General features: G+C 44.2%; 5 protein-coding genes and 1 pseudogene across 8 annotated transcripts in view; 2 read left to right on the top strand and 4 right to left on the bottom strand.

Moving 5' to 3' along the window:
* Positions 1-3344, bottom strand: part of LOC137096248 (zinc finger protein 850-like) — a 4064-nt gene extending 720 nt beyond the window's left edge. Inside the window, exons 1-2 of the mRNA XM_067465070.1 lie at positions 1582-3344; positions 1-1404 (exon numbers count right to left, since the gene is read on the bottom strand). The exon at positions 1-1404 is cut by the window's left edge and continues 720 nt beyond it. Of these exons, the coding sequence (XP_067321171.1) occupies positions 978-1404; positions 1582-3263 (2109 nt within the window). The 5' untranslated portion in view covers positions 3264-3344 and the 3' untranslated portion in view covers positions 1-977. The remainder of the gene's footprint in view (positions 1405-1581) is intronic.
* Positions 3345-16088: 12744 nt separating this feature from the next.
* Positions 16089-26787, bottom strand: LOC132765845 (zinc finger protein 91-like). Its single transcript, XM_060760109.2, has 3 exons — positions 26752-26787; positions 19486-19610; positions 16089-18519 (listed from the first exon to the last, which is right to left on the bottom strand). The coding sequence occupies exons 2-3, from the start codon at positions 19512-19514 to the stop codon at positions 16263-16265; spliced, it is 2286 nt and encodes a 761-aa protein (XP_060616092.2). The 5' UTR covers positions 19515-19610; positions 26752-26787; the 3' UTR covers positions 16089-16262.
* A 17544-nt stretch (positions 26788-44331) lies between these two features.
* LOC132765844 (zinc finger protein 420-like) lies at positions 44332-49472 on the top strand (annotated as a pseudogene).
* Positions 44340-66414, top strand: LOC132766228 (zinc finger protein 709-like). The gene is made up of 3 exons (XM_067465040.1): positions 44340-44415; positions 59544-59657; positions 64710-66414. Exons 1-3 carry the CDS (start codon positions 44405-44407, stop codon positions 66319-66321), a joined length of 1737 nt encoding a protein of 578 aa, XP_067321141.1. The 5' UTR covers positions 44340-44404; the 3' UTR covers positions 66322-66414.
* A 16551-nt stretch (positions 66415-82965) lies between these two features.
* LOC132766356 (chromosomal protein D1-like) lies at positions 82966-105760 on the bottom strand. Of its 4 annotated transcripts, XM_067465067.1 has the most exons (9): positions 105500-105759; positions 98064-98120; positions 94639-94845; positions 93224-93310; positions 89673-89759; positions 89275-89361; positions 86495-86638; positions 86193-86279; positions 82966-85339 (listed from the first exon to the last, which is right to left on the bottom strand). In XM_067465067.1, the coding sequence occupies exons 1-9, from the start codon at positions 105647-105649 to the stop codon at positions 85337-85339; spliced, it is 909 nt and encodes a 302-aa protein (XP_067321168.1). In that variant the 5' UTR covers positions 105650-105759; the 3' UTR covers positions 82966-85336. The 4 variants fall into 4 exon arrangements, with proteins under 4 accessions (XP_067321168.1, XP_067321166.1, XP_067321169.1 ...); XM_067465065.1 differs by having other exon boundaries at positions 82966-86279; XM_067465068.1 differs by lacking the exon at positions 94639-94845 and having other exon boundaries at positions 82966-86279; positions 105500-105760.
* A 3490-nt stretch (positions 105761-109250) lies between these two features.
* On the bottom strand, positions 109251-139874 carry LOC132765843 (zinc finger protein 585A-like). Its single transcript, XM_067463249.1, has 6 exons — positions 139811-139874; positions 135653-135854; positions 128595-129688; positions 122187-122381; positions 120126-120252; positions 109251-116729 (listed from the first exon to the last, which is right to left on the bottom strand). Exons 2-6 carry the CDS (start codon positions 135822-135824, stop codon positions 115225-115227), a joined length of 3093 nt encoding a protein of 1030 aa, XP_067319350.1. The 5' UTR covers positions 135825-135854; positions 139811-139874; the 3' UTR covers positions 109251-115224.
* Between the last annotated feature and the right edge of the window lie 3965 nt (positions 139875-143839).

The following is a 143839-nucleotide window of genomic DNA, read 5'->3' as shown; positions in this document are numbered from 1 at the left end:
TTATGATACTGTAAACCACCGCCTCCTCCTGAGAAAAATGTATAATATCACAAAGGACGACCATCTCACCCGCCTCATAGGAAACCTGCTACAAAACAGGAGCTTTTTTGTTGAGTTCCAAAGCCAGAGAAGCAGATGGCGGAAACAGAAGAACGGCCTGCCTCAGGGAAGCGTGCTTGCTCCATTCATGTTCAACATCTACACAAATGACCAGCCACTGCCAGAAGGGACAGAGAGCTTCATCTATGCTGATGATCGTGCCATTACTGCTCCCTTCTGCTGTGTTTTTCAGTGTTTTTATGAGTGAAGGACATACATTGGGTTGTTAGGTGTCTTGTGTCCAAATTTGGTGTCAATTCTGTCAGGATTAATTTAGTTATGTATGTGTTTTATATGTGCTTCTATGTATTTCCAAGATGGATTCCACTGTGTATTAGAAATGCTGTGCAGAATGTTTATTCTATGAGGCTGTGATTAAGTAACCTTGAGAGAAGTAAGATAATGTTTGTTCTTGCTGGGAACGGAAGGGAGTAACTAGTCTCAGCAAGAAGAGATAAGCAGATGTGAAGAGACTTTCGTTTTGACTAGTTCCTGGATTGTAGCTCGCTGTAGTAAGACGTGTCTTTTGAATGTGCTTAGTAAAACTTAGTTTCTTTTGTAACTAAAAGCCTGCAGAGTCCTTATTTTACAACACAGTGTCTGCTGATCTAGCAATCCTTCTGCTGCGCACCCCCAAACTCTGTCAATTCCCCCAGTGGTTTTTGAGTTCTGTTAATCCCACAAACGAACATTACATTTTTATTTATATAGATAGATAGAGGAAACTGGTATGCCATTGGTAAGGATATTTGTAGGATTTGAAGACTCCTCCACAGACCTCAAATTCTGGGTGCTGGAAAAAATGTCAAATCGTAATGAACTAAGTTAACAAATATTTCCACTGAATTTCATTTCACATTCTATGCATTCACTTGGCCTCACCCCATTTGAGTCCTTAGATGATTTTTATATGAGCCACTTTTGCTGAAGGCTTTCCCACATTCCATGCATTTATAGGGTTTTCCCCCTGTGTGGGTCCTAAGATGGGAATGCAAATGTCCTCTGTCCCTGAAGCGCTTTCCACATTCCAGGCATTGATATGGTTTCTCTTCTGTGTGGATTCTTTGATGGGAATGTAGACTTCCACTGCAACTGAAGCTCTTTCCACACTCCATGCATTCATAAGGTTTCTCCCCAGTGTGGGTCCTATGATGAGACTTCAAATGTCCACTTTGGCTGAAGGCCTTTCCACATTCCATGCATTTGTATGGTTTTTCCCCTGTGTGGGTCCTATGATGTATAAGCAGACTTGAACTGCAACTGAAAGTCTTTCCACATTCCATGCATTTGTATGGTTTCTCCCCTATGTGGGTCCTATGATGAGACTGCAAATATCTACTTTTGTTGAAGGCCTTTCCACATTCCATGCATTTATACGCTTGGCCCCATGTAAGCTGCTCCGAGTCTCCATTGGGGAGATGGTGGCGGGGTATAAATAAAGATTATTATTATTATTATTATTATTATTATTATTATTCCCCTGTGTGGGTCCTATGATGGGAATGCAATTGTCCACTTTTCCTGAAACTCTTCCCACATTCCAGGCATTGATATGGTTTCTCTCCTGTGTGGATTCTTTGATGGGAATGTAGACTTCCACTGCAACTGAAGCTCTTTCCACACTCCATGCATTCATAAGGTTTCTCCCCAGTGTGGATTCTTTGATGTGTTCGCAACCCAGGACCATGAGAGAAGCTCTTTCCACACTCCATGCATTCATAAGGTTTCTCCCCAGTGTGGGTTCTTTGATGTCTACGTAGACTTGAAGGGCAATTGAAGCTCTTTCCACATTCCACGCATTCATATGGTTTCTCTCCTGTGTGGGTCTTTAGATGCCTGTAACATGATCCACTATCACGGAAGCTCTTTCCACATACTTTGCATTTGTATGGTCTCTCCCCTGTGTGTGTCCTTTCATGTACATGTAAACCTTCCTTCCGACTGAAGCTCTTTCCACATTCCATGCATTCGTATGCCTTCTCTCCTGTGTGGGTTCTTTGATGGGAACGTAGATTTGAATTCTGACTGAAGTCCTTTCCACATTCCATGCACTTGTATGGTTTCTCCCCTGTATGTGTTCTTTGATGTGTACAAAGATGTGTACGGTTACCAAAGGTCTTTCCACATTCCATGCATTTATAGGGTTTGTCTCCTGAATGTGTTCTTTCATGTACACGCAGCTGAGAATTGCCACTGAAGCCCTTTCCACACACCATGCATTTGTATGGTTTCTCTCCTCTGTGAGTTTTTTGATGTGTCCGTAGATTTGAACTGGACCTGAAGGCTTTATCGCATTCCATGCATTTGTAGGGCTTCTCGCCTGAGTGAGTCCTTTGATGTTTATTACAATCTCCCCTATTACGGAAGCTCTTTCCACATTCCATGCATTCATAGGGTTTCTCTCCTGTGTGGGTTCTTTGGTGTCTACGTAGACTGTCACTGCAACTGAATCTCCTTCCACATTCCATGCATTCGTATGGCTTCTCTCCTGTGTGTGTCCTTTGATGTATAACTAGACTTGCGTTCTGACTGAATCTCCTTCCACATTCCATGCATTCGTATGGTTTCTCCCCTGTGTGTGTTCTTTGATGTATAAATAGTCTTGCTTTCTGACTGAAGCCCTTTCCACATTCCGTGCATTTGTATGGTTTCTCCCCTGTGTGTGTTCTTTGATGTCTACAAAGTTGTGCCCCATTAGCAAAGCTCTTTCCACATTCCATACATTTATATGGTTTCTCTCCTGTGTGAACCTTGAGATGTCTCTTATATGATCCACTATCGCTAAAGCTCTTTCCGCATTCCATGCACTTGTATGGCTTCTCTCCTGTGTGTATTCTTTGATGTACATGTAGACCTGCTTTCTGACTGAAGCCCTTTCCACATTCCATGCATTTGTATGGTTTCTCCCCTGTGTGTGTTTTTTCATGTGACTTTAGATGATGAGACCGACTAAAATTCATTCCGCATTCCATGCATTTGTACGGTTTACCTCCTTTGTGAGCACCGGCATCTATGTTTAACTGTGCGTGACATTTGCACACTTCCCCACAGTCGGCGCACTCCATGTTATTTGATTCTGAAGTTAGAGGTTCAGCATGATCAGTGTGCTGGAAGGAAGAGGAGCTCTTCTCTTCTTCCACTTGGGTTATGCTTTTGGTTTTCATTCTCTTTTGCTTCCCAAACACCTATTTTTCCGTTTCAGGCTTTGTTACAGCTGCTTCCTTGGGTTTTGCATTCTTCTGCTGAATTCTTTTTTGAGGAAAAAGGAAAAAAAATCCTTTAGACAAAATGACAGAAATCAAAGACCAAATTTGAGAGACTGATCCCACTTACTTCTTGATCCCCTAGACCAGGCATGGGGAACCTTCGGCCCTCCAGGTGTGGTGGACTTCAACTCCCACAATTCCTTGAGGCCAAGGTAAGCCTTTGGGGCGAATGCCGAGCCTCAAGGAATTGTGGGAGTTGAAGTCCACCACACCTGGAGGGCCGAAGGTTCCTGACCCCCGCCCTAGACCAGCGTTTCTCAACCTGAGCATCGGGACCCTGGCGAGGGTCACGAGGCGATTTCCGAGGGGTCAGCAAAGACCATCAGAAAACACACATTTCTGGTGGTCTTAGGAAGCCCTTTAGCAGAGAAGGCTGAAGAGCTCTCTGCATGTCCTTCTCTTCCTTTTTGGAAACACTGAAAGCCCTCTGCCACAGCGATTGGCCAGCCTCTCAGCCAAGGGGAGGGCTGTTTCTGAGACTCCAAGCGTAGCGGGGAGAACAAGCGTGCTCGGCGCATGGTTCACGCAAGGTTTGCATCAGCAAGTCCCTTCAAGGCATGGCGGTTCTGTGTGAGAAGTTTGGCCCCATTCTATCATTTGTGGGGTTCAGAATGCTGTTTGATTGTAGGTTGGATTACTGCAATGCGCTCTACGTGGGGCTGCCCTTGAAGACGGCTCGGAAACTTCAATTGGTCCAGCGGGCAGCAGCTAGGATGCTAACTGGAGCTCATTATCAGGAGAGGTCAACCCTCCTGTTCAAGGAGCTCCACTGGCTGCCATTTATTTTCCGAGCCCAATTCAAGGTGCAGGTGCTCACCTACAAAGCCCTGAACGGTTTGGGACCACCCTACCTGCGTGACCGCATCTCCATCTACGAACCCACACGCTCACTCCGATCATCTGGGGAGGCCCTGCTCGTGATCCCACCCACGTCGCAAGCGCGCTTGGTGGGGACATGGGACAGGGCCTTCTCTGTGGCGGCCCCCCGACTTTGGAATGCCCTTCCAAAAGAGCTTCGTCAGGCCCCTACTCTAGCAGTTTTCAGAAGGAACCTAAAAACTTGGCTGTTCCGATGTGCCTTCGCAGATTAGGAATCCCCATCCCCAAGTCCTAGAAGCACTTTAGCACAACTATTGTTGCTGCACACCGCACTTTTAATCTTACGTTCCTCCTGCCATCTCAGCACTTTTAACCCTGTACCCCATTGCGCTGGCCGAACCAGTTTTAATAGTGTCTTGATGTATTGTCATTGTGGTTATTTTGCTTAATTGTTTTGATTTGCTTTGTTTATTGTTGTGTTATGTTTTCTATTGTATTGTATTTGAGGCTTCGGCCCGTGTAAGCCGCATCGAGTCCTTCGGGAGATGCTAGCGGGGTACAAATAAAGTTAATAATAATAATAATAATAATAGGTGAACTATAAATCTCAGCAACTACAACTCCCAAATGTCAAAGACTATTTCCCCCAAACTCCACCAGTGTTCACATTTGGCATATTGAGTATCTGTGCCAAGTTTGGTCCAGATCCATCACTGTATTGTCGAAGGCTTTCATGGCCAGAATCACTGGGTTGTTGTAGGTTTCTTTGGGCTAGATGGCCATGTTCTAGAGGCATTCTCTCCTGGCATTTCGCCTGCATCTATGGCAAGCAACTCTCAGAGACCTCACTACCTCTGAGGATACTTGCCATAGATGCAGGCGAAACGCCAGGAGAGAATACCTCTAGAACATGGCCATCTAGCCCAAAGAAACCTACAACAACCCAGATCCATCACAGTTTGAGTCCACAGTGCTCTCTGGAAGTAGGTGAACTACAACTCCAAAACTCAAGGTCAATGGCCACCAAACTCTTCCAGTATTTTCTGTTGGTCAGGGGAGTTCTGTGTGCCAATTTGGTTCAATTCCATCGTTGGTGGGAGTTCAGAAAGCTCTTTGATCGAAGCTTATCTATAAATCCCAGCAGCAACAACTCCCAAAAGACAAAATCAATTCCCCTCATACAAAATATCATACAATATCATACAAAAGCTGACTGGCACAACCTGGGGATCACAACCAGACACAGTGAACACATCTGCCCTTGCGCCATGCTACTCTGCTGCTGAGTATGCATACCCAGTGTGGAACACATCTCACCACACTAAAACAGTGGATGTGGCTCTTAATGAGACATGCCGCATTATCACGGGGTGTCTGCGCCCTACACCACTGGAGAAATTACACTGTCTAGCCGGTATTGCACCACCTGACATCTGCTGGGAAGTAGCAGGCGAAACGTCAGGATGTAATGTTTGTTTGTGGGATTAACAGAACTCAAAAACCACTGGACGAATTGACACCAAATTTGGACACAAGATACCTAACAACCCAATTTATGTCCTTCAGTAAAAAAAAAAATGGTTTTGTCATTTGGGAGTTGTAGTTGCTGGGATTTATAGTTCATCTACAATCAAAGAGCATTCTGAACTCCATCAATGATGGAATTGAACCAAACTTGGCACACAGAACTCCATGACCAACACAAAATACTGGAAGGGTTTGTTGGGCATTGACCTTGAGTTTGGGAGTTGTAGTTCACCTATATCCAGAGAGCACTGTGGACTCAAACAATGATGGATCTGGACTAAACTTGGCACGAATATTCCATATGCCCAAATATAAACACAGATGGAGTTTAAGGGAAATAGACCTTGACATTTGGGAGTTGTAGTCACTGGGATTTATAGTTCACCTACAAGCATTCTGAACCCCGCGAATTACAGAATAGGGGCAAACTTCCCACCCAGAACCCCCATGACCAACAGAAAATACTTAAGGCCATCCAATCCAACTCCTTTCAGCAGGGCAAGAAAACATAATCAAAGCCCTCCTGACAAAGAGCCATCCAGCCATAGATATAGATAGATAGATAGATAGATAGATAGATAGATATGATTCACACACAGAGAGAGATATAGTATCCTAGATTTGAAAGGGACCCCTAAAGAAGGACAATGATATCTTGCATGTTCCAGGGTGGGCAAACCAGACACTCTCCACATCAACACTGACAAAGAGGCAACAAGAAATACTGTTTACCCACAAGCAGAAAGACATGACCTAGATTAGAAACCAACCCTTTCTCATTCCTCTATTTTCCAGATCCCCAGGCTGGGCCACAGCAACACGTGGCAGGGGACTCACCTGCCTTCCTTCCTTTCCAACCAAGCCTTCCTCCTAGGCTCATCTCCCAGGAAATGACGCCAGAGGGAGGGGGGAGCGGCGCCTTTCTCCTCTTTCCTCATTGGCTAAGAGGACCTGGGGGCGGGGCGCAAAGGAGGATTTGTGGACTCCACTTCCCAGGATGCCTCTCTCTCCGCCAAAACAGCAGAGGCTCCTGGGAGTTGGACTCCTTTGGCGTTTCCTCAGCAGGGAAGGAGGGAAGAGGCCTGGAGGGAGGGAGGGAGGGAGGGAGGGAGGGAGGAAGGAAGGAAGGAAGGAAGGAAGAAGGGAAGGAAGGAGGGTAGGAGGGAAGGAAGAAGGTAGGGAAGGAGGGAGGGAAAGAAGGAAGGAAGGAGGGAGGGAAGGAAGGAAGGAGGAAAGGAAGGAGGGAGGGAAAGAAGGAAGGAAGGAAGGAGGAAGGAAGGAAGGAAGGAAGAAGGGAAGGAAGAAGGAAGGAGGGTAGGAGGGAAGGAAGAAGGTAGGGAAGGAGGGAGGGAAAGAAGGAAGGAAGGAGGGAGGGAAGGAAGGAAGGAGGAAAGGAAGGAGGGAGAGAAAGAAGAAAGGAGGGAGGGGAGGAAGGAAGGAGGGAAGGAAGAAGGAAAGGGAGGAAGGAAGGAGGGAAGGAAGGAGGAAGAAGGGAGGTGAGGAAGAAGGAAGGAAGGAAGAAGGGAGGGAAGAAAGGAGGGAAGGAAGAAGGGAGGGAAGGAAGCAGGGAGGGAAAGAAGGAAGGAAGAAGGGAGGGAAGGAGGGAGGGAAAGAAGGAGGGAGGGAAGGAAGAAGGGAGGGAAAGAAGGAAGGAAGAAGGGAGGGGAGGAAGGAGGGAAGGAATAAGGGAGGGAAGGAAGGAAGGAGGGAGGGAAGGAGGAACGAAGGAAGAAGGGAGGGAAGGAAGGAGGGAAGGAAGAAGGGAGGGAAGGAAGGAAGGAGGGAGGGAGGGAAGGAAGGAGGGAAGGAAGGAAGGAAGAAGGTAGGGAAGGAGGGAGGGAAAGAAGGAAGGAAGAAGGGAGGGGAGGAAGGAAGGAAGAAGGGAGGGAAGGAGGGAGGGAAAGAAGGAAGGAGGGAGGGAAAGAAGGAAGGAGGGAGGGAAGGAAGAAGGGAGGGAAAGAAGGAAGGAGGGAAGGAGGAAAGAAGGAAGAAAGGAAGGAAGGAAGAAGGGAAGGGAGGGAAGGAAGGAGGGAGGGAAGGAAGGGTGGGGAGGAAAGAAGGGAGGGAAGGAAAGAAGGGAGGAAGGGAAGGGAGGGAAGGAAGGAAAGAAAGAAGGGAAGGAAGGAGGGAAGGAAGGAAGGAGGGAGGGAAAGAAGGAAGGAGGGAGGGAAGGAAGAAGGGAGGGAAAGAAGGAAGGAGGGAGGGGAGGGAGGAAGGAGGGAAGGAAGGAAGGAAGAAGGAGGGAGGGAAGGAAGGAAGAAGGGAGGGAAGGAAGGAGGGAGGGAAGGAGGAAAGAAGGAAGGAAGAAGGGAAGGGAGGGAAGGAAGGAGGGTGGGGAGGAAAGAAGGGAGGGAAGGAAAGAAGGGAGGGAAGGGAGGGAGAAGGGAAGGGAGGGAAGGAAGGAAAGAAAGAAGGGAAGGAAGGAAGGAGGGAGGGAAGGGTGGGGAGGAAAGAAGGGAGGGAAGGAAAGAAGGGAGGAAAGGAAGGGAGGGGAGGAAGGAGGGAAGGAAGGAAGAAGGGAGGGAAGGAAAGATGGAAGGAAGAAGGGAGGGAAGGAAGGAAGAAGGGAGGGGAGGAAGGAAGAAGGGAGGGAAGGAAAGAAGGGAGGAAAGGAAGGGAGAAGGGAGGAAAGGAAAGAAGGAAGGAAGGAGCGAGGGAAGGAAGGAAAGAAGGGAAGGGAGGAAGGAGGGAGGGAAGGAAGGAAGGAAGGAAGGTATTGCACCATCTGACATCCTCCGGGAAGTAGCAACCAATAGTGAAAGGACCAAGGCAGTGACATCTCCAGCCCATCCCTTGTTTTGGTATCAGCCAGCACATCAACGACTTAAATCTAGAAATAGTTTTCTAAGATCTACAGAGACACTCGCTGGAACACCTCAGCAAGCGAGAGTCCAAAAGTGGCAGGCTCAAACCCAGAACCTCAATCAATGGCTGATACCAAGTGAGAGACTCCCCCCTGGGCACACAGAAGACTGGGCGACTTGGAAGGCGCTGAACAGACTGCGCTCTGGCACCACGAGATGCAGAGCCAACCTCAAGAAATGGGGCCACAAAGTGGAATCCACGACATGCGAGTGTGGAGAAGAGCAAACTACAGACTACCTGCTGCAATGCACCCTGAGCCCTGCCACATGCACAAGGGAGGACCTTCTTGCGGCAACACCAGAGGCACTCCAAGTGGCCAGATACTGGTCAAAGGACATTTAATCAACTACCAAATTCACAAATTTTGTATGTTGTCTGTCTGTCTGTTTGTTTTGTTCTGTTAGAAATGTAATACAATTGATTGGTTGCCCTGACACGACAAATAAAAAAAATAAATCATCCAATCTTCTTTTGGTATCACTTACTTTTTCCATAATCTTGCATAGCTTAGCCTTGCCACAGTAGCTAGCAGAAATAATAGTTTATCTTTGCTTTTGTTTATTTTTTGTTTGTGTATCCCCAGTAGAAAGGTTTCCGGTTTTAATGGTAATTTTATCTCTAAAATTCCTTGAATAGGTTCTTGTGGGTTTTTTAGAGGCATTTCTCCTGACGTTTCGCCTGCATCTATGGCAAGCATCCTCAGAAGTAGTGAGGTGAGGATGCTTGCCATAGATGCAGGCGAAACGTCAGGAGAAATGCCTCTAGAACATGGCTCTATAGCCCGAAAAAACCCACAAGAACCTAGTGATTCCAGCCATGAAAGCCTTTGACATTCCTTGAATACTTTTCTGTATTTTTTCCCAATAACTTTTTGCTTTGCTGCACGTCCACCACATGTGGAAATATGAGCCTTCTATTTCCCTATATTTCCAGCATTTTGTGTTTGTATTTTTGTAATACTTCCCCATTTTTGTGGTGTCAAATGCCATCTATATGCCATCTTTATCCAGTTTTCTTTTAGATCTATCGCACCAGTAAATTCAATTCTTCTGCGGGTTCGCAGCTTGGGAGTTCTGGATTCATCACTGAGCCTGGAATCCCAGGTTGCAGCGGTGACCAGGGGAACATTTGCACAATTAAAACTTGTGCGCCAGCTGCGCCCATACCTTGGGAAGTCATACTTGGCCACAGTAGTCCACGCTCCCGTTACATCGAGGATAGACTACTGCGACACACTCTACGTGGGGCTACCTTTGAAGACTGCTCAGAAGCTTCAAATAGTCCGACGAGAGGCAGCCAGGTTAATGACTGGGGCGGCATACAGGGAGCATACAATTCCCATGTTACGCCAGCTCCACTGGCTGCCAGTTTGGTACTGGGCACAATTCAAAGTGCTGGATTTCATAGAATCAAAGAGTTGGAAGAGACCTCATGGGCCATCCAGTCCAACCCCCTGCCAAGAAGCAGGAATATTGCATTCAAATCACCCCTGACAAATGGCCATCCAGCTTCTGCTTAAAAGCTTCCAAAGAAGGAGCCTCCACCACACTCCGGGGCAGAGAGTTCCACTGCTGAACGGCTCTCACAGTCAGGAAGTTCTTCCTAATATTCAGATGGAATCTCCTCTCTTGTAGTTTGAAGCCATTGTTCCATTGCGTCCTAGTCTCCAAGGAAGCAGAAAACAAGCTTGCTCCCTCCTCCCTGTGGCTTCCTCTCACATATTTATACATGGCTATCATATCTCCTCTCAGCCTTCTCTTCTTCAGGCTAAACATGCCCAGTTCCCTAAGCCGCTCCTCATAGGGCTTGTTCTCCAGACCTTTTATCATTTTAGTCGCCCTCCTCTGGACACATTCCAGCTTGTCAATATCTCTCTTGAATTGTGGTGTCCAGAATTGGACACAGTATTCCAGATGTGGTCTATAAAGCCCTATTTGGCCTATAAAGCCCTAAACGGCTCCAGCCCAAATTACCTGTCCGAATGCATCTCCCCCTATTAACCATCGCGGAGATTAAGATCCTCCTGGGAAACCCTGCTCTCCGTCCCGCCATTGCCACAGCCACGATTGGTGGGAACGAGAGACAGGGCTGTGCTGTCGCACGCTGGGCCTGTGCATATAACTGTAGACAGGACATAAATTCAGTGTGCCCAACGGGACGCCGGGGCTGCCTCAGATTAGAGGCCCTTGGACCTCCCCAAAACAAAGTTCTGTAGAGGCTTAAAGTAAGTCCAACAAAGTTATTTATTGACGAAAACAAACAGGTACTTTAAAGCTTTTTTAACAGTCTATTGGCTCTTGCAATCTTGTCCACTGGGAACAGGCACTATCTTCAATGATCAAGGGTCTGGAGAACAAGCCCTATGAGGAGCGTCTTAGGGAACTGGGCATGTTTAGCCTGAAGAAGAGAAGGCTGAGAGGAGACATGATGAGGGCCATGTATAAATATGTGAGAGGAAGCCACAGGGAGGAGGGAGCAAGCTTGTTTTCTGCTTCCTTGGAGACTAGGACGCAATGGAACAATGGCTTCAAACTACAAGAGAGGAGATTCCATCTGAACATTAGGAAGAACTTCCTGACTGTGAGAGCCGTTCAGCAGTGGAACTCTCTGCCCCGGAGTGTGGTGGAGGCTCCTTCTTTGGAAGCTTTTAAGCAGAGGCTGGATGGCCATCTGTCAGGGGTGATTTGAATGCAATATTCCTGCTTCTTGGCAGAATGGGGTTGGACTGGATGGCCCATGAGGTCTCTTCCAACTCTTTGATTCTATGATTCTATGATTAATAACTGTATACTAACTAATAGGGAAATCCTTAACTTCTAATCTGGGCAGTCTGTACTTGCCTCTGTTGAGGTGGAGCTCCTGCACCCGGTACCAACTGCGTCTGGCTTCTGCGAGCAACCCTTACCAAGCAGAGCTTTGTAGACTTCCAGGAGAAAAGAAGGAGTTCAGGTTTAGGTGATGGCTGGCTGAAGTCCCTCAGCAAAGGAGCTATAAGGCTGCAAAATCCTCAGCCAAGCTGTGGGGCCGTATCTCCCCGGCCAAGCTGTAGAATACAAAGCTTTGTACAGGAGCTCTTGGTTTTATGTCCTGTGCGAAAGGCTTCTCTGTGAGAACTGACTCAAAAAGGCTCCTATTCCCTCCAAAACTCAAAAGGGGTGGGACCAGGGAACCTGGACCATGCTCTTACCTACAAGAAGCACTGCCTGAACATCAAGCAAAAAGTGGGTGCTAGAAACAATATCATACGAAAGCTGACTGGCACAACCTGGGGATCACAACCAGATACAGTGAAGACATTTGCCCTTGCGCTGTGCTACTCTGCTGCTGAGTATGCATGCCCAGTGTGGAACACATCTCACCACACTAAAACAGTGGATGTGGCTCTTAATGAGACATGCCGCATTATCACGGGGTGCCTGCGCCCTACACCACTGGAGAAATTACATTGCTTAGCCGGTATTGCACCACCTGACATCTGCCGGGAAGTAGCAGCCAACAGTGAAAGGACCAAGGCAGAGACATCTCCAGCTCATCCGCTTTTTGGGTATCAGCCAGCACGCCAACAACTTAAATCTAGACATAGTTTTCTAAGATCTACAGAGACACTCGCTGGAACACCTCAGCAAGCGAGAGCCCAAAAGTGGCAGGCTCAAACCCAGCACCTCAACCAATGGCTGATACCAAATGAGAGACTCCCTCCTGGGCACACAGAAGACTGGGCAACTTGGAAGGCGCTGAACAGACTGCGCTCTGGCACCACGAGATGCAGAGCCAACCTTCAGAAATGGGGCTATAAAGTGGAATCCTCGACATGCGAGTGTGGAGAAGAGCCAACCACTGACCACTTGCTGCAATGCACCCTGAGCCCTGCCACATGCACAATAGAGGACCTTCTTGCAGCAACACCGGAAGCACTCCAAGTGGCCAGATACTGGTCAAAGGACATTTAACCAACTACCAAACTCACAAGTTGTGTATTTTTCTGTTTGTTTGCTTTGTTCTGTTAGAAATGTAATATAATGGACTGGTTGCTCTGACACGACAAATAAATAAACAAACCAGGGAACCTAACGATAATTGACAGGTGGCTTGCCCTATGATTGCAGCCAAAAGAAGCCACCTATCCTAAGAGTCCCCGAATCTTAGGACTGCAACAAACATTCAATACAAAGCAAACAAAATAGGAGCTCCTGGTACAGCTGTACCAGCACAAGGGCCTTCTCAGTGATTGCTCCCCGGCTATGGAACTCCCTTCCTGGTGAGATCAGGTCGGCCCCCTCCCTCCTGTCCTTTAGAAGGATGGTCAAAACTTGGCTGTGGGACCAAGCTTTCTGGACAGGGCAATAAAGCGGCAATAGGAAAGATGACCAGGCCAATTAGATTTGAAGCCGATGACTAGAACGGATTTAAATGGTGTATTTTAATAGGTTCTTGTGGGTTTTTTCGGGCTATAGAGCCATGTTCTAGAGGCATTTCTCCTGACGTTTCGCCTGCATCTATGGCAAGCATCCTCAGAGGTTGCGAGGTCTGTTGGAAGTAGGAAAAATAGGTTTATATATCTGTGGAATGGCTGGGGTGGGGCAAGGAGCTCTTCCCTGCTGCAGTTAGGTGTGAATGTTTAGCTGATCACCTTCATTAGCATTTGAAGGCCTGCCTGAGCCTGGGAAAATCTGTTACTGGGAGGTGTTAATCTGTGCCTGGAATCTACAAACCCACCAAGAAAATCCAACAAATGCTACGTTCAGCAAAGGACAAGAGGGATCCTCTCACCTCTGCAGGAGTCTACCGTATACCATGCAGCTGTGGACAAGTCTACAGAGGGACCACCAAACGCAGCATTGCCCAAATACGAATCAAGGAACATGAAAGGCACGGCAGACTACTTCAGCCAGAGACGTCAGCCATAGCAGAGCACCTGATGAACCAGCCTGGGCACAGCATATTATTTGAGAACAATGATGGATCTGGACTAAACTTGGTACGAATATTCCATATGCCCAAATATGAACACAGAGGGAGTTTAAGGGAAATAGACCTTGACATTTGGGAGTTGTAGTTGCTGGGATTTATAGTTCACCTACAATCAAAGAGCATTCTGACCACCACCAATGATGGAATTCAACCAAACATGGCATACAGGACTTCCATGACCAACAGACCACACTGGAAGGGTTTGGTGGGCATTGACCTTGAGTTTGGGAGTTGTAGTTCACCAACATCCAGAGAGCACTGTGGACTCAAACAATGATGGATCTGGACTAAACTTGGCACGAATATTCCATATGCCCAAATATAAACACAGATGGAGTTTAAGGGAAATAGACCTTGACATTTGGGAGTTGTAGTTGCTGGGATTTATAGTTCACTACAATTAAAGAGGATTCTGAAACCCACAATTATTATTTATTTCCGTCACTTTTACCCCGCCCTTCTCACCCCCGGGGGGGGGGGGGGGGGACTCAGGGCGGCTTACAGAGGAAGGCACAATTCGATGCCTTTGTCACATATACATACATATATAAGCAAATTAAACAATTACACATTAAAGATTAAAAACATCACTACACAACAATACGGTAACACAGAAGTAGATTAATCCTGAGCTCAGTGTTCGGAGTTTCGTAAATCCGTTCCGTCTCGTCAAATTCCAGCTTGTCATCAGGTCTTTCTTTAGCTGCCATGATGTCCAAATGCCTGGTCCCATATCCAGGTTTTCAACTTTTTCCTAAATGAAAGAAGGGATGTTGCCGATCTAATCTCCCCGGGGAGTGAGTTCCACAGGTGGGGGGCCACCACTGAGAAGGCCCTGCTCCTCGTCCCCGCCAACCTCACTTGTGATAAAGGCGGGGTCGAGAGCAGGGCCTCCCCGGAAGATCTTAGGTTCCGAGGTGGGATGTAGAGGGAGATCCGTTCGGACAGATACACTGGGCCGGAACCGTATAGGGTTTTGTAGGTCAAAACCAGCACTTTGAATTGTGCTCGGAATTGGATCGGCAGCCAGTGGAGCTGACACAACAGGGGGGTGGTGTGCGACAGAAATGGGGCAAACTTCCCACACAGAACCCCCATGACCAACAGAAAATACTCAAGGCCATCCAGTCCAACTCTCTTCACCAGGGCAAGAAAACGTAATCAGAGCCCTCCTGACAAAGAGCCATCCAGTCATAAATCTAGATAGATAGATATGATTCTCACACACACACAGATATAGTATCATAGATTTGAAAGAGACCCTTAAAGAAGGACTACGATATGTTGCATATTCCAGAGTAGGCAAACCAGACACTCTCCACATCAACACTGACAAAGAAACAGCAAGAAATACGGTTTACCCACAAGCAGAAAAACATTACATATATTAGAAACCAACACTTTCTCATTACTTTATTTTGCAGATCACCAGACTGGGCCACAGCAACGCCTGGCAGGGGACAGCTAGTAATAAATAATTCTTTACAGCCACGTCACACAGAGCTTCATGCTCTGCTTGGTATGAGCTGAATGCTCAACTACCGTATATTCTGGTGTATAAGACTACCTTTTAACCCAAGAAAATCTTCTCAAAAGTCAGGGGTCGTCTTATACTCGGGAGTAGTCTTATACACAGGAGTAATCTTATACGTGGGAGTAGTTTTATACACGGGAATCGTCTTATAGAGCAGGTGCTGAAACCTCCAATCGGATTGGAGACTCTGTGGTTGCCGCATATGATGGGGGGGGGAGCTCAAAAATGGCAATGGCCACGCCCCTGCTGTATGTAGCGACTGTATGAAAGCATTAAGGGCGACGCTGTACAAGTACGGTAGAAGAAAATCCAATCATCAGGATTTGTGGTCTTAATGCAGTCCCGATGGTGAGATGAAGGGGCGCCTCACCGGGAAGGTATAATTGAGGGGCGGAGCAAGCTGCAGGCTTCCAGGGCGCCTGGGGTATGGGAAAAAGAGATAGAGTGGCTCTGGGCCCAGAAAAACATAACTCTTTTACCTGTCTGGCCCGCCCTTGTATCCTATTATCGTTCCTCCTCCTCTGCCTCTCAGAGGTGCAGGTGCGCATGTGCGAGATCTGAGAGGCAGAGAAGGAGATACTGTAATAGTAAAATTACCATATTGAAATCAAATCTGATGCTTTTAAAATTTTTATTTGGTGTGTGTTGGAAGAGGGGTAGTTTTATATGGTGAGTATATCCCAAACTCTATATTTTAACTGGAGAAGTTGGGAGTCGTCTTATACACCCTGTCGTCTTATGTGCCGGAATGTAGGGTACTAGTATCCTGTTTGTGGTTTTGGATGCTCCGCTATTTTTGGGTAGCTTTCCCTAACACAAGAACCGCGCTGGGCATTGGACTCTCAGCCTGCTCCTTCAGCAGGTAGCCGAATCTTGGCCTCAGGAGGCAAACGGGCTCTAAATGACTGATTTTATAAACCATCATGGCAAGCAGATACTCTGACTCATTCAGAACTTGTAGAAATCAACTTTATTGTAGGAACTTTATTGTAGGAACTAAATGTCATTATAAAAATACAGACATGGGGAAAATATCAAGATTTATTAGGGGGAGCAGTTGTCCAATTCACAAAATATGAGAAATGGGTTTGCCATTTTGTGGAATATCAAAGGTGGTAAATTCTAATGAACTAGGAACTAAATGAACATTTCCCCTGAATTCCATTCCACTTTCCATACATTCACGTGGTTTCATCTAAGTGAGTCAATAGATGTTTACAACATGAGGTAATCCTGCTGAAGGCCTTCCCACATTCGATGCACATATATGGTTTCTCCCCTGTATGAGCCATTAGATGATTACTGTATGACCCAGGATCAGTGAAACTCTTTCCACATTCCATGCATTTATATGGCTTTTCTCCCGTGTGGGATATTTGATGGCAATGCAGCTGCTTACTCCACCTGAAACTCTTTCCACATTCCATGCACATATATGGCTTCTCTCCTGTGTGTGTCATTTGATGGGACTGCACATGTGCCTTTCGACTGAATTTCTTTCCACATTCCATGCATTGGTATGGCTTCTCCCCTGTGTGGATCCTTACATGCTGCTTATATGATCCACTATCACTGAAACGTTTTCCACATTCCATGCATTGATATGGCTTCACCCCTGTGTGGGATATTTGATGGCAACGCAGTTGCCCACTCCACCTGAAACTCTTTCCACATTCAATGCATGTATATGGCTTTTCCCCTGTGTGGGTCCTTTGATGAGAACGCAGATGTTCACTCCGACGGAAACACTTCCCACATTCCATACATTGATGTGGTTTCTCCTCTACATGGGTCCTTACATGATTATTATATGATGCATTATCACTAAAGCTCTTTCCACATTCTATGCATTGACGTGGTTCCTCCCCTGTGAGGGTCTTTCGATTATTATATGATCCACTATCACTGAAGCTTTCTCCATATTCCATGTATTTAAATTGCTTCTCCTTTGTGTGGGTCTTTAGATGGTAATTATATGATCCACTAACACGGAAGCTCCTTCCACATTCAATGCATTTATATGGCTTCTCCCCTGTGTGAATCCTTAGATGTTGGTTATATGTTACACTAACACGGAAGCTCTTTCCACATTCCATGCATTTGTATGGCTTCTCTCCTGTGTGTATTCTTTGATGGAGGCGCAGAGTTCGAATCCGATTGAAACTCTTTCCACATTCTATGCATTTATATGGCTTTTCCCCAGTGTGTGTTGTTTGATGCATACAAAGTTGTGCGCCATCACCAAACCTCTTTCCACATTCTATACATTTATATGGTTTTTCTCCTGTGTGTATCCTTAGATGTTTATAATGTGTTGAAGAATCACGGAAGCTCTTTCCACATTCCATGCATTTATATGGCTTCTCTCCTGTGTGTATTCTTTGATGGCAATGGAGATGTGCACTCCGACGGAAATTCTTTCCACAGTCCATGCATTGATATGGCTTCTTCCCAGCATCAATACTTTTCTCCTCTGAGTGAATCTCTAGAAGGTTAATACATGTTTGATTATCACTCAAGCTCTTTTCACACTCCATGTATTTATGTGGTTTCTCTCCTGTGTGAGTCCTCTGATGGCAAGACAGATGTGCCCTCCGAATGAAGCTCTTTCCACATTCCATGCATGTATATGGTTTTTCTCCTGTGTGTGTCCTTAGATGTGTATGATATGTTCCACTATCACTGAAACTCTTTCCACATTCCATGCATTTATATGGCTTCTCCCCTGTGTGGATCCTTTGATGGGAACGAAGACTTCCACTCTCCCTGAAGCACTTTCCACACTCCATGCATTTATATGGTTTCTCTCCTGTGTGAATCCTCTGGTGGCAATGCAGTTGTGCCCTCTGAATGAAGCTCTTTCCACATTCCACACACTTGTATGGTTTCTCCCCTGTGTGAGTCTTTAGATGGTAATTATATGGCTGACGATCACTGAAACTCTTTCCACACTCCATGCATTTATACGGCTTTTCTCCTGTGTGGGTCCTTTGATGGCTACGCAGATGTGCACTCTCCCTGAAGCACTTCCCACATTCCGTGCATTCATGTGGCTTCTTTCCCGTGTGGATCATTTGATGGCGACGTAGATTACTGCTAAAACCGAAGGTCTTTCCACAATCCATACATTGATAAGGTTTCTCTTCTGTGTGTGTTCTTTGATGTGAATGTAGATGATCACATGGACTAAAATTGCTTCCACATTCCATGCATTTGTCTCCTTTATGGAGTTTGGCATCTATGTCTAACTGTGAATGGCATTTGCAAATTCTCCCACAGTCAGAACATTCAGTTTTATTTGATTCTGAGGCTAGAGGTTCAGAATGATATGACTTCTGAAAAGAAGATATGGTCTTCTGAGTTTTCACTTGAGTTGTGTTTTCCATGACAGGCTTTGTTACAGCTGGTTCTCCGCAGTTCTCGTTCTCCTGCTGATTTCTATTTTGAAGGAAAATAAAATTCAATTAGAAGAAAGCACAGAAACCAAGAATCAAATAAGGAGCTGATCTTAATTGCTATATTTATTTATCGTGTCAAGAGCGAACCAAAGCAATTGTATTGCATTAAAAAAACAGACAAACAAACAAACAAAACACAAAGTTTGCAGACTTGGTATTCTATTAAATGTCCTTTGATCAGTAGCTGGCCACTTGGAGTGCCTCTGGTGTTGCCGCAAGAAGGTCCTCCATTGTGCGTGTGGCAGGGCTCAGGTTGCATCACAGCAGGTGGTCAGTGGTTTGCTCTTCTCCACATTCGCATGTTGCTTTTTTAGCTCCAATAATCTCCTTGATCTACTTAACATGGCATCCCTTCTTAAGGCACTGCTTTCTCTCCCCCCGCCGTCTCAAGCACGGTTGGTGGGGACGAGAGAGAGAGCCTTCTCGGTGGTGGCCCCACGGCTCTGAAACTCCCTTCCTAGGGAGATCAGACAAGCTTCTAATTTGTACTCTTTCCTTAGCTGCTGTTCCACCAATAATTTTCCTGTTTCCTACTTTGAGCTCAGCACTTTACAACGGTCTACCTCAACACGTTTGTTGACAGTATTTCCAGCCCATAAACCTATTGGGTTAGCCCCTGTTCCTTGTTCATGGGCCCCTGGCTTCTGGAAGAGCTGTGCCCATCTTTCTTCTGCAATCCTCTTGAGCCCCAAGGTTCTGGTCTTAGGAAACCACTTTTCCAGAGTTAGAATTTTGCCCCATATTGAATTCTCTGTTTGTTTGGAGAATTGTTCAAAGGGTAAAATGGATGAGCTCCCTCTCACTCTAAAATATCAGGCACTTCAGGTTGTTTTCTCTGCTCGCTCCAAAAGACAATGGAAGGGAAAGAGAGAGGGGACAAGGAAGCTCCAACTCTGGGTGGGCCAATGCTATATGCTGCGGAGCAGTGGAAAGGACACATGCTTACCCAGAGGACATGTTCTCACAGGTCTCCATTGTATCCTCTGCACATGAAGCCCACTAGACCTGGTCCAGGACACACAACTCCTTCTCAGAGGAATGCACAAGCACTTCTTCAAAGGATCCCAGAGGCTGAAAGGAGAACAAAGAGATGGAGAACATCACCAAAATGCAACACCCAAAATTAGTAAGAACATTAGCCCTGGCCTTGACTTACTCAACTGCTGAGTATGCCTGCCCTGTTTGGCGTAAGTCTGCCCATGCAAAGCAGGTGAACATAGCATTGAATTAAACATGCAGAATAATCACAGGATGTCTTAAACCTACACCTGTTGATAAACTCTACAACAGCGTTACTCAACTGAGGGGTCGGGACCCCAGGGAGGGTTGCGAGGGGGTTTCAGAAGGGTCGTGAAAGACCATCAGAAAATGCAGTATTTTCTGTTGCTCATGTGGGTCCTGTGTGGGAAGTCTGGCCCAATTCTATCTTTGGTGGAGTTCAGAATGCTCTTTGATTGTAGGTGAACTATAAATCCCAGCAACTAAAACTCTACCTCTGTTGGGGGGTCAAATGGGCTTTTCCTCAAATGGGCTTTTCCTCAAACTCCACCAATGTTCACATTTGGGCATATTGAGTATTTATGTCAAGTTTGGTCTGGATGTAGGTGAACTACAAGTCTGGATGTAGGTGAACTGCAAGTCTGGATGTAGGTGAACTGCAACTCCAAAATTTAAGGTCAATACCCACCAAACCCTTCCAGTATTTTCTGTTGGTCATGGAAAGTTCTGTGTGTCAAGATTGGTTCAATTCCATCGTTGGTGGAGTTCAGAATGGTCTTTGATGTTAGGTGAACTATAAATCCCAGCAACTACAACTCCCAAATGACAAAATCAACCCTTCCCCACCCCCACCCCCACCCCCAGTATTCAAATTTGGGCATAACGGGTGCTTGTGGCAAATTTGGTGCAATGAATGAAAATACATCCTGCATATCAGATATTTATATTATGCTTCATAATAGTAGCAAAACTACCGTTGTGAAGTAGCAACAAAAATAAGGTTATGGTTGGGGGGGTCACCACTACGTGAGGAACTGTATTAAGGGGTCGTGGCATTAGGAAAGTTGAGGAATACTGCTCTACAAGCTAGATGGCATTGCCCCCCCCCCCCCCAATGTGCAATGAGAAGTTGCTGCTAAATGTGAGAGAAATAAGGTTGAATCCTGTGAAAGCCACGCACTGCATGGCTACCAGTCTCCTCCCAATAGACTCCAATCAAGGGAAAGCTCTATGAGAACCATCACTCCTCTTGGCGTCCCCCCAACAACAGCAAGGGTATCTCTCTGGGCAGCTGAAACAGGCAATCCCAACTGGATTCCCCCCCCCCCCCCCACGAGGGAGGGTCTTCTTCCAGGGACAAACCAAGAATGGGCAACTTGGAAGTCCCCGAACAGACTCAAAAGAGGAGTGGGCAGATCAAAAGACAACTTGGCCAAATAGCACTACCTAAAAGAATCCCAGACCTTGTGTGACTGTGGAGCAGAACAGACAACTCCGCATCTGTATGCTTGTCCACTATGCCCTGCCTCATGTACAGAGGAAGAGTTGTTGGAGGCTACAGACAATGCCGTTGCTGTTGCCCGTTTTTGGTCAAAAGATATTTAGCCGCCTGCGCTCCTTCTATTTTTATCAGTTTTTATATTAATTTATGCAATGCTTTTGATACAAAATAAAATAATAGCCCCCTTCCTCCCTAGAGCGCAAGGCTTTCCTATCATTGCCTTTCCTCCCAGCCTCTGGGCCCCATGGAAGAGAGAGAGAGGAAGGGGAGGGAATGCAGGCCCACCGACCCCTCTACCTCTGTTTGGGGGTCAAATGGGGTTCATGCCTTCCTACCTCCATGACCCCCCTAAAGAGAGAGGAAGGGGAGGGAATGCAGGCCCACTAACCTTCTACCTGTTGGGGGGGGGGTCAAATGGGGTTCATGCCTTCCTACCCCCATGACCCCCCTAAAGAGAGAGGAAGGGGAGGGAATGCAGGCCCACTAACCTTCTACCTGTTGGGGGGGGGTCAAATGGGGTTCATGCCTTCCTACCCCCATGACCCCCCTAAAGAGAGAGGAAAGGGAGGGAATGCAGGCCCACTAACCTTCTACCTGTTGGGGGGGGTCAAATGGGGTTCATGCCTTCCTACCCCCATGACCCCCCTAAAAGAGAGGAAGGGGAGGGAATGCAGGCCCACTAACCTTCTACCTGTTGGGGGGGGGGTCAAATGGGGTTCATGCCTTCCTACCCCCATGACCCCCCTAAAGAGAGAGGAAAGGGAGGGAATGCAGGCCCACTAACCTTCTACCTGTTTGGGGGGGGGGTCAAATGGGGTTCATGCCTTCCTACCCCCATGACCCCCCTAAAGAGAGAGGAAGGGGAGGGAATGCAGGCCCACTAAGCTTCTACCTGTTGGGGGGGGGGGTCAAATGGGGTTCATGCCTTCCTACCCCCATGACCCCCCTAAAGAGAGAGGAAGGGGAGGGAATGCAGGCCCACTAACCTTCTACCTGTTGGGGGGGGGGTCAAATGGGGTTCATGCCTTCCTACCCCCATGACCCCCCTAAAGAGAGAGGAAGGGGAGGGAATGCAGGCCCACTAACCTTCTACCTGTTGGGGGGGGGGGTCAAATGGGGTTCATGCCTTCCTACCCCCATGACCCCCCTAAAGAGAGAGGAAGGGGAGGGAATGCAGGCCCACTAAGCTTCTACCTGTTGGGGGGGGGGTCAAATGGGGTTCATGCCTTCCTACCCCCATGACCCCCCTAAAGAGAGAGGAAGGGGAGGGAATGCAGGCCCACTAAGCTTCTACCTGTTGGGGGGGGGGTCAAATGGGGTTCATGCCTTCCTACCCCCATGACCCCCCTAAAGAGAGAGGAAGGGGAGGGAATGCAGGCCCACTAACCTTCTACCTGTTGGGGGGGGGGTCAAATGGGGTTCATGCCTTCCTACCCCCATGACCCCCCTAAAGAGAGAGGAAGGGGAGGGAATGCAGGCCCACTAACCTTCTACCTGTTGGGGGGGGGGGTCAAATGGGGTTCATGCCTTCCTACCCCCATGACCCCCCTAAAGAGAGAGGAAGGGGAGGGAATGCAGGCCCACTAAGCTTCTACCTGTTGGGGGGGGGGTCAAATGGGGTTCATGCCTTCCTACCCCCATGACCCCCCTAAAGAGAGAGGAAGGGGAGGGAATGCAGGCCCACTAACCTTCTACCTGTTGGGGGGGGGGGTCAAATGGGGTTCATGCCTTCCTACCCCCATGACCCCCCTAAAGAGAGAGGAAGGGGAGGGAATGCAGGCCCACTAACCTTCTACCTGTTGGGGGGGGGGTCAAATGGGGTTCATGCCTTCCTACCCCCATGACCCCCCTAAAGAGAGAGGAAGGGGAGGGAATGCAGGCCCACTAACCTTCTACCTGTTGGGGGGGGGGGTCAAATGGGGTTCATGCCTTCCTACCCCCATGACCCCCCTAAAGAGAGAGGAAAGGGAGGGAATGCAGGCCCACTAACCTTCTACCTGTTGGGGGGGGTCAAATGGGGTTCATGCCTTCCTACCCCCATGACCCCCCTAAAGAGAGAGGAAAGGGAGGGAATGCAGGCCCACTAACCTTCTACCTGTTGGGGGGGGGGGGTCAAATGGGGTTCATGCCTTCCTACCCCCATGACCCCCCTAAAGAGAGAGGAAGGGGAGGGAATGCAGGCCCACTAACCTTCTACCTGTTGGGGGGGGGTCAAATGGGGTTCATGCCTTCCTACCCCCATGACCCCCCTAAAGAGAGAGGAAGGGGAGGGAATGCAGGCCCACTAACCTTCTACCTGTTGGGGGGGGTCAAATGGGGTTCATGCCTTCCTACCCCCATGACCCCCCTAAAGAGAGAGGAAAGGGAGGGAATGCAGGCCCACTAACCTTCTACCTGTTGGGGGGGGGGTCAAATGGGGTTCATGCCTTCCTACCCCCATGACCCCCCTAAAGAGAGAGGAAGGGGAGGGAATGCAGGCCCACTAACCTTCTACCTGTTGGGGGGGGGGGGTCAAATGGGGTTCATGCCTTCCTACCCCCATGACCCCCCTAAAGAGAGAGGAAGGGGAGGGAATGCAGGCCCACTAACCTTCTACCTGTTGGGGGGGGGGTCAAATGGGGTTCATGCCTTCCTACCCCCATGACCCCCCTAAAGAGAGAGGAAGGGGAGGGAATGCAGGCCCACTAACCTTCTACCTGTTGGGGGGGGGGTCAAATGGGGTTCATGCCTTCCTACCCCCATGACCCCCCTAAAGAGAGAGGAAGGGGAGGGAATGCAGGCCCACTAACCTTCTACCTGTTGGGGGGGGGGGTCAAATGGGGTTCATGCCTTCCTACCCCCATGACCCCCCTAAAGAGAGAGGAAGGGGAGGGAATGCAGGCCCACTAACCTTCTACCTGTTGGGGGGGGGGTCAAATGGGGTTCATGCCTTCCTACCCCCATGACCCCCCTAAAGAGAGAGGAAAGGGAGGGAATGCAGGCCCACTAACCTTCTACCTGTTGGGGGGGGTCAAATGGGGTTCATGCCTTCCTACCCCCATGACCCCCCTAAAGAGAGAGGAAAGGGAGGGAATGCAGGCCCACTAACCTTCTACCTGTTGGGGGGGGGGTCAAATGGGGTTCATGCCTTCCTACCCCCATGACCCCCCTAAAGAGAGAGGAAGGGGAGGGAATGCAGGCCCACTAACCTTCTACCTGTTGGGGGGGGGGTCAAATGGGGTTCATGCCTTCCTACCCCCATGACCCCCCTAAAGAGAGAGGAAAGGGAGGGAATGCAGGCCCACTAACCTTCTACCTGTTGGGGGGGGGGGTCAAATGGGGTTCATGCCTTCCTACCCCCATGACCCCCCTAAAGAGAGAGGAAAGGGAGGGAATGCAGGCCCACTAACCTTCTACCTGTTTGGGGGGGGGGTCAAATGGGGTTCATGCCTTCCTACCCCCATGACCCCCCTAAAGAGAGAGGAAAGGGAGGGAATGCAGGCCCACTAACCTTCTACCTGTTGGGGGGGGGGGTCAAATGGGGTTCATGCCTTCCTACCCCCATGACCCCCCTAAAGAGAGAGGAAGGGGAGGGAATGCAGGCCCACTAACCTTCTACCTGTTGGGGGGGGGTCAAATGGGGTTCATGCCTTCCTACCCCCATGACCCCCCTAAAGAGAGAGGAAGGGGAGGGAATGCAGGCCCACTAACCTTCTACCTGTTGGGGGGGGGGGTCAAATGGGGTTCATGCCTTCCTACCCCCATGACCCCCCTAAAGAGAGAGGAAGGGGAGGGAATGCAGGCCCACTAACCTTCTACCTGTTGGGGGGGGTCAAATGGGGTTCATGCCTTCCTACCCCCATGACCCCCCTAAAGAGAGAGGAAAGGGAGGGAATGCAGGCCCACTAACCTTCTACCTGTTGGGGGGGGTCAAATGGGGTTCATGCCTTCCTACCCCCATGACCCCCCTAAAGAGAGAGGAAAGGGAGGGAATGCAGGCCCACTAACCTTCTACCTGTTTGGGGGGGGGGGGTCAAATGGGGTTCATGCCTTCCTACCCCCATGACCCCCCTAAAGAGAGAGGAAGGGGAGGGAATGCAGGCCCACTAAGCTTCTACCTGTTGGGGGGGGGGGTCAAATGGGGTTCATGCCTTCCTACCCCCATGACCCCCCTAAAGAGAGAGGAAGGGGAGGGAATGCAGGCCCACTAACCTTCTACCTGTTGGGGGGGGGGGTCAAATGGGGTTCATGCCTTCCTACCCCCATGACCCCCCTAAAGAGAGAGGAAGGGGAGGGAATGCAGGCCCACTAACCTTCTACCTGTTGGGGGGGGGGTCAAATGGGGTTCATGCCTTCCTACCCCCATAGGGCCCCCTCCCCTGGCAAAAAGACCCTTCCTTAATTACTCCCTCCCTCCTCCTCCTCCTCGAAACCCCTTCCCCGTGGAATCCCACGGGAGCATTGCAGCACACCCAAATACCTGGGAGTCACCCTGGACCGTGCTCTGACCTACAAGAAGCACTGCCTGAACATCAAGCAAAAAGTGGGCGCTAGAAACAATATCACAGAAAAGCTGACTGGCACAACCTGGGGATCACAACCAGACACAGAGAAGACATCTGCCCTTGCGCTATGCTACTCTGCTGCTGAGTACGCATGCCCAGTATGGAACACATCTCACCACGCTAAAACAGTGGATGTGGCTCTTAATGAGACATGCCGCATTATCACGGGGTGTCTGCACCCTACACCACTGGAGAAATGACACTGTCTAGCTGGTATTGTGCCACCTGACATCCGCCGGGAAGTAGCAGCCAATAGTGAAAGGACCAAGGCAGAGACATCTCCTGCTCATCCCCTGTTTGGGTATCAGCCAGCACGTCAACGACTTGAATCAAGAAATAGTTTTCTAAGATCTACAGAGACACTTGCTGGAACACCTCAGCAAGCGAGAGTCCAAAAGTGGCAGGCTCAAACCCAGAACCTCAACCAATGGCTGATACCAAACGAGAGACTCCCTCCTGGGCACACAGAGGACTGGGCGACTTGGAAGGCACTGAACAGACTGCGCTCTGGCACCACAAGATGCAGAGCCAACCTCAAGAAATGGGGCCACAAAGTGGAATCCACGACATGCGAGTGCGGAGAAGAGCAAACCACTGACCACCTGCTGCAATGCACCCTGAGCCCTGCCACATGCACCATGGAGGACCTTCTTGCGGCAACATCAGAGGCACTCCAAGTGGCCAGATACTGGTCAAAGGACATTTAATCAACTACCAAGCTTGCAAATTTTGTGTTTTGTTTGTTTGTTTGTTTTGTTCTGTTAGAAATGTAATACAATTGTCTGGTTGCCCTGACACGACAAATAAATAAATCAGGGCAACCTCCCCTGGAAAAAAGAGGTCCATTTGGGGACCCCCTCTTTCCTCTGCACCCCTTGAAGGCTCCTGAATGAATGGGAGGGAAAGCATCTTGGGGGAGATGGGGCTTTCAAGGGGAAGGAGTGGTCTTTCTGAAGGGGAGAGTTGACACTGAGGCATCCTGCAAAGGGAAGCCCTCAAACAGAGAGGCAAACACACACAAGCCAAGTCTTCCCTGTCCCTTCCCTTCTGCTCCAGCCTCAAAGATGAAGAGATACCCCAATGCAGAGAGGAGGCAGAGGCCAAGGCAGCCCCTTTGGGTGGGCCAAGGGGCCCCCCACAATGTCCCTCCACCCCCAGCCCTGCTCACCTTCCCCTCTGCCTTCCTTCCTTCTCTTCCCAAGAAAGGAAGTGCCCCAAGGTCCACGTGGTGGAGCAGCCCTCCCTTCCGGAAATGACGTCAGGGGGAAAGGGGGCTCCTCTCCTCCCTTTCCTGCATTCCCTGCCTCTCTAGGATTTTGGGAGGGCTGGGTGGGGAGAGCCACAGAGGGAGAGAAGCTGAAGGGAAGGAGGCACCTTCAAAAATGGAGGGCTTCTTCTCCATCTCTCAAAGGAAGGCCAAGGGAGCCCTCCCCCTCTCCCCACCCACATCCCTTCCCTGTTATGGAGCAAAAGGGTTTTTTAAAACAAAGATGGAGACCCCCCCCCTTCCCTTCTTCCATTTGGAAAACCAGAATCTCCACAACCTTTTGGAGAAAAATGGCCTTCACAGCCATTTGAAAATCATAACCTTTTTTGTAAAAGTGTGATCTTCCAGAGAAGAGACAAAAAAACTCGTTCATTGGTATATAGTAAAGGTTGTCCCCTGACATTAATTCCAATTATGTCTGACTCTGGGGTGTGGTGCTCATCTCCATTTCTAAGCCAAAGAGCCAGCGTTGTCCATAGACACCTCCAAGGTCATATGGCCAGCATGACCGCATGGAGCGCCGTTACCTTCCCACCGGAGCGGTACCTATTGATCTACTCACACTTGCATGTTTTCGAACTGCTAGGTTGGCAGAAGCTAGGGCTGACAGCGGAAGCTCACACCGCTCCGTGGAATCGAACCTGCGACCTTTTGGTCAACAAGCTCAGCAGCTCAGTGCTTTAACCCACTGTGCCACCAGGGGCCCCGTCACTGGTGTGTGTGTGTGTGTGTGTGTGGTGTGTGTATATATATATATATAATATATGTACGGCTCTACTCCGAACCTCTCCACCAAAGTCAACATCGACACCGAAATTCAACACACACTGAGCTCTGCGAGTGCAGCTTTTTTTCCGAATGAAGCAGAGAGTGTTTGAGGACTGAGACATCCATAGAGAGACCAAGGTGTTTGTTTATAAATCTATTATTCTCCCCAATAGGCTGAAAAATGCGGTATAAAAATAAAGCAAATAAATAATAAATAAATATAACCCTACTGTATGCCTGCGAAACGTGGACTGTCTACAGACGTGACATGCAACGATTCCATCAGCACTGCCTCCGGAAAATCCTGCAAATCTCTTGGGAACACAAGCGGACAAATGCCAGCGTGCTGGAAGAAGCAAAGACCACCAGCGTTGAAGCGATGGTTCTCCGCCATCAACTCTGCTGGACCGGCCACGTTGTCTGGATGCCCGACCACCATCTCCCAAAGCAGTTGCTGTCCTCCGAACTCAAGAACGGAAAACGGAATGTTGGTGGACAGGAAAAGAGATTGAAAGATGGGCTCAAAGCCAACCTTAAAAACTCTGGCATAGACACTGAGAACTGGGAAGGCCTGGCCCTTGAGTGCTCCAGCTGGAGGTCAGCTGTGACCAGCAGTGCTGTCGAATTTGAAGAGGCATTTATTTATTTATTTTGAGTACTTCTACCCTGCCCTTCTCAACCCCCGAGGGGGGACTCAGGGCAGCTTACCCAAAAAAAAAAAAAAGGCACAATTCGATGCCTACACAGAATACACATACGTATAAAACAGCAGTTAAGCAATTATCACAGTTAAAAACAGTGTTCTGGCAGTGGGTCCGTAGCTGGTTGTAGAGCCCTATTCTTGACCTGCATGTTCTCCCGCAGTGAGGGCATTGGTTTCCAGGTGGAAGGCGGTCCCAGTTGGCACGCCTTCCTCTTGGCACGTTTCTCTCTTTCGCCCTCCATTTCATAGAATCAAATCATAGAATCATAGAATCAAAGAGTTGGAAGAGACCTCAAGGGCCATCCAGTCCAACCCCCTGCCAAGAAGCAGGAATATTGCATTCAAATCACCCCTGACAAATGGCCATCCAGCCTCTGCTTAAAAGCTTCCAAAGAAGGAGCCTCCACCACACTCCGGGGCAGAGAGTTCCACTGCTGAACGGCTCTCACAGTCAGGAAGTTCTTCCTAATGTTCAGATGGAATCTCCTCTCTTGTAGTTTGAAGCCATTGTTCCGCGTCCTAGTCTCCAAGGAAGCAGAAAACAAGCTTGCTCCCTCCTCCCTGTGGCTTCCTCTCACATATTTATACATGGCTATCATATCTCCTCTCAGCCTTCTCTTCTTCAGGCTAAACATGCCCAGTTCCCTAAGCCGCTCCTCATAGGGCTTGTTCTCCAGACCCTTGATCATTTTAGTCGCCCTCCTCTGGACACATTCCAGCTTGTCAATATCTCTCTTGAATTGTGGTGCCCAGAATTGGACACAATATTCCAGATGTGGTCTAACCAAAGCAGAATAGAGGGGTAGCATTACTTCCTTAGATCTAGACACTATGCTCCTATTGATGCAGGCCAAAATCCCATTGGCTTTTTTTGCCGCCACATCACATTGTTGGCTCATGTTTAACTTGTTGTCCACGAGGACTCCAAGATCTTTTTCACACGTACTGCTCTCGAGCCAGGCGTCACCCATTCTGTATCTTTGCATTTCATTTTTTCTGCCAAAGTGGAGTATCTTACATTTGTCACTGTTGAACTTCATTCTGTTAGTTTTGGCCCATCTCTCTAATCTGTCAAGATCGTTTTGAATTCTGCTCCTCTCCTCTGGACTATTGGCTATCCCTCCCAATTTGGTGTCGTCTGCAAACTTGATGATCCTGCCTTCTAGCCCTTCATCTAAGTCATTAATAAAGATGTTGAACAGGACCGGGCCCAGGACGGAACCCTGCGGAAGCATTAGTGAGCACTCTCTGTGTTCGTCCACTTAACCAATTACAGATCCACCTCACCGTAGTTTTGCCTAGCCCACATTGGACTAGTTTCCTTGCCAGAAGGTCATGGGGGACCTTGTCGAAGGCTTTACTGAAATCCAGGTACGCTACATCCACGGCATTCCCCGCATCTACCCAGCTTGTAGCTCTATCGAAGAAAGAGATCAGATTAGTCTGGCATGACTTGTTTTTGATAAATCCATGTTGACTATTAGCGATGACTGCATTTGTTTCTAAGTGTTTGCAGACCGCTTCCTTAACAATCTTTTCCAGAATTTTGCCCGGTATCGACGTGAGGCTGACCGGACGGTAGTTGTTTGGGTCGTCCTTTTTTCCCTTCTTGAAGATTGGGACCACATTGGCCCTCCTCCAATCTGCTGGAACTTCTCCCGTTCTCCAAGAACTCTCAAAGATGGTTGCCAATGGTTCCGAAATGACTTCCGCTAGTTCCTTCAATACTCTTGGGTGTAGTTGATCTGGCCCTGGGGACTTGAACTCATTAAGAGCAGCCAGGTATTCCTGGACGGCTTCTTTCCCAATTTGGGGTTGGATGTCCTCCAATCCCTCATCCACTCCATCTTGCTGAGGTTGAAGACTCTCTTCTTGTGAGAAGACCGAGGCAAAGAAGGCATTAAGTAGTTCTGCCTTTTCCCTATCCCCTGCCAGCATTGCCCCATCTTCTCCTCGAAGAGGTCCTATCGCCTCCTTGTTTTTCCTTTTTCTACTGACATAAGAATAGAAGCCCTTTTTATTGTTTTTAATGTCCCTGGCAAGTCTGAGCTCGTTTTTTGCTTTAGCCTTGCGGACCTTTTCCCTACAGGTGTTGGCTATTTGTTTGAATTCTTCTTTGGTGATTTCTCCCTTTTTCCACTTCTTGTGCATGTCTCTTTTGTGTCTTAGCACAGTTAGAAGTTCTTTGGACATCCATTCTGGCTTCTTTGCACTTGTCCTATTTTTTCTCTTTGTTGGCACGGTTTGCAATTGCGCCTTGAGTATTTCACTCTTGAGAAATTCCCATCCATCCGTAGCTCCCTTGTCTTTTAGTATCTGTGTCCACGGAATGCTGCTCAGCGTTTCCTTCATTTTTTGGAAATCAGCTCTCCTAAAGTCCAAAATGCGGGTTTGACTTGTCTTAGTTTCGGCCTTCCTTTGTACCTCAAATTGCAGGAGCACATGGTCACTTGCCCCTAGGGATCCTACCACTTCGACCGCATCGATCAGGTCCTCCGCATTTGTTAGGATGAGATCAAGAGTAGCCAATCCCCTTGTTGCCTCTTCTACCTTCTGGACCATGAAATTGTCTGCAAGGCAAGCGAGGAATTTGTTGGACCTTGTACTCTTGGCCGAGTTTGTTTTCCAGCAAATATCGGGATAGTTGAAATCGCCCATGACTACTACATCTCTTTTCTGTGCCTGTTTGGTCAACTGTTGGCAGAAGACTTCATCAAGATCTTCCTCCTGGCTTGGGGGTCTGTAGTAGACGCCTACAACGACATCTTTTTGAGTCCCAGTTCCCTTGATTCTTATCCAGATGATTTCAAGCTGGTTTCCCAGATTGCTGTCTTGAATTTCTTCTGCAGCATAAGAGTTTTTGACATATAAGGCTACTCCGCCTCCTCTCCCCTTTGTTCGGTTTCTGTGAAAGAGGTTATACCCCTCGATATCTACATTCCAGCGATAGGAGTCATCCCACCAGGTTTCAGTGATGGCTATGATATCATATTTGTGGTGTTGTGCTAGAAGTTGGAGTTCGTCTTGTTTATTTCCCATGCTCTGTGCATTAGTGTAAAGACATGTGAGCCCCTGGGATCTTCCCTTGAGCTGTTTAATTGGGATTATTGTGCTTTTGGCACTTGGTCCTTGTTGTGTTTGTGCAGCCCTCCGTTTAGCCTTCTGGCGATTCCCAGACATTATGGGTAAAGTAGTGTTCGCAAGGCTGTTGTCCCCCTTCCCCGGTGGACCTAGTTTAAAGTGCGTCTAATGAGGTTTGCGAGTCTGTGAGCAAAAAGGTGTTTTCCTACTTGTGTGAGATGCACCCCATCCCTTGCCAGTAGGCCATCCTCCTGGAAAAGCAGGCCATGGTCGAGGAAGCCAAAGCGTTCCTCCTGACACCATTTTCTAAGCCAGTCATTGACCTGTACTATTTTTCTGGCTCTTGTGGGTCCGTGTCTTACAACAGGGAGGAGGGATGAAAAGACCACCTGTACATTACATTCTTTTAGCATTGCTCCTAGAGCTCGAAAATCATTTGTGATCTTTTGAAACGTATGCCTTGCAGTATCATTGGTTCCTACATGAATCAACATGAGGGGAGGACGGTGATAGGGCTTGAGGAGCCTGGTGAGCCTCTGAGTGATATGGTGTATTTTTGCCCCCGGTAGGCAGCATATTTCTCGAGCCATCCCATCCGGTCTGGAAATGACAGCTTCCGTTCCTCTAAGGAGGGAGTCGCCTACTACCAAGACCTGTTTACTTTCAGGAATGACAGGGCCCCTTTTGTGCAATGTAGTGTGTAGGTCTCCAGAAAAGTGATCCTGTTGGTGTGAATTGTGTAGGTGAGAAGTGTTGTCCTCCTCCTCGACATCCCCGGTGCATTCGTCAAGGACAATCCATTGAGATTCGTCCAAGAGCCTATGGTTCTCCTGTATGTGTTCCTGTTGCTCCTGGTCTATGGTTGGGGATGGTACACCTGCAGGATTGTGCAAGTGTGAATGTTGTGAAGTGTTGTCCCAGTCAGGGCTATCCCCCGCACACTGATCAAGGATGAGCCACTGATCAGTATCTAAGCCATTCTGGTCTTCCCCAATATGTTGTGTTTCTTGGTCAGGTGGTAGTTGTGTGAGAATTTGGAATCTATTGTGTAACTGCAGCTGAGCGGAAGTATTCTGAGGAGGCTTCCGGGTCCTATGTGTCCTTCTAAGGGTGACATTTCTCCAAGCCTGAGGGTTGTCGACATCTGAGGTGCTGTTCTGTTGAGCCTCCCCGTAATGTTGGTGTGATATGGGCTGCGTGTCTAGGCCAGTGTGGTGTGTGGTGTCTAAGAACAGCTCAAGTTCCTGAATGTCCTTAAGGGTCTTAATACGGTCCTCGAGTTGTCGTATCCTGTGTTCCATGCGAGTGATCTGTGTACACTTGGGGCAGATGTAATTGAGTAACTGTAGTGTGAAAAAGCTGAACATGCCATTTGTGCCTCTTCAAATTCTACAGCACTGCTGGTCTCAGCTGACCTCCAGCTGGAGCGCTCAAGGGCCAGGGCTTCCCAGTTCTCAGTGTCCAGGCCAGAGTTTTTAAGGCTTTTAAGGAAATTGCCAAGCAGCCATTTCCTCTGGTGGTCAAAACCTCCAAGGCCAGGGGCCACGAAAGTTTGTTATAGTCCATGCAAGGAGTGTCTTTTGATAAGGGTTCTTTCGACTGCAAATTTCTTCCTTCCCAGGGTCAGGGCAACTTCCTTATATTTTTATACATTTTTTCCAAAAAGGGGAATGGGGCGAAAAGGGTCAGGAAAAGGTCAGATACACAGGGGAAAATATGAAAATATGAAAATATAGAAATCATGATACAGAGAATATATCAACTTATCCCCCCCCCCCCCCCCCCCCAGAGTCCCATAGAAGTTCAAGAGAGCACATAAGTGTAAAGGGAGGTGGTTTCTCAGTAATAAATGTGCTACCTTCTGCTATATATGAAACCTAGGGCATAAAACCTAGATTAAATGTACACACTATCTAACATGGGAAGGGTCCTTGTTGTTGTTAGTGTCTTGGCAAATTGACCAAGGCTTAACCCTTATTATCTAGCCTGGTGTCCTTGCCCTTAGCAAAACTATAAGTTACTATCTTTAATGGGGGGGGGGGGGGTCATGTTTGACTTCAAGTGGATGTCGAATACAACATGGGTCCCAAACAGTGTAGTGACAAATGGGTAAGACCACAAATTCATACCTTCTGCGTGTATCCAAGAAAGACAAAAGGGCTCCTTACCCAAAGAGACCACCTTCCTGACCTCCTTGGAGAGAATCCTCAGGCTTGGATCCAGGGAAACCCACTGGCTTTGGGGCAAAATGACACCTCCTCCACAAAGTAGACCTGGAGTCGAATGGGAGGAAAAGCACTAACACGAAAAACCACCCTTCCTCCTCTGTCTCCCTGTATGAAACCCACAAACCCAGAACCGCCCCCGTGGGAGGGCACGGTCTGGGAAACACAGAGTACAGATATGTTGATGGCTTTGGATGAGCTCAAGCGTCCCACTCCATGCCAAACAAAGGAAGGAAGAGCTTCAGAAAACAAAGGTGTAAGACAGAGATGTTGATCTTGGATCATCAAGGCCTGGCTGTCAACAAAAGAGGTTCAACATATGTACGCTTTGTTTTTGTAGGCAGACAGACAGCTAGACAAACAGGTTTGGCTTTGGCAAGAGATTGTCTGTCTTTGTATATATACATATATCTGTATGTGTAAACAATGGTTCTGGCCCATTGCTTTGGCTTGGAAGAAGGCCCAGAGGGATTATTTTGCCAGGTCACGTAGTGTTAGTTGGCTGCCTTGATACATTTCGCAAAACAGTTTCTACGTTTGAGATTTATGAAATAGATTCTGCAAACAAAAAAGATAAAAGTTATATAAAAAATAATGAAGAATAGGTACAATTTATTAAAGCTGTTGGATATGATCGCTGCTGCTGATTTGGACTTGAACTTCTGGCGCTTTGAGCTTGGAGTCTGGAAAGCCTTCCAGCTATTTTGGACTTTTAGAGTTCAATGCCATCGGCCAAGGCATCATCATCATCATCATCATCATCATATCGACCAGGGGTTCAGAAGGGTGGGGTAAAAATGCTGTAAATACAATACAGCTTAATGGTGTAACCAAAAAGCCAAAACCAAGGTTATAACAACATCTGTTATAGAAATCCAGTATGCTGATGACAACGTCGTCCGTGCGCATTCAGAAAAAGACTTACAAGCCACTCTAAACACCTTTGCAGAAGCATACAAGAAGCTCAGCCTGTCATTTAACATCAAGAAAACCCAAGTACTCTTCCAGAAGTCACCGGCCAATCCATCTCCAATGCCAGAGATACAGCTTAATGGTGTCACATTATAAACGGTTGACCATTTCTGCTCCCTTGGCAGCCACCTCTCCACAGAAGACAACATTGACACTGAAATACAACACCGCCTGAGCTCTGCGAGTGCAGCATTCTTCCAAATGAAGCAGAGGGTTTGAGGACCGGGACATCCGTAGGGAGATGTTCATAAATCCATTGTCCTCCCAACCCTGCTATATGCCTGCAAAACGTGGACTGTCTACAGACGTCACATGCAACTCCTGGAACGATTCCATCAGCGTTGCCTCCGGAAAATCCTGCAAATCTCTTGGGAAGACAAGCGGACAAATGTCAGTGTGCTGGAAGACGCAAAGACCACCAGCATTGAAGCGATGGTCCTCTGTCATCAACTCCACTGGACCGGCCACGTTGTCAGTGGTCAGTGTGCTGGAAGACGCCACCTTGTCCAGATGCCCGACTACCGTTTCCTAAAGCACTTGCTCTACTCCGAACTCAAAAATGGAAAATGGGATGTTGGAGGACAGGAAAAGAGATTGAAAGATAGGCTCAAAGCCAACCTTGAAAACTCTGGCATAGACACAGAGAACTGGTCCTTGAGCGCTGCAGCTGGAGGTCAGCTGTGACCAGCAGTGCTGTAGAATTTGAAGAGGCATGAATGGAGGGTGAAGAGAGAAACGTGCCAAGAGGAAGGCATGTCAAGCCAACCCCGACCATGACCGCCTTCCTTCTGGAAACCAATGCCCTCACTGCGGGAGAACATGCAGGTCAAGAATAGGGCTTCACAATCACCTATGTACGCACCGCCAGTACACTGATCCTGGAAGACTATCCTACTCGGACAATGAGGGATCGCCTAAATAAGTAAGTAAGTATGCCTGAATCATGCGCCCCCCCCCACCCCCCGCCCCACACACAAATCCCCTTCCCCCAAGGGCCATCTAGTCCACAAGTACCTCTGCTTGTAGTCTGTCCACGTGATCTTCTTGCAGCTGCTCAGGATGTGATCTATTGTTTCATCTGCTTCCTTGCAGAGTCTACACTTGGGATCTGTCGTTGACTTTTCAATTCAGGCTTTGATGGCCTTAGTTCTACTGTCTTATTCTTAGGCTGCCGGAATCAGGCCCTCCTTTGTCTCATTTTTCAGAGTCCCATTTGTGAGCCACAGCCATGTTTTTTCTTTGTCAATTTGGTTCTCAATTTTTCCCATGGAGAGCCTTCTTTGGCCAATTTAAAATGGCAGGGGCAGCCATTTTAAGAGAGTCGGTTTCTTTTAGTCAGTGGACAAAAGTGGAAGCTGGGTTCGGGTGTGAGGAGAAACCGAACCCAGGGGTTTAAGTCTTCAGCCCGTGTGTTTACAGAGTCAATTGCACCTGCTTAAATTAGTAATTAGCTCCTGAGCTCAGGGGAAAAGAAACCCCAGTAAGAATCCATAACTTCAGTGGGGATAGCTGAAAGGAGAAAAAGGCAAGTCAGTTGAAAAAAAGAAAGATACTTTGCAGTGAAATAAGTGTAAAAATGTAAAAAAAATGTTTTAACATTTATATGCGACTACTTGCTCAGCTGGTTTGAGGTTTTGGGCTGGAGTGTTACCAGTACGCGGATGACACTCAGCTGGTGCTGAAGATGGAAGGCCGACTGGACTCTGTACCTGATCATTTTCATCAGTGCCTCGAGGCTGTGACTGGATGGCTGTGTGCCAGCGGGTTGAGGGTCAATCCAGCAAAGACAGAGATGCTATGGCTAAGTCAACCAGGCAGTGGGGATATCCAGCTGCCTACCCTGGATGGCGAGGCACTACGCCCATCATCATTGGTCAAGAGTCTGGGAGTCCTTTTGGACCCTCTGCTGACGATGGAGGCCCAGGTCTCCGCCGTGAGCAGAACCGCCTTCTTTCACCTGCGGCAGGCTAGACGGCTGGCCCCCTCCCTGTCCAGGGACGACCTCGCTACGGTGATCCAGGCCACGGTCATGTCAAGACTGGACTACTGTAACACCCTCTACATTGGCCTTCCTCTGTCGGTGATCCGGAAGCTCAAGCTGGTACAAAATGCAGCTGCTCGGCTTCTTGTGGGAATTCCGATGAGATGCCACATCACCCCAATCTGACTGCAGCTGCATTGGTTACCAATTGAGCACCGGATCACTTTCAAAGTGATGGTACTCACCTTCAAGGCCTTGCATGGTCTGGGGCCAATGTACCTGAGGGACCGCCTCACCCCCTCCCAACCCCAGAGACCTTCCGTTCTGAGGACCAAGATCTATTGGAAATTCCCATTGTCAAGACCTTGTGTCTAACAGCAACCAGATGCAGAGCCTTTACAGCAGTGGCACCATCGCTCTGGAATACTCTGCCACCTGAAGTCCGTGCCTTGCGGGACTTATCAGCTTTCCACAGGGCATGTAAGACATATCTGTTTCGACAGGCCTTTGATCTTTGATATTGCTGTTTTTAAATTGTTTTAAATTGTGTTAGGTTTTAGCCATTCTTGTAAGCCGCTCCGAGCCCCAGGGGAGTGGCGGCATATAAGTCTGAATAATAAATAAATACATAAATAAATAAAATAAAACCTGTCTGGTGGAAGTAAAAGCCATACTGAGAGTTATATTGGAAACTCTTTAACTAAAGTCAACTGTAACAACATTTAAAGGAATACAGAATAACCATCAAACGATGTACACCTGTGAATCCTTAAATAAACATTTCCTTGATCAGTTCTTTATAATTAAGACTCATGTCATTTTATTGAAAAGAAGATTTACCTCAGAAGAAGGCGGCTGAAGATATTGGAAGAAAGGATTCTGGTTGGGGTAATGAGTTATTCCTTTTTTAAAAAGTGCCTCAAGTAAAAACATTTTAAAAGTCAAGCCTTGGCTACACCACCACTACTTTAGTCTCCTCATTGCCCTGTTTTTATACATACATCTATATATATATATATATATATACACATACATACATTTGTCGTTTGTTCATCGTATGTTTTACAGCAGCGTTTCTCAACCTGGGGGTCAGGACCCCGGGGGGGATCACAACCAGACACAGTGAAGACATCTGCCCTTGCGCTATGCTACTCTGCTGCTGAGTATGCATGCCCAGTGTGGAATACATCTCACCATGCTAAAACAGTACATGCGGCTCTTAATGAGACATGCCGCATTATCATGGGGTGCCTGCGCCCTACACCACTGGAGAAATTACACTGTTTAGCCGGTATTGCACCACCTGACATCCGCCGGGAAGTAGCAGCCAATAGTGAAAGGACCAAGGCAGAGACATCTCCAGGTCATCCCTTGTTTGGGTATCAGCCAGCATGTCAACGACTTAAATCAAGAAATAGTTTTCTTAGATCTACAGAGACACTCGCTGGAACACCCCAGCAAGCGAGAGTCCAAAAGTGGCAGGCTTGGAAGGCGCTGAACAGACTGCACTCAGGCACCATGAGATGCAGAGCCAACCTTCAGAAATGGGACTACAGGGTGGAATCCTTGGCATGTGAGTGTGGAGAAGAGCCAACCACTGACCACCTGCTGCAATGCACCCTGAGCCCTGCCACATGCACCATGGAGGACCTTCTTGCAGCAACACCAGAGGCACTCCAAGTGGCCAGATACTGCTCAAAGGACATTTAATCAACTACCAAGCTTGCAAACTTTGTATTTTTTAAAAAATCTGTTTCTTTTGTTCTGTTAGAAATGTAACGCAATGGTCTGGTTGCCCCTGACACAATTTATTTATTTATTTATTGTGTCATCAGCAACCATACCATTGTATTACAATTCTGTATTACAATAGACCAAAACAAACACACAGATTAAAAAGAAAAAGAGAAAAAAACACACAGATTTTGCAAATTTGGTGGTTGACACAATGTTGTTGTTGTTGTTCATTCGTTCAGTCGTCTCCGACTCTTCGTGACCTCCTGGACCAGCCCACGCCAGAGCTCCCTGTCAGCCGTCACCATCCCCAGCTCCTTCAAGGTCAGTCCAGTCACTTCAAGGATGCCGTCCATCCATCTTGCCCTTGGTCGGCCCCTCTTCCTTTTGCCTTCCACTTTCCCCAGCATCATTGTCTTCTCTAGGCTTTGCTGTCTCCTCATGATGTAGCCAAAGGACTTCAACTTTGTCTCTAGTCTCCTTCCCTCCAATGAGCAGTCGGGCTTTATTTCCTGGAGGATGGACTGGTTGGATCTTCTCGCAGTCCAAGGCACTCTCAGCACTTTCCTCCAGCACCACAGCTCAAAAGCATCGATCTTCCTTCGCTCAGCCTTCCCTAAGGTCCAGCTCTCACATCCGTAGGTGACTACAGGGAATACCATGGCTTTGACTAGGCAATGGATCTTTGTTGCCAGTCTGATGTCTCTACTCTTTACTATTTTATCGAGACTGGACATTGCTCTCCTCCCAAGAAGGAAGCGTCTCCTGATTTCCTGGCCACAGTCTGCATCTGCAGTAATCTTTGCGCCTAGAAATACAAAGTCTGTCACGGCCTCCACGGTTTCTCCCTCTATTTCCCAGTTGTCGATCATTCTTGTTGCCATAATCTTGGTTTTTTTGATGTTTAGCTGCAACCCGGCTTTTGCGCTTTCTTCTTTCACCTTGATTAGAAGGCTCCTCAGCTCCTCCTCGCTTTCGGCCATCAGAGTGGTGTCATCTGCATATCTGAGGTTGTTAATGTTTCTTCCAGCAATTTTCACCCCAGCTTGGCATTCATCCAGCCCCGCACATCCTCGCATGATGTGTTCTGCATACAAGTTAAAAAGGTTGGGTGAGAGGATGCAGCCTTGCCGTACGCCTTTCCCAATCTTGAACCAGTCTCCTGTTCCGTGGTCAGTTCTGACTGTTGCTCCTTGGTCCTTGTACAGATTCCTCAGGAGAGAGACAAGGTGGCTTGGGATGCCCATCCCACTAAGAACTTGCCACAATTTATTATGATCCACACAGTCAAAGGCTTTATTTAGAATAGTCAATGAAGCAGAAATAGATGTTTTTCTGAAACTCCCTGCCTTTCTCCATTATCCAGCGGATATTTGCAATCTGGTCTCTCGTTCCTCTGCCTTTTCTAAACCCAGCTTGAACATCTGGCAACTCTCGCTCCATGTATTGCTGGAGTCTTCCTTGCAGTATCTTGAGCATTACCTTCCTGGCATGAGAAATAAGGGCCACTGTACGGAAGTTGAAGCAGTCTTTCGCATTTCCCTTTTTTGGTATGGGGATGTAAGTTGATTTTTTCCAGTCTGATGGCCATTCTTGTGTTTTCCATATTTGCTGGCAAATGGCATGCATCACCTTGACAGCATCATCTTTTAAGATTTTAAACAGTTCAGCTGGGATCCCGTCGTCTCCTGCTGCCTTGTTGTTAGCAATGCTTCTTAAGGCCCATTCAACCTCACTCCTCAGGATGTCTGGTTCTAATTCATTCACCACACCGTCAAAACTATCCTCGATATTATTATCCTTCCTATACAGATCTTCTGTATAGTCTCGCCACCTTCTCTTGATCTCTTCAGCTTCTGTTAGGTCCCTGCCATCTTTGTTTGCTTATTTATGATTAGTAACATTACATGTAATAAAAATATAGAATTATAATATTGTATTATTATTAGTAGTAGTCTGTGCGCATTCAGAAGAAGATCTACAAGCCACTCTAAACATCTTCGCAGAAGCATATGAGAAGCTCGGCCTGCCACTGAACATTGAGAAAACCAAGGTGCTGTTCCAGCAGTCGCCAGCCAATCCCTCTCCAATGCCAGTAATACAGCTTAATGGTGTCACATTAGAAAATGTGGACCATTTCCGCTACCTTGGCAGCCACCTCTCCACCAAAGTCAACATCGACGCCGAAACACAACACCGCCTGAGCTCTGCAAGTGCAGCATTTTCCAGAATGAAGCAGAGAGTGTTTGAGAACCGGGACATCCGTAGGGATACCAAGGTGCTTGTTTATAAAGCTATTGTCCTCCCAACCCTGCTCTATGCCTGTGAGACGTGGACTGTCTACAGACGTCACATGCAGCTCCTGGAACGTTTCCATCAGCGCTGCCTCCGGAAAATCCTGCAAATCTCCTGGGAAGACAAGCGGACAAACGTCAGTGTGCTGGAAGAAGCAAAGACCACCAGCATTGAAGCAATGGTCCTCCAACATCAACTCCGCTGGGCCGGCCACGTTGTCCAGATGCCTGACCACCGTCTCCCAAAGCAGTTGCTCTACTCCGAACTTAAGAACGGAAAACGGAACGTTGGTGGACAGGAAAAGAGATTTAAAGATGGGCTCAAAGCCAACCTTAAAAACTCTGGCATAGACACTGAGAACTGGGAAGCCCTGGCCCTTGAGCGCTCCAGCTGGAGGACAGCTGTGACCAGCAGTGCTGCAGACTTTGAGGAGGCACGAGTGGAGGGTGAAAGAGAGAAGGCGCGTCAAGCCAACCCCGACCGGGACCGCCTTCCACCTGGCAACCAATGCCCTCACTGTGGAAGAAGATGCAGAGCAAGAATAGGGCTCCACAGCCACATACGGACCCACAGGGAAATCCATAATGGAAGGCCATCGTACTCGTCCAACGAGGGATCGCCTAAGTAAGTAAGGAAGTAGTAGTATGATATTGTGTTGCATTATAATATTATATGTATATACAATCTATTATATTGTTAGTCAAGCACAGGAGACAAGATGGGACTGCCTTCAGCTGTAGGCCCCTTCCTTCCCTTCCCTTTCCTCTCTGCCCAGGATCCCACCTCCAATGGCTCCTCCTCCTTCTTCCTGCCTCTCCTTCCCGCCAAGAGAGTTCAAAAGCACCCCTCCCGCCCTCCTTTCCGGAAGTGAGGTCACAAGCTGCGCCTCCTTCCTGCCTGCGTTTCCTTGTTCCGGCCACACGAGGGCTCCAGGCCTTGACTTTGGACTCCAACTCCCAGAAGCCTCGGCTGCTTCGAAGGCCGGGCAGGAATCCTGGGAAATGGAGTCCACAACGCTTCAGAGGAAGAGAGAGGAGAGGGATGCTAATGAGGGGGCGGGGACGGTTTGACGTAATTTCCCCTGAGCCCATTTCCGGTGTGGGAGAGCGGGAGCGCCTTGGGCCTGCCTGGAAGGAGGAAAGAAGGTATTTTGAGGGAAAGGAAGGGGGGGGGTGTCTATTATGGGATGCCAGGGGATCCAGCTAGGCCTTCCCCTTTCAGCCTAGCGCCATGGCTTCCCAGAACAGCCTCTCAGTGTCACTGGCCATGTTCCAGCAGCATTCCCTCCTGACGTTTCGCCTACACCTGTGCCTGCCATGCTAAGAAGTTCTGCTGGCAGTGGGGCAAGTGGAGGGTGTGTGTGTACATATGCATATATATCCCTGTAGAATAATGTCCAGGGTGGGAGAAAAGAGGATGTTCTGCCTCTGTGTTCCTTGGTTGGACTGGAAGGAATTTTGCTTATTTATGATTTACTAGCCACCCCCTGCCACGCATTGCTGTGGCCCAGTCTGTGTATGTGTGCTTTGTGTGTGTATATATTTGTGTGTTTGTGTATATATGTGGTTTTGTGCATGTGTGCTGTGGCCCAGTCTGTGTATATGTGTTTTATGTGTGTATATATCTGTGTATATTTGTGTGTTTGTGTATATATGTGGTTTTGTGCATGTGTGCTGTGGCCCAGTCTGTGTATGTGTGCTTTGTGTGCATATATCTGTGTATATTTGTGTGATTGTGTATATATGTGGTTTTGTGCATGTGTGCTGTGGCCCAGTCTGTGTATGTGTGCTTTGTGTGCATATATCTGTGTATATTTGTGTGTTTGTGTATATATGTGGTTTTGTGCATGTGTGCTGTGGCCCAATCTGTGTATGTGTGCATATATATGTGTATATTTGTTGACAGTGAGGCAAGTGTTGCCTGGAGGCACCCTCTGTTTGGGAGGTGCTCACTGCAACTGGATTGCTGGCTGCTCGGGGTCCCCCTGTTTCTGAGTGGCATCCCTAATTTCCTGCCTTGGAGTGATATGGCCTTGAGCTTACCGTATTTACTTGAATCTAACGCTCATCTTCTCTGGCTATAAATCACCTTGCTAAAATTGTGCTTTTCCCCCTGTAGAATATTGAATGGTTTTGCTATGTTTCATTTTGTACTAGGCACATACTTGTTTTGATAGGATAGTTGATTTTTCTCTCTCTCCAAATGACTAGATTCCATTACACTATAATTTTGCTGTGATTTTCCACTGTGAATTTGCTAAAGTTCACACATGTCCAATGTTTTCAGGTCATATCTGTTACACTGTAAATTTGGTGCCACTCTGTATCCCTCTGAGAATTTACTAATGTTTACTCTTCACGTATGTCTAACATTCTCATGTCTTACTTGGTGACATGTTATTAAAATTCCTAGTTTTTTACTCAACAGTGTATAGTGTGTCATGGCTCCCATCACCTCTCATTATAGCTTGTGTGATTCACAGGCACTAAGAAGAAGAAGGACAAGTTGCTTACTTGTAATTATATTTCTTTGAGTGGTCATCTGAGAATTCACCCCACCCCACCCATTCTCCCCACTAGTGTCATGCCACCCTTCATCACATTAAGTGCAGCTGGTAAGCGCCTCCTTATATGCCCTTGAGAGAGTAGGTTGGGTTCACACTAAAATCATTCCAAAGAGGCTCGGTGCAGATGCAGAATACCTACACAAAGAAAGACAATTTCAAGTAAGCAACTGTGACGATGTGTAAATTTTATTCCTTTGGTTATGTATAGTTTGGACAATGGTTTAGGGATGGTAAGTATGTAAGATTATGTTTTGTTGGAGAGAGAGTGGCTTGATGGTAGCTGAGTTGCCATAGCAACAGGGGCGGAGCCAACCGCCTCTTCAGGAGGCATCTGTGTTTTAAAAAGTCAGTCAGTGGCCGGAGAGCTGCTGAGAGGACACTGAATCTTTTGGTGGAGATTCAGGGAATGTGTCTGTAGCCAGTGTGCTATAGGGAAAAACTGAATCTCTTGGAGATTCAGGGAATTAATTGGTGACCAAAGTGGTTTCAGAGAAGGACCCGGTACAGGGGGTTGTTGATTCTGAATTAAGAATCAAGGTTTGGCTGGGTTTAAGCCTGTTGTGCCAGCTGTGAAACCTTATGAAGTGTTTGCCTGAGTTTACTCATGAAACCTTTCCAATGTATCCATCAAGATTTGTACCTCTTTTGAAGAACAGTTATACATTGTTATACTCCTCTTAAAATAAACTTGTTACTTTTTCCTCAAGCCTTGCCTGATACAGTTCCTTATAAGCTGAACAACCTGGAATAGTAAAGTCAGGCCAGGAAAGTAAATGCTACGCTATCACTGAAACAAAGCCTTCTGTAATTAACAGTTCCTTTGTAAAGTAGTTCCTAGGCTGATATTGATCGTTGCCCAGCTTCCCTCATAGATTAGGTGGCAGTGGGTGTTTTACCACGCGCGCCTTCACATTTGGTGGCATTCGGTGGCATTAATACAGTCTTCTTTACAATTGGTGGCAGCAGTTTAATAACGGACCTCCTCACAGCAACCTATTATTCTTGTCAGTCCGTTCACCACTAATATCTTGGACTTTCATTCCACCTTTGCTTGCTCTTCACCAATTGTGAGGTCAGAGGGCTTTTAATTTGAGTGTTGTTTTCCATCTCCTCTTTCTCCTTTTAGCCTCTGCCAGCCCTTGAGGAGGCTGTTGTGTGGTTCTCTGAGAAGGAGTGGAGTGCCCTGGTGGGCTTGGTGTGTAGAAGATACAGTGGAGACTGGTGAGAACATGGCACCCAGGTAAGGTTTTCCTAACTTGATCACATCTCTCTTGGGATGCCAGTTGAATGCAGGTCATGTGCCTTTGCCCAAACTGTGCCAGAACTGAGCTTGTGGGAAACCGTTCAGTGTAAAGCTACTCTTTTGCCAGGTGTGAATCTTGCACAGTTCATCCACAGTAATTGGTTGTGAATGTGGTCCCTCCCTCTCTTCCTTTTCAGACCCAGGGGTCTGATCCATGGAGAGATGCCAGTCAAACTCAGCAGTTGAATCTCATTCCTAAAGGGGACTCAGAGCAGCTTACAAAATATATATACAATATATATACATCCATACATACATACAATATATTATATTAATAGTATACTACAATATCAGTATTAAATATTACTATATTGTATTATACTATTTTATTGTAATACTACAATACTACTGACTTGGCCACAGTAGTCCACGCTCTGGTTACATCCCGTTTAGACTACTGCAACACTCTCTACGTGGGGTTGCCTTTGAAGACAGCTCGGAAGCTACAACTAGTCCAACGCTCGGCAGCCATGATTTTAACAGGAGCGGAGTGCAGGGAGCATACAACCTCCCTGTTGCGCCAACTCCACTGGCTACCGATCTGCTACTGGGCTGAATTCAAAGTGCTGGCGTTGGCCTTTAAAGCCCTAAACGGTTCCGGTCCAGGCTACCTATCCGACCGCATCTCTGCCTATGAACCCACCAGGACTTTGAGATCTTCCGGGGAGGCCCTGCTCTCGATCCCGCCTGCTTCTCAAGCTCGGCTGGCAGGGACGAGAGATAGGGCCTTCTCGGTGGTGGCTCCTCGGCTGTGGAACGCCCTTCCTACGGACATTAGACAAGCACCATCTCTAATGGTATTCCGCAAAAAAGTGAAAACCTGGCTGTTTGAGCAGGCGTTCGAATAATTAGTGCAATGATTGGTTAATGAACATTGGAATGGAACAATGGATGACGAATCTGGAACATGTTTTTGATGACGAGACGACAGTGAATGGGTATTGTAGTAACTGTTTATTAATTGTGTAATGTGTTAGGTTGTTAACTGTTTCTATACTGTAGCACTGAATTTTTGCTGTTCATATTTGTTGTGAACCGCTGTGAGTTGCCTTCGGGCTGAGAACAGCAGTATATAAGTAAGGTAAATAAATAAATAAATATTATTACTAATATAATATATAAATATATAATTATAATATATTATTAGTATTATATTGCATTATAATATTATAAATAATATATGTATATACAATATATTACGTTACATTACATTATTAACATAGCACAGGAGACAAGATGGAACTCTTCACTCTGGCCCAGTGCTGCAGTTGGTGCTGGGGGGGAGGGGTCCCCAACTGATGACATATGTAGGAGACAAGATGGAACAGCCCCCTGGCCCCCTCTCTCTTCACTCTGGCCCAGAGCGGCATATCCCCCATCGTGTAGGTGGGCAAGAGGAGCTTCCCTTCCATTGTCTTTTGGGGTAGGCAGATGCAACAAGTGCTTGATACTTGAGAGTAAAGGAATCCCAACTAAAAGAGAAGACTAGAGGAAAAGAGAGAACTCAGATGGGAAAAAACTTCTAACTCTCCAAAGAAGAGGTTTCCTAATGCCAGACCCAGGACTCAGGGTAGAGGATTCCAGTTGGAACAGAAAAGGACAGGATGTGGTCATGAGACAGAGAAGAAAAGTAGGCAGCGCTCATTCAGAAGCCAGGAGCCCAGGAACAAGAAGCAAGGGCCAATCTGATAGATTCAAGGGCTCTCTCTCAGTTTTTATGAGAGTGCCGTTCAAAAAAGAAAATTCTGTCGATATGCCAGGAATGGCGTTTGTTTGGAAAGAGTGCACCGTTAGCTCATTACAATGTGGAGAAGCTGAGTACCAATAGCTAACATTATTTGTATTGGAGCTAGGACTCTTTCTGATGGAGGATTTCCTATTCAGCAAGGAATTTTCCTCTTCTCCATTTATCCTTGCTACAGCTCTGGGTTATCCTTCACTTCTCACATACTAATGCACTGCTGTATCACCCGAAGAGAGAAGGACATGGATCTGCTTCTCTTAGAATTAGACACGCAATGCTATTGATGTTCGCGGCTGAGAGGAGCATATTGATCAGAGATTTCAGTATGTTGGCATGTTAAATAGATTAACGAGAGTCTAGGGCAGTGTTGCACTCCAGCGCAGGAAACAGGGTCCTCTTGCCATTAATACACCGCACCTTGGTTTAGGAATAATACAATCCTTTGTATTGATTGATGAATATAAAATAGATAAAAGTCCAAAGGTAAAAAAGTAAAAATGAAATGGCAAACAGCAATGTCCAAAAAGCTTGCAGAAAATCCAAAGCAGTAATGTCCAGAAAACTCAATAGAAATCCGTGAACAGATTAGCCCCTGCTAAATCTCACTTGAACCCAGAAGTTCCCTTGGAGACAGGCCGCAGGAAACTGGAAAAACTTGGAGGTCTGTACTTGAAACTAAACGATGCTTAGTCTGAGGAAATCCCCTTCACGGCCACGCTTAAATCCCAGAAACTGATTCCGGCTAACTCTAAACTTTGGTTTCAGTTGTCAAATTCTCTCGGACCTACGTAAACATTGAGTCTCCCTGCAGCTCTGGCTTATCTCCAAGCTGCGGCTGTTATCATTGACCCAACCAGGTGTCGAGTTATCTTGCAAGCTCAGTCCAGGAGGAGCAGGGAGTGAATTTTTTCCCCTCGGTTTGACAGCAACATTCTCATGAGAAATTGGCTTTTCCCTTGCAGCCTCTAAATCGAAGCCTGTAGGGTTTTTACTGCCCAAAGTGTCTCCATCTTGAACCTTGTCCTCGTTGATTACTTCAGCCTCACTATCGAAACTAGGCCCATCAACATTTACATCAATATTATCAACATTAGGCAATACAATCAGAGATTCGGGCTCAAGTTCACACACAGGGTCACACACAGGCTGAATCCCAACAGGCAGAGGTCCTCAAACTAAGGCCCGGGGCTCAGATACGGCCCTCCAAGGTCATTTACCCGGCCCTCACTCAGGGTCAACCTAAGTCTGAAATGACTTGAAAGCACACAACAACAAAAACAATCCTATCTCATCAGCCAAAAGCAGGCTCACACTTCCCATTGAAATACTAATAAGTTTATATTTGTTGATGTTGTTCTTCACTTTAATTATTGTATTGTTTACAAGATATGTGCAGTGTGCATAGGAATTCATTTAGGTTTGTTTTCAAATTATAATCCAGCCCTCCCAACAGTTTGAGGGACTGTGACCTCTGTCTAAAAGGTTTGTGGACCCATGGTCTAGGGGATAAGTCTCTTATTTGGTCTCTGATTTCTGTCATTTTATCTAAAGGATTTTCTTTTCTTTTTTCTCAAAAAAGAAATTGGCAGAAGAAACAGAAGAAGCCAGCTGTAACAAAGCCTGGTGCGGAAAAACAGATGTCTGGAAAGCAAAAGAGAACGAAAACAGGGGAGAAGCCATATAAATGCATGGAATGTGGAAAGGGCTTCAGCCAGAAAGCAGGTCTACGTGAACATCAAAGAATACACACAGGAGAGAAGCCATACAAATGCATGGAATGTGGAAAGAGCTTTGGTAACGGGACACACCTTTGTATACATCAAAGAATACACACAGGGGAGAAACCATACATATGCATGGAATGTGGAAAGGGCTTCAGTCAGAGTGCAGGTCTACATAACCATCAAAGAACACACACAGGAGAGAAGCCATACGAATGCCTGGAATGTGGAAGGAGCTTTGGTGACAAGATACACCTTTGTATACATCAAAGAACCCACACAGGGGAGAAACCCTATGAATGCATGGAATGTGGAAAGGGCTTCAGTCAGAAAGGAGGTCTACTTATACATCAAAGAACACACACAGGAGAGAAGCCATACGAATGCATGGAATGTGGAAGGAGCTTCAGTACCGGTGGAACTCTACGTTTGCACCAAAGAACCCACACAGGAGAGAAACCCTTTGAATGCACAGAATGTGGAAAGAGCTTCCGGGATAGGGGTGGATATAATCGACATCAAAGGGTTCACTCAGGTGAGAAGCCCTACAAATGCATAGAATGCGATAAAACCTTCGGGTCCGGTTCAAATCTACTGACACATCAAAAAAATCACAGAGGAGAGAAGCCATACAAATGCATGGTGTGTGGAAAGGGCTTCAGTAAGACTGATCATCTGCGCGTGCATGAAAGAACCCATTCCGGAGACAAACCCTATAAATGCACGGAATGTGGAAAGAGCTTCAGTCAGATGGGAAATCTACGTGTCCATGAAAGGACACACACAGGGGAGAGACCATACGAATGCACAGTGTGTGGAATGAGCTTCCGTGATAAAGGCACATGTAATAAACATCTAAGGACCCACACAGGGGAGAAACCGTATGAATGCGTGGAATGTGGAAAGAGTTTCAGTTGCAGTTCTAATCTACGTACACATCAAAGAACCCACACAGGGGAGAAACCGCATGAATGCAAGGAATGCGGAAAGAGCTTCCCTACTACAAGCAATTTGCAGTCGCATCAAAGAACCCACACTGGGGAGAAACCTTATGAATGCATGGAGTGTGGAAAGAGCTTCCCTCAAGGTCATGGTTTGAAAGCACATCAAAGAACCCACACAGGAGAGAAACCATATCAATGCCTGGAATGTGGGAAGAGCTTCAGGGACAGCGGACATTTGCGTGCCCATCTTAGGACCCACACAGGGGAAAAGCGATATAAATGCATGGAATGTGGAAAGGCCTTCAGCAAAAGTGGACATTTGCATGCCCATCATAAGACCCACACGAGAAAAGCCATATAGAGGCGTGGAATGTGGAAAGGCCTTCAGCAAAAGTGGACATTTGCATGCCCATCATAAGACCCACACGAGAAAAGCCATATAGAGGCGTGGAATGTGGAAAGGCCTTCAGCAAAAGTGGACATTTGTATGTCCATTATAAGACCCACACGAGAAAAACCACATAAATGCATGGAATGTGGAAAGGCCTTCAGCAAAAGTGGACATTTACGTTCCCATCATGAGACCCACACGAGAAAAACCACATAAATGCATGGAATGTGGAAAGACCTTCAGCAAAAGTGGACATTTACGTTCCCATCATGAGACCCACACGAGAAAAACCACATAAATGCATGGAATGTGGAAAGGCCTTCAACAAAAGTTGTCATATGATAAATATCTAAGGACTCACATGGGTGAGACCATGTGAATGCATAGAATGTGAAATGAAATTCAGTGGAAATATTTGTTCACATCTTAGTTCATACCACTTTTTTTCCAGCACCTGAATTAAAGGTCTGTGGCGGAGTGTTGAAATCCTTCAAATTTCCTTACTAATGGCAAACCAATTTCTTCTATTCCTTATATTAGGCAAATGTTCCTCCAGTAAGTCTCTAGAGTTCTTGATATTTTTTCCCTAAGTATATATTTTTGGATTTTGGATTTACCTTAATAATAATTCAATATTTATATTCCGCACTTCTCCCCGAGGGTGTGATACAGGGGTGGTTTAGTAAATGAAACATTTTGGATACCTTAATTTTGGGTTCAGATTCATAGATTTATAAAGGAAATAAAACAATAAATGGTATGTGGGATGCGAAAATGGGAAGCCAAAATAAATGTTCTATATATTTGAAAACTTGACGAGAAATAAAGGTTTTTTTCCAATTATATTTTTATTATATAGACATCAAGATATAAAAAAGCAAAACACCGAAAGGAAAGATTTTTTTTAAAAAAAAGGTTTTGCTATAGAAATGTAATAAAATGAACAAAGGAGGAAACCTTTGGAAACAACATGGTTTTAGATCTTGTGCATATGAAGGAAGGTTCTTTTATGAATTCATCAAATGTTTTGAAGGTTTATATGCAAGAGGGGGAATCTGTCACGCAAATATTATTACAGATTTGAGAAATGTGAATTTAATAATGATGTGTGGGAATGAATGGAAGGATGGATTTTGGAAACACCAGCATAATATTAAGGCCTGCAATGACTAACTACCTGCTTGCTGGACTTGCTAATGAGAAACCTGTCGCACCTCAGAGTAGATTCACCTTGCTGAGAAACACCAAACTGCACACAGCCAGAAGTCTTTATAGTTTATTAAAAAGTAAAAGGTAAAAAAGTTCTTAAAAGCAAAAATGAAGTTTCAAAAGATCACTACAAAATAACACTTTGAAGCATGAATCAAAAAGGCAACAGCAAAGCAGAATCCCATGAGAACATGACGTCTTGAGAACATGAACACAAGAACTGCACGATAATCCAGACAAGCAAACCCAAACTGCTTGGCAAAATGAAACGTTGTTGTGACAAAGATTCATTCTGTTTAATACCCTTTGCCCGTTTAATCAAACACTCTGTTTAATACCCTTTGCAAAACATGAAGGTATTTCTTTGGCCTCTGACCTCCTTCTTGTTAGCTATTCTCACACTCCTTCAAACTCTGAATTCCAAACGGTCAGCCCGATCTAAAGATCCCGTTTCGTCAAGGTCAGTCCGTTAGTGTTATCAGGCTGTGAGCTGTCCTCCATTTCTGAATCAATTTGTACCTGAACCTGGATAGTTTCACTATCAACAACCTCATTCCTTGCTGTGGGAAACTGAACTTCTATCCCCTGTTCTTCATTGTAACAGGGACATTTTGAACCAGATTGTGAACCTGAATCCCATCATCCTCATCAGAGGCACACTGTGATTCCAGCTGAGTCACAACAAAACCCTGATAAGAACTGAGTAAGTGATAACAGAAATGTTTGCAACAATGCTTATGTTAAGAAGGAAGTCAACATAAGATCAACATCTGGCCAGGAAACGGACATGGAGCCAGGGTGGAAGATGTCTATCATTAATTTACAACTTTGGGACTACATCAGCAGAATATTCCTATAAAAGACTCAGTCTAATAATGCGCAAAGTGTGGCAGTCTTGAGTCTGTCCACCCGCCATGCTCTTCTCCATGGGAAGGAGAGAGAGAGTATACCTATATCTGCACGGGAGAGGTCTGGTCACTTTGGGGCTTCTTTCTCAAGGAAAGAGGAAGAAGTGCGCTTTTGGAGTCTTGGATTTTGTGCAAGGAGTCAGGTTCTGCTGTCTGGAAAACCGAGATCTGGCCCTTGGCATTGTTCTTAGGGGAAACGTTTTGGAGTTATGGAAGCTATGGAACTATGCATTGGCAGGTTGCAGGAAAGCAGGGTCTGGCCTAACAGGTGCTTCTCCAAGGAGGGAGAAAATGATGTGGTAATATTTGAATGCCTGAGTATGAATGTGTGTACCTGTGTGTATGTTGAGTGAAAATATAATTCCCCTTTCTTCGTTTGTTAACCGATGTAATTGTCAATCTAATGTAGCTGCATAGAATCGGTATGTCTGTCTGTCCAATGTCATTCAAATGTTTTCCTGTAATCTGATCTACCCTCTCACACTGGAAATTGCAATAAAAAGAGCCTATGCTTCAAAGTTATTGAAAAGTCATTCATGACATAATTGGTGTCAGAAGTGGGATATTCTTTTCCAGTGTGGGAAAGTTATTCGTAACAAGGGGACTTAAAGCAGGTCACAGCATTTACAGCAGACACAGGCAAACATTCAATGCCTTTACAATCACATACAGTGAGACACAGAGACAAAGGCAAAGGCTTCTCCTTTCATTTCCGGCTTCTGAAGGCGAGGCTCATTTCTCGCTCTGGGAGAGGTGCTTTTCTCCATTTTCAAGCCGAGGACCCATTAAAGAGCCGACACAGGGGAGAAACGTGGGAGAAACATTGTCATCTCCCGGTCGTGTGGCTGGCAAGACTGCTTGGAGTGTCTTTTGCCTTTTCCTGCGAAAGCGGCACCTATTATATTTTATAAGGTAACGTAAGGAAATTTTATAAGGCAAAGGCTTCTCCCTTCATTTCCGGCTTCTGAAGGCGATGCTCATCACTGGCTCTGGGGGAGTTGCTTTTCTCCATTTTCAAGCTGAGGAGCCTGCATTATCACCTCCCAGTCGTGTGGCTGGCATGACTGCTGGAGACTGGGACATGGAACAGTGGCTTCAAAGTACAAGACAGGAGATTCCATCTGAACATGAGGAAGAACTTCCTGACTGTGAGAGCTGTTCAGCAGTGGAACTCTCTGCCCAGGAGTGTGGTGGAAGCTCCTTCTTTGGAAGCTTTTAAACAGAGGCTGAATGGCCATCTGTTGGGGGTGCTTTGAATGCAATTTTCCTGCTTCTTGGCAGAATGGGGTTGGACTGGATGGCCCAGGAGGTCTCTTCCAACTCTAGGATTCTATGATTCTAGGAGTGTGTTTTGCCTTTTCCTGCCAAAGCGGTACCTATTATATTTTATAAGGTAACATAAGGTAATTTTACAAGGCCATTTTATAAGGCAAAGGCTTCTCCTTTCATTTCCAGCTTCTGAAGGCGATGCTCATCTCTGGCTCTGCTTCTCTAGTGCTTCCCTCCATTTTCAAGCTGAGGAGCATGCATTGTCACCTCCCGGTTGTGTGGTCGGCAAGACTACTTGGAGTGTCTTTTGATTTTTCCTGCCAAAGCGGTACCTATTGATCTCACATTTGCATGTTTTCAAACTGCTAGGTTGGCAGCTAAATATAGAAGAAGAAAAAACCAAGATGATGGCAACCAGACTGATTGATAACTTGCAAATAGAGGGAGAAAATGTGGAGGCTGTGACAGACTGTGTTTCTAGGTGCAAAGATGACTGCAGACATGGACTGCAGCCAGGAAATCGGGAGACGCTTCTTGGGAGGAGAGCAATGTCCAATCTCGATAAAACAGTGAAGAGTAGAGACATCACACTGGCAACGAAGATCCACATAGTTAAAGCAATGGTATTCCCCGTAGCCACCTACGGATGTGAGAGCTGGACCAGAAGGAAGGCTGAGCGAAGGAAGAGACACTTTTGAACTGTGGTGCTGGAGGACAGTTCTGAGAGTGCCTTGGATCTCGAGAAGATCCAACCAGTCCATACTTCAGGAAATTAAGCCCGACTGCTCATTGGAGGGAAGGAGATGAGGGGCAAAGATGAAGTACCTTGGCCACATCATGAGAAGAAAGGAAAGCTTAAAGAAGACAATTCTTATTTATTTATTTATCATGCCAGTATCAACCAGAAAATTGTATTACATTTTTAACAAATTTTTAACAAACAGACAAAGAGTTTGCAAGCTTGGTAGTTGATTAAATGTCCTTTGACCAGTGTCTGGCCACTTGGAGTGCTTCTGGTGTTGCCGCAAGAAGGTCCTCCATTGTGCATATGGCAGGGCTCAGGTTGCATTGCAGCAGGTGGTCAGTGGTTTGCTCCTCTCCGCACTCGCATGTTGTGGATTCCACTTTGTAGCCCCATTTCTTAAGGTAGGCTCTGCATCTCGTTTAGCCTGCCACTTTTGGACTCTTGCTTGCTGAGGTGTTCCAGCGAGTGTCTCTGTAGATCTTAGAAAACTATTTCTGGATTTAAGTCGACGTGCTGGCTGATACCCAAACAGGGGATGAGCTGGAGATGTCTCTGCCTGGGGGGACATGAGAGAAGCCTCGCAGGATTGCAAGACATCCGGGCGTCCCCAGGGCAACGTCTTCGTAGACGGCAGATTCTTTCGCCTTCTTTGGAAGCTTTTAAGCAGAGGCTGGATGGCCATCTGTCAGGGGTGATTTGAATGCAATATTCCTGCTTCTTGGCAGAATGGGGTTGGACTGGATGGCCCATGAGGTCTCTTCCAACTCTTGGATTCTATGATTCTATCCCTTCCCTTCCCTTTCCTCTTTGCCCAGGATCCCTCCCACCTCCAATGCCTCCTCCTCCTTCTTCCTGCCTCTCCTTCCCGCCAAGAGAGCTCAAAAGCACCCCTCCCTCCCTCCTTTCCGGAAGTGACGTCACAAGCTGCGCCTCCTTCCTGCCTGCGTTTCCTTCTTCCGGCCACACGAGGGCTCCAGGCTTTGTCTTTGGACACCAACTCCCAGAAGCCCCGGCTGCTTCGGGGGGCGGGCAGGAATCCTGGGAAATGGAGTCCAGAACGCTGAGGCCTCCTCAGAGGGAGAGAGAGGAGAGGGATGCTAATGCGGGGGACGGTTGACGTCATTTCCCCTGAGCCCATTTCCGGTGTGGGAGAGCAGGAGCGCCTTGGGCCTGCCCTGAATGGAGGAAAGAAGGTACTTTGAGGAAAAGGAGGGAAGGGAGGGGGGTCTATTATGGGATGCCAGGGGATCCATCTAGGCCTTTCCCTTTCAGCCTGAGCCATGGCTTCCCAAAACTGCCTCTCAGTGTCACTGCCCAGGTTCCAGCAGCATTCCCTCCTGACGTTTCGCCTGCACCTGTGCCTGGCATGCTCAGAAGTTCTGTTGGCAGTGAGGCAAGTGGAGGGTCTATCTATCTATCTAGCCGTCCCCTGCCAGGCGTTGCTGTGGCCCAGTCTGGTGATCTGGAAAACAAAGTCATGAGAAAGTATTGGTTTCCAACCTATATAATTCCTTTCTGCTTGTGGGTAAGCAGTATTTCTTGCTATTTCTTTGCCAGTGTTGATGTGGAGAGTGTCTGGTTTGCCTGCTCTGGAACATGCAACATAGAATTGTCCTTCTTCAGGGGTCCCTTTCATATCTATGATACTATATCTCTCTCTGTGTGTGAATCATATCTATCTATCTATCTATCTATCTATGTCTGGATGGCTTTTTGTCAGGAGGACTATGATTATGTTTTCTTGCCCTGGTGAAGGGAGTTGGACAGGATTAAGAACAGACAAGCATCCGAGCTCTGAGGATTATCATCTGGGAAGGAATCCTACTGGAGCATTGCAGCGCACCCAAATACCTGGGAGTCACTCTGGACCATGCTCTGACCTACAAGAAGCACTGCCTGAACATCAAGCAAAAAGTGGGTGCTAGAAACAATATCATACGAAAGCTGACTGGCACAACCTGGGGATCACAACCAGACACACTGAAGACATCTGCCCTTGCGCTGTGCTACTCTGCTGCTGAGTATGCATGCCCGGTGCGGACACACATCTCACCACACTAAAACAGTGGATGTGGCTCTTAATGAGACATGCCGCATTATCACGGGGTGTCTTTGCCCTACACCACTGGAGAAATTACACTGCTTATCCGGTATTGCACCACCTGACATCCGCGGGGAAGTAGCAGCCAATAGTGAAAGGACCAAGGCAGAGACATCTCCAGCCCATCCCCTGTTTGGGTATCAGCCAGCACGTCAACGTCTTAAATCTATAAATAGTTTTCTAAGATCTACAAAGACACTCGCTGGAACACCTCAGCAAGCAGGAGTCTAAAAGTGGCAGGCTCAAACCCAGAACCTCAACCAATGGCTGATACCAAAGGAGAGACTCCCCCCTGGGCACACAGAGGATTAGACTACTTGGAAGGCGCTGAACAGACTGCGCTCTGGCACCACAAGATGCAGAGCCAACCTTCAGAAATGTGGCCACAAAGTGGAATCCACGACATGCGAGTGTGGAGAAGAGCAAACCACTGACCACCTGCTGCAATGCAACCTGAGCCCAGCCACATGCACCATGGAGGACCTTCTTGCGGCAACACCAGAGGCACTCCAAGTGGCCAGACACTGGTCAAAGGACATTTAATCAACTACCAAATTCGCAAATTTTGTATTTTGTCTGTTTGTTTGCTTTGTTCTGTTAGAAATGTAATATAATTGACTGGTTGCCCTGACACGACAAATAAAAAAAATAAATGTGTGTGATTTATATCTATCTATCTATATCTATGGCTAGATGGCTCTTTGTCAGGAGGGCTTTGATGATGTTTTCTTGCCCTGGTGAAGGGAGTCGGATAGGGTGGCCTTAAGCATTTTCTGTTGGTCATGGGGGTTCTGTGTGGGAAGTTTGCCCCAATTCTGTCATTCGTGGGGTTCAGAATGCTCTTTGATTGTAGGTGAACTCTGAATCCCAGTAACTACAACTCCCAAATGTCAAGATCTATTTTCCCCAAATGCCATCTGTGTTCATATTGGGGCATATGGAATATTCGTGGCAAGTTTGGTCTAGATCCTTCATTGTTTGAGTCCACAGTGCTCTCTGGATGTAGGTGAACTACAACTCCCAAACTTAAGGTCAGTGCCCACAAAACCCTTCCAGCAATTTCTGTTGGTCATGGGAGAACTGTGTGCCAGATTTGGTTCAATTCCATCATTGGTGTAGTTCTTTGATTGTAGGTGAACTGTCCCAGCAACTACAACTCCCAAATAACAAAATCAATTTTGAGTGATGGTCACTTGTTGGCCTGATAGGCATATTGTGTCCAAATTTGGTGTCAATTCGTCCAGTAGTTTTTGAGTTATGTTAATCCCACAAATGAACATTAAATTTTTATTTATATAGATATCTGTGTGTGCGTGTGATCCATATCTATCTATCTTATATCTTTGGCTGGATGGCTCTCTGTCAGGAGGGCTTTGGTTATGTTTCCTTGCTCTGGTGAAGGGAATTGGACTGGGTGGCCTTAAGTGTTTTCTTTTGGTCATGGGGGTTCTGTGTGGGAAGTCTGCCCCAATTCTGTCGCTAGTGGGGTTCAGAATGCTCTTTGATTGTCAGTGAACTGGCCGTGTTCCAGCAGCATTCCCTCCTGACGTTTTGCCTGCACCTGTGGCTGGCATGCTCAGAAGTTCTGTTGGCAGTGAGGCAAGTGGAGGGTATCTATCTATCTATCTATCTATCTATCGCCCTGTGGAATAATGTCCCAGGTGGGGGAAAGAAGGACCCTTGACTGTTTGAAGCCGTTGTGCATGTTGCAATGAGCCATCTTGAATAGCATTGAGTAGCCAGGAAGTTTGCAAAGTTAATCAGTAAGGGTCTCTGCATAGAGGTGGCCTGGCCCCTGTTGCCTGGAGGCACCCTCTGTTTGGAAGGTGCTCACTGGCCCTGGATTGCTTGCTCCCCTGTTTCTGAGTGGCATTCCTTATTTCCTGTCTTGATTCTGGTGTTTTCTTTGAATATCGGTCGCCAGATTTAGTTCTGGGACCGTACGCAGAGCTGGAACACGTACACTGGTTGTCCTACCCCACCCCTCTTAAAACAGGATTCAGAAAGGGAGGGATAAAAGGAGAGATTGTTCGCCTTGACTTACACGTTGTGCTATTCCTCTGTTTCAGCTCCGGCTCTACTTTGAGGAGGAGGCTGCATAATTCCACCCAAAAGTAGGAGAGTTTTCCTGGATCCAGGCCTCAGAGTTCTCTCCAAGGAGGCCAGGAAGGAAGAAGGATCTGGGTAAGCACTTCAGTTGCCCTTCTCTGAAGGTCTTCCCATGTCTAATGCTGGTGCCTTCCAACCACTCTCGGGGGTTCATGGAGTTCTGAGCCAGTGAGCCACAGGAGGAGAGTCCTCATGCACTTCTGCTGGGCTTGTGAACAGGCCCCTTGTGCCAGGCGGCTTTAGCACAAAGCAAGAGGGCCTTCCCTCCCTTCTATTCTATTCCATTTAGAGTTTCTCTGAAACAGGAAACACATTTCAGTGAACTGGGTCATGGATTGGACCTCCCCTCATGGGGGTTAGTCTAGATGGCCCCTGTGCTCTTTTCCAACTCTGTGACTCTATTCAGAGGTATCCGGGCCTCGGGCTGTAGTTTGGGGACCCCTGGTCTAGATCACCTGGAATAACCCTGTGTCCCATTACTCCCGAGTCTTGTCCCATTACTCCCGAGTTGTTGCTGCTATGTATTTTATCTTACGATGTGTATTGTTGGCATCGAATTGTGCCTTTTGTAAGCTGCCCTGAGTCCCCCTTCGGGGGTTGAGAAGTGCAGGGTAGAAATGTCCAAAATAAATAAATAAATAAGACTGGCCCCCAGGTTGTTTTTTCCCCTATACTTTGTGGTTCTGAAGAAGGATGTTGGTCTTCTTCCGATACTGGATCTCAGAATTGTGAAGACTTTCGTCACTATTTGTTACTTCTGGATGGTGATTGTTTTCCATCCCTCCCTTGTTTCATCAAGGAGATTGGTTTGCCACCATTGATTTGAAAGATGCTTAGTTCCACATTGCAGTTCAACCATAGTATTAATGTTTCCTCATTATTGTGTAGGCAGCTGAGCTTTTCACTTCCATGTGCCTGCCTTCGACTTGGCCATGACTCCCAGGGTGTTTTTGGATATCAACACTCTCCAACTCAAACCAAATCACAAGAACAAACCCTTTTGGACCATTCCACAAATGAAGATGTTATGTAAAATTCTTTGAAGACCAGGGTATAGACCCTTGGGCTGATAGGACCTTGCACTTACCGTATTTACTCAAATCTAACGCTCATCATTTCTGGCTAAATCACCTTGCCAAAATTGTGTTTTTCGTGTAGAATATTGAATGGTTTTGCTATGTTTCATTTTGTAGTAGGCACATACTTGTTTTGATAGGATAGTTGATTTTAATTTTTGTTTTTCTCCAAATGACTAGATTTATGTTACGCTATAAGTTTGCTGTGAATTTGCTAAAGTTCATTCATGGCCAATGTTTTCAGTTCATATCTGTTACACTGTAAATTTGTTGCCACTCTGTATTCCTCTGAGAATTTGCTAAAGTTTATTCTTCACGTATGGCTAACGTTCTCATGTCTTACTCGATGACATTTCATTAAAATTTCTAGTTTTTTTACTCAAGTGTGTATTGTGTCATGGCTCCCATCACCTCTCATTATAGCTTGTGTGATTCACAGGCACTAAGAAGAAGAAGGACAAGTTGCTTACCTGTAATTATATTTCTTTGAGTGTTCACCTGGGAATTCACCCCACCCCACCCATTCTCCCCACTAGTGTCATGCCACCCTTGGTCGCATTGAGTGCAGCTGGTAACCGCCTCCTTATTTGCCCTTGAGAGAGTAGGTTGGGTTCATACTAAAATCATTCCAAAGAGGCTCTGTGCAGATGCAGAATATCCAGTGTTGTGAATTCCCAGATGACCACACAAGGAAAGACAGTTACAGGTAAGCAACCTATTATTCTTGTCAGTCCATTCACCAAAAATATCTTGGACTTTCATTCCACCTTTGCTTGCACTTCCCTACTTGTAAGGTCAGCAGGATTTTCATTTCAGTGTTGTTTTCTATCTCCTCTTTCTCCTTTTAGCCTCTGCCAGCCCTTGAGGAGGCCGTTGTGTGGCTCTCTGAGAAGAAGTGGAGTGCCCTGGTGGGCTTGGTGTGTAGAAGATACAGTGGAGACTGGTGAGAACATGGCACCCAGGTAAGGTTTTCCTAGCTTTAAGAAATGGGTTGGTCACATATTTCTTGGTCACATCTCCCAAACTGCGCTAGAACTCAGCTTGTATGAAAGTGTTCAATGTAAAGTTACTGCTTTGCCAGGTGTTACTCTTGCACAGTTCATCCACAGTAATTGGTTGTGACTGTGGTCCCTCCCTGTCTTCCTGTTCAGACCCAGGGGTCTGATCCATGGAGAGGTGCCGGTCAAACTTAGCAGTTGAATCTCATTCCTAAACAGGGTAGATATTTATGCACCTCAGTGTGGAACAGGCTATGGAGGGTTGTGCAGAACCTGATCCTCACCATATATCCTTGGTCCACCCAGAGCTGGAAGTTCCATCTTTATTTATTTACATTTATATGCCCTCCTTCTCACCCTCAAGGGGACTCAGAGCGGCTTACTATATATGTATATATATGTATATATACACACACACACACACACACACACACACACACACATACAATATATTATATTATTAGCATAGTACAATATCAGTATTAAATATTACTATATTGTATTATACCATTATATTGTAATATTTTTAGTAATATAATATATAAATATATAATTATAATACATTATTAGTATTATATCTCTTCACTCTGGCCCAGAGCTACAGTTGGTGCTGGGGGGGAGGGGTCCCCAACTGATGACATATGTAGGAAACAAGATGGAACAGCCCCCTGGCCCCCTGTGCCAGACCTGAGCTTGTGGGAAATGTAACCAATCAAGATTTGTGGGAAACCGTTCAGTGTAAAGCTACTCTTTTGCCAGGTGTGAATCTTGCACAGTTCATCCACAGTAATTGGTTGTGAATGTGGTCCCTCCCTCTCTTCCTTTTCAGACCCAGAGGTCTGTTCCATGGAGAGATGCTGGTCAAACTCAACAGTTGAATCTCATTCCTAAAGGGTACTCAGAGCAGCTTACAATATATATATATATATATATATATATATATATATATTAATAGTATACTACAATATCTGAGCTTGTTGACCAAAAGGTTGCAGGTTCGATTCCAGGGAGCGGCGTGAGCTTCTGCTGTCAGCCCTAGCTTCTGCCAACCTAGCAGTTCGAAAACATGCAAATGTGAGTAGATGAATAGGTACCGCTCCGGCGGGAAGGTAACGGCGCTCCATGAGTCATGCCGGCCACATGACCTTGGAGGTGTCTATGAACAACGCCGGCTCTTCGGCTTAGAAATGGAGATGAGCACCACACCCCAGAGTCAGACATGACTGGACTTAATGTCAGGGGACAACCTTTGCCAACCTTTTTACAATATCAGTATTAAATATTACTATATTGTATTATACTATTTAATTGTAATACTATTACTAATATAATGTATAAATATATAATTATAATATATTATTAGTATTAGTATTATATTGCATTATAATATTACAAATATTATATGTATATACAATATATTATGTTACATTACATTATTAACATAGCACAGGAGACAAGATGGAACTGTCTTCTGCCCCGCTCTCTTCACTCTCTTCAGCCCCCTGGCCCCCTCTCTCTTCACTCTGGCCCAGAGCGGCATATCCCCCATTGTGTAGGTGGGCAAGAGGGGCTTCCCTTCCATTGTCTTTTGGGGTAAGCAGATGCAACAACTTGGAGTGCTTGATACTTTAGAGTAAGGGAATCCCAACTAAAAGAGAAGACTAGAGGAAAAGAGAGAACTCGGGTGGGAAAAACTTCTAACTCTCCAGAGAAGAGGTTTCCTAAGGCCAGACCCAGGACTCAGGGTAGAGGATTCCAGTTGGAACACAGACGAACAGGATGTGGTCCTCATGAGACAGAGGAGAAAAGTATACAACGCTCATTCAGAAGCCAGGAGCCCACGAACAAGAAGCAAGGGCTAATTTCATAGATTCAAGGGCTCTATCTCAGGCTTTATGAGAGTGCCGTTCAAAAAAGAAAATTCTGTCGATACTCCAGGAATGCCGTTTGTTTGGAAAGAATGCTATAACAAGACGGAATTTATTTTTGGACAAATCCCAGCCCTTGCCACCAATTATAACAAGACGGAAGGAAGAATTTGGGGAATAATATTTAATTCCACCAGCTGAAAACCAAAAATATAAAAGATGTAGCGTGACTTTGTTTGGGAATTAAAATAATCCCACAACTGAAAACCACTTGTATTGGACAAAAGCTTCTGCGTTTCCAAGCCCCCAAACCCAAAAGGCTGTGATACAAAGCTGGCACTTTCTTCCTGGCCAAAAAACTCTTTTCGAAAGCGCACTGGCACCCACCCACTTAGCAGTGCTGATAAGCCCTTGGCTTACTTGAGGTAACTTGTGAAAGAGTGTGATGGTGTTAGCCCTCAGGCTTGAGTTTCTGAGGTACCCTTTAAAGATAGTTCTTTAGAACATACTGTTCTGTCGCGCACTGGGTCTGAACAAATTGTCTTTAATCTATAGGACGTATACTTTAAACCCAGTGGGAAGCTTCCGGGGTGCCTCAAAGAGAGATTCTTAGGGAATCCCTGAAGTAATGGTCTTTACAGTCTTTAATGGTACAACAAAGTCTTTATTAAGGAACAAATAACAAATCTTCAGGCAACACTTCAAGGTTTTCTTGTTCTAGTCTGTAAGAGACTGGCACTGACTTGGATTAACTGTAATTTCTTAGCATAAGGAAGAACTCTTTATAATCTCTCCCAGGCTGTCTGTTATCTGGGCCTCGCTGATTTGGGTCTTACTACCGATCCCAACTGCTTCTGGGCATTGAGTAAACCTACCAGCCAAGGCTTGAAGATACTTCAGCTGGAATTCAGTGGTTCTGTAATGCTGTCCTGTGGGAACTTCAGGGCTGTTTTCCCCTCTGGTGCTGTGAGGCTGAGAGGCTGTGAGCTCTCAGCCAGAGCCTTTGGGATCCTTTCCTTCTGTTCCTGTTTCCCTGAATGATCACCGGATGGTCCCCGGATGGTCCCCAGATGGTTCTGAAGAATAAAGCTTTTCCTACGGGCTGAGCTATCTGTGTCCTATAGACTAGCTTTCTTGTTTGTGACTGACAAAAAACGGCTCCCTTCTCTTCTGAAACCCAAAAAGGGGGCGGAATTAAGGAACCTAATGATGATGGACAGGTGGCCTGCCCTATAACTGTAAACTTTAACAGGAAGCCACCCTCCTGCAGAATCCCAAGCCATGGGCTGCAAATAACAATATGATGGCACGCCGGGAAGATGAAGAGAAAACTATATGTGTCTGGCTATTTTCCCAGTGACCATCGGTATGCCCTATATGTACTTTAATTCCCCAAAATAAAACTCTAGAGACAAGACTAAAACTAACCAATTAAGTTTACTGAATAATCAGGGTGAATCAAAACAAGGTATACAAAGTTACAGTTTGATTATGATGGTATAGAATTAGAATAATAAGGAACAGGTATAAGTTATAACTCTGAGGTAACAACAACTATATTCTATGAGGTAAATATAACCTATAATGATATAAACTCTAAGTTCTATGTGGCATGTACTATCTGTGATCTCTGGGGCATGTATTCTAATCTATGAGGCAAATACAGCTATTAACTATGGCATGTGCATCTATGTAATCTATAAGGCAAATATAACTATTCTACGAGGCAAATATAACTATAAACTTTGGTCTATTCTATGGCATATATGTGCTAAGGATGGCCTGTTCAGACTGCTAAACTAGACCAGACACGTTCTGGCTAACTACTAAAAAACTATGTCCAAAAGAAGAATGGAGCAAAAAGTCTTTCTGCCAAGCTCTGAGCCAGAATGGGCTGAACCAAACAGAGCTCGGCCTCTAGGGGGATCCTAAGCTCCTACTCTAAAACTTAGCAGAATGGAACAGTCCAACTCCAGGAAAATAAACTAGGCCGAGACTTCACACTTAATGCAAAGCAAATAAAGTGAGAGCCTCTGGTACAGCTGTACCTGCACACATACACTGCCACCAATTAAGTTCTTGATTTCTGCTTAAAGCTGCTTTTAAACCTTTAAGCAGAGGCACACTTGAGTCAGATGTAATGAACCATAAACAGTAAAGTTTATTTACAGGAACAATAACAATGCAGGTACTGAGCTTGGCTGTTACAGAGATTTGTATAGAAAGTGTGTGGTTACATAAACAGTTCGGACTTTGTTACACAATAAATACTTCTTTTTCCCTCCAAACAAGAATCTTGACAGGATAGTTTCTCTGACAGTAATTACACAGATAGTCCTGACCTGGATCTATCTCTCTGTTTCCCAGCTACCTTCCTAATAGCTGTAAACTCCTCACTAGCTGTCCCTGCTAGCAACTCTGGCCAATCACAGGTCTCTTCTCCTAACCCTCTACACCACTCCAATCTTCAAACACCCTCTCCCTTTGACACCCAGGTTCAATCTCCTGAGGGTTTTAAAAACCTCTCTTTAAAGACATTTTTTCCCTTTTGCCAAGTTAGGCTCTACCCACTCTAACTTAGCCAATTACATTCCTCTCTCATTTCCCTCCAAAAGCTGCTCTTACTAAACACACCCCCTCCAGGAAATGAGTGACAAAATGGATTCCCCCGGCACCCTTTCCCAAGATGGTTGCCGAACTCCTTGGGCCTACTATTTTCCAAGGCCGATCTCAGCCGAACTGGTAGGGAATTCACTACAAGTGCACCTTTGGCTCATTGCGATGTGGAGAAACTCAGTATCAATAGCTAACAGTATTTGCATTGGAGCAGAGGCTCTTTCTGAGGGAGGATTCCTATTCAGAAAGGAGTTTTCCTCTTCTCCATTTATCCTTGCTACAGCTCTGGGTTATCCTTCACTTCTCACATACAAATGCACTGCTGTATCACCCGAAGAGAGAAAGACGTGGATCTGTTCCTCTCAGAATTAGACAGGCAATGCTATTGATGTTAGAAGCTGAGATGGGCATATTGATCCTAGATTTCAGTATGGCATGTTAAATAGATTAACGACAGGGGATAAGTCTCTTATTTGGTCTCTGATTCTGTCATTTTGACTAAAAGATTTTTTTTTCTTTTTCCTCACAAAAGAAATCGGCAGAAGAAACACAAGAAGCCAGCTGTAACAAAGCCTGGTGCGGAAAAACGGGTGTCTGGAAAGCAAAAGAGAAAGAAAACAGGGGAGAAACCACATAAATGCATGGAATGTGGAAAGGGCTTCAGCCAGAAAGCAGGTCTACGTGAACATCAAAAAATACACACAGGAGAGAAGCCATACAAATGCATGGAATGTGGGAAGAGCTTCAGCGATGGTGGATCATGTTGTAAACATCTAAGAGGTCACACAGGAGAGAAACCATATAAATGTATAGAATGTGGAAAGAGCTTTAGTAACAGGACAAACCTTTGTACACATCAAAGAACACACACAGGGGAGAAACCATACAAATGCATGGAATGTGGAAAGAGCTTCACTCAGAAAGCAGGTCTACAGGTACATCAAAGAACACACACAGGAGAGAAGCCATATGAATGCATGGAATGTGGAAGGAGCTTCAGTTGCAGCGGAAGTCTACGTTCCCATCAAAGAACCCACACAGGAGAGAAACCCTATGAATGCATGGAATGTGGAAAGAGCTTCACTCAGAACGGAAGTCTACATACACATCAAAGAACACACACAGGAGAGAAGCCACACGAATGCATGGAATGTGGAAGGAGCTTCAGTTGCAGTGGACATCTACGTGTGCACCAAAGAACCCACACAGGAGAAAAACCCTTTGAATGCATTGAATGTGGAAAGTGCTTCAGTGATAGAGGAGGTTATAATCGACATCAAAGGATTCACTCAGGTGAGAAGCCCTACAAATGCATGGAATGCGATAAAACCTTCGGGTCCGGTTCAAATCTACTGACACATCAAAAAAATCACAGAGGAGAGAAGCCATACAAATGCATGGTGTGTGGAAAGGGCTTCAGTAAGACTGATCATCTGCGCGTGCATGAAAGAACCCATTCCGGAGACAAACCCTATAAATGCATGGAATGTGGAAAGAGCTTCAGTCGGATGGCAAATCTACGTGTCCATGAAAGGACACACACAGGGGAGAGACCATACAAATGCACAGTATGTGGAATGGGCTTCTGTGATAAAGGCTCGTGTAATAAACATCTAAGGACCCACACAGGGGAGAAACCATATGAATGCGTGGAATGTGGAAAGACCTTCAGTTGCAGTTCTAATCTACGTACACATCAAAGAACCCACACAGGGGAGAAACCACATGAATGCAAGGAATGCGGAAAGAGCTTCTCTACTAGTAGCAGTTTGCGGTCGCATCAAAGAACCCACACTGGGGAGAAACCTTATGAATGCATGGAATGTGGAAAGAGCTTCTCTCATGGTCCCGGGTTGCGAACACATCAAAGAATCCACACTGGGGAGAAACCTTATGAATGCATGGAGTGTGGAAAGAGCTTCAGTTGCAGTGGAAGTCTACATTCCCATCAAAGAATCCACAGAGAGAAACCATATCAATGCCTGGAATGTGGGAAGAGTTTCAGGAAAAGTGGACAATTGCATTCCCATCATAGGACCCACACAGGGGAAAAACCATATCAATGCCTGGAATGTGGAAAGAGCTTCAGGAACAGCGGACATTTACGTGCCCATCATAAGACCCACATGAGAAAAACCATATAAATGCATGGTATGTGGAGAGGCCGCCAACAAAAGTTGCTCATATAATAAATATCTAAGGACTCACATGGGTGAGACCATGTGAATGCGCAGAATGTGGAATGAAATTCCTTGGAAATATTTGTTCACTTCCTAGTTCATGCCACTTTTTTCCCAGCACCCGGAATTTAAGGTCTGTGGCGGAGTGTTGAAATCCTTCAAATATCCTTAAAATGGCAGATCAGTTTCTTCTGTTCCTTATATTAGGCAAATGTTCCTCCAGTAAGTCTCTTTAGAGTTCTTGATATAAAGTTCAATAAAGTTTTGCTATGGAAATGTAATAAAATAAACAAAGAAGGAAACCTTTGGGAACAACATGGTTTTAGATCTTGTACATATGTAGGAAGGTTCTTTTATTAATTTGTGCCGTCACGCTCTGGGCCTATAGCAGTTGGCTTTTGAACAGGACGTGCTTTTTGTGCCCAGCGGGAAGCCGGGGTGCCTTGAATGAGAGGCCCTAAGGATTTTCCTATAGAAAATCTTTTCTTTAGAAGCTTGAAAGATTTAACAAAGTCCTTTATTATTGCTTAAGTCTTCAACAAACAATCCAATACTTCTCAGATCTTCAACAAATTAAACAAATGCTTCAAGGCTTTGAATCAACTGGTGGGCACCTTGCTTAGAGAACTATTTCTTTCTTTAACAAGGAAAACCCTTCTTTAACAAGGAAAACCCAGACTCAGCAACAGATTTTCCCAGACTCAGGCAAGCCTTCAAATGCTAATGAAGGTGATCAGCTAAACATTCACACCTAACTGCAGCAGGGAAGAGCTCCTTGCCCCACCCCAGCCATTCCACAGATATATAAACCCATTTTTCCTACTTCCAACAGACCTTCTCAACCTCTGAGGATGCTTGCCATAGATACAGGCGAAACGTCAGGAGAAATGCCTCTAGAACATGGCTCTATAGCCCGAAAAAACCCACAAGAACCTAGTGATTCCAGCCATGAAAGCCTTCGACAATACAAGGAAAACCCTTTTTGACCCCCCTCCCGGGCAATCTGTTTTCTAGGCTCTACTGGTGTGGGCTCTACTCCCGGATCCAACTGCTTCTGGTTACCTGAGTAGACCTACCAGCCAAGACCTTGTAGACTTTCCAGCTGGAGTTCTTTTGGATTTTCTCCACAAATGATGTGGTTCTGTATCTTTAACCCCAACAAGGGTTGTGCTGTAAAACTGCTTTCCTTAGAAGCTTTAGGGCTGTTGTGAGAACCGAAGCTTCTCTACAGGTGGGGAAAGCTCATGTCCTGTAACTGAGCTTCCAAAACTGAAAGACTGCCTGAAGCCTTTCTTTTCCCTCCCAGAGCCCTGGAGAAAGGGGCGGAACTAAAGAACGTAATGATGATTGACTGGTCATTGGTCCTATAATTACAGAGCAAGGGAAACCAGCTTATTGCAAAACGCATGGAAACTTGGAATACATGCAAATACTCAATAGAAAGAAAATGAAGTAGGAGCTTCTTGTACAGCCGTACCAGCACAAATTCATCAAATGTTTTGAAGGTTTATATGCAAAAGTTCAGTTTATATGAAATGGTTAATTCAATTGTAAGGATGATGATATGGTTACTTATAACTGTAATTGTAAAAATATATTTCTGGTTTAAGAAATTGAGATTTGATACAAATGTAAATAGAGGTTACTATATGTCGCATATTGATTTAAAAAAAATAAATTCAATGTGCAAGAGGGGGAATCTGTCACGAAAATATTATTGCAGATTTGAGAAATGTGAATTTAATAATGATGTTTGGGAATTAATGGAAGGATGGATGGATGTACTATTTTGGAAACACCAGCCTGCAATGACTAACTACCTGCTTGCTGGACTTGCTAATGAGAAACCTGTCGCACCTCAGAGTAGATTCACCTTGCTGAGAAACACCAAACTGCACACAGCCAGAAGTCTTTAGGGTTTATTAAAAAGTAAAAGGTAAAAAAGTTCGTAAAAGCAAAAACGAAGTTTCAAAAGATCAATGCAAAATTACACTTTGAATCAAAAAGGCACCAGCAAAGCAGAATCCCATGAGAACATGACTAGACTGCTGGAGACTAGGACGCAAGGGAACAATGGCTTCAAACTACAAGAGAGGAGACTCCATCTGAACATTAGGAAGAACTTCCTGACTGTGAGAGCCGTTCAGCAGTGGAACTCTTTGCCTCGGCGTGTGGTGGAGGCTCCTTCTTTGGAAGCTTTTAAACATTGGCTGGATGGTCATCTGTTGGGGGTGCTTTGAATGCAATTTTTCCCCTTCTTGGCAGAATGGAGTTGGACTGGATGGCCCATGAGGTCTCTTCCAACTCTGATTCTAGGAGTGTCTTTTGCCCTTTCCTGCCAAAACGGTACCTATTATATTTTATAAGGTAACATAGGTTATATTTTATAAGGCAAAGGCTTCTCCTTTCATTTCCGGCTTCTGAAGGCAATGCTCATTTCCCGCTCTGCGAGAGGTGCAGGAGCCTGCATTGCCACCTCCTGGTCGTGTTTCCAGCAAGACTACTTGGTGTGTCTTTTGACTTTTCCTGCCAAAGCGGTACCTATTATATTTTATAAAGTAACATAAAGCAATTTTACAAGGTAATGTTATAAGGCAAAGGCTTCTCCTTTCATTTCCGGCTTCTGAAGGCGATGCTCATCTCTGGCTCTGCGGGAGGTGCTTCTCTCCATTTTCAAGCTGAGGAGCCTGCATTGTCACCTCCTGGTCATGTGGTCGGCAAGACTACTTGGAGTGCCTTTTGACTTTTCCTGCCAAGCAGTACCTATTCATCTACTCACATTTGCATGTTTTCAGACTGCTAGGTTGGCAGGAGCTGGAGCTAACAGATGGGAACTCATCCCACTCCCCGGATTCGAACCGCCAACCTTTCGGTCAGCGTTCAGCTCAGCGATTTAACCCACTGCACCACCAGGGAGCCCACCACGATGATTAGTGGCCTCTTATCTGTTGCAGCCATCATCTACCTTTGCAGCCGTGTGCTCAGTGGTGATAGTGGGAGGGGCTTTCAACAGCTGCTCCAGAGAGCATAATGCTGCAATGTCTTGCAAGATGGCTGCTTCCCACTCTGTGGCTAATGGAAGGTCAGTTGGTGATAGTGGGAGGGGCTCTCAGGAGCTGACACTCACCAACTGACCTTCTGCTGGCCACTGAGTGGGAGGCGGCCATCCAGATTCGTCTTGCAGATTTTTAGGTCAGCAGTTCAGCAGCACCAGCATTTAACCCATTGCGCCACTGCGGTATACAGGCAGGCTTTGAAATTTATTCTGAAAGAATATGAAGAGATGTCAAGATCCCCCATTACCCACTTTAAGTCCTGGTGCATTTTGGGGGAGCATGGACCACGGATGTTGGGATTTGCAGTACTTTCCATCACTTCAGCTCCTACAGACCACAGCAATGCCCACCAATGTTGGAACTGGGCCAAATTTGGCACACAGAACCCCCATTAGCAACTTGACATCCTGGTGTGGTTTGGGGGAGGATGGGTCACAGATGATGGGACTTGAAGTACCTTCACTCACTTCGTGAACCCATTGGGACCAGCATGAATGATGGACCTGGACCAAACTTGACACACATAACCCCCATGAACCCCCTAATGCCCTGGTGAAGTTTGGGAGAGGATGGACCACGGACAATGGGATTTGCAGTACCTTTCCCCAACTGACTTCCCATCCTATTGTGGTTTGGAGGAGGATTGACCACGGATGATGGGACTTGCATATCAGAGTTATAGTTCACCCATACCCACTAAACCCAGCTGACATTAGTTCTAGACTAAACTTGGAGCACAGACAAACAATGCCTTTCTCAACCTGCGCACCGCTAGGTCCCCAAGCTAGTATATCTATATAAATAAAAATGAAATGTTTGTTTGTGGGAGTAACATAACTCAAAAACCACTGGATGAATTGACACCAAATTTGGCCACAAGACACCTACTAATCCAAGGAGTGACCATCACTGAAAAAATTGATTTTGTCATTTGGGAGTTGTAGTTGCCGGGATTTATAGTTCACTTACAATCAAAGAGCATTCTGAACTCCACCAATGATGGAATTGAACCAAACGTGGCAAACAGGACTCCCATGACCAGCAGAAAACACTAGAAGGGTTTGGTGGGCATTGACATTGAGATTGGGAGTTGGGTCACTGCCCACCAAACTTCCAGTATTTTCTGTTTGTTATGGGAGAACTGTGGGAGAACAGGAAGATTGAAAGACGGGCACAAAACCAACGTTAAAAACTCTGGCATAGACACTGGGAACTGGGAAGCCCTGGCCCTTGAGCGCTCCAGCTGGAGGTCAGCTGTGACCAGCAGTGCTGTAGAATTTGAAGAGGCACGAGTAGGGGGCGAAAGAAAGAAACATGCCAAGAGGAAGGCGCGTCAAGCCAACCCCGACCGGGACCGCCTTCCACCTGGAAACCGATGTCCTCACTGCAGGAGAAGATGCAGGTCAAGAATAGAGCTCCACAGCTACCTATGGACCCACACTTGGAGGACCATCATCCTTGGACTACGAGGGATCGCCTAAGTAAGTAAGTATAAAACCAGTGCTGGAGTCTGCGTGTCTATGTCTTTCTCTAAAGCACCCTGACCCACTGAAAACAGATTAAATTTGGGCCAAGTCAAGGACCTCTTCCTTCCTTAGATTTGCAGGAAGACATACAGCTGGACAGAAAGGGCATCATGGTCTTCACAAAACCCACCTTTGGTCCCATTCTTCCTGGTGACTTGGGGTGCATCCGTACTGTGGCCTTAATGCAGTTTGGCACCACTTTAGCTGCCACGGCTGTGCTACAGGATCCTAGTACCTGTAGTTTGGTGTAGTTTGGCAGAGCAGGCTCCAGGCTTGATAAAACACTGAGCCATGTTGTCAGACAGCATCAATTCCAGGATCACAGTACCAATCTTGCTGTGAAAGACAGATCTACCCTACACCCGGAGCATTGATTTTCTCTCCTTATGGAAATAGTTGAGTGCCTAGCTTGTAGATGTGAAAATGTCTCGTGAGGATGGAGAGAGGACCATAGGATTTCCAAAAGGACTATTCTCCATGTTCCGGGATACAGGCAGTCCCCAAGTTCTGTAGGTTTGTATGTAAGTTGGAACAGTGCAATTCCAGCCAAATATACACTTATCGTGGGTGTAACGTTCCAGGACCACCCACCCACCGCAAAAAGTGAAAATCCGCGACATAGGGACGTGTTTCAGTGTTATATACACTGTCATATATCAGTGTTTCTCAACCTGGGGGTCGGGACCCCTGGAGGGGTTGCCAAGGGGCGTCAGAGGGGTCGTGAAAGACCATCAGAAAACACAGTATTTTCTGTTGGTAATTGAGGTTCTGTGTGGGAAGTTTGACCCAATTCTATCATTGGTAGGGTTCAGAATACTCTTTGATTGTAGGTGAACTATAAATCCCAGAAACTACAACTCCCAAATGTCAAGGTCTATTTTTCCCAACCTCCATCAGTGTTCACATTTGGGCATACTGTTGTGGTTCAACAACAACAGCATGATGGGGATGAGCGTGAGAGTACAGCTGATGTTGACTTTCAGTTTTCTCAGTCCCAGCCTGTATCTGTAGAGAGGCCGCAGTTCTCACAGGAAAGGAATGCAGATGATAAGACAGACGCTGAGAACCAGGGTCGAGGTGCCCAGGTGTTGAGACGGAACCCACGGATTGCGGCCAAGTGTTGAGATCATCAGTTGGGTGGGAAAGCTGCTTGTTTTGATGTTTAGTGAATATATGCTCTTCTCTGGAGATTTCTAGTTGTCAGTTCCAACGTTGCTTTATGGCTAGCTCCGGCTCCGGGCCTTGGGGAAGGCTACTTCATGCTATTTCATGGACTTTACACTGAACCTGTGCTTCAAGTCTCCTGCCTTGGCTATATGGATTATATTGGATTATAACCTGTACTATTGATCTTTTCACTGCTTCTGAACTGCCTTTTGTTTGGAAACCTCACAATAAACTATATACCTCACAACTGTGGCTGGTTTGTTGTAGAGAGCAAGGTGAATCTTATTCTGAGACACAACACATACTGAGAATTCGTGACAAGTTTGGTCCAGATCCATCATTGTTTGAGTCCACAGTGCTCAGTGTAGGTGAGCTACAATTCCAAAACTCAAGGTCAATGCCCACCAAACCCTTCCAGTATTTTCGGTTGGTTATGGGAGTTCTGTGTGCCAAATTTGACTAAATTCAATTGTTGGTGGAGTTCAGAATGCTCGTCGATTACAGATGAACTATAAATCCCAGCAACTACAACTCCCAAACGACAAAATCATATTTTTTTGAATGATGGTCACTCCTTGTGTAGTGAAACGTTTTGTTGCCAAATTTGGTGTGATTTCGTCCATTGGTTCTTTTGTTTTTAAGGTACTCATTATGCACAGAGCATTTTTATATAGATAGATAATTATTAATCTAGCCGTGAAGGACAGAACGATTTTGAGCATCGACTACCTCTCCTAAAGGAAACGGCTTAGTTTATGCATGTTGAACATGTTCAGTGGGGATGGAGAGAGACTATAGAGACTATATATCTCTAAAAGACTATTCTTATACGTTGTATTAAAGGAAATGGAGGAGAGGGGAATAGGTTCAAACTCTGGGGGAGACTTCATGGGAGAAAGATGTTGGATGTGAAGAAGCATTTACACTTGTAGAGAGCGACTGGGGTCTGGTTTTTCATTTCTGTTTCCTAGATCTTGTTGTGTGTCGGCCTGTGATTGTGTCTGATGTTTCTGATGTTCATGCTGGGAATGGTGATAATATGCCTGATGGTGGGCAAGGGTCTGTTGGCACTGGGGGTGAGGGTTCGCTTGGCCCTGAATTAAGCTCAGACAAGAGGCCCGATCTATCTCAGGAAGATGCACAAGGCCACATTCTTGAGAGGCCCTTCATAGCTTTTCTCAGAACAACTGACTGAATAGATGATTTGTCAGGTGCAGAAGTTAAAGAGACGGAAGATAATGAAAGCTTGGACAGAAAGTAAAATTTTAATAAACAGAAACCAAAGTCTTCAGAGACTATCTGTTTGTTTATAGAAAAAGACAGATAACAAACCTTTATCTGGTGGGAAGGTCAAGAGAAATGCTTTCCTTTCGGTTTTGGGATCTGAAAAAGCCTTGATTCATGGGAAAGAGTTGCCTCAGTCGGGCCAATGTTGGAATTTGCTCACTGTCTTGCTTTCAAGTGCTCTTAGTTTCTTTCTTTTTTTTAAATATTCTTTATTGAAGTTTTCATAAAAAGATACGACTAATTCACAAGGGAAAGGGGGGAAAGGGGGAGAAAAAGAGAAAGAAGAAAGAGAAAACAAATAGATAAAGCAAAACAAACAACAACAACAACACATAAATATAAAAATATATATAAAAAAAGAAAAAAACTAAAAGTTGACTTCCTGGTATCGTTGTGGAATCTTTTCAGTCAGTTCCTTTCGTATTTGATTCTTCAATTATTCTTCTTTCCCTCTTTTTGTCGTATTTCAGTCTTTATTTGTCATTCTCAAATTACTATTTCTTTATTCTTGTTTTTTAAGTATTCCGTGACTTCACTCCAGTCAGTTTCTTTCCTTTTGATTTCTTTGTTCTTCAGCAGTAGGAAGGTGAGCTTGTCTAAATTCCTGATGTCTAACATTTTCGCTACCCAAGTGCTCTTAGTTTCATGTACCAAGTTTTTGCCAAGCTTAAGATTTGTCTATGAGATTTTCCTAATGTCTTGTTTCATGGATTTTTATGTACTTATGGATCTTGTTTTCCCTTTAGGTTAAGTTATGGACTATTTCATATATTGGACTTTTCCCTTTTGTTGTTGTTGTTGTTGCTATTTTACTGCTTTGCCTACTTCAATAAACTGCTTGCTGGTTTTACCAAGCTGGTGTGTTTTAAGGTCAGAGGTGTTCCTGCTCTGGTGTACGACAGATCTGTGAGACTTAAGGTGTTTTGCTTCCTGGCTGTGTGAAGAGGTCGCTTCCTCCTCTTTCTCAAAAGTGTGTTTTTTTGCCCTTTGTTGGGGAAGGGAGGCCTCTCTCTTACATGCAGAGACATGAAAGACAGAATTAGGGACTCTTCTTCCAAAGCCAGGTTCACTTCCTTTTGCTGCCTTAACTTTATCATCCGAGATTTATGACCTGTTGCAATAAAGGTATTAGGCTGGTACATAATTTCAGATTAGATCGGAACTCGTACCTAATTCGTTAAATTCGTTAAATTTGGGTATATATACGAAGGTGAGTTCCAAGGAATGCAAGAAAGGTGGTGGTGGTGGTGATTTAAGTCACTTACCCATTCTTTTTGTAAATGTTCTGTAACGTTCGGATGTCTCCCATGGTCAGTTTAGTTTTCAGCATAACCACTAAACAACTTGAGTAAAGCCGCTCTTAAAATCTCATTCCTTTGCCCAATCTTCGCTGGCGTTGTCATAAGGGAGGTGCTTAGAGCAGAGAGTGTTTGAGGACCGGGACATCCGTAGGGAGACCAAGGTGCTTGTTTATAGAGCTATTGTCCTCCCAACCCTGCTCTATGCCTGCGAAACGTGGACTGTCTACATACGTCACATGCAACTCCTGGAACGATTCCATCTGTGCTGCCTCCGGAAAATCCTGCAAATCTCTTGGGAAGACAAGCGGACAAACATCAGCGTGTTGGAAGAAGACCGCCACCATTGAAGCGATGGTCCTCCGCCATCAACTCCGCTGGACCGGCCATGTTGTCCGGATGCCCGACCACCGTCTCCCAAAGCAGTTGCTCTACTCCGAACTCAAGAACGGAAAAGGGAATGTTGGTGGGCGGGAAAAGAAATTGAAAGACGGGCTCAAATCCAACCTTAAAAACTCTGGCATAGACACTGAGAACTGGGAAGCCCTGGCTGGAGGTCAGTTGTGACCAGCAGTGCTGCAGAATTTGAAGAGGCATGAATGGAGGGCGAAAGGGAGAAGCGTGCCAAGAGGAAGGCGCGTCAAGCCAACCCCGACTGGGACCGCCTTCCACCTGGAAACCAATGCCCTCACTGCGGGAGAAGATGCAGAGCAAGAATAGGTCTCCACAGCCACACACAGACCCACAAGAATATTGAAAGACAATCATCCTCGGAAAACGAGGGATTGCCTAAGTAAATAAGTAAGGGAGGGAGACGTGTGTGGGGCGAATCACAGCCATCTTACTGTCTTTTGGGAAGGCCAGGCCCCTAATGGTAGAGATTGCAAAAGGCCGTGCCTTAAACTACATTTCCCAACATGCCTTGGAAGGAGAATGCACCAATCAGGAGAGGAGAGAGAAAATTATCCCTCCCCCTAAACCAGGTATGGGCCAACTTTCTAACTTGGGGGTCGCATGGTGGGCCAGGAGGGAGTGGGTTCTACCCAAGCCCCCTCCCTGCCCTTTCCTCCCCTTCCTCTTCTCTTTCGGAGACAGAAACTGAAGGAAAGACAGGAAACATTTGGATCCCAAAAGGGTTGGCCTTGGTCAGGAGATGGTGGACGGGAGAGAAATATTGGATATCCATTAGACGTACTCCTGGTGTAGAATCCTAGAACTGGAAGAGACCCCCCCCCCCCCCAAGGGCCATCCAGTGCAACCCCCTGCCATGCAGGAAGGGACAATCAAGCACTCCCAATAGACAAGTCTCTGTGGAAAAGCCTCCAGAGAAGGAGACTCCACCACACTCCCAGGTAGCCTAGGCCACTCCCCAACAGCTCTTACTCTCCGGAAGTTCTTCCTAATCCTTTCAATCGACTTTCTTTCCCTGCCATTTGAAACCATTGCTCTTTTATGCCCTGGTCTCTAGAGCAGGAAAAAGTCAGTTTCCCCCTCCTCAATGGGACACCCTTTGAAGTCTTGAGACATGGTTCTCGTGTTCCCTCTTTACTTCCTTTTCTTCCCGCTAAACATCCTCCAGGAGGAAGGAAAAAGAGAAGGAAAGAAGGGTGGAAGGGAAGGAGGGAGGGAGGAAAAAGGATGGAAAGACAAAAACGAAAGAGGGAAGGAGAAAGTGAGATGAAGGGAGGAAAGAGGGAAGGAGGGACAGAGGGATCAAGGGAGGAAAGAGGGAAGCAAGGACGAAAGGATGTGAGGGATGGATGGATGGAAGGGAGGAAGAGAGGGAGGGAGGGAGGGAGGGAAGGAGGGAGAGAAGAGAAAAGGAAGGAAGGAGAAAGAGGGAAGGAAGGATGGAAGGGAGGGATGTTTCTCCTTCCTTCCTTCCTTTTGTTTCTCCTTCCTTCCTTCCTTTTATCTTTCCTCCCTCCTTCCCTTCCTTCCTTCCAGCCCTCCCTTACATCCTTTCATCCTTGCTCCCCCTTTCCTCCTTTGATCCCTCTTTCTCCTTCCTTCCCTTTTTTCTTTAAGGGAAGGAAGGAGAAAGAGGGATCAAGGGAGGAAAGGGGGAGCAAGGATGAAAGGATGTAAGGGAGGGATGGAAGGAAGGAAGGGAAGGAGGGAGGAAAGACAAAAGAAAGGAAGAAAGGAGAAACAGGGAAGGGAGGGATGGATGGAAGGAAGGAAGGGAAGGGGGGATAAAAGAGAAAAGAAAGAGAAAAAGGAAGGAGAAAGAGGGATCAAGGGAGGAAAGAGGGAAGCAAGGACGAAAGGATGTAAGGGAGGGATGGAAGGAAGGAAGGGAAGGAGGGAGGAAAGACAAAAAGAAGGGAAGACAAAAGGGAAGGAAGGAAGGAGGAAAGGGTAGAAGGGAAGGAAGGAGAAAGAGGGAGGTAAGGAAGGTAGGAGGGAAGGAGAAAGGAGAGAAGGAAGGATAGGATGGTGAAAGAGAAGAGCATCTGAGAAAAAGGGCCCAAGAGGTCATATCCAGCCCCCACGCCTGGGTTTGCCCATACCTGCCCCAGTTTGTTTTGCAGAAAACTTAACAAAATTCCCATAAATTAGTAGATGTATTAGTATTTCTGAAAGTTGGAGGGAATGCTCCCTTATCTTGTGTCACTGGATAGAAAATTCAAGGAGATAGCTCTTGTAAAAAAAAAAGTTGTTTTAAAGATTCACCAAAAATCCATGGATAAGTGAAATATTCTGAATTTTGGTGGGCTAACAGTGGTAAATGTGCTCTACCACTACAGCAAGTTTAATCAGAATAGCTCAAAAAATGAGGGAGGGGGGAAAAGGTTTTCCCCTGGCATTAAGTCTAGCTGTGTCCAAATCTGTGGGTTGGTGCTCATCTCAATTTCTAAGCCGAAGAGCCAGCTTTGTCTGTAGACACCTCCAAGATCATGTGGTCAGCATAACTGCAAGGAGAACCGTTACCTTCCCGCCAGAGCGGTACCTATTGATCTACTCACGTTTGAATGTGTTTGAACTGCCAGGCTGGCAGAAGCTGGGGCTAAAAGCAGGATGTCACACAATATTCATGGTTTATTTTTCTAGCAGGGAAAAATAAACCATGAATATTGTGTGAGATCCTGCTTTTAGCCCCATTTCATTGGTCCTATATATAATCCAAATGAAATAATACAATGTAATATATAACACTAATATCTGGTGTCTAGACCTTTCTTTCAGAAGTATTCTGATTTGCAGCAATGGATCATTGATTTTTTTTTTTGTGTGTGTGTTGCTAACTGAATACAGATGCAATTTCTGGTCGCTTGAGAATTACTATTAAAAATGGCTTCATGATAGACCCCATACTATGCTGGAGAACTCAGGCTGAATTTATGCTGCTCTATATCCCAGGATCTGATCCCAGATTAGACTCATATAATCCAGTTCAAAGCAGACAATCTGGGATCAGATCCTCAGATATAGAACAGGGCATCTCCAACCTGAGAGTCTACTGTATTGGGTAACTGACGAATGGATGTGTTTTCAGATGCCAAATAGTTATCCAATGCATTGTGTATCCTACACAGAAGAGCCCTTATCCGAATTCCAAGTATTATTTAATTTGGATTACGTATAGGACTAATGAAATTCATGGACAGTAGAGTCTCGGTGTATTGTCGAAGGCTTTCATAGCCGGAATCACTGGGTTGTTGTAGGTTTTTGGACTATATGGCCATGATAGGAAAGGTACGTTTCACAATCCAACCAGGTTTTATGTATTGTCAAAGGCTTTCATGGCCAGAATCACTGGGTTGCTGTAGGTTTTTCGGGCTATATGGCCATGTTCTAGAAGCATTGTCTCCCGACGTTTTGCCTGCATCTGCGGCAAGTATCCTCAGAGGTTGTGAGGTTTGTTGGAAACTTGGAAAATTGGGTTTGACCTTCCATAGATAAATAAACCCAATTTTCCTAGTTTCCAACAAGCCTAACTCCTCTGAGGATGCTTGCCACAGATGCAGGCGAAATGTCAGGAGAGGATGCTTCTAGAACAGTGTTTCTCAACCTTCCTAATGCCGTGACCCCTTAATATAGTTCCTCATGTTGTGGTGATCCCCAATCATAACATGGTCATGGCTACTTCATAACTTTGCTACTGTTATGAATTGTAATGTAAACATCTGATATGCAGGATGTATTTTCATTCACTGGATCAAATTTGGCACAAATACCCCATACATCCCACATCTGAATACTGGTGGGGTTGGGGGAGGATTGAGTTGGTCATTTGGGAGTTGTAGTTGCTGGGATTTATAGTTCACCTACAATCAAAGAGCATTCTGAACTCCACCAACGATAGAATTGGACCAAACTTGGCACACAGAACTCCCATGACCAACAGAAAATACTGGAAGGGTTTGGTGAGCACTGACCTTGAGTTTGGGAGTTATAGTTCACCTACATCCAGAGAGCACTGTGGATTCAGACAATGATCTGGACCAAACCTGGCATGAATACACAATATGCCCAAATGTGAACACTGGTGAAGTTTAGGTAAAATAGATCTTGACATTTGGGAGTTGTAGTTGCTGGGATGTATAGTTTACCTCCAATCAAAGAGCATTCTGAATCCCACCAATGATGGAATTGAACCAAACTGGGCACACAGGACCCCCATGACCAACATAAAACATTGTCTTTTCTACTGATCTTTGGTGACCCCTCTGGCACCCCCTTGCGACCCCCCCCAAGGGTCCCGACCCCCAGGTTGAGAAACACTGTTCTATAACATGGCCATACAGCCTGAAAAACTTACAACCCAGTAGAGCCTCGTTTATCCAATATAAATGGGCTGGTAGAACACCCACACTTGGCTTCCAACAGACAAGAGTTCTTTCTCCCACCTTGGACATTCTACAGATATATAAAACCCATTTTTGCAGTGTATATGCTGTGCTCCCCCTTGAGTCCCTTTTGGAATGGGAAGGGCGGAATGAATGAATGAATGAATGAATGAATGAATATATATATATATATATATATATATATATATATATATATATATATATCCCTTGTTTCCAACAGACCTCACAACCTCCGAGGATGCCTACCATAGGTGAAGGAGAAACGCCAGGAGAAAACGCTTCTGGAATGTGGACAGACAGCCCGAAAAACTTACACAACAACCCAGGGCTGGTTGAACGTTGGATGAATGAAAATGTTGGATAATGAGGGTTTAGGAAATGCCTACTAAACATCAAATTATGTTATGATTTACAAATTTAACGACAAAATATCGTGTTTGACAACAAATCAACAGAAGAAGCAGTTCAATACATGGCAGCGTTATGTAGCAATTACTGTACAGTGTTCCCTCACTTATTGAAGGTGTTACGTTCCAGGACCACCCACAATACGTGAAATTCTGTGAAATAGGGATGCCTCCTCCCCTTCCCTCCTCGCCCTCTTTACCTTCCTCTTCCTCCTTGTCGCCGCCTGGGCCTCTTTCCACCGCTTGGGTCCTGCGACGCTACCGCCGCCGCCTCCCCAATCGCTGGGCCCAACTGGCAGCAAGAGGCCCATGTAATCAGAAATTCAGTGTGCAGATCTGAGAAATGTGAATTTAATATGATGTGTGGGAATGACTGGAAGAATGTGTGGTTGGAGTTAATAATTTTGGAGACATCAGTATAATATTAAGGCCTGCAATGACTAACTACCTGCTTGCTGGAACTGTGATCAAAACCTGCTAATGAGAATTGGTAAGAACTGTGACAATGGTTCTTTCAAGTTAAGGAAATGTTTGCAAGGAGGAAGTCAACATAAGATCAACACCAATCAAGAAGATCGACATCTGGCCAGGATGGAAGGAGCCAGGATGGAAGATGTCTATCATTAATTTACAACTTTGGGACTACATCAGCAGAATATTCCTATAAAAGACTCAGTTTAATAATGATCAAAGTGTGGCAGACCTGAGGAGTCTGTTCCAGCCGTCATGCTCTGCTCCATGGGAAGGAGAGAGATGGTGTATTCAGAGAGTATCAGATCTGCTATGGGAAAGCATGATTCTGGTCACTTTGGGGCTTCTTTCTCAAGGGAAGAGGAGGAAGTGTGCTTCTGGAGTCTTGGATTTTGTGCAGGGAGTCAGGTTCTGCGGTATGGAAAAAAGAGATATGTATTGTCGAAGGCTGTTGTAGGTTTTTCCGGGTTTTATGGCCATGTTCTAGAGGCATTTTCTCCTGATGTTTTGCCTGCATCTATGGCAAGCATCCTCAGAGGTAGTGAGGTCTGTTTGAAGTAGGAAAATGGGTTTATATATCTTTTCATTTAATTAATTAGCATTTTAAGGTGGTCAGTTGAAACATTCACACCTAGCTCCAGCAGACAATAGTCCTTTGTCTCACCCTGGTCATTCCACAGATATATAAACCCATTTTCCTACTTCCAACAGACCTCACTACCTCTGAGGATGCTTGCCATAGATGCAGGCGAAACGTCAGGAGAAAATGCCTCTAGAACATGGCCATATAACCCGGAAAAACCTAAAACAACCCAAAAGAGATATGGTCCTTGGCATTGTTCTTAGGGAAGAAGTTTTGGCATTTTGGTGTTTTGAAGTTATGGAAGTTTTGGAACTATGCGTTGGCAGGCTGCAGAAAAGCAGGGTCTGGCCTAAGAGGTGCTTCTCCAAGGAGGGAGAAAAGGATATGGTAATATTTGAATGCCTGAGGATGAATGCGTGTACATGTGGCGTGAATGTTGAGTGAAAATGTAATTTCCCGTTTGTTTGTTTCTTAATTGTAATTGTCAATCCAATGTAGTTGCATAGAATCTGTATGTCTGTATGTCCAATGTCATCCTTTGTCTAAATGTTTTCCTGTAATCTGATATACCCTTTCACACTGGAAACTGCAATAAAAAGAACTTATGCTTCAAAGTCATTGAAAAGTCATTCATGACACCCAGGCGGCAAGAAGGAGGAGGAAGAGGAAGGTAAAGAAGGCGAGGAGGGAAGAAGAGCCACCCCCAGAGAGAAGCAGCAGCTTCGGCAAGAGGCCAAGGCGGTGACGAGATGCCTCTCTCTCTCTCTTTCACTCAGTGTTCGCACGCTACTTAATTTTTTTTTTATTAAAAAAACCCCCACAAAACAGCGAGTCTGCAATAAACAAATCGCGAAGTAGCAAGGGACCACTGTATTTAGGAATTTCGCACCAAAACATCGCAATGTGTTGAAACAGCTGTGGATCCGAGAAGGAGGCAGACTTTGTTCGATAATACAGAACGTTGGATGAGCAAAGGTTGGATAAACGAGACTCTACTGTATTTATTTATTTACTAGCCATCCCCTGCCACGCGTTGCCGTGGCCCACATGGGGTTTCTCTGTGGGAGGTTTGGCCCAATTCTATCGTTGGTGGGGTTCAGAATGTTCTGTGATTGTAGGTGAACTATAAATCCCAGCAACTACAACTCCCAAATGTCAAGATTCTATTTTCCCCAAATGCCACCGGTGTTCACATTGGGCATATTGAGTATTCGTGTAGAGCAGTGTTTCTCAACCTGGGGTCCTCAGATATTTTTGGCCTCCAACTCCCAGAAATCCTAACTGTTGGTAAACTGGCTAGGATTTCTGGGATTTGTAGGCCAAAAACATCTGGGGACCCCAGGTTGAGAACCACTGGTGTAGAATTTCGTCCAGATCCATCATCGTTTGAGTCCACAGTGATTGCTGGATGTAGGTGAACTACAACTCCAAAACCAAAGGACACTGCCCACCAAACCCTTCCAGTATTTTGTTGGTCATGGGGGTTCTGTGTGGGAAGTTTGACCCAATTCTATCATTGGTAGGGTTCAGAATGCTCTTTGATTGTAGGTGAACTATAAATCCCAGGAACTACAACTCCCAAATGAAAAAATAATTTTTTTTGAGTGAAGGACATACATTGGGTTGTTAGGTGTCTTGTGTCCAAATTTGGTGTCAATTCGTCCAGTGGTTTTTGAGTTCTGATAATCCCACAAACGAACATTACATTTTTATTTATATAGATTTAAAACCCCTATGTTTCCAGAGTAACTCTTTATGATACTCTGCTTGAAAGTAAACAAACAATCATGAGTTGGGAGTTTGTGTGTGAGACAGGGAGGTACAGACAGGGTAAGAAATGTCTCTTAGGTCTACTACAGGCATGGTCAAACTTGGGCCCTCCCTCCCTCCCGGTGTTTTGGATTTTGTGAAGTTCTGATATTCAGTGACCGATGACCATGGCAATCCAGTTTTGGTGGTCATCCACCTATTTAGAAGCATTCCAATTTCCACCAAGGTATATTTTTTCATTAATTTTTATTAGATTTTTATTAGGTTTTTTCCACAACCAATTTGAAATAAAAAGAACAAACAAACGAACACAGGCATTTCAAATAAGAAGCAAAAAAACCGAAGAATCTGATACAAAAATAGCCCCGCGATATTCCCGCCCCATTGCATCCCGACCCCGTTCCCCTCCCGACTAGACAAATAACTAAACTCTATTCCCCATTTTATTTAAAAAAATAATTAAAAATCAAAATAAAAAACATTGAAAGCACAACTGAATTCCCCCCCCCTCAAGCAAAGGCAGCTAATCAAACTATTACATAGACTACTTAATCCTACTTGATTGCATTTCAGCTTCTGCTAAATAGAAACCCATGTATTTAAAATTAACACATAACCACACGCAATATTCATATCGACAGTTTAAGCGTTTTAACTAAGGTTCAAATCCATGTGAACTGCTCAATATCCCCCCCCCCCTTCCCCAACATCATTCCCTTTTAAGTGATCGCATCTTATACGGCCTATAAGTGTATTTCAACATGTCTATAAAATTATCTTCTTGTCTTTCCCCTTCGTTATCAATATTCTGATTTCACCAGTCCCCCCCCCCCCCCCCCCAACAAAACAAATCGTTGTTTTCCATTCTGGCAAAATTCTGTTTTGTTTAATCCCGGTCCAATCTCAACATATTTCTAACCAGACCCTCATTGAAAAAGGAAATCCTCGATTTAAGTCCAAAGTCTGCCAAACCCCTTGTGTTTCAACTTGTCTGTGGGGGGGGTTTGTTTGTTTATCCCGCTCCAAATCTGTTGATGTTGTTATTGTTATTTCTTTCTCGATCAATCTTCTTCATTGTGATTCCTAAGATCTGCTACTATATATCCTTCAAAGTCCTACTTAGATCTAGTTGGGAGTTTGAGGGAGCTCTTTCTTGAATCGTGGTGACAATGACCAAAAATTGGGTTTTGCAAATATATATCCTTCAAAGTCCTGTTTAGGTCTAGCTGGAGTTTGAGGGAACTTTCTTGAATTGCGGTGACAATGACCAAAAATTGGGTTCTGCTGCTATATAATATCCAAAGTCCTGCTTAATTCTAGTTGTAGTTTGAGTGAGCTCTTTCTTGAATCGCAGTGACAATGACCAAAAATTGGGTTCTGCAAATATATATCCTTTAAAGTCCTGTTTAGGTCTAGCTGGAGTTTGAGGGAACTTTCTTGAATTGTGGTGACAATGACCAAAATTGGGTTCTGCTACTATATAATATCCAAAGTCCTGCTTAATTCTAGTTGTAGTTTGAGTGAGCTCTTTCTCGAATCACAGCGACAATGACCAAAATTTATTTTCCTGAAGTACTGACATCTTCTGTGCTTTTTCAGAGGCAGCAAAAGCAATGAGAAATCGGCAAATATTGAATGAGAAGAGATGAGCCAGTTGCGACGCGTAGACAAGTCTCTCCTCAAAATGTGGGCCGCTGATTTACAATATGTCGGAATGAGAAGAGACGAGCCAGTTGCGACGCGTAGACAAGTCTCTCCTCAAAATGTGGGCCGTTGATTTACAATATATTGGAATGAGAAGAGATGAGCCAGTTGCGACGCGCAGACAAGTCTCTCCTCAAAATGTGGGCCGTTGATTTACAATATGTTGGAATGAGAAGAGATGAGCCAGTTGCGACGCGTAGACAAGTCTCTCCTCAAAATGTGGGCCATAGATTTACAATATATCGGAATGAGAAGAGATGAGCCAGTTGTGACGCGTAGACAAGTCTCTCCTCAAAATGTGGGCCGTTGATTTACAATATGTCGGAATGAGAAGAGATGAGCCAGTTATGACGCGTAGACAAGTCTCTCCTCAAAATGTGGGCCGTTGATTTACAATATGTTGGAATGAGAAGAGATGAGCCAGTTGCGACGCGTAGACAAGTCTCTCCTCAAAATGTGGGCCGTTGATTTAAAATGTATACATATATATTTATATAAGTTTGGGGATTGGGGGTTGTCCAGAAATATCATCCAGTGACTATTTTTCAATCTGCTGCCTCTCCCGACAGCCAAATAAAAGAATTGAGTCCCACTTCTGACATCGAAAGAAAGGAGTGTTAGCCTGAGGGAAAAGCTAGCGCTTACATCGGCCTAAGTTGGGTTCAGACAGGGGTAACCGAGAAGTAAAAAAAGACTTGCCTTAAATGGAGGAGGTCCCCAATGTTCGCTCTTCGTTTGAGTTGATTGATTGGGCCAATGGAGGAAGGAGGGCGTAATTCCGGGGAGTTTATCCAGCTTGGAAGCTGGGGCCAATTTCGCAGGGAGTCTTTACTGATGCCGGCCCCTGCCGCTGTCTGTCTTATCTGTGACCGCCACTCCCTCCCGGAACGCAGGGATCACTAAAACAGACATTACGACGCATGTGGATCACCCTCGGCTTCCTTCGAGGCCTAGAAGGAGTTCTCTTCTGGTCTCGGAGCCCCAAAACCAGGCTTTCCTTTGGGGGAACGAGTGGGCTTCTCCCCGCACCGGGACGAGGAGAAAGAGAGGGAGAGAAAACCTTTGCGCCAAAAGCCACGCCCCCAAAGTCTTGGAGTCATGAATTTGTTTTGTTTTTCTGTTATCATTAACACCTCTTCCTGTACAAACAAAACACTCCTTTTTCCACCCAGCGGCCGAGCACAGCGTTAAAGAAATGTGGACAATTAAGAAACCCGAACAACATCCAGAATGTTCTAGTTTCACAGTACTTCAAGATTTATTTCTTCTAGAATAGTCCTGAATACACAGAAGAACATTACAGTACAACTCCCTTATCCACAGATTCCATATCCACAGTCTCACTTTATAAACACGCTCCAAAAAAGAAAGAAATCAATTTTTTCCCCCCAAATGAAGTGTTTAGTGGACTTCTCTAAGCCATCCAATGATACGCTCAAAATATAGAGGTTTCATCATTATCCATGGGGTTTCTTGAAATATATCCCCTGTGGATATGGGGGCAGGGAAGGGGGTCATACTATAGATAAAGTATAGATATATATAGATTTATTTATAAAGGGTTTTAGTATTGTTGTTTTTTCAAAACTGCCCCTAACAGACCCGGGATTCTCCTACCACATTCCAACATGAAATAGCACGGAAAGAGCGCACAACTCTGCAGTTCAGAGGTCAAACTTGGGAATTCCTTTCGCTACTGGCCGAGGAGTTGATAATAATCCAAGCAAACCTTTTGCTCTGGAGTAACCTCACCTTTTTAGCTACTCTAGGCGAATGCTTGTTTTTGCTTCCTTTAGGTCTTCCTCTTGATCTTCGGGGAGACAGCCACTCCGTCGCCTCCTAGATAGATAGGAAGAGGAGGAAGACGCGCCGCTGAGGCAAGGGCTTCGGCACAGGGCCAAAGCAACACGTCCGAGGGCGCGGAGCAGTGTTAAAGAGGGCAAAGCATAAACAGAGAAGGCAGGGCAGGGCCGCCATTGAGAGCGGAAGGGCCCCAGCTCTGCAGTTCAGAGGTTGAACAAGGCTGGGATTTCTCTCCTCCGGCGCACCCTCACCTTTTCATCCCCTTTGGAGGGACTGCTTTTGTTTCCTTTGGGCCTCACGCTGGGCTTTTTGGGCCACCCCATGGACACACGCTTGTTTTTGCTTCCTTTAGGTCTTCCCCTTGGCCTTTTGGGAGCCAGCCATGCCACCGGGACCTAAATTACACCAGGAAGGAAGGAAGGAAGGGACGGTTGCAACAAAGGACCGAAACAACAAGCCAGAGCACAAATCCAACAGCGTGGTTCGGTTTTAAGTATTATATATACTCATATAAGCCGACCTGAATATTTTATTGTCGAAGGAAACGAAGGACATCTAATCACTTCTCAACGAAGGATTGCTCCAGGCACTGCCAGGCAATCAAATGCTAATCAAGGTGATCAGTTGAAACATTCACACCTAGCTCCAGCAGGCAAGAGTCCTTTGTCCCACCCTGGTCATTCCACAGATATATAAACCCTTTCCCCTAAATTAATAATAACAATAATAAAGCAAAATAACAAAAGTAATAACAATAGAGTAAAATAATAAACGTTGTAACAACAGAGTAAAATAATAAATGTAATATAAAAATAGAGTAAAATAACGTAAATATAATAACAATAATAGAGTAAAATAAATGTAATAATAAAAATAATAGTGTAAAATGATGTAAATATAATAACAATGATAAAGAGTAAAATAAATGTAATAATAAAAATAATAGTGCAAAATAATGTAAATATAATAACAATGATAAAGAGTAAAATAATAAATGTAATAATAAAAATAATAGTGTAAAATGATGTAAATATAATAACAATGATAAAGAGTAAAATAAATGTAATAATAAAAATAATAGTGTAAAATAATGTAAATATAATAACAATGATAAAGAGTAAAATAATAAATGTAATAAAAATACAGTAAAATAACATAAATATAATAATAACAGTAATAACAGAGTAAAATAATAAACATAATAATAATAGAGTAAAATAATGTAACTGTAATAATAAGAGTAAAATTATAACTGTAATGATAACAGTAATAATAGAGTGAAATAATAAATGTAGTAGAGTAAAATAATGTTAATGTAATAGTAATAATTATAGAGTAAAATAATAAATATAATAAGAATAATAATGAAGAGATAAGTAAAGTAAGCAGGTAAGTAAATAAATAAGTATCAACTCAAAATGGAGGTGCGACTTGTCAGATATATCAAAAATTATCTAGGTATTTTTAATTACAAAATTGTGAGTCAAGCACTGAAAGGGTTTAATGGTGCAATGACTCAGCAAAAGGTTTAGTTCTATACAAGCAGGTGTGCTTGTTGCTTAGTAACACCTTAGTCTGAGAGAGCTCTCAGTGTGAGAAAACGCCTCAGTGGGAGAATAGGCCTTAATTGTAGTAGGTTTCACTGTGGGAGAAAAGGCCTGTCTATGAGAAGGCCTGGTGTGAGATGTTCCGATTTTTAATAGGTGTATGTTAATCAATTATTTTAACTATTGTTTTAATATTTTTAATAATGTACTGTTGATTGTTTTGTGGTGACACCATATGGTGCTTTTGTGAGGCCGCCCTGAGTCCCCCCTCGGGGGTGAGAAGGACAGAGTATAAATATAGGAAATATAAAAAATGCTTTGGTGAGAGAGGCTCCAGGTTGAAGGCCTCATGTGTAAAGCTCAGTATAAAGGCTGCTGTGTGTAAAAAGCTGCTCTGTGAAACTCCAGTATAAGTTCATTGTGAGAGAAGCCTCTGTGAGAGCAAAGCTGTTCATCTACATAAGGAAGAAGCCCAGCATGGAAGCAAAGAAGGAAGTATAAAAGACTTTATTTGTGTTGTGGAAACCTTGTTCTTGTAAATAGTGCAACTATATTATTTTACCACAACGAACCTCCTAAGGAAGAGAAAACATTGGCCTGTGTGTTTTTGTTCTTTTGATCACTTTGGGCTACTGGTGCTGAGTCACGCTGCTACTAATAAGTTACTCGGTTGTGCATTTTATGGGGAGGCTCTTTCATTAATAAGCCCACTCACCCAACAAGGGTTTTGTTGCAAGTCCCTTGTGGGGCAAGCAGGATATAAATATATAAGTAAATAAAAATCAAGTCCAAATAGGGCTGCGACTATTGTGCGAGGAAAACAAAAATATTAATTTTTGGCACCCCAGAAAAATAGGGGGTGTGACTATTTTTGTGGTTCCAATTATTATGTAATGAAATACAGTATGCAATCAAGTCCAAATGGGGCCGCGACTATTGTGGGAGGAAAACAAAAATAATAATTTTTGGCACCCCAGAAAAATAGGGGGTGTGACTATTTTTGTGGTTCCAATTATTATGTAATGAAATACAGTATGCAATCAAGTCCAAATGGGGCCGCGACTATTGTGGGAGGAAAACAAAAATATTAATTTTTGGCATCCCAGAAAAATAGGGGGTGTGACTATTTTTGTGGTTCCAATTATTATGTAATGAAATACAGTATGCAATCAAGTCCAAATGGGGCCGCGACTATTGTGGGAGGAAAACAATAATAATAATTTTTGGCATCCCAGAAAAATAGGGGTGTGTGACTATTTTGTGGTTCCAATTACTATGTAATGAAATACAGTATGCAATCAAGTCCAAATGGGGCCGCGACTATTGTGGGAGGAAAACAAAAATATTAATTTTTGGCATCCCAGAAAAATAGGGGGTGTGACTATTTTTTGGTTCCAATATTACATAACGAAATAATGAAGTATGCAAAACCTTTTCGCCACTGTTGGATGAGTGGATAATATTTGGCTCTGTAGTAACCTCACCTTTTCGACTACTTTGGCTGGATTCTTGTTTTTGCTTCCTTTAGGCCTTCCTCTCGCTCTTTTGGGAGACATCCACTCCATTTCTTCCTAAATAGAGGAAGACATGCCATTGGATTTCAACAAAGAACCCTAAATGCAAGCAACAACACAAATCCCACTGCGTGATTCGGCATTAAATATATAACAAAACGAAGAGAAGGTGAGAAGGTGGGTCAGGTTCATTAATGTCAGCAGAGAAGTCCAAACTCTGCACTTCAGAGGTTAATTCTCATTAGGAGGGGTGGGTAACAAATAACTGTTCTTGTTTATTATTATTATTAAATACATGAAACCTTTTAGTTAATGGCAAATAAATGGAAAAAAATGCAAGCAACTCTTTTGCTCTGGAGTAACCACACCTTTTTAAACGGTTTAGATGGGCGCTTGTTTTTGCTTCCTTTAGGTCTTCCTCTTGGTCTTTTGGGAGACGGCTCTCCATTTAGTTCCTAGAGGAAGACATAACATATTTGTAAGTCACTTGTCTGTTTGTTTCTTGCATTTGAATGCCACCTTCCACAGTGAGACCCAAGGAGACTTCCAAATCCATTAATTTTTTAAAAAATCCCAAGGAAATCCAGAAGACAAAGAAAAGATAAATCATAGAATCAAAGAGTTGGAAGAGACCTCCTGGGCCATCCAGTCCAACCCCATTCTGCCAAGAAGCAGGAATATTGCATTCAAAGCATCCCTGACAGATGGCCATCCAGCCTCTGTTTCAAAGCTTCCAAAGAAGGAGCCTCCACCACGCTCTAGGGCAGAGAGTTCCACTGCTGAACGGCTCTCACAGTCAGGAAGTTCTTCCTCATGTTCAGATGGAATCTCCTCTCTTGTAGTTTGAAGCCATTGTTTCGCGTCCTAGTCTCCAGGGAAGCAGAAAACAAGCTTGCTCCTCCTCCCTGTGGCTTCCTCACATATATTTATAAATGGCTATCATATCTCCTCTCAGCCTTCTCAACCTACAACAACCCAGTGATTCTGTTGGTTTTGTATAATGCTAATGCCTGAATATTCAAAGACAAAGCATCAAACAGAGCTGCTGCGAAAAGCTAACGGGCTCTCTGAGAGTATGAAAGAAAAGAGTAGGGCAGGAGAATAACTCAGGCAAACGTCTTTAAAACCTTCAGGTCAGTCTGCTGATTCAAAAGGAACTAACAACTCGAGAACACCAGAATAATATAATAAAACAGTTTACTCACAAATCATGTATGAAGATGATCATACAGGTAAAGTCTTTAGTTTCATGTAATCTAAAATATAGCTAGGAACTACATTAGGGCCTGTGGTACAGGTAGGCCGCTATCAGCATGCGATTGTTACATCAGGAACATGAGGATAACTACTGCTAACTCTAATTGCGAACACGTTCTGAGAAGACAAAGAACTAGGGGGTCCCTTTTATAACTTTCCCACTTCAAAAAGGAAATCTACTTGAGAATTGGCACGTACACAATGTCCCTGATATCCCAGCATGCAACTTTTATGATGGGCAATAAAATGTTTGGAATGTTAGAGTGTTAGCTTTCAGCAAGAGTATGGTGACCAGAGAAAAGGAGTATCTAAATGCATGCTTGATTGTAAACATAATCCAACAGATTCCAACCATGAAAGCCTTCGACAATACATTTTCTCCCGATGTTTCACCTGCATCTGTGGCTGGCATCTTCAGATGATCATCTGGATAGCAGCCACAAATGAAAGTGAAATATCAGGAGAAAATGCTGCTAGAATACATTGCCCAGGCAGCCTGGAAAACACACAACAGCACCACCAACAAGAAAGCCTCTTTGCACTCCTCTTCCACTCTGTTCCCTTCTTTATGTCCACATGCGATAAGAAGCCCATATCCACGGATTCAACATTTCACATATCCACACTCCAGAGAAAAACAAATCCTCTGGTTATTATTATTATTATTATTATTAAACTTTATTTGTACCCCACTAGCATCTCCCGAAGAACTCGATGCGGCTTACAAAGGCCGAGGCCTCAACACAACAACAGCATAACAAAACAATTCAGAGTAAAATCAAAAAATAAAGCAATAACAACAAAACATTGGTTAAGTTTTTCTATGTCTCTCTTAAGTGCAATTCCCTCTTAAGTAGCAGAGGAATTCCTTGGTATGATTCTCTCCCAAATGTCTTCAAAATATACTCGTTTCAAGCATCCACCAGGATTTGTGAAATGTACCTCCAGCAGATACAAGGGCCTTGCTTCGTAGTCCCCTTCCTTCAGCTTCCATCCCACTGGACCCCTAAGTTTCCTATCCCTTTTCAGTCCCCTATCTAAGCTAAATGGGCAATCTTCTTACTCTTGAGTTATTTTGGTTTCCACGAAATCAACTCAAGGGGCAAAAAACCCTGAAATGATTTGCATCTGATGGCATTATTTACAATATGGTTCCATAGTTGATTTTTCATTTGAAACTCAGCAGCAGCCTGACACTAATTAGACCTGGACAATTAGAACAGAGATTGCTAGGCATCCAAAATGTTCACTATACAGTCCCAAATACAGAAGAACATACTGATATGTATAAGATTCTTCCAGCAGAAGGTTGACCCAGTCAACTTTCAATCATGAGTTTTGATTTACATTCAATTGCTACTATCTGCCAATTCTGTCTTTGTGTTTAGTGCAAGTAGTATACAAGGGGTATTTTTTAAGTAAGGTCCGTTGGAACATAAGTACACAACGAAAGTTTATTTTAAAGAAGTAAATTTATTTTCAGAAACTACATACTTCACTCTATTTTTCGACATAGTTGCCAAGTTTGTTCAAACACTTATCATACCTCTGAACCAATTTTAAAATACCCTCTTATAGAATCATAGAATCTAAGAGTTGGAAGAGACCTCATGGGCCATCCAGTCCAACCCCCTGCCAAGAAGCAGGAACATCACATTCAAATAACCCCCGACAGATGGCCATCCAGTCTCTGTTTAAAAGCTTCCAAAGAAGGAGCCTCTTCATAAAAACTTGCCGCCTGCTCCGATAACCAAGAGTTCACTGCCGTTTTCACATCGTCGTCATCATTGTAACAGTTTGTGGTCCTCTGTTAGGAGTATTGGGACCCAACGGGAGCACAGTTTCCTAAACTTTAGGTGTTCAGAAACAATGTTGTAAAGCACTGATCTCGACACGTCAGGAAATTCGTTTGAGAGACCTGTTATTGTGAAGTGCATGTTCTCACGAATCCTCGCTTCAACTGAAGCCACCAAATCGTCTGTAATCAAAGAAGGGCGACCGGAGCGGTCCTCATCATGGACGTTGTCACGGCCATCTTTGAATTGTCGTACCCACTTACGCACTTTGCTTTCACTCATAACAGTATCACCGTACACTTCACAAACCTGTCGATGGATTTCTGCAGCAGGCAGGTTCCTTGCTGACAAAAACCGTATCCCTGAGCGAACCTCACGTGCGGTGGGTGAGTTGAGAGTCTTAAACATTTTTAATGCACAGAACAGAACCGTACAGGTTAGCTAGAGCGGAAACTGAGCATAGTTGTTCCCGAGGCATGCCGGTACACGACGCACGCGCTCATTGCGGTATGCGCGCGAACTACTAGTGTCTACAACAAAATGGACCTTACTTAAAAAATACCCCTCGTATTTTGGCTCAAGTCAAACCATATGAATGCAAAGTATATACAATAAATTACATGACTGTTATTGGCTTGAGCCATTGGAAGGGGCAGATAATAAATAAAATATATTATTATTGTTGTTATTGAAGTTGTATTTTTAAATAAAAAGATCAGAGCAAGGAAGACTGTCCCTAGATTACCATGGGGTTTTTCCTACTCCAACAAAAACAAATAGTATTTCAAAAGCACAAATCTCACAGCTATAAAATAACGAAACCCTTTGGATAATCCTCGACACCCCCGGCTCTGACGTCAGCTTACCTTCTCAGCTGGCTTAGAGGGAAACTTGTTCTTGCTTCCTTTAGGCCTCCCTCTTGGTCTTTTCAGAGCTGGATCCACCGCTGGTTTCTAAAACAAACAAAGAGAGATACCAATGAAATTACATTAATTGAAGAATCTGTAGGTGAAATGTTTTTGAATATTTACATAAAACTGTAAGACTGTCCAACTCTGATTAAACAATTTTTCTAACCTTCTTAAATGTAAATGTGCTTACGTATTCTTCCAATAATAAAAAGAGTAAAATAATACATACAATAATAATAATAATAATAATAATAATAGAACAAAAAAGGGAAATGTAATATACAGTAAAATAATAAATGTATTTTTTTTATTTATAGTATCAGGAGCAAACCAAGGGTACAGTTGTAATGTATTAAAAAAACACAAAGTTTAAAAAGCTGGCATATATTAAATGTTCTGTTCAACAGAAACGAATAGAATGTAATAATAATAATAATAATAATAATAGAGTAAAATAATAAATGCAATAATAATAGAGTAAAATAATGTAAATGTAATAATCACAATAATTGTCAAGACCCAGAAGCCTCAAGAAAGCCAAACGCAATATAAAAGGTCCAAACACAGGTTTATTGAACACAAAATAAATATGTCTCTAATCTGCTTTCGCTGCTGCTCCTCCTCCAACACCTGCGCAGCCCTCTTCTCCCTTCTACCAGTAGTAGTAACATTACTATCATGCTGTACTACAACAATAATAGAGTAAAATAATAAATGTAATAACAATTATAAATAGAGTAAAATAATAAATGTAATAATAGAGCAAAATAATAAATGTAATAACAATAATAGAGGAAAATATTAAATGTAATAATAATAATAAATTGAGTAAAATAATAAATGTAATAAAAATAGTAACAGAGTAAAATAATAAATAATCTTGACTCAAGTATAAGCCGAGGGGGGGCTTTTCCAGCCTTAAAAAGGGGCTAAAAATTTCAGCTTATACTCGAGTATAGACGGTATTTATCAAATTTAACGGACGTCATCATGCATTGTGTGTGCAGACTGGGACATCATGCCCCTGCCATCTAATAAAACCAATAAAGAATTTGAAAGATGGCTTGAATTCAAACAATTCAAGAGCAATGACTATTTTAAGCTGCTTCCTTCCCCCAGGGCTTAAATGCCAGAAAGCATGAAAAGTTCGGAAAGGCCTGCCCTATATATTGAAGGGCAGCAAATGGCAGCCCGTGGTCGCGGCTACAACATCAACCACCACCACTGTTACACGCAGGGTTGCCAGGCGTCCTGGATTTTAAGTCTCGTATTTAAACGAAATGCCCCGTTACATTATTTCCTGCGATGTCAATTGCCCTGTATTTCCACCAGCCTCTGCCCCTTCCCCTGGGGATACTTGCGAGACTGACCGGCGGATACTTGCGAGGCCTCCCTCGACTCCTCCTGGGCTCCGTCCTGACCAGCTCCTCCTGGTCTTCGATGGAGGGCTGCCCATCGCCTTCTCCGTTGGTGTGCCACGAGGGATGCTCGCTGCTCTCCCCGCTGCTTGTCCGCTTCTTCGCGCGCTTGCTGCCGGTCCACTCCACGGTTCGCTCGCTCCACTGCTCATGGTAAACCTTGGATTCACATGAAAGAATCAAAATAAAACATCAACCCCAAAACACTGGGTCAATGGGACCAGGAGTCGATGTGCGTACTGTACCTGAAGTCTCTCTCAACAAAAAAGACTCATAATAATAATAATAATAATAAAAATTTTCTATCCTGCTCTATCTCCCAAAAGGGACTCATCCAGGTGACAAGTCCAAAAAGACCCTACCTTTGCTACCGAAAGCTCCCTTCCCCCCCTCTATATATATGTATGTCCCCTCCCTGCCAGAAAGACTGCCTGCCAAAGATGAAAAGTTTTTTCCTCCTGTCACACTCCCCTCTTACTTTCACTCTCTTTCTCCCTGCAACACACCAATATGCACACACTTCTCCCCTTGGAGGCTCAGCCTTTACACAAAAAGGGGTCCCATTTGAGATTGGGGCAAGGAGAAAGTTGAGAGGTAGTTGAAGAGAGGAGATCTCCAACCAGGACTGTGGCACAGCTGGCTGGGAGTCAGCTGCATTAAGATCACTACTGACCAAAAAGGTTTTGAGTTCGAAGCCAGCCTGGGTCGGAGTGAGCTTCTGACCAATTTGTGTAGCTTGCTGTTGACCTCTGCAGCCCGAAAGACAGTTGCATCTGTCAAGTACGAAATTTAGGTACCGCTTATACGGGGAGGCTAATTTACAATGCCATAAAAATCTCCAGCAAGTGTGCAAAGAATGAGGAAGCTCTTCATCAGTGTCACAAATGGATGGTGAAGTGACAGCTCCCCTGGTGGCCAAAATACCCTCATGAAAAAAGCTGTGTGTCTGTCTATATATGTTGTGTGTCTATGGCATTAAATATTTGCCATGTATATGTACACTGTAATCCGCCCTAAGTCCCCTGCGGGGTGAGAATATAAATACTGTAAACAAACAAACAAATAAATCTCCTTTCCTCGTTTCTTTTGGAAGCAGAAAGTGAAGGAATGATGGGAAACAACCCACAAGGGTTGGTCTTGATCAGGATGGGATGGTGGATGGAAGAGGAAAAAGTGCATCCATTAGATCCCATATTACCCACCCCCGATATAGAATCCTAGCATTGGAAGAGACCCCCAAGGGCCATCCAGCCTCACCCCCTGCCATGCAGGAAGGCACAATCAAAGCAATAGACAGCCTCTGTAAAAGAAAGCCTCCTAAGAAGGAGACTGCCACACTCCAAGGCAGCCCATGCTACTCTCCAGGAAGTTATTCCGATTCTTTTCAGTCGAATCTCTTTCTCTGCCTTTTGGAATCATTGCTCCCTTGTGCCCTGGTCTCTAGAGCAGCAGAAAACCAGTGTTTTCTGTCCTCCTCCTAATAGGACGCCCTTTTACAACTTGAAACCTGGTTCTCATGTTCACTCTCAACCGTCTCTTCTCCCAACTAAACATTCCCCTGGAGGAAAGGAGGAAGGAAAAAAAGAAAGAAGGAAGGAAGGAAGGAGGGAGGGAGGGAGGAAAGAGAAGGAAGGAAGGAAGGGGGAGAGAGCGAAGAAAGAAAGGAGGGAGAAAGGGAAATAAGGAAGGGAGGGAGGGAAGGAGAGAAGGAAAAAAGGATAGGATGATGAGAGAGAGGAGGGCTTGAGAAAAGAGCCCAAGGGTCTGCATCTGGCCCTCGGGCCTGGAATGGCCCACATCTGTTCTAGAGCAATATATTTATCAAAAGTAATAGATCAGTCAGCCCCCTGGTAACCATGCAGTCTTATCCACAGATGCAATCCTTCAAAGCTTGAAAATATTTCCTGCCTCCCTAGAGTATCATATGTTATAAATGTGAGCAACACACAATTTAGTTCTGAATACTTTTGCATCGTTTTAAGGATTTCTAGTGTTGATTTAAAAAAATAATGCCATTGATGTTTAATTATGTATTTTTTGGATTTTAAATTGTTTTGGAATGCTTTTAATCTAAGCCACTTTGAGTGACCACTTCGGAGAGAGAAAATGCAGGCCATAAACACACACAATAATTATAATAATGCAGTAAGCTTGGATAGAGAAGCAGCTAATCAAATAGTATGGACAGACAGATGTAAATTTATTTATTTATTTCGGACATTTCTACACCGCCCTTCTCACCCGCTAGGGGGACTCAGGGAAGCTTACATCAGGCACAATTCGATGCCAACAATTACAATAAAATGCAATAACAATAACACAATAGTTAAAAACATACAATTAATACAAAATCAACTAAAACCGCTCTATAGCCCACGTTCATCGAGTTCTAAAATCCGTCAATCCATTTAGCATTACCATAGTCCTTTCCAACTCTAGTCATCATTACCTTTTTGATCTGCCAGGTTACCCTAATGCCTGGTCCCATATCCATGTCTTCAGCTTCCTTCTAAAGGAGAGGAGGGATGTTGACGACCTGATTTCCCCGGGGAGTGAATTCCACAGGCGAGGGGCCACCACTGAGAAGGTCCTGTCCCTCATCCCCACCAGTCTCACTTGTGATAAAGGTGGGGCCGAGAGCAGGGCCTCCCCAGAAGATCTTAAACTCCGTGGTGGGACATAGAAGGAGATACGTTTGGACAGGTACTCAGACAGTAAATGACTGAGTAATAATATAAATAATTAATAATGTAATACTACATACCAATAATTTATTGTAGGTGACTTGACATGGAAATTAAGATACATTATATCACATCCTCTCTATACATACTTATTAGTTGTGAAATAACTATAATAGGCACAGGCAAACTTCGGCCCTCCCTTAAGCGGCTGAAGCGAAAAAGGAAAGGGCCCAAGGCTGTGAGGAATTGTGGGAGTTGAAGTCCAAAACACCTGGAGAGAAGGCTGAAGTTTGCCCATACCTGCCTTGTATCTTTTTCTATTAATAAGAACTCTTACTTATGTTTATAATTGCCTTATATCTTTGAGTTTAAGGCTCCTTCCACACAGCTGAATAAAATCCCACATTATCTCCTTTGAACTGGAATATATGGCAGTGTGGATTTTGTGGGATTTTCTGCCTTGATATTCTGGGTTATACTGCTGTGTGGAAGGGTCCTAAGGCGCACAGTAATTTCACTACCACCAACGGAGACCGAAAAAGGACCCCTTTCTCTTGGAAGGGAAAGAGACAGGCCTTTTCTGATCCCAGGTGGTGTTTAAGGGCCGAAGGTGATTAAGGGACAGAAAGGGCTTCTTTTGAGAAGCTACCCTTCATCCGTCCCTTCCTTCTGGCCTCTCTCAAATCAATTCACCTGTGTATCCTCAGCCTCCTCGCGCTCCTCTTCAAAAGCACTTTCGCCATTCTGGATCTAGGAACGGGACCAAAGAAAAACAAAAGCGGACATTAATGGGACTTTTAATTGACTAGTGTGTGTTTTTAATTCTATTGTAAGATTGAGGATATTTAAATTGCACTGGTTTATTTATTTTAATGTTGTGGGCAGCGTTGGATCTCAATCAGGAGATACAAGCAGGATGTAAATAAATGTAAGGCAGGGTATAAATAAAGTCAAAAATAAATAAAAATTATTATTCCTTTCTTTCCTTCTTATTATGTTGTTATTTATACCCCACTTAACTCTAACAAACGGACTCAAGTCAGCTTACAGTAAAACCAATGCAATGCCATTTAAAAACTAAAAGTATACAAACGTTAAAATGGAATAAAATATGAACGGTATTTTACAAAATAATAAACAGTTCAAATCCTTAAAACGGATTGAAAATCTATTCACAGCTAAATTATTATGAACCAGAGAGATCTTCAAAAACTGAAACTTAAAAAAATTCAGATTGCCAAAAAGAGCTGCTTCTCACCACTTCCTTTGCCTCACAATCCCAAAAGAGAAAATTTTAAAAACCATTCCAATATAGTAGATAAATTAATGCAACACAGACATACATATTTATTCCATTGCTAGACGCGATCAATTGTGAGATGCACCCTAATTTCACTACCAGCAGCACCAACAAAAAAGCATAATGCACCTGCATTTTAAGATATACTTATATAGGAAAAAGGTGTATCTTCAAACTGAAGAAATACAGGATATAAAAGACATTACATTATTGCGCCATTATTAATGCTGTACTGTATATGTATACCACATTATTATATCCAGCCAACTTTCAGTTGTGTTTTTCTTTACATTCTACTGCAACTACAGGTGTAGTTTCTGTGTTTTTAGCTAGGCAATTTATTGCTTATATTTTATGTTCATATGTGTTTGACTTTGTTTCTACTTCGTCTCAAGCCATCAAGAAAGGTAATAAATCATCCTCGTGGCTCAAGGCAGGTTACAACACACTGTATATACCCGAGCCACCCTGAATATAAGCCAAGGCACCTAATTTTACCACAAAAAACTGGGAAAAAATATTGACTTGCAAATAAGGCAAGGGTGGGAAATGCAGCAGCTACTGGTCAATTTCAAAATAAAAACAGATGCCAATAAAATTATATTAATCGAGGCATCTGTAGGTTCAATGTTTTTGAATATTCACACAAAACTGTCATTTAAGATAATACAGTCCAGCTCTTATTAAACCATTATTCTAACTTTCTTCAATGTCAATGTGCTTATGTATCCGTCCAATAATAATAGAGTAAAATAATAAATGTAATAATAATAATAATAATAATAATAACCAACTAAAATGATAAATAACTTTGACTCAAGGATAAGCCAAGGGGTGTTTTTTCAGCCAAAACAAAAGGCTAAAAAATCTCGGCTTATACTCAAGAACATATGGTAATTGCAAATAAATAATAACTGCGAATAATAAATAATATACTAGGTAAAGGTTGTCCCCTGACATTAAGTCCAGTCATGTCCGACTCTGGGGGTTGGTGCTCCTCTCAATTTCTAAGCCGAAGAGACGGCGTTATGCGTAGACACCTCCAAGGTCATGTGGCCAGCATGACTGCATAGAGTGCCGTTACCTTCCTGACAGAGCAGTACCTACTGATCTACTCACATTTGCATGTTTTCAAACTGCTAGGTTGGCAGAAGCTGGGGCTGACAGTGGAAGCTCACACCACTCCCTGGATTCGAACCTGTGACCTTTAGGTCAACAAGCTCAGTAGCTCAGTGCTTTAACCCACTGCGCCACCAGGGGCTGCTTATGTAGCCGTCCAATAACAATAGAGTAAAATAATAAATGTAATAAAATAATAATAGAGCAAAATAATAAATGTAATAATAATAACAGATTAAAATGATAAATAACTTTGACTCGAGTATAAGCCGAGGGGTGTTTTCTCAGCCAAAACAAAAGGCTAAAAAATCTCAGCTTATACTCAAAAATAATTGCAAATGGTACCTATTGATCTACTCACATTTGCATGTTATCGAACTGCTAGGTTGACAGAAGCTGGGGCTGACAGTGGAAGCTCACTCCACTCCCCAGATTCGAACCTGCGACCTTTTTAGTCAACAAGGTCAGCAGCCCAGTGGTTTAACCCACTGCGCCACCGGAGGCTCCAAAATAATATACTACTTGCAATTAAATATAATACTTGCAGCTAAATACATAGGATAATGAACTGTAATTCAATACTGAATAACTAAATAACATAAATTGTAACAAAATGAACTGTAACTTAGTGAACTAATGAAATTAATATATTTGCAATTGAATAAGTAATATAATATACGACCTGTCATTAAATAATATAATACCTGCAGCTAAAAAATATAATATTTTCCACTCAATAAACAATAAAGAATCATAGTTGGAAGAGATAGCACGGGCTATCGAGTCCAATATAAGCAATATCAAATGATATAATACTTGCAGTTAAACATATTATAATACAATGTCCGCAATTAGAATCACAGAGATGGAAGAGACCTCCAATCCAACCTCCTACCAAGAAGCAGGAAAATCACACTCAAAACACCCCCGACAGATAGCCATCCCGCCTCTGTTTAAAAGCCTCAACTACACTCCACGGCTGAACAGCTCACAGTTAGGAAGTTACTCCTAATGTTGCTAATTTCTAATGTTCAGATTCCTAATGGTCAGGTGGCATCTCCTGAACATTATATTCGAAATAATATACCTACAGTTAAATGAATGAAATTTGAGATGAATTAAAACAACATAATAAGTGAAGCTAGATAAACAAATCTAATACTTGCCATTCAATAAATAACACTATGTAACACAATATCTGTTCCTGGGTTATAAATGCCATTTCCTAATTGCTTCTATCATAAAAACATGGACAAAGTTTATCAGACTGTAAAAACATTGTCCTTGTGATCTGCGCAAAAGGTTAAAAATGGCACGTTGACAGGTTAAAATGACAGTTCTGGAGTGGAACAACTACTTTCAAAGTAAGTCCTGCACATTTAAAACAGGAAATAACACTTTCAAAGCAGGAACAGAAAAAAAATCTCAAATTTTGTAACATAGTATGTGACAAAATAATATATGATATAATGCAACACTTGCAATTAAATAATGTATATATTAAAACAATAACAAACAGTAACATGGATGATATAATTATATAAATAAATTATAACTAAGTGGATCTATTTAATAATAATAATAATAATAATAATAATAAATTAAATAATGAAATATAAATTATTATACTGTACATAATACAAAAATAATAAAATATGTTATAGTCAAATAAGTCATTTATACTGCTAATGAAACTGTTTTCTTAAGAGAATTATGATTAAGTAAAAACAAAATAATTGTATTATATATAAATATAATTAAATCATTCATTGTGCTGATGAAATATTGTATTTCATTAAGTAAATTATGATTCGAAATCATATGTAGATAATAAAATACATTATAAGTAAATAAATATAATCATTTATTATGCTAATTAAATGCAACATTTCATTAAGTAAATTATAATTAATTGAACCATATTTAGATAATATATAAAACATTACTAAATATTATATAATAATTAATATGTTAATAAAAGGCATTATAAATATTATAGTATATTATAAATAATAAATCTTTCTTTATATCCCGCTTTTCTCCGTCACTGGACCCAAAGCCACTTACTACATATTAATGTCATACCACCAGCAATCCAGATACATAAATCCACACTAATAAGACAAATGAATATAAAAATGTCTTAAAATGGGTAATTTGAAATTCAATACAGTACGTTGTTTCCTGTGACCTAATTTAAGTAATAAAATATATTAAAGTTTAAATATAATCAACATTATAGATATATTAATATATTAATAAAATGTAATATAAATATAACCAATTATATTTGATATTTTGATAATATATTAATTGTTAATTATATATAACAATTAATATATTATCAAAAGTTATAAATCAATACAGTAAGTGTTTATTGTGACAGTATTTAGGCAATAAATTATATATATATATATATATATAAATATTAATAAAATATATATTATAAATACAGTCTTTATTCTGTATTTGTAATATATATTGTATTAATATTATATATATAATGATATAATTTATTCTGACCATATTTAAGTAATAAAACATATTAAATATTCTACATATAATAAATATATTCACTATATATATATTATAGATATAATCAATATTGTATAAAATATATTGTATTATAAATAGTATTATACATATAATATATAATATTGTTAACATCAAAATACATAATATAAATCAATGTATTGTTATTATTGTGACCATATTTAAGTAATAAAATATATTAAATTAAATATTAAATATCAAATATATATAATATTAATAAAACACCTTAAATGTTAAATAAATATAATAAACATAATATATATAATTAGCAATTAATATATAAACAAAAGTTATATTATAAATCAAAACAGTAAATCATTTATTGTGACAGTATTTAAGAAATAAAATATTGTGCATATATATAATATATATTGTAAATCAATACAGTAAGTCTTTAATTGTGACCATATTTAAGTATTGAAACATATTAAATTAAATATTATATACAATAAAGAATTAATACATGAACAAAATATATTATATTATAGATATATTCATTATATATAATACATAATAACTATATTAAAAATATACTGGACTATAAATAAACAATATTATATATAATATTGATAGTGACCGTATTTAATTAATAAGATATATTAAATATTATATATATGTATAAAATTAATAAAATGCATTAAATTATATGACATTATACATAAATACAATTAATATTAGATATATAATAATATATTAATAACATATATTGTATTATAAATAAACACAATCAATTATATATGTGTTTGTGTAAGTATATTAACAAGTGTTATATGATAAACCAATACAGGAAGCCATTTATTGTGCCTGGATTTAAATAACAAAATATATTAAATTTTATATATAATAATTAATACATTAACAAAATATACTATATTATAAATCAGTGTAGTAAGTTGTCTATTGTGACAAGAAGCAGGAAAATTCATTCATTCAAATATTTATTATTATTACTGTATTTCTATCCCATTCCTTCTCAACACCCGAAGAGGGATTCAGGACGACTTACATTGGCAGCAATTCGATGCCACTACATATAACAGAGCAATATAATAACAATATAATCAATACTCTCTCTCTCTCTCTCTATATATATATATATATACACACACACAAAATATATCATAAATCAATACAGCAATATTGACCCTATTTAAGTAATAAAATATTATAGATGCAATGTAATTAATATATTAATAAAATATATTATATTTATTACGTTATAAATATATGAAAATATATTAGAAATCAATATTATACATATGATTAATATAGTAAATATTATATATATTAACAAAATATATATGTTAAATAAATAAAATCAAATAACATATATATATATATATATATATATATAATAAATCAATACTGCAAGGCATTTATTCCAACCACACTTAATACACTATATTAAATATTTTATATATATATTAACAAAATAGATCATAAATCAATACTATAAGGCGTTATTCCAACCACAAGTAACAAAATATTATATATATATATATATATATATATAAACAAAATAGATCATAAATCAGCACTGCAAGGCGTTTATTCCAACCACACTTAAGTAATAAAATATATTATTTTATATGCAATACAATATATTAATAAAATATATTATATTATATAAATAAATAAATATATGAAAATATATTAGAAATAACTATTATATATATTAAATATCATATATAACATGAACACTATATAAATGAATAAATAAAATCAATATTGCAAGCCGTTTGTTCTGACCACACTTAAATAATAAAATATATTAAAAATATTATATATATTTAACAAAATAGATCATAAATCAATGCAGCAAACAGTTTATTGTGACCCCATTTAAGTAATAAAATATATTACATTTTATATATGCAATACAATTAATACAATAAAATATATTACATATCCTATATATATTAACATTATAACAAAATAGATTATAAATCCTTACAGCTTTATTACTTAAGTAATAAAATATATTATAATTATTAAATTAAAAATAAATGAAAATATATTATAAATATTATATATATCTCTTTAATATATTAAATATCATATATATAAAATATCAACAAAATATCTATGTTAAATAAATAAAATCAATTATATATATATATATAATATTAACAAAATATCTGTTAAATAAATAAAATATATTATATATATATATATAATAGATTTTATTTATTTAACAGATATATTGTTAATATTTTATGTACTATATTTAATATATTATATTAATAATATTTATTATTATTATTATTATTATTATATAAATATTGTATTTATAATATATATGGATGTCATATGAAGAGAACTAGACAGCCGTGAATGAAAATATATTATAAATATTATATATATATATATATATATATCTTTAAATAAATAAATTATATATATACACACACACAAAATATCTGTTAAATAAATTATATATATATATATACACTATATTTAATATATTATATTAATATTTATATAACAGATATATCTTGTTAATATTTTATGTATTATATTTATTATATTAATATTTATTTATTTAACATAGATATTTTGTTAATATTTTATGTACTATATTTAATGTACTATATTAATATTTATTTATTTAATATTATATCTACTATATTTAATATTTTATATTAATATTTATTTATTTAACAGATATATCTTGTTAATATTTTATGTACTATATTTAATATATTATATTAATATTTATTTATTTAACATAGATATTTTGTTAATATTTTATGTACTATATTTAATGTATTATATTAATATTTATTTATTTAATATATGTACTATATTAAATATATTAATATTTATTTAAGATATATTAATATTTTATGTACTATACTTAATATATTATATTAATAATATGTACTATATTTAAGATATTATATTAATATTTGTTTACTTAACAGATATATCTTGTTAATATTATATCTACTATATTTAATATATTATATTAATAATATATATTTATTATTATTATAATATAAATATTGTATTGAGAATATCTATCTCTCTGGATGTGCTTTCCTATGAAGAGGGCGCGCGCGGCCCTTTTTGTGTCTGGGGCGGTGGCGGCCATGTTCTGGCCTAGTGGGAGAGTGCGGCCTAGTGCGCGCGGCGAAGCCTGCGTGGGAGTACTGACTTTGCTCCGTCGCCTGGGCCTGCCTCGGCCTCTCCGCCCGGTCTCCCTGCTGGTGGGGGCGTCCTCCTCGGGGCCTTCGTCCGAGCGCGGGGAGCTGGAGGGCCAGCAGTCGCGCCCGCCGTCGTCGCCGTCCTCGCCCTGCGTGCCCATCGCCAGCCCTCCTCCTCGCCGCCTTCTTCCTCCTTCTCTCTCCTCAGCCGCCGACTGAGGAAGGAGGAAGGAAAACAAAATGGCGGGCCGTCCTGTCCTCTCCGACTGAGACGCCACGCCCACCCTGCCCGCCTCAGCCAATCACCGCCCGCCTGCTTTGCATTGTTTTGGACTCCGACTCCCAAGCGCCCTCGGTATGGAAGGGAACGGCTTGGAACTCTGGGAGTTGTAGTCTCGGCGGAAAAAACATAGTCCAGGCCTCGACCAATAGGGGCGCCCTCCTTGACCAATTCTCCCGCTTCAGCCAATCTTATCCCCGCGACTTCCACTCCCAGAAGCCTCCCCCATGTACAATGACGGGAAGGAATTCTGGGAAATGGAGTCCAGAAGTCAAAGAAAGGGCAACCACAGGGAAGCGCGCGCTCTGCGAGTCAGGAGAGGCTGCCCAGGAAGGCACAATCAAAGCACTCCCGACAGATGGCCAGTCCGTTTTTACTTTCTAACAAGCCTGGGCTATAATATCTACAATAATAATGATATCTATAATAATAATAATAATAATAATAATAATAATAATAATGTCTATAATAATATCTATACATCTATAATAATAATACCTATATGCTTATAATAATATTTATGTCTATAATATCTATATGTCTGTAATATCCATATGTCTATAATATCTATGTCGAGTCAGGAGAGGCTGCCCAGGAAGGCACAATCAAAGCACTCCCGACAGATGGCCGTCCGTTTTTACTTTCTAACAAGCCTGGGCTATAATATCTACAATAATAATGATATCTATAATAATAATAATGTCTATAATAATATCTATACATCTATAATAATAATAATAATACCTATATGCTTATAATAATATTTATGTCTATAATATCTATATGTCTGTAATATCTATATGTCTGTAATATCCATATGTCTATAATATCTCTATGTCTATAATATCTGTATGTCTATAATAATATCTATATGTCTATAATAATGTCTGTATGTCTATAATAATATCTATATGTCTATAAGCACACCTGGCGGGGACGAGAGACAGGGCCTTCTCAGTGGTGGCCCCTCAGCTGTGGAATGCCCTTCCTACAGATATCAGATTGGCCCCCTTCTTATTGGCATTCCAGAGGACAGTGAAGACCTGGCTCTTTGAACAGGCATTCAACTAAGTAGTGTAATTGATTATGGACAATGGACAATGTGATCGGATTCTGATTCTATTGATGAGACGTGATGGATTGTTATAGTGATGTATTGATGTTTGGTGTTAACTAATTGGTATCTACTGTTTTTCAATGTCTAATGATTTTGTGTTGTGTATGCTGAAACTGGTTGTTAACCGCTCTGAGTCGCCTAAGGGCTGAGAAGAGCGGTTTACAAATGAAGTAAATAAAATAAATAATAAATATAATATCTGTCTATAATAATATCTATATGTCTATAATATCTGTTTGTCTATAATATCTATATGTCTATAATAATATCTATATGTCTGTAATAATGTCTGTATGTCTATAATATCTATATGTCTGTAATAATATCTATATGTCTGTATTATATGTCTATAATATCTATATGTCTATAATAATGTCTGTATGTCTATAATATCTGTATGTCTATAATATCTATATGACTATAATAATATCTATATGTTTATAATATCTATGTCTATAATATCTCTATGTATATAATATATGTATGTCTATAATAATATCTATATGTCTATAATATCTATATGTCTATAATATCTATGTATATAATATCTATATGTCTGTATTATATGTCTATAATATCTGTGTGACAATAATATCTGTATGTCTATAATAATATCTATACATTTATAATAATACCTATATGCTTATAATAATATGTCTATCATATCTAATATGTCTATATCTGTATGTCTATAATATCTAATATGTCTATAATATCTGTATGTCTATAATCTGTCTATAATAATATCAGAATGTCTATAATATATGTCTATGATATCTGTCGATAATAATATCTATATGTCTGTAATATCTATATGTCTATAATAATATCTGTATGTCTATAATAATGTCTGTATGTCTAAAATAATGTCTGTATGTCTATAATAATATCTATATATCTATAATATCTGTGTCTATAATATCTGTATGTCTATAATAATACCTAGATGTCTATAATATCTGTATGTCTATAATATCTGTATGTCTATAATAATATCTGTATGTCTATAATAATACCTATATGTCTATAATATCCGCATGTCTATAATATCTGTATGTCTATAATATCTGTATGTCTATAATAATACCTATATGTCAATAATATCTGTATGTCTATAATAATACTTATATGTCTATAGTAATATCTGTATGTCTATAATACCTATATGTCTATAATATCTGTATGTCTATAATAATACGTATATGTCTATAATATCTGTAGGTCTATAATAATACCTGTATGTCTATAATAATATCTGTAGGTCTATAATAATACCTGTATGTCTATAATAATACCTGTATGTCTATAATATCTGTAGGTCTATAATAATACCTATATGTCTATGATATCTGTCTATAATATATATGTCTATAATAATATTTATATGTTTATAGTATCTGTCTATATCTATCTGTCTATAATATCTATATAATATCTATATGTCTATAATATCTATGTCTATAATAATATCTAGAGGTCTATAATAATATCTATATGCCTATAATATCTGTCTATAATATCTATATGTCTATAATAATATCTATCTATAATAATAACTGAATGTCTATAATAATACCTATATGTCTATAATATCTGTATGTCTATAATAATATCTATATCTATAATATCTGTCTATAATATATATGTCTATAATAGCTATGTGTCTATAATGATAATTATATGTCTATCATGACAATTCCTACTGTATTTTAAGTGAACCACCTCCTTCTCTGAATTAATTGGCAACAACCCTCGATTTATTCACGGGTCATAAGAATCCAGAATGTATATAAAACATTCAAAGTATGTATATTTGCATTGTTGAAGGCTTTCATGGCTGGAATCACTGGGTTGTTGTAGGTTTTTTCGGGCTATATGGCCATGTTCTAGAGGCATTCTCTCCTGACGTTTCGCCTGTATCTATCCTCGATGCTTGCCATAGATACAGGCGAAACGTCAGGAGAAAATGCCTCTAGAACATGGCCATATAGCCTGAAAAAACCTACAACAACTCTATGTACATTTGCACCACAATGGTTGAAGGTGAAGTGGCCCACTGTGATATCACTGGTTTGGCTGTTGCCAGGTGAAGGACTACATATTTCAAGGCAGTTTTCCTTAACTCTATGTCGTGGGAGGAACTGTAGACCATGTGATTAGATCTGGGACTGTTCGAAACTCAGACTCCATTTTTCAGACTTCAGACTCCATTGACTCTCAGAATGCAGAGATGCTTTAGACTTTGGACTGTTAAGACCATAAGAAAGATGCCTTGTGTTATCTGTACAGAGAAACTTCTTCAAGCCATTGATAAACAATGTACCTGTATGCTGAGTATGTGGAGTTTGTAAGTAAACAAACTATATAATTTTTTAATGAAGACTATTTATTTTTGTCTCTTGAGAGCATGATTGAAAAGCAATACATTTAATGGAAAAGTAGATGTTTTTGGGCACTGAAAGAAACACTTCTGAAACTGTACTGTTTTTGTGCATTGGCATATCTTTGTTCCTAACAGCTCAGAGAGATAACCAGGTATATCAGTCTAACAGCTGAGAACCCTAATTTGCATGAATACTAGTGGATATTTACCACTAAGGAGAAGATTCACTCAAACAAGTATTTTGTCACCAAAAGGGTTAAATGCATGGAATGACTCGGCAAAAGGTGCAGTTCAATATAAGCAGGTGTGCCTGTAGCGTAGTAGGTGTTAGTTCGCCTCAGTGTTAGTACTACTTAGTATGAGAAAGACCTCAGTGTGAGGGAGGCCTCACACTTTACAACAGGGTTATGATTATTCCAAATAGCATGGATGAGAATTAATTGTGCCTGTAGCTTAGTAGGCCTCCATGTTAGTTCGCCTCAGTGTTAGTGCTACTTAGTATGAGAAAGACCTCAGTGTGAGGGAGGCCTCACACTTTACAACAAGGTTATGATTATTCCAAATAGCGTGGATGCCAATTAATTGTGCCTGTAGCTTAGTAGGCCTCAGTGTTAGTACTACTTAATATGAGATAGACCTCAGTGTGAGGGAGGCCTGACACTTTACAACAGGGTTATGATTATTCCAAATAGCGTGTATGCCAATTAATTGTGCCTGTAGCTTAGTAGGCCTCAGTGTTAGTACTACTTAGTATGAGAAAGACCTCAGTGTGAGGGAGGCCTCACACTTTACAACAAGGTAATGATTATTCCAAATAGCGTGGATGCCAATTAATTGTGCCTGTAGCTTAGTAGGCCTCAGTGTTAGTACTACTTAGTATGAGATAGACCTCTGTGTGAGGGAGGCCTCACACTTTACAACAGGGTTATGATTATTCCAAATAGTGTGGATACCAATTAATTGTGCCTGTAGCTTAGTAGGCCTCAGTGTTAGTTCGCCTCAGTGTTAGTACTTAGTATGAGAAAGACCTCAGTGTGAGGGAGGCCTCACACTTTACAACAGGGTTATGATTATTCCAAATAGTGTGGATGCCAATTTATCTCCAAAAGCGTCATGCTTTCAAAAGGCTATGGAGATTTCCGGTTTCCCAAAAGGTTATGGTCTCTAAAAGGTGACGCCTTTCCAAAAGGTTATGAATTTATGAATTTATTTATTGGGAGCATGTCTATCCTGTCCTTCTCACCTCCGAAGAGGGACTCAGGACGGCTACCATTCGGTGCCAAACATTAAATACAAAGCATAACATACACTTAGCATACATTAAAAACCATTAAAAATATACATTAAAACAGTTCGCCATTTCAAGTCGTCTTCCAAATCAGTCCATTGCCATTCACTAAAACACTCTTACCATTAAAACAATCTATTCTGCAAACGCTTGATCCTATAATCAGGGTTTGAGCTTCTTCCAGAAGGGCATGAGGGAGGGGGCAGATTTGATCTTGTTAGAGAGGGAGTTACACAGCTGAGGGGCCACCACCGAGAAGGCCCGGTCTCTCGTTCCCACCAAACACGACTGTGATGGTGGTGGGAACTAGAGCAGGGCCTTTCCAGACAATCTTAAGGTCCTTGGGGGATCGTAGTTTGGACAGGTAAACTGGTCCGGAACTGTTTAGGGTTTTATAGGCTAAATCCAGTACTTTGAATTGTGCTAGGCAGCCAGTGGAGCTGGCATAACAGGGGAGTTGTATGCAATTGTGAAGTCTAAGATCGACAGGAGAGGCCTGCTCTTGGTCCCACCATCCTCTCAAGCGTGACTGGTGAAGACGAGAGACAGGGCCTTCTCAGTGGTGGCTCTTCACCTGTGGAACTCCCTTCCCAGTGACATCAGACCGGCCCCCTCCCTCCTGTCCTTTAGAAAGAAATAGAGGCAGCAATCAAGGAATTAGATCCAATGCGTGCGAATGACAACGGACTGACCTGGACTCTGGAACTCTCTGCCCCGGAGTGTGGTGGAGGCTCCTTCTTTGGAAACTTTGGAAACAGAGGCTGGATGGCCATCTGTCAGGGGTGATTTGAATGCAATATTCCTGCTTCTTGGCAGAATGGGGTTGGACTGAATGGCCCATGAGGTCTCTTCCAACTCTTTGATTCTATCATTCTATGACTATGATTTCTGCAAACGCTTGATCCTACAACCAGGATTTCAATTTCTTCTGGAAGGTGATGGAGCAGATCTGATCTCCACAGCAGAGGGACCACCACCGAGAAGACCCCGTCTCTCGTTCCCACCAAACGCAACTGTGATGGTGGTGGGACTGAGAACAGGGCTTCTCCAGATGATCTTAAGGTCCTTGGGGTTCATAGAGGGACCACCACCGAGAAGACCCCGTCTCTCGTTCCCACCAAACGCGACTGTGATGGTGGTGGGACCGAGAACAGGGCTTCTCCAGACGATCTTAAGGTCCTTGGGGGTTCGTAGAGGGAGATACGTTCGGACAGGTAAGCTGGGCCAGAACTATTTAGGGACTGTGGCACAGCTGCGTTAAGATCACCACTGACCAAAAGGTCATGAGTTCAAAGCCAGCCCGGGTCGGAGTGAGCTTCTGACCAATTTGTGGAGCTTGTTGCCGACCTTTGCAGCCCAAAAGACAGTTGGAAATTTAGGTACCGTGTTTGTGAAGAGGCTAATTTAACTAATTTACGGCGCCATAAAAATCTCCAGCAAGCCTGCAAAGAATGAGGAAGTACTTCATCAGTGTCACAAACGGACGGTGAAGCGACAGCTCCCCTGGTGGCCAGAAGCTGGAATGTTAAATAGCCTCTGTGTGTCTGTCTATATATGTTGTGTGTCTCCTAGAGTGTACAGGCTGTAACTCTATGCCTTTTCGGCCTTCCGACTGACTAGGAGGACCTCTGTCTTGTCTGAATTAAGTTTCAATTTGTTTGCTTCTTCTGGAAGGTCAGGAGTGATGGAGCAGATCTGATCTTCACAGCAGAGGGACCACCACTGAGAAGACCCCGTCTCTCGTTCCCACCAAACGCGACTGTGATGGTGGTGGGACCGAGAACAGGGCTTCTCCAGACGATCTTAAGGTCCTTGGGGGTTCGTAGAGAGAAATACGTTTGGACAAGTAAGCTGGGCTGGAACTATTTAGGGACTGTGGCACAGCTGCATTAAGATCACTACTGACCAAAAGGTGTGTGTCTGTCTATATATGTTGTGTGTCTCCTAGAGTGTACAGGCTGTAACCCTATGCCCTTTTCGGCCTTCCGACTGACTAGGAGGACCCCTGTCTTGTCTGAATTAAGTTTCAATTTGTTCGCTTCTTCTGGAAGGTCAGGAGTGATGGAGCAGATCTGATCTTCACAGCAGAGGGACCACCACCGAGAAGACCCCGTCTCTCGTTCCCACCAAACGCGACTGTGATGGTGGTGGGACCGAGAACAGGGCTTCCCCAGATGATCTTAAGGTCCTTGGGGTTTGTAGAGGGAGATAAGTTCGGACAGGTAAGCTGGGCCAGAACCATTTAGGGCAGCGGTTCTCAACCTTCCTAATGCCGTGACCCTTAATACAGCGCCTCACGTTGTGGTGACGCCCAACCATAAAATTATTATTATTGCTACTACTGGGCATTGACCTTGAGTTTTGGAGTTGTAGTTAACCTACCTCCAGAAAGCACTATGGACACAAACAATGATGGATATGGACCTAACTTGGTACGGGTACTCAATATGCAAGGCCATGAGGGCAGTCCTCCGCCTTGCCCCCACGCCCTTCTAAACTTGGAAAGGTGTGGGGGCCGGGCAGCCCTCCCTTGCCAAAATGGGGTGGGGCCAACCAAGGCAGCTTGCAACCCCCCCGAAAAGGGCCCAACGGCTCCCCTGGGGCCACGACCCCCAAGTTTGAGAACCGCTGATTTAGGGTTTTATAGGTCAAGGCCAGCACTTTGAATTGTGCTCGGAAGCTAATTGACAGCCAGTGGAGCTGGCATAACAGGGGACTTCTGTCTTGTCTGGATTAAGTTTCAATTTGTTCGCCCTCATCCAGTCTGTTACAGCGGCCAAGCACTGGTTCAGGACCCGAATAGCCTCCTTAGTAGCAGGTGGGAAGGAGTGCCAGAGCTGGACATCATCTGCATACATGTAACACCTTAGTCCGAAACTCTGGATGATCTCCCCCAGCGGCTTCATGTAGATGTTAAACAACATCGGGGACAGTACTAAACCCTGAAGGACTCCACAAGACAACAGTTGTGGAGCCGAACAGGTGTCACCCACCTGGGACCGTCCCTCCAGGAAGGACTGAAGCCACTGCAGAACAGTACCTCCAAGTCCCATTTCTGTGAGGTGTCTCAGAAGGATACTGTGGTCAACGGTATCGAAGGCCGCTGAGAGGTCCAGCAGAACTAACAGGGACACACTCCTGTCAAGCTCCAGCGTAGATCATCCACTAAGGCAGTGTTTCTCAATCTAGGGATCGGGACCCCTGAGGAGGTGTCAGAGGGGTCACCAAAGACCATCGGAAAACAAAGTATTTTCTGTTGGTCATGAGGGTTCTGTGTGTAGCCCAATTCTATTGTTAATAGGGTTCAGAATTTCCTTTGATTGTAGGTGAACTATAAATCCCAGCAACTATAACTCTCAAATATCAAGCCAAACTCCACCAGTGTTCACATTTGGGCATATTGAGTAATTGTGCCAAGCTTGGTCCAGATGCATCATTGTACGAGTCCACAGTGCTCTCTGGGTGTACATGAACTACAGCTCCCAAACTCAAGGTCGATGCCCAGCAAACCCTTCCAGTATTTTCTGTTGGTCATGGGAGTTCTGTGTGCCAAGTCTGTTTCAATTCCATTGTTGGTGGAGTTCAGAATACTCTTTGATTGTAGGTGAACTATAAATCCCAGCAACTATAACTCTCAAATATCAAGCCAAACTCCACCAGTGTTCACATTTGGGCATATTGAGTATTCGTGTAGAGTTTGGTCCAGATCCATCACAGTGTTCTCTGGATGTAGGTGAACTACAGCTCCCAAACTCAAGGTCGATGCCCAGCAAACCCTTCCAGTATTTTCTGTTGGTCATGGGAGTTCTGTGTGCCAAGTCTGTTTCAATTCCATTGTTGGTGGAGTTCAGAATACTCTTTGATTGTAGGTGAACTATAAATCCCAGCAACTATAACTCTCAAATATCAAGCCAAACTCCACCAGTGTTCACATTTGGGCATATTGAGTATTCGTGTAGAGTTTGGTCCAGATCCATCACAGTGTTCTCTGGATGTAGGTGAACTACAGCTCCCAAACTCAAGGTCGATGCCCAGCAAACCCTTCCAGTATTTTCTGTTGGTCATGGGAGTTCTGTGTGCCAAGTCTGTTTCAATTCCATTGTTGGTGGAGTTCAGAATACTCTTTGATTGTAGGTGAACTATAAATCCCAGCAACTACAACTCCCAAATGACAAAATAAATACCCCAAAAACCCACCAGTATTCAAATTTGGGTGTATCTGATATTTGTGCCAAATTTAGTCCAGTGAATGAAAATACATCCTGCATATCTGATATTTACGTTACGATTCAAAGCAGTAGCAAAATCACAGTTCTGAAGTAGCAATGAAAATAATGGTATGGTTGGGGGTCACCACAAGATGAGGAACTGTATTAAGGGGTCGCGGCATTAGGAAGGTTGGGAAACACTGCACTAAGGCAACCAAGGCTGTTTCAATTCCATGTCCCGGCCTAAAGCCAGATTGTGCCGGAAAAGGGAGAAAGCAGGCAGGCAGCGGTCCGGATGACACCCAAGCAATGCTGGGTACAGATGCTTGTTTTGGCCCTTAAACCTGTCTTTGACTTGTACACGAGATCAATGTACACACAGTTCTAGGTCAGCAACAATGGAGGACCCACTGCTCCTCAGTTACCTGAAAGGATGTGCCTTAGTGGATGTGCCACCACCTCAGGGCACCTTTGCAGACTTCTCCCGCGCGTGGGACTCCCGATGGTGGTTGAGGTTGATCTTCTGGCTGTAGCACTTCCCGCACTCGAGGCACTGGAAGGGCTTCTCTCCCGTGTGGGTGACCTGGTGCCGGATGAGGTCCGTGGTGCAGAGGAAGCCCTTGCCACACTGGAGGCACTTGAAGGGCTTCTCCCCGGTGTGGGTGGCCTGGTGGTGGGCCAGGTTGATCTTCTGGCTGAAGCACTTCCCGCACTCGCCACACTGGAAGGGCTTCTCCCCGGTGTGCGTCGAGTGGTGCCGGATGAGGTCGGTCTTCCAGCTGAAGCTCTTCCCGCACTCCAGGCACGCGAAGGGCTTCTCCCCGGTGTGCGTGGCCTGGTGGCGCGTGAGGTTCAGCTTCCATCCGAAGCTCTTCCCGCACTCCAGGCACCGGAAGGGCTTCTCCCCGGTGTGCGTGGCCCGGTGGGAGGCGAGGTGTGACTTCTGCGCAAAGCCCCTCCCACACTCCAGGCACCGGAAGGGCTTCTCGCCCGTGTGGGTGACCCGGTGGGCCGCCAGGTGCGACTTCTGCCCGAAGCTCTTCCCGCACTCGCCACAAGGGAAGGGCCTCTCCCCAGTGTGCGTGGCTTCGTGGGAGCGCAGGCTGCTCTTCCAGCCAAAGCCCTTACCGCACTCGAGACACCGGAAAGGCTTGTCGCCGGTGTGCGTGGCTTGGTGGCGCAGGAGGTCCGTGGTGCAGCTGAAGCTCTTCCCGCACTCCTGGCACAGGAACGGCTTCTCCCCCGTGTGGGTCGCCGCGTGGCGGTTGAGGTTGAGCTTCCAGCTGAAGCTCTTCCCACACTCGAGGCACTGGAAAGGCTTGACTCCCGTGTGCGTGGCTTCGTGGGAGACGAGGTTCTTCTTCTGGCTGAAGCCCCTCCCGCACTCCGGGCACACGAAGGGCTTCTCGCTCGCGTGCGTGGCCTGGTGCGCGAGGAGGTCCGTGGTCCAGCTGAAGCCCTTCCCGCACTCCTGGCACTTGAAGGGCTTCTCCCCCGTGTGGGTGGCCACGTGAGCCGTGAGGTGCGTCTTCTGGCTGAAGCCTTTCCCGCACTCCCAGCAAGAGAAGGGCTTGACGCCCGTGTGGGTGGCCCGGTGGCGCGTGAGGTGCGTCTTCTGCGCAAAAGCCTTCCCGCACTCTAGGCACTGGAAAGGCTTCTCCCCGGTGTGCGTGGCCCGGTGGGAAGCCAGGTGGGACTTCTGTGCGAAGGTCTTCCCGCACTCCGAGCACCGGAAGGGCTTCTCCCCCGTGTGGGTCGCGTGGTGGCGGGTGAGGTGGGTTTTCTGGGCGAAGGCTTTCCTGCACACGAGGCATTCAAAGGGCCTCTCCCCAGCGCGTGGGACTTCGGGGGCAGAAAGGACTTCCTCTTCCTCTTCCTCTGTTTTCATTACGGACCCTCCGTCCTGTCTTTGGAGCAAAGCGGGGTACAGCTCCCCTCCGTCTTCATTATCCTGTCCATCTCCACCTTGGAAGGAGAAACAACAAAGGGAGACACAGAGATTCAAGTCATGCTCTGAAGACAATAAGCCAAAGAAGAGGATTCACGTTTTGCACCTGCTTTCAATCCTGTGGCTGCCTCCTGCATGATTCCGAGACTTGTAGTTTAGGGGGAGGCGTTTCCCATTCTCACTCAACTACAAGTCCCAGAACTCTGCAAGCTTTAAAGTGGAACGACGAAAGTCCTATCTGATCTTGGAAACTAAGCAGGGTCAGTGCTAGTTACCGTATATACTCAAGTATAAGCCGACCCTAATATAGGGTTGTTGTAGGTTTTTTCGGGCTATATAGAATCATAGAATCATAGAATCAAAGAGTTGGAAGAGACCTCCTGGGCCATCCAGTCCAACCCCATTCTGCCAAGAAGCAGGAATATTGCATTCAAATCACCCCTGACAGATGGCCATCCAGCCTCTGTTTAAAAGCTTCCAAAGAAGGAGCCTCCACCACACTCCGGGGCAGAGAGTTCCACTGCTGAACGGCTCTCACAGCCAGGAAGTTCTTCCTCATGTTCAGATGGAATCTCCTCTCTTGTAGTTTGAAGCCATTGTTCCGCGTCCTAGTCTCCAAGGAAGCAGAAAACAAGCTTGCTCCCTCCTCCCTGTGGCTTCCTCTCACATATTTATACATGGCTATCATATCTCCTCTCAGCGTTCTCTTCTTCAGGCTAAACATGCCCAGTTCCCTAAGCCGCTCCTCATAGGGCTTGTTCTCCAGACCCTTGATCATTTTAGTCGCCCTCCTCTGGACACATTCCAGCTTGTCAATATCTCCCTTCAGTTGTGGTGCCCAGAATTACACAATTAATAAACAGTTACTACAATACCCATTCACTGTCGTCTCGTCATCAAAAACATGTTCCAGATTCGTCATCCATTGTTCCATTCCAGTGTCCATTAACCAATCATTGCACTAATTATTCGAACGCCTGCTCAAACAGCCAGGTCTTTACTTTTTTGCGGAATACCATTAGAGATGGTGCTAGTCTAATGTCCGTAGGAAGGGCATTCCACAGCCGAGGAGCCACCACTGAGAAGGCCCTATCTCTCGTCCCCGCCAGCCGAGCTTGAGAAGCAGGCTGGATTGAGAGCAGGGTCTCCCCGGAAGATCTCAAAGTCCTGGTGGGTTCGTAGGCAGAGATGCGGTCGGATAGGTAGCTTGGGCCGGAACCGTTTAGGGCTTTAAAGGCCAACGCCAGCACTTTGAATTCAGCCCGGTAGCAGATCGGTAGCCAGTGGAGTTGGCGCAACAGGGGGGTTGTATGCTCCCTGCGCTCCGCTCCTGTTAAAATCATGGCTGCCAAGCGTTGGACTAATTGGAGCTTCTGAGCCGTCTTCAAAGGCAACCCCACGTAGAGAGCGTTGCAGTAGTCTAAACGGGATGTAACCAGAGCGTGGACTACCGTAACCAAGTCAGACTTCCCAAGGTACGGGCGCAGCTGGCGCACAAGCTTTAGTTGTGCAAATGCTCCCCTGGTCACCGCCGAAACCTGAGGTTCCAGGCTCAGCGATGAGTCCAGGGTCACACCCAAGCTGCGAACCTGCGTCTTCAGGGGGAGTGCGGCCCCATCCAACACAGGCTGTAACCCTATGCCCTGTTCGGCCTTATGACTGACCAGGAGGACCTCTGTCTTGTCTGGATTCAATTTCAATTTGTTCGCCCTCATCCAGACCGTCACAGCGGTCAAGCACCGGTTCAGGACCTCGACAGCCTCCTTAGTAGCAGGTGGAAAGGAGTGACAGAGTAGTATATAGTTACCGTATATACTCGAGTATAAGCCGACCCTAATATAGGGTTGTTGTAGGTTTTTTCGGGCTATATGGCCATGGTCTAGAGCAGTTTTTCTCAACCTGGGGGTCCGGACCCCTGGAGGGGTCGCGAGGGGGTGTCAGAGGGGTTGCCAAAGACCATCAGAAAACACAGTATTTTCTGTTGGTCATGGAGGTTCTGTGTGGGGAGTTTGGCCCAATTCAATCGTTTGTAGCATTCAGAATACTCTTTGATTGTAGGTGAACTATAAATCCTAGCATCTACAACCCCCAAATGTCAAGGTCTTTTCCCCCCCAAACTCCATCAGTGTTCACATTTGGACATATTGAGAATTCATGCCAAGGTTGGTCCAGATCCATCATTGTTTGAGTTCACAGTGCTCTCTGGATGTAGATGAACTACAACTCCAAAAGTCAAGGTCAGTGCCCACCAGACCCTTCCAGTATTTTCTGTTGGTCGTGGGAGATCTGTGTGCCAAGTTTGATTCAATTCCATTGCTGGTTTAGAATGCTCTTTGATTATAGGTAGACTATAAATCCCAGCAACTACAACTCCCAAATGACAAAATCAGTCCTTCTCCAACCCCACCAGTATTCAAATTTGGGCATATTGGATATTTGTGCCAAATTTGGTCCAGTGAATGAAAATACATACTGCATACCAGATATTTACATTACGATTCATAACAGCAGCAAAATGACAGTTATGAATTAGCAACAAAAATAATTTTATGGTTGCGGGGGGGGGGGGTCATCATAACATGAGGAAGTGTATTAAGGGGTCGTGACATTAGGAAGGTTGAGAACCACTGGTCTAGAGGCATTCTCTCCTGACGTTTCGCCTGCATCTATGGCAAGCATCCTCAGAGGTAGTGAGGTCTGTTGGAACTAGGAAAAGGGGTTTTTATATCTGTGGAATGACCAAGCTGGGACAAAGGACTCTTGTCTGCTGGAGTTAGGTGTGAATGTTTCAACTGACCACCTTGATTAGCATACAATGGGCTGACTGTGCCTGGAGCAAACTTTTGTTGAGAGGTAATTAGATGTCCCTGCCTGCTTCCTCTCTGTTGTTGTGCTGTTCTAATTTTTGAGTTTTTTAATACTGGTAGCCAGATTTTGTTCATTTTCATGGTTTCCTCCTTTCTGTTGAAATTGTCCACATGCTTGTGGATTTCCATGGCTTCTCTGTGCAGCCTGACGTGGTGGTTGTGAGAGTGGTCCAGCATTTCTGTGTTCTCAAATAATATGCTGTGTCCAGGTTGGTTCATTCCACAGATATATAAACCCATTTTCCTAGTTCCAACAGACCTCACTACCTCTGAGGATGCTTGCCATAGATGCAGGCGAAACATCAGAAGAGAATGCCTCTAGACCATGGCCATACAGCCCGAAAAAAACCTACAACAACCCAGTGATTCCGGCCATGAAAGCCTTCGACAATACATCTCATTTCTTCTTTACAAAGTAAGTCAGTTGCTTCTGATTTAGGATGTTCCCCATTAGGTGTGTTTATTGTCAAGGTTTTGACAAAGGCCGGCTTTAGCACAGCTGGTAAATCACCAGCAGCCACCCAAGGCAGAAGGGCTTCTTCTTACCCAGTGAGGCCGCACTTCCATCATCTAGATTCCCGTCTCCTTCCGCCTTGACGTCCTTGTAGAGCTCCCTCTGGTCCGGGAGGTCCCATTCTTCACCCAGGAAATACATCTCAGGGGAGACCAGAGGCTGAAAGTGAGGAGAGCAAATGAGATATCGTGAGCCACAAAGAGGTGGATATATTGCTAGCCCCTCTTCTTTAGCTCTAGGTGCTCTGACTGCCTATTACAGGGAAAACCAGCTGATCCCTAATCCATCTAAAACACAGACATGTGCCTTTCACCTCAAGAACAGAGAAGCATCCCGAGCTCTGAGGATTACCCGGGAAGGAAACCCACTGGAGCATTGCAGCGCACCCACATACCTGGGAGTCACTTTAGACCGTGCTCTGACCTACACGAAGCACTGCCTGAACATCAAGCAAAAAGTGGGTGCTAGGAACAACATCATACAAAAACTGACTGGCACAACCTGGGGATCACAACCAGACACAGTGAAGACATCTGCCCTTGTGCTATGCTACTCTGCTGCTGAGCATGCATGCGCAGTGTGGAACACATCTCACCACGCTAAAACAGTGGATGTGGCTCTTAATGAGACATGCTGCATTATCACAGGGTGTCTGTGCCCTACACCACTGGAGAAATTACACTACTTAGCCGGTATTGCACCGCCTGACATCCGCCGGGAAGTAGCGGCCAATAGTGAAAGAACCAAGGCAGAGACATCTCCAGCTCATCCCTTGTTTGGGTATCAGCCAGCACGTCAAAGACTTAAATCAAGAAATAGTTTTCTAAGATCTACAGAAACACTCACTGGAACACCCCAGCAAGTGAGAGTCCAAAAGTGGCAGGCTCAAACCCATGGCTGAGATTGAATGAAAGATTCCCTCCTGGGCACACAGAAGACTGGGCGACTTGGAAGGCGCTGAACAGACCGCTCTGGCACCACGAGATGCAGAGCCAACCTTAAGAAATGGGGCCACACAGTGGAGTCCATGACGTGCGAGTGTGGAGAAAAGCCAACCACAGACCACCTGCTGCAATGCACCCTGAGCCCTGCCACATGCACCATGGAGGACCTTCTTGCGGCAACACCGGAGGCACTCCAAGGGGCCAGATACTGGTCAAAGGACATTTAATAGAATGCCAAGTCTGAAAATTTGTGAGTTTCGGATTTCTTTTGTTTTGTTTTTTTGTTTACAATACAACTATTTGGTTCGCTCCTGATACAAGAAATAAATAAAATCGTAACTGATTGTTTTTAATTCTTCTTCTTATTATAGTATATTATATTACATATACTATAATAATAATACTATAATAATAATAATAATAATAATAATATTTTGTTCATTCGTTCAGTCGTCTCCGACTCTTCGTGACCTCATGGACCAGCCCACGCCACAGCTCCCTGTTGGCCGTTACCACCCCCAGCTCCCTCAAGGTCAGTCCAGTCACTTCAAGGATGCCATCCATCCATCTTGCCCTTGGTCGGCCCCTCTTCCTTTTCCCTTCCACTTTCCCCAGCATAATTGTCTTCTCTAGGCTTTGCTGTCTCCTCATGATGTGGCCAAAGGACTTCAACTTTGTCTCTAGTCTCTTTCCCTCCAGTGAGCAGTCGGGCTTTATTTCCTGGAGGATGGACTGGTTGGATCTTCTCGCAGTCCAAGTATAATAATATACTATAATAATAATAATACATTTCATTTGCTACCTGGCTCTTTTCCCTATACAGCATAGATTAAAGTACATTTTAAAATACATAATAATAATACTATAATAATAATACAATAATAATAATAATAATAATACATTTCATTTGCTACCTGGCTCTTTTCCCTATACAGCACAGATTAAAGTACATTTTAAAATACATAATAAAATATAATAATAATAATAATAATATAATACTATAATAATAATAATAATAATAATAATAATACATTTCATTTGCTACCTGGCTCTTTTCCCTATACAGAATAAAGTTCATTTCAGAATACATAATAAAAATAAATAATAATAATAAGAAGAATAATAATTTCAGAGATAACTGCCTCTCACCTCCTTTTCCTCCTCCTCTCCCAGCCAGACTCCTGGAAAGCAGGCAGAAGTGGCAGACTTCTCCTTCCTCTTCCTGTATTGAATAGTCTCATGCCCTTCTAGGAAGCAAACCTCGCTGCTCCTTGGAGGACCTTGAAGCCAAAACTCCCTTGACTTCCGCCCTTCCTTTTGCCCTTTCTTCCCCCTGATGGCTTTAAATGTAAATATATAAAATGTAATAAAAATATATTTTATTTAATATTTGTAAATATAGTTTAAATATAAATATAAAAAACAATAAAACATATTTTAACATTGGAAATTAAAAATAATAGAAAAATAATAGAAAATAAAGATTATTATTATTAATACTTTAAATATAAAAAAACATTAAAATATATTTTAACATTGTAAATTAAAAATAATATAAATATAATAGAAAATTATTATTATTATTAATAATTTCTATTTTAGGTTCTTGTGGGTTTTTTCGGGCTATAGGGCCATGTTCTAGAGGCATGTTCTCCTGACGTTTCGCCTGCATCTATGGCAAGCATCCTCAGAGGTTGTGAGGTCTGTTGGAATTAGGACAATGGGTTTATATATCTGTGGAATGGCTGGGGTGGGGCAAAGAGCTCTTTTCTGCTGAAGCTAGGTGTGAATGTTTCAACTGACCACCTTCATTAACATTCGAAGGCCTGGCTGAGCCTGGGAAAATCTTTTGTTGAGAGGTGTGAAGATGTGCCTGGTTGTTTCCCCTCTGTTGTTTTGCTGTTGTAATTTTAGAGTTTTTTAATACTGGTAGCCAGATTTTGTTCATATTCATGGTCTCCTCCTTTCTGTTGAAATTGTCCACATGCTTGTGGATTTCAATGGCTTCTCTGTGTAGTCTGACCTGGTGGTTGTTCGAGTGGTCCAGCATTTCTGTGCTCTCAAATAATATGCTGTGTCCAGGCTGGTTCATCAGGTGCTCTGCTATGGCTGACTTCTCTGGTTGAAGGAGTCTGCAGTGCCTTTCATGTTCCTTGATTCGTGTCTAGGCAATGCTGCTGCGTTTGGTGGTCCCTATGTAGACATGTCCACAGCTGCATGGTACACGGTAGACTCCTGCAGAGGTGAGAAGATCCCTCTTGTCCTTTGCTGAACGTAGCATTGGTTGGATTTTCTTGGTGGGTTTGTAGATTGTTTGTATGTTGTGTTTCCTCATCAGCTTCCCTCTGCGGTCAGTGGTTCCCTTGATGTATGGCAGGAACACGAAAAGATATGACATGGTTTTTTCCTTTTCAAAAAGGTTATGAATGCAATTTTTCCAAAAGTATGTACCCTGCTGTGGAACTGTGAATCTCTGGACTGACCCTCGACTAATGTGCTTGGACTACCCGTGACCTTTGGCTTCTCTGCCTTGACCCATGGAAAGATGACTACATGTTAGACTCTTCCTCCTTGGACATTTATCATTGATGCGAAATGCTCATTATAAGTCTTTGCTTGATATTCTTCAGCTGTAAGCTCTCTTTATGTTTTGAATGGGGACCTTGGACTGCTTAAGAGGAGGAAAGCGAGAGGACTGAAAGGGAAGGGAAGCCAGTGAAGGAACAAAAGGAGGGGAAGGGAAGTGGAGGGTAAGGGAAGAAAAAGGGGGAAGGGAAGAAAAAGGAGGAAAGAGAAGGGAAAGAGGAGGGAAAATGAGGGGAGGGGAGGGAAAAGGAAAGAGTGGGGAAAGCAAGAAGATGATAGATGAGGGAAGAGAGTGAAGGAACAAAAGTAGAGGAAGGGAAGAGGAGGGTAGGGGAAGGAAAAGGAGGGAAGGGAAGAAAAAGAAGGAAAGAGAAGGAAAGGGAAAGAGGAGGGAAGGAAAATGAGGGGAGGGAAGGGAAAATGAAAGAGTGGGGAACGCAAGAAGACGATAGATGAGGGAAGAGAGGGAAGCGAGTGAAGGAACAAAAGGAGGGGAAGGGAAGAGGAGGGTAGGGGAAGGAAAAGGAGGGAAGGGAAGAAAAAGAAGGAAAGAGAAGGAAAGGCAAAGAGGAGGGAAGGAAAATGAGGGGAGGGAAGGGAAAATGAAAGAGTGGGGAACGCAAGAAGACGATAGATGAGGGAAGAGAGGGAAGCGAGTGAAGGAACAAAAGGAGGGGAAGGGAAGAGGAGGGTAGGGGAAGGAAAAGGAGGGAAGGGAAGAAAAAGGAGGAAAGAGAAGGGAAGGGAAAGAGGAGGGAAGGAAAATGAGGGGAGGGAAGGGAAAATGAAAGAGTGGGGAACGCAAGAAGACGATAGATGAGGGAAGAGAGGGAAGCGAGTGAAGGAACAAAAGGAGGGGAAGGGAAGAGGAGGGTAGGGGAAGGAAAAGGAGGGAAGGGAAGAAAAAGAAGGAAAGAGAAGGAAAGGGAAAGAGGAGGGAAGGAAAATGAGGGGAGGGAAGGGAAAATGAAAGAGTGGGGAACGCAAGAAGACGATAGATGAGGGAAGAGAGGGAAGCGAGTGAAGGAACAAAAGGAGGGGAAGGGAAGAGGAGGGTAGGGGAAGGAAAAAGAGGGAAGGGAAGAAAAAGGAGGAAAGAGAAGGGAAGGGAAAGAGGAGGGAAGGAAAATGAGGGGAGGGAAAAGGAAAAGGAAAGGGTGGGGAAGGCAAGAAGACGATAGATGAGGGAAGGGAAGGGAGGGAAGGGAAAAAAGGGATGTAGAGGGAAGAGAAGTGGGAGGGAAAGGGTAGAGGAAGGAAGCAAGGGAAGGGGAAGGTAGGTAGGTAGGAAGGAAAGGAATGAAAGGAGGGGAGGGGAGGGGAGGAAAGAGGAAAGAAAAGGGCACAGAAAGGAGGTGAGGGGAAGAGAAGGGAGGGGAAGGGAAGAGGAAGGAAGGGAAGGATTCTCGATTCTCTTCCCTCCTCTTCGCTTTCCTCCCCTTCCTCCCTCTTCCTTTTCTCTTCCCTTCCCTTCCTCTCCCCTCCCTTCATCTTTTCCTTGCTTCCCTTCCCTCATCTTCCCTTCCCTTCCCCTCCCCTCAATTCTTTTCCCTCCTCTTCTCTTTCATCTCCTTCCTCCTTCTTCTTTTTCTCTTCTCTTCCTTTCCCTTCCTCTCCCTTCTTCCCCTCCCCTTGCTTCCCTTCCCTTATCTTATCTTCCCCTCCCCTCAATTCCCATCCCAACAAGGGATGGGAAACAGGTAGGCAAGAGAGGGTAGAAGAGGGAAGGGAAGCGAGGGGAGGGAAGGGAAAGGGAGTAAAGGGAAGGGAAGAGGGAAAGGTAAAAGGAAGGAAGGAAGGGCAGGGACGAAATGAGGGAAGGGGAGGAAAGAGGAAGAAAGAGAAGGGGAGAGAAGGAAGGAATGAAAGGAGGGGAGGGAAGCAGAATGAGGAAAAGGGAAGAGGAGGGAAGAGAATTGAGGGGAGGGGAAGATAAGATAAGGGAAGGGAAGCAAGGGGAGGGGAAGAAGGGAGAGGAAGGGAAGGGAAGAGAAAAAGAAGGAGGAAGAAGATAAAAGAGGAAAGGGGAGGGGAAGGGAAGAGAAGATGAGGGAAGGGAAGCACGGAAAAGATGACGGGAGGGGAGAGGAAGGGAAGGGAAGAGAAAAGGAAGAGGGAGGAAGGGGAGGAAAGAGAAGAGGAGGGAAGAGAATCGAGGACAGGGGAAGGGAAGAGAAGATGAAGGAAGTGAAGCGAGGGGAGGGGAAGATGAAGGGAAGGGAGAGGAAGGGAAGGGAAGAGAAAAGGAAGAGGGAGGGAGGAAGAGGATGAAAGAGGAGGAAAAAGAAGAGGAGGGAAAAGAATCGAGGGGAGGGGAAGGGAAGAGAAGATGAGGGAAGGGAAGCAAGGAAAAGATGAAGGGAGGGGAGAGGAAGGGAAGGGAAGAGAAAAGGAGGAGGGAGGGAGGGGAGGAAAGAGGAGGAAAAAGAAGAGGAGGGAAAAGAATCGAGGGGAGGGGAAGGGAAGAGAAGATGAGGGAAGTGAAGCGAGGGGAGGGGAAGATAAAGGGAGGGGAGAGGAAGGGAAGAGGAAAGATGGGAAGAGAAAAGGAAGTGGGAGGGAGGAAGGGGATGAAAGAGGAGGAAAGAGGAGGGAAGAGAATCGAGGAGAGGGGAAGGGAAGAGAAGAGGAAAGATGGGAAGAAAAAAAGAAGAGGGAGGGAGAAAGGGGATGAAAGAGGAGGGAATGAAAGGGAAAAAGAAGGGAGGGGAATAGAAGCGAAGTTAGGGGAAGGAAAGGGGAGGGAATAGGAGGAAAGGCAAGAAGAGGGAAGAGAGGGGAGGGAACGGGAGGGAAGTGAGGGGAAAGGAAGAGAATAGGCGAGAAGGAAGGAGAGAGAAAAGAAAGGGGAAGAAGGGAGGAAGGATGGGGAATGGCAGGGAGGAAGGAAGTCAGGAAAGGTGGGAGGAAGTGGGAAAGAGAAATTGGCTTTGGCCAAGTCATACTCTTTCAGCCTCAGATAAAGACAATAGCAAATCCCTTTTGAATAAATCTTGTCTCTGTGATAGTGTCTAATGACCTAGGCTTCGCCTCACTTCCATGAGGAAAGGAGTAGGTCACTTTCACCGTGGTTGGAGACGGGACCTATGCTGGAAGTCACACGACGTTGTGTGATGTCTGGCATGGGTCTCCATCCTCCAGGTGGGGTGAAAGCACCCTAGGATGGTGATTTCACCCTGTGTGATGAGGGCGTGCAATAACAACAACAATCCTTTCCAAGCTATATTCCTGCCCTTCAACATTCCCAGAGACTGTGAATCGACCCTCATCTTGAAATGTTTGGGAACCCCTGATATAGGACAACAAATTGAAAAAGAAGACCAAATATTTCAGGAGATGGAAGCAGGATTCAAGATGGGCTTAGTAACTATTGCAGAAAAGCAAACAGTCCAGTATATTTCCTTTATAGAATCATAGAATCAAAGAGTTGGAAGAGACCTCACGGGCCATCCAGTCCAACCCCATTCTGCCAAGAAGCAGGAATATTGCATTCAAATCACCCCTGACAGATGGCCATCCAGCCTCTGCTTAAAAGCTTCCAAAGAAGGAGCCTCCACCACACTCCAGGGCAGAGAGTTCCACTGCTGACCGGCTCTCACAGTCAGGAAGTTCTTCCTAATGTTCAGATGGAATCTCCTCTCTTGTAGTTTGAAGCCATTGTCCCATTGCGTCCTAGTCTCCAAGGAAGCAGAAAACAAGCTTGCTCCCTCCTCCCTGTGGCTTCCTCTCACATATTTAAACATGGCTATCATATCTCCTCTCAGCCTTCTCTTCTTCAGGCTAAACATGCCCAGTTCCCTAAGCCGCTCCTCATAGGGCTTGTTCTCCAGACCCTTGATCATTTTAGTCGCTCTCCTCTGGACACATTCCAGCTAGTCAATATCTCTCTTGAATTGTGGTGCCCAGAATTGGACACAATATTCCAGGTGTGGTCTAACCAAAGCGGAATAGAGCATGGGGAGCATGACTTCCTTAGATCTAGACACTATGCTCCTATTGATGCAGGCCAAAATCGCATTGGCTTTTTTTGCCGCCACATCACATTGTTGGCTCATGTTTAACTTGTTGTCCACGAGGACTCCAAGATCTTTGTGGACAAGTTAAACATGAGCCAACAATGTTTAAATGCTGCAAACAGAAAAAGTTGAACACCAGGTGAAACAACTCATGACAATATTTACATACCACATTCCTGCAGGCCAAGCCTCAAAAGTTATACTTCGAAACACATTTATTGTAATTTTTCTGCTTCAAACTCAACATCAACTATAGTTACACAACCCTCTTACAGATGTTTGGAATATGTTCTCTATCCGCTGGAGAAGCCATTAGGTTCTGTGGCACGGGATTAGTATAGGGACGCAAATGCTTTAGTAGGTAATATTCAGAAAAGTTAAAATACATATTTTTTTAAAATGACATTTCTTTTTTTAAATGCAATTCTGCAGAATCCGTGACAAACATGACAAACTTGTACATAAAACGGACCGCGCAAATAGAAAAGTCCATACGAACAGCTTAGCATAAGAAAAGGCAGGAAATATGGATCGGGAGTCGAGTCAAAGTTCCACCAACACTCCTTAATATTCCTCATGAAGTGAAACACAAATTGTCATCAGACCAAACTTCTTTTCTACAGTTTGATTATATTACAGCGTTACGACCTTCCGGACGACAGTTTAATCCAGAGTTTTCCAAAGATTCGACATTTTTAGACAGGTGCCAATCTGCGACACAGTCATTCGGTTTGACCGACCAAACCGGAGGTTCAACCAATCTCTTAGAAGAGATACGGACTGTAGGTAAACTGTTTGAGACACAACGTATCTCATGAAAACGTTTCATTAAGATTTTGAAAAATATATGATTTGTAAGATGGTAACATACACTGTCGTTTCTCGTCCGCGCGACATGTCGTGACACATAGTTCGGAAAGTTCTGGTTGAATGCATCACGGTGCGTGATTTGTTAGTATTCTGCCATAACCGAAGGAGCACTTTCCATGTGTTTGTAGGGTTTCTCCCACGTAGGAGTCCGCTGGTGCTTGGTACACGCGCCGACGCCGCCTCCGAGACACTGCCCGCACTCGGCTCGCTTGCAGGCTTTCTCCCCCGTGTGGGTCCTCTGGTGCGAATGGAGGTGCCCCCGCTGGCCGAAGCTCTTCCCACACTCCACGCACTTGTAGGGCTTCTCCCCCGTGTGGGTCCTCTGGTGCGCATAGACGTGCCCCCGCTGGCTGAAGCACTTCCCGCACTCCATGCACTTGTAGGGCTTCACTCCCGTGTGGGTCCTCTCGTGCGAGTGGAGGTGCCCGCTCTGGCTGAAGCACTTCCCGCACTCCAGGCACTTGTAGGGCTTCTCCTTGGTGTGGATCCTCTGGTGGGAATAGAGGTGGCCCCGCTGGCTGAAGCTCTTCCCGCACTCGGTGCACTTGTAAGGTTTCTCCTTAGTGTGGATCCTCTGGTGGGAGTAGAGGTGGCCCCGCTGGCTGAAGCCCTTCCCGCACTCGGTGCACTTGTAGGGCCTCTCCCGGGTGTGGATCCTCTGGTGGGAGTGGAGGTGCCCGTGCTGGCTGAAGCTCTTCCCGCACTCCAGGCACTGGTACGGCTTCTCCTTGCTGTGGGTGCTCTGGTGCTTGGTGCAGGCTCCACTGTCGCTGAAGCTCTTCCCACAGTCCATGCACTTGTAGGTCTTCTCCCCGGAGTGGGTCCTCTGGTGGGAGTGGAGGTGCCCGTGCTGGCTGAAGCACTTCCCGCACTCTGCGCAGGCGTAGGGTTTCTCCCCCGTGTGGACCCGGAAGTGGATGTTCAGGTGCGACTCGTACTTGAAGGCCTTCCCGCAGGCGGGGCACTTTGCCTGGCTGGGCTCCGGGGCCAAGGGCTCCCCTATCTCGGGGCCCAGCGGGGTGGGAGGCTTCTTCTTCCCGTTCTTGGACTGGTTCCCCTTCGGCTTGGACACCCCGCTTTGGCCCTCAAACTCCTGCTGCTTCTCCACAATCGGTTTGGGCGCTTCCCAGGATGCCATGGGGGGCTCCCGGTAGGCCTCACTTGGGGGCATGTTGCCTGCTGGAGATAAGAAGGAGGAGAAGCAGAGGAAGACGCATGAGGACAGAGCTATTACAGGATGTGCATATGTATGCTAAGTTATTACAAGGATAATTGCCTGTATGGGTGCGTGTTGAGGAAGAACACCTGGACAATTAAGCAATTAAGCTTGAGCTACTCCCTGAATGGAGTAGATCATGAGGAGTGCTTCATCGTATATTCAGACAAGGTGATCAGATGATCAGGAAGAGACCGGATGGGACTTCTATACTACAGGACTTGCTGAAGATCCTGAAAAATTTACGACAAGACTCCTTGCACCAATGAAGAAGCGGAGAATGCATGAGTTTAATGAATTGGACTTTTGTGTGAGTTATTTTGCTGCAATAGACTAAGTTTATTTTCAAGGCTGGTTATTTTGTAAAGCTGCATATTTATCTCTGACTAGGTAAAGGTAAAGGTAGTCCCCTGACCAGTCATGTCTGACTCTGGGGTGTGGTGCTCATCTCCATTTCTAAGCCGAAGAGCCAGCGTTGTCCGTAGACACCTCCAAGGTCATGTGACTGGCATGACTGCATGGAGCACCGTTACCTTCCCTCCGAAGCGGTACCTATTGATCTACTCACATTTGAATGTTTTCGAACTGCTAGGTTGGCAGAAGCTAGGGCTGACAGCGGAAGCTCACGCCGCTCCCCAAAATCGAACCTGCGACCTTTCAATCAACAAGCTCTGCAGCTCAGTGCTTTAACCCACTGCGCCACTGGGGGCTCCTTATCTCTGACTACTCAAGAGTAAATTTTGTTTTTCCTTTTACTCTGACTCTGTGTGATTCAACTAGAGGGCTGGGGCTGGGAAGACTGCTGGGTAGCTTCTGCATAGACTGATAAACCGCAACAAGAGCTTCTCAAACTTTTCATGTTGACGACACGCTTTCTAGGCATGCATCCTTTTGCGATATGGAAATTCAATTTTACGGGCAAACTGGAGGTTTGTGTGTGTGTGTGTGTGTAGCCAAAGGTTTTTATGTCTGGAATTACTGGGTTGCTCTAAGTTTTTGGGGCATTTTGGCCATGTTCCAGAAGCATAGTCTCCTGATGTTTGTGAGGACCCTCATAATCTCTAAGGATGCTTGCCATAGATGCAGGCAAAACATCAGGAGACTATGCTTCTAGAACATGGCCAAAACGCCCCCAAGACTTACAACAACCCTACACACACACATCATATCAAAATATATAGAAATTCAGAATACACACACACACACACACACACACACACATGTATGTATATACACATATACATACATACATACACACACACACACACATATATATATATTCTGAATTTCTATATATTCTGATATGATGATGTGTGTGTAGGGTTGTTGTAAGTTTTTGGGGCGTTTTGGCCATGTTCCAGAAGCATAGTCTCCTGATGTTTGTGAGGACCCTCATAATCTCTAAGGATGCCTGCCATAGATGTAGGCAAAACATCAGGAGACTATGCTTCTGGAACATGGCCAAAACGCCCCCAAGACTTACAACAACCCTACACACACATCATATCAAAATATATAGAAATTCAGAATATATATACACACAAACACATGTATGTATATACACATACACACACACACACACATATATATTCTGAATTTCTATATATTCTGATATGATGATGTGTGTGTAGGGTTGTTGTAAGTTTTTGGGGCGTATGTATATGTATGTCACAGAAAACTGGGCAACTTGGAAGGAGCTGAACAGATTGCGCTCTGGCACCACGAGATGCAGAGCCAACCTCAAGAAATAGGGCCACAAAGTGGAATCCACAACATGTGAGTGCGGAGAAGAGCAAACCACTGACCACCTGCTGCAATGCACACTGAGCCCTGCCACATGCACAAGGGAGGACCTTCTTGCGGCAACACCAGAGGCACTCCAAGTGGCCAGATACTGGTCAAAGGACATTTAATCAACTACCAAACTCACAAATTTTGTATTTTGTCTGTTTGTTTGCTTTGTTCTGTTAGAAATGTAATATAATTGACTGGTTGTCCTGACCTGACAAATAAATAAATATATGTATGTATGCTTATACACACACACACACAATACACAATTTAATCTGTATAAACAATGTTTGGAATTTTTCCCTATTTAATTCTTATTTATTTATTCACCCTATTTATACTCCACCTTTCTCTACCCCAAAGGAGACCCAAGGCGACCTACATATAGGCAATTATTCAATGCCTTAGAAAACATACCATTCCAATAAACATTAAATTTAAATTAATACCTGTTAAACATTTTTAAACATTATATTCAATATTAAAACCACGCCATTCATAATCGTAGTCCATGGCTGTTCCATAGTCATTGCACATATTCCATAACCGCCTTTTTTCATCTGCGGCAGGCTAGACGGCAGGTTGAGGGTGAATCCAGCAAAGACGGAAATCCTATGGCTGGGTCGACCGGGCAGTGGGGATGTCCAGCTGCCTACCCTGGATGGCGAGGCGCTACGCCCGTCATCGTTGGTCAAGAGTCTGGGAGTCCTTTTGGACCCTCTGCTGATGATGGAGGCCCAGGTCTCCGCCGTGAGCAGAACCGCCTTCTTTCACCTGCGGCAAGTTAGACGGCTGTCCCCCTCCCTGTCCAGGGACGACCTAGCTACGGTAATCCAGGCCACGGTCATCTCAAGACTGGACTACTGTAACGCCCTCTACATTGGCCTTCCTCTGTCGGTGATCCGGAAGCTGAAGTTGATACAAAATGCAGCTGCTCGGCTTCTTGCAGGAATTCCGATGAGATGCCACATCACCCCAATCTTACTGCAGCTGCATTGGTTACCAATTGAGCACCGGATCACTTTCAAAGGGATGGTACTCACCTTGAAGGCCTTGCATGTACCTGAGGGACCGCCTCACCCCCTCCCAACCCCAGAGATCCCTCCGTTCTGAGGACCAAGATCTATTGGAAGTCCCCAGTGTCAAGACCTTGCGTCTAACAGCAACCAGGCGCAGAGCCTTCACAGCAGTGGCACCATCGCTCTGGAATACTCTGCCACCTGAAGTCCGTGCCTTGTGGGACTTACCAGCTTTCCGCAGGGCATGTAAGACATACCTGTTTCGACAGGCATTTAATGTTTGATATTGCTGTTTTTAAATTGTTTTAAATTGCTTTTACATTTTGTTAGATTTTAGCCATTCTTGTAAGCCGCTCCGAGCCCCAGGGGAGTGGCCGCATAGAAGTTCGAATTATAAATAAATAAAATAACTTTTATTGCATTGCACTATTTTCTGAAAACTTGATCCCAAAGTCAGCTTTTCCCACTCTTTCTGAAGGTCAGGAGGCAGGGGACTGATGTAATGGCACTGGGGAGGGAATTTCACCACCAAGGTGCCACCACTGAGAAGGCCCTATCTCTCATTCCCACCAGCCGCACCTGCGAAGGAGGCGGGACTAAGAGCAGGGTCTCCCTGGATGATCTTAACCTCTGAGATGGTTTGTAGAGGGAAAGATGTTCGGACAGGTAAGCTGGGTCAGAACTGTTTAGGGCTTGAACTTTGAACTTTGAACTGTGCTCAGTAGCAAACTGACAGCCAGTGGAGCTGATGCAACAGGGAGGTGGATTGCTCTCCGGTGAGCAATCCCGTTGCTGCCAGTTGAACCACTTGAAGCTTCCGAACAGGCTTCAAAGGCAACCCCACATAAAATGCGTTGCAGTATTCGGGATGTAACCAGAGCATGGACCACCATGGCCAAGTCTGGCTTCCTAAGGTACAGGCGCAACTGGCCACTGCCGAAACCTGGGTTCCAGGCTCAGCGATGAATCCATGATGACTCCCAAGTTGCAAACCTGAGTCTTCAAAGGGAATGTAACCCCATCGAGCACAGGCTGTAACCCTATGCCCTGTTTGGCCTAGCAACTAACCTGGATCCAACTTGTCTGGATCCAATTCCAATTTGTTTGCCCTCATCCAGAGTGTCATAGCTGCCAAGCACCAGTTCAGGACCTGGACAGCCTACTTAGCAGGAGGTGGAAAGGATTGATAGAGTTGGACATCCAACTCCAAAACTCCAGATGATCTCTCCCAGCAGCTTCATGTAGATGTTAAGCAGCATGGGGGACAATATTGAGCCCTGCAAGATCCCACAACGGCTCCGGCCCAGTTTACCTGTCCGAACGGATTCTCCCCTATGAACCATCAAGTTTATTAAGATCTTCCGGAGGTGCCCTGCACTCCTTCTATTTCTATTGGTTTTATATTAATTTATGCAATGCTTTTTATATGAAATAATAATAATAATAACAATAATAATAATAGTAATAATAGTAATATTTATTTATTTATTTATTTTATTATTTAAACTTATATGCGGCCACTCCCCTGGGGCTCGGAGCGGCTTACAAGAATAGCTAAAATCTAACAAAGTTTAAAAGCAATTTAAAAACAGCAATATCAAAGATCAAAGGCCTGTCGAAACAGGTATGTCTTACATGCCCTGCGGAAAGCTGGTAAGTCCCGCAGGGCACGGACTTCAGGTGGCAGAGTATTTCAGACTGATGGTGCCACTGCTGTGAAGGCTCTGCGTCTGGTTGCCGCTAGACGCAAGGTCTTGACACTGGGGACTTCCAATAGATCTTGATCCTCAGAACGGAGGGATCTCTGGGGTTGGGAGGGGGTGAGACGATCCCTCAGGTACATTGGCGCCAGACCATGCAAGGCCTTAAAGGTGAGTAGCATCCCTTTGAAAGTCATCCGGTGCTCAATTGGTAACCAATGCAGCTGCAGTAAGATTGGTGATATGTGGCATCTCATTGGAATTCCCGCAAGAAGCCGAGCAGCTGCATTTTGTACCAACTTGAGCTTCCGAATCACCGACAGAGGGAGGCCAATGTAGAGGGCGTTACAGTAGTCCAGTCTTGAGATGACCGTGGCCTGGATCACCGTAGCCAGGTCGTCCCTGGACAGGGAGGGGCCAGCCGTCTAGCCTGCCGCAGGTGAAAGAAGGCGGTTCTGCTCATGGCGGAGACCTGGGCCTCCATCCTCAGCAGAGGGTCCAAAAGGACTCCCAGACTCTTTACCAATGATGACGGGCGTAACGCCTCGCCATCCAGGGTAGGCTGCTGGATGTCCCCACTGCCCGGTTGACCCAGCCATAGGATCTCCATCTTTGCTGGATTCACCCTCAACCTGCTGGCACGCAGCCATCCAGTAACGGCCTCAAGGCACTGATGGAAACAATCGGGTACAGAGTCCGGTCGGCCTTCCATCTTCAGCACCAGCTGAGTGTCATCTGCATACTGATAACACTCAAGCCCAAAACCTCGAACCAGCTGAGCAAGTGACCGCATAGAGATGTTAAACAACAACAGAGGGGAGAGGATGGCCCCCTGAGGAACCCCACAAGATAGAGGGGACCTCTCAGAGACCAGGCCTCCCCTCTCCACTCGCTGTCCACGGTTGTGAAGAAAGGAGGGGAGCCAGTTTAAAGCTCTCCCCCTGACTCCAGCAACAGCAAGGCGGTGGGTCAAGAGATTGTGGTCGACTGTGTCAAATGCTGCTGTGAGATCCAACAGCACAAGCAGCGCTGACCCGCCCTGGTCAAGCTGGCATCGAAGGGGATCCGTGATGGAGACCAGCACAGTCTCTGTCCCGTGCCCCGCACGGAAACCGGACTGGAAGGGATCTAGTCCAGCTGTGTCGTCTAGGAATTGCTGCAACTGCTCCGCTGCTGCCCTCTCCATCACCTTGCCCAGGAACGAGAGATTTGAAACTGGGCGGTAACTGGAGGGAACCGAGGGATCTAAATCTGGTTTCTTCAGCAAGGGAGAGACCACCGCCTCTTTTAAATATGGGGAAACTATTAGATAGTTGAGTGTGAGGTTCAAAGAATTATCCTGTCTTTATGAAGAAAGGTTTACAAAATATTTTCCCTCACTTTGACATGTTGCTGCAGAGAGATATGGGTCACTTACTCCCGTCTCCTTCCTTGAGGCTGCAGCCATGAGTCCCAAAGGGCATCCATGGAGGGCAAAGGGGGCTCTTACCCAAAGAGGCGACATTCCCATAATTCTCCAACAGGACCTCCTTGTAGAGGACCCTCTGGCCCGGATCCAGGAAATCCCATTCCCCGCGAGTGAAATACATAGCCACCACTGCCTCAGAGTTCACCAGTCACTGGAAAGTAGAAAAGAAGACATCTTAATGAGCTAGATATGGAAACGTCAAAGTATGTTTGTAAGCTGGTGAGTTGGTTTGCCCCATCAAGGCTCTTCTTCATCCTCTGTGGCTGGATGGATCTGGGCCAAACTTGGCCCACAGACCTTCAATGACCCAATTTTAAATAATTATAACAAAACTTTATTTATATTCTGCTCTATCTCCCCAAAGGGACTCAGGGCGGATTCCAAACATAAAAGGCAAACATTCGATGCCTGAATACAACAACAATACATCCATACTAACCAAATTCGAGTCATTCGGGAGATGTTAGTGGAGTACAAATAAAGTTAATAATAATGATAATAATAATTTATACAACCCAACATATAAATACGAATTATAACTTAACTAACTAAAATTAAAAAGCACAGCCTGTTATAACAGACATAAGACAAAACATCAAACATCAAATAGAAACAATAATTTCCCATTTGGCTATATGGCCATGGTCTAGAGGCATTCTCTCCTGACGTTTCACCTGCATCTATGGCAAGCATCCTCAGAGGTCGTGAGGTCTGTTGGAACTAGGAAAAAGGGTTTATATATCTGTGGAATGACCAGGGTGGGACAAAGGACTCTTGTCTGCTGGAGCTAGGTGTGAATGTTTCAACTGACCACTTTGATTAGCATTTGATGGCCTGGCAGTGCCTGGAGCAAACTTTTGTTGAGAGGTGATTAGATGTCCTTGTTTGTTTCCTCTCTGTTGTTTTGCTATTCTAATTTTAGAGGTTTTTTTAATACTGGTAGCCAGATTTTGTTCATTTTCATGGTTTCCTCCTTTCTGTTAAACTTGTCCACATGCTTCTAGTGGATTTCAATGGCTTCTCTGTGTAGCCTGGCATGGTGGTTGTGAGAGTGGTCCAACATTTCTGTGTTCTCAAATAAAATGCTGTTGAAATCCACAAGCATGTGGACAATTTCAACAGAAAGGAGGAAATCATGCTAATCATGAAACATTCACACTTAGCTCCAACAGACAAGAGTCCTTTGTCCCACCCTGGTCATTCCACAGATATATAATCCCTTTTTCCTAGTTCCAACAGACCTCACTTCCTCTGAGGATGCTTGCCATAGATGCAGGCGAAACGACAGGAGAGAATGCCTCTTGGCCATGGCCATATAGCCCAAAAAAACCTACAACAACCCAGTGATTCCGGCCATGAAAGCCTTCGACAATACAATTTCCCATTTCTTTGCATTGTTCCAGCAAAAAAAAACCCCACCCTTTTCGAATGCAGAGCAGAAGTAAAGGAACAAAGCAGATTGGCTACTGCTAAGTGGCATGTGAATGAAGGAAAGGGAGGAAGGAGAGAAACAGAAAAAGAAGGAGGAAGATAAAGGAAGGAAGGAAGGAAGGGCAAGAAAGGAGGGAGGGAGGGGGGAAGGAAGGAGAGGGAGAAGGAATGGAGGTGAGAGAGAAGGAAAAAGGAGGGAAAGAAGGAGAAAAAGAAAAGGGAGTGAGCAAAAAGAAGGAAGGAAAGAAAGAGAACAAGAAGGCAAAGGAATGGAGGGACAAGGAAAAAAGAAAAAGGAAAATATATGAGAGAAAGGAAAGAAGGAAGGAAGAAGGGAAGGAAATGCAGGTGTTGAGCTGAGCTTAAGGTTGAGAGACTCAATAGCATCTGCTTTCCTAGGCCATCATTTTAGATCAATATTATATGATCTATATAAATAAAAATGTAATGTTCATTCCTGACTGTGAGAGCCGTTCAGCAGTGGAACTCTCTGCCCCGGAATGTGGTGGAGACTCCTTCTTTGGAGGCTTTGAAACAGAGGGTGGATGGCCATCTGTCAGGGGTGCTTTGAATGCAATTTTGCTGCTTCTTGGCAGAATGGTGTTGGACTGGATGGCCCACGAGGTCTCTTCCAACTCTGTGATTCTATGATTAACATAACTCAAAAGCCACTGGACGAACTGACATGAAATTTGGACACTATACCCCTAACAGACCAAGTGACCACCTCTCATAAAACGCGCCCAAAAAAAAAACAACAGTGGAAAGGGCAAAAAAGCTAAATGATGAAAAGCTAAATGATGATACAGAAAAAAAAGGAAGGAAGAAGGGAGGGAAGGAAAGGGAAAAAGAAAGCAAGAAAGAAGGAAAGAGGTAGAGAAGGAAGAAAGGAGAGAACGAGGAAGGAAAAGAAAAAGGGGGGAAGGAAAGAAAGCAGTAGAGAAGGAAGGAAGGAGAGAAAGAAAGAAAAAAAGGAAGGAAGGAAAGAGGGAGCGAAGAAAGGAGGTAAAGAAGGAAAGAGAGAAGGAAGGATGGAAACAAAAAGCGAAGGAAGGAAGGAAAGCAAGAGGTAGAAAAGAAAGAAAGGAGAGAAAGGAAAAGAAAAAGCGGGGAAATGTTAGAGAAGGAAGGAAGGAGGGAAGGAAGGAAAGAAGGAGAGAAAGAGGGTACAATGTATTGTCGAAGGCATTCATGGCTTTGAAACTGGTAGCCAGATTTTGTTCATCTTCATAGTTTCCTCCTTTCTGTTGAAATTGTCCACATGCTTGTGGATTTCAATGGCTTCTCTGTGTAGTCGGACATGGTGGTTGTTGGTGTGGTCCAGCATTTCTGTGTTCTCCAATAATATGCACTGCAGACTCCTTCAACCAGAGAAGTCAGCCATAACAGAGCACCTGATGAACCAACCTGGATACAGCATATTACTTGAGAACACAGAAATGCTGGACCACTCTCACGACCACCATGTCAGGCTACACAGAGAAGCCACTGAAATCCACAAGCATGTGGACAATTTCAACAGAAAGGAGGAAACCATGAAAACGAACAAAATCTGGCTACCAGGATTTTAAAAACTCTAAAATTACAACAGCAAAACAACAGAGAGTAAACAATCAGGCACATCTAATCACCTCTCAACAAAAGATTGATTAGCACTGGCAGGCTAATCAAGGTGGTCAGTTGAAACATTTACATCTAGCTCCAGCAGGCAAGAGTCCTTTGTCCCACCCTGATCCTTCCACAGATATATAAACCCTTTTTCCTAGTTCCAACAGATCTCACTACCTTTGGGGATGCTTGCCATAGATGCAGGCAAAACGTCAGGAGAGAATGCTTCTAGAACATGGCCATATAGCCCGAGAAAACCTACAACAACCTAAAGAGGGTACAGCTAATCTATATAAATAAAAATGTAATGTTTGTTTGTGGGATGAACAGAACTCAAAAACCACTGGACAAATGGACACCAAAGGAAGGAAGGAGAGAAAGAGGGTACAATGTATTGTCGAAGGCTTTCATGGCTGGAATCACTAGGTTGTTGTAGGTTTTTCAGGCTATATGGCCATGTTCTAGAGGCATTCTCTCCTGACGTTTCGCCTGCATCTATGGCAAGCATCCTCAGGGGTAGTGAGGTCTGTTGGAACTAGGAAAATGGGTTTATATACCTGCGGAATGACCAGGGTGGGACAAAGGACTCTTGTCTGCTGGAGCTAGGTGTGAATGTTTCAACTGACCACCTTGATTAGCATACAATGGCCTGACTGTGCCTGGAGCAATCCTTTGTTGAGAGGTGATTAGATGTCCTTGTTTGTTTCCTCTCTGTTGTTTTGCTGTTGCAATTTTAGAGTTTTCAATACTGAGAGCCAGATTTTGTTCATTTTCATGGTTTCCTCCTTTCTGCTGAAATTGTCCCACCTGCTTGTGGATTTCAATGGCTTCTCTGTGTACACAGACTACACAAAAATAAAAATACATTAGAACGCATGTGCAAAACCACATATATACACATATACAGAAATATATACACACACAAAGCACATATACACAGACTGGGCCACAGCTAGTCATAATACAATATATAACATAATCTATTATACATAAAACACAATATAATACATAATATAATATATAACATAGCATAATATCCTCCCCCAAAGAGGTTTCTCCCACCTTTACCTCTTTCTCCAGCCTCCTCCATTCACCCCCCTAGTTTCACCCACTTCCGCTTCCTCCAAGAACCAGAAGCGGAAATGATACTGACTTCCCGCTTCCTCCTGTTGCAGGCACACCACTTCCTGCCGCCCTAGGAACCAGGCTGGGACTCTATGGCCTTTGGGAGGACTTGGTTGCTCCTCTTTCTCTGCAGTGTTCATTGAACACCTTAAGAACAGACAAGCATCCCGAGTTCTGAGGATGACCTGGGAAGGAATCCCACTGGAGCATTGCAACACACCCAAATACCTGGGAGTCACTTTGGACCGTGCTCTGACCTACAAGAAGCACTGCCTGAACATCAAGCAAAAAGTGGGCGCTAGAAACAACATCATACGAAAGCTGACTGGCACAACCTGGGGATCACAACCAGACACAGTGAAGACATCTGCCCTTGCGCTATGCTACTCTGCTGCTGAGTATGCATGCCCAGTGTGGAACACATCTCAACACGCTAAAACAGTGGATGTGGCTCTTAATGAGACATGCCGCATTATCACGGGGTGCCTGCGCCCTACACCACTGGAGAAATTACACTGCTTAGCCGGTATTGCACCACCTGACATCCGCCAGGAAGTAGCAGCCAATAGTGAAAGGACCAAGGCAGAGACATCTCCAGCCCATCCCTTGTTTGGATATCAGCCAGCACGTCAACGACTTAAATCTAGACATAGTTTTCTAAGATCTACAGAGACACTCGCTGGAACACCTCAGCAAGCAAGAGTCCAAAAGTGGCAGGCTCAAACCCAGAACCTCAACCAATGGCTGATACCAAATGAGAGACTCCCCCCTGGGCACACAGAAGACTGGGCGACTTGGAAGGCGCTGAACAGATTGTGCTCTGGCACCACGAGATGCAGAGCCAACCTCAAGAAATGGGGCCACAAAGTGGAATCCTCGACATGCGAGTGCGGAGAGGAGCAAACCACTGCCCACCTGCTGCAATGCAACCTGAGCCCTGCCACATGCACAAGGGAGGACCTTCTTGCGGCAACACCAGAGGCACTCCAAGGGGCCAGATACTGGTCAAAGGACATTTAACCAACTACCAAATTTGCAAAATCTGTGTTTTTTTTTTTTTTGTTTTTCCTTTTTCTTTTTAATCTGTGTTTTTTTTGTTCTGTTAGAATTGTAACACAATGGTATGGTTGCTGATGACACGATAAATAAATTGAATGGAAGGAGAAGCTGTGCTTCATTATTATTCATATTCTATATAAAACACAAGGAGTCAACTTTCAAATTCTCTCTTTTTGTGGGACCTCTTGTAAGGGGTTTGGAGCACTTTGTGTTGTTGTTGTTGTTTGGTTCGGAAGCAGTGCATTTGGACTGTCCTCCTCTCCTAAAGGGCCTGGTCTAGGGGATGCTGGGAGCTGTGGATATGCTATTGTGTGTTTTGTTTGCCGAGGGAGTCATTTTTGCGCTTGCACTGTAGCATCTTTTTGCTTTTTTCGCTTTTTAAGTCCCTTCCACTGTGTGCTTCAGTGTTTTTACAAGTGAGGGTCACTCATTGGCCTGAGAGGTGTCTTGTGTCCAAATTTGGTGTCGATTTGCCCAGTGGTTTTTTTATGTTAATCCCACAAACGAACATTACATTTTTATTTATATAAATTATATATATAAACACATTATATATATATGAATACATAATATCTAAAATGTATTAATATGGAATATATATATATATGTTATGTATTTATATATAATACATTTATATATATATACAGATGTATATACACACGCTCATATATATGCAAACATATTAGTTATATACATACATATTATATACACATATTTTTATGTATTATACACGCATATTTATATATATTCACACATATATACACAAACATTTTTACACACACACACGTGTGTGTGTATGTGTGTAAATATATGCACACTGTATGTATATATGTATATATATACACATACACTATGTCTGTATAGTGTGTGTGTGTATATATATATATGTGTGTGTGTGTGTCTGTATATGTATAATTTTATGAGTGTATATGTTGGAACCCAGATGCCTTAAAGAGCCAGGCACAGGAGTATATCCAAAACAATAGTTTATTAAAGCAAAGTAAACAGGACCCAGAGACACTTACTTCAGTGCCTCTGGTCAAAACTCAAAGATTGTAGCAATTTCTAGCTTGAAAAACAAATTCAGAAAATAATCCGGATTAAACTGGCAAAAACCCGGATTAAACAAGAGTTCTTCCAAAGCGCACCAATATCACACAGTTCAAGGAAAACAAACAAACAAAGAGCTGTGAAGAGAAGCTGTCGTCCAAAGTCAAAGAAGTCCCAGTTGAAGGTTCCAAAATCCACAAAGCAGCGTCGTTGTCAAAAACAGTCCGAAGTCAAGGAGAGGGGAAATCTGCACTTACGATAATCTAAACTGGTCGGTACACAAAGCAAGGCAGCAACAAGACCCAAGGCACGAAACCAACACTTTGCCTACTGCAAGGTTCTATCATTCCAGTGCCTACATTTATCTTACAGCTCATCATCCGATAATGAGCTGCCCTCCACCCCATCCTCATCACTCTCAGCTGGCTTAGCTTCAACAGCTGAACGCCAATGCCCATCCCTCCAACTCTTCCACCTCTTGTCAAGACTTAGATCTCCCCATAATTCCACAATATCACCAGATTGCCAATCCCCGCCACCAGAAAACCCCACAAAAGTGTCCCTGGACGTTGGTTGAGTACACACATTCTGAACCTCCTGTACTTTGGTCCAATCTAATGATTCCTTTTCATCCCCATCACTCCCAGACCCAACAGCCCCAGAAAAACCCATGAAATCCTCTTCCTCCGTGGGAGCAGTAAGTATGTCCTGGATCTTCTTTCTCTGATGCTCCTCATCCGATTCCTGCTCTCGAGTAATCCCCTTAGTCCCGCTATTCCCATCTGGATCTCCTTCCTCCTCCTCACTCATTTCACTCTCGGAGAAACCCTCAAAGGACTCTTCATTAGTGGGTGACATAAGTATTTCCCAGATCCTCTTCCTTTACTGTTCCTCGTCTAACACCTGGGCACCTCGTTTCCCTCCTCTACTACTCCTACTACCAGTTGCAGCATTGCCAACAGACTGTACTACAACAGCATATATGTGTATGTACACACACACATATATAATGCTGCTTCTCCCCCCAATATATATTGTATATATATATATATATGGCCATCCAAATAGGAACCATACAAAAAGTTGAAGCGGCCGCAAGAAAAAGGGTGGCAAAGGTGGCAGCAGTTGCAGATGCAGGAGTCTGGCTGCCTCTTACAGGATCCTGCTTCTGACACCGCTGCCGCCTACTCTCGCTCACTCACTCAATGGGAAGGATTGCAGTGGCAGAACCAGGACTCACCCAGTGAGTGAGCAAGCGATGGAGGAAAGGGCAAGAGAGTGAGCGAGGGAGGGTAGCAAAGGCGGATCATAGCATCATAGAATCAAAGAGTTGGAAGAGACCTCATGGTACACCCAGTCCAACCCCATTCTGCCAAGAAGCAGGAATATTTCATTCAAATCACCCCTGACAGATGGCCATCCAGCCTTGGTTTCAAAGCTTCCAAAGAAGGAGCCTCCACCACACTCCTGGGCAGAGAGTTCCACTGCTGAACGGCTCTCACAGTCAGGAAGTTCTTCCTCATGTTCAGTTGGAATCTCCTCTCTTGTAGTTTGAAGCCATTGTTCCATTGCGTCCTAGTCTCCAAGGAAGCAGAAAACAAGCTTGCTCCCTCCTCCTCCCTGTGGCTTCCTCTCACATATTTATACATGGCTCTCATATCTCCTCTCAGCCTTCTCTTCTTCAGGCTACACATGCCCAGCTCCTTAAGCCGCTCCTCACAGGGTTTGTTCTCCAGACCCTTGATCATTTTAGTCGCCCTCCTCTGGACACATTCCAGCTTGTCAATATGTCTCTTGAATTGTGGTGCCCAGAACTGGACACAATATTCCAGGTGTGGTCTAACCAAAACAGAATAGAGGGGG

Source organism: Anolis sagrei, chromosome 2 (assembly GCF_037176765.1).
Source record: "Anolis sagrei isolate rAnoSag1 chromosome 2, rAnoSag1.mat, whole genome shotgun sequence".
NCBI lineage: Eukaryota > Metazoa > Chordata > Lepidosauria > Squamata > Dactyloidae > Anolis > Anolis sagrei.
This window is presented reverse-complemented; position numbering and strand designations above follow the sequence as displayed.

What these genes read in the sequence shown, in the direction of transcription:
- LOC132766228 (XM_067465040.1), top strand. An exon ending in GGTGAGAACATGGCACCCAG is followed by an intron (nt 59,658 to 64,709) that starts GTAAGGTTTTCC and finishes TCCTCACAAAAG; the next exon opens with AAATCGGCAGAAGAAACACA.
- LOC132766356 (XM_067465065.1), bottom strand. Translation starts at nt 105,649, where the DNA reads ATGGGCACGCAGGGCGAGGACGGCGACGACGGCGGGCGCGACTGCTGG. An exon ending in GGCCCAGGCGACGGAGCAAA is followed by an intron (nt 98,121 to 105,499) that starts GTCAGTACTCCC and finishes TCCCGTTCCTAG; the next exon opens with ATCCAGAATGGCGAAAGTGC. An exon ending in CAGCCAAAGTAGTCGAAAAG is followed by an intron (nt 86,639 to 89,274) that starts GTGAGGTTACTA and finishes GGTGTAATTTAG; the next exon opens with GTCCCGGTGGCATGGCTGGC.
- LOC132765843 (XM_067463249.1), bottom strand. Translation starts at nt 135,824, where the DNA reads ATGTATTTCACTCGCGGGGAATGGGATTTCCTGGATCCGGGCCAGAGG. An exon ending in CTTCGGTTATGGCAGAATAC is followed by an intron (nt 122,382 to 128,594) that starts TAACAAATCACG and finishes ATATTTACATTT; the next exon opens with AAAGCCATCAGGGGGAAGAA. An exon ending in TGGAAGTGCGGCCTCACTGG is followed by an intron (nt 116,730 to 120,125) that starts GTAAGAAGAAGC and finishes TCTCCTTCCAAG; the next exon opens with GTGGAGATGGACAGGATAAT.
- LOC132765845 (XM_060760109.2), bottom strand. Translation starts at nt 19,514, where the DNA reads ATGGAGACCTGTGAGAACATGTCCTCTGG. An exon ending in TGTGAGAACATGTCCTCTGG is followed by an intron (nt 18,520 to 19,485) that starts GTAAGCATGTGT and finishes CCTTCAAAATAG; the next exon opens with AAATCAGCAGGAGAACGAGA.